The sequence below is a fragment of the Ornithodoros turicata genome, chromosome 8, assembly GCF_037126465.1.
Source record: "Ornithodoros turicata isolate Travis chromosome 8, ASM3712646v1, whole genome shotgun sequence".
NCBI classification, from domain to species: Eukaryota; Metazoa; Arthropoda; class Arachnida; order Ixodida; family Argasidae; genus Ornithodoros; species Ornithodoros turicata.
Genome location: NC_088208.1, coordinates 18,273,049 through 18,382,602, shown reverse-complemented (window position 1 = coordinate 18,382,602; position 109,554 = coordinate 18,273,049). Strand labels below are relative to the sequence as shown.

The window sequence follows — 109,554 nt, the reverse complement described above, 5'->3', positions numbered from 1 at the left end:
CCAATCATCCAACATGTAGGGAAATCATAGCTACACCATATCAAAACGAGAAAACGATCACCACATTAGATCAAAGAAAATATTCTTAATCAATATGATTATAAGCAAAATTATAAGTTGAGTTATAAAAAGTCTAATATTCCTATACGTGAGAACCATCAGTGCAATAGCAGGAAGTTCTGATAGTTATATGTAATTAACTGTGAACAGCAGAGACCCTGGAAGACTATGGAACACGAACACAAGAGGAAATAAAATCTACACCACTACAAAGAAGATATTCCTAATCAAAACAACAGAGTAATCTATCATTCAAAAAATCAGAAGAAAAATCAAACTCATCAGAAAATAGACATGTTAAAAATGAACTTCACCACATAGCACGCTCCTAGCCAACAAACAGAACAAAGAACGACACGAACACAAGAGGAAATAAAATCTATACCACTACAAAGAAGATATTCCTAGTCAAAACAACAGAGTAATCTATCATTCAGAAAATCAGAACAAAAAATCAAACTCATCAGAAAGTAGACGTGTTAAAAATGAACTTCACCACATAGCACGCTCCCAGCCAACAACCAGATCTAATGATATCTGCCTGATTCGTTGAAGACAGGTGCCGATAGATGTATGGAAGACCGCGGAACACGAACGACACGAGGAAATAAAATCTATACCACTACAAAGAAGATATTCTTAATCAATACGATTACAATCAAATTACAAGTTGTATTATAAAAAGTATAATATTCCTATACGTGAGAACCACCATTGCAATAGCGTGAATATCTGTCATAACATTTCGAGCGCAATAGGGAATCTCAGTTTCATATTTCAACATTACTCAACGTTTAATTTCTTATTAAGTGAACAGCATAGACGCAAGGAAATAACGAGAAACAACACAATCAACAGCTACAATTAATAGAGAGCCAAACCTGCGCACCATCCAACACATAGAGAAATAATAGCTAATCAATGTATCAAAACGCGAAATATTACAATATAGCACAGACTTAACGCTGAAGAACAGAGGAACACGCGACGACACGTAAACAACAACAGAGGAAAATAATGTATCATTGAACCATCATAAGATCGACCAATATACAATTTTCATTCTAACAAACACTACGAACCTTGATGGAGGTATCCAAGAATATGCACTGTTTTCACTCTTTTCCTCAAAGCCAGGAGACCTTATGTCTCTATCTATGTGACCATAGCACTGCGCATGCTTTATCACTCAAAGGGTTAGGAGCGATATTACTTTGTCCAGCGAACGAGGCGCTCTAGAGGTCAGATAAGAGAGTTCAAAGGCGATATATTTTATTGTGCAGAGCAAATAAATGTCGATATCACTCGCGGGAGTCACTATGTTTTCGCATCCTTTCCCTGAAACGGAAATCTTTCGTCAAAGTGGTTGACAAGTCGAATAAGTTTGTAGAGGTGCGATATTCTTATTGAACATGTAGAGAAAGTTCAAATTATTAATCGGTAGCAACGATACTCAATCAAAAACGAGAAACAAATTTAATTAGATCAATTTTTGTAATATCTTGCAACAGAAATTTCTAATGAACCACACAGAAATATCAAATGTTAAATGCAACTCAGAGTTATGAGGCATTCCCATCTTAGAGGTACTCACTTATGTCAATCGAATGAACAATTTAAAGAAATACAAGACAATAATTATTTCGAACAGTAAGTTCACAACTCATAGAATATCAGTCGAGTGAATACTTGAAACAAAATCAAAACAATAATTCTCATGACAGGTGGAGATTATAGCATTCTAAACTAGATAATAAAATTTTAATCAATAAAATAAACATCGATATGCTTTTAATTAAGTGTAGATGTGCACTTGAAAGCAGAAGACACAATTGCTCTACATTGAAAAGATGGACAGATTTTGTACTCGATACCATAAGTCATGGGAAGATGTGATAAAAAACTGCTTCGAAAAGGAGGAGCCGCGAAACGATTTCATTATCGCTGCATTTCAATACGTCCTAGACATGGTCGTATTCGGAGAAATGGTACAAACTACAGAACTGAAGGTGCAAGAATTTATATGCCGAATCTACAATACTTATAAAAATATCTGCACATCAACGTCGGAAGGGCCACTGGGATTGATGGCGGAGTTTTTGAGGTTTGCCAACGAAGAATTGAAATACACTAGACCAGATGTAATTGTAATCATTGCAATGGGCATTGCTTTCATCAAGAAAGCAGTCGCATCAAATTATCATATACAAGCGGTCTATATCGCACGATTCATTACGGATTTGTTGAAATTACACATATCTGAGATGGAAAGTACATAAAATCTTATCACGTGATATGTTCCACTACCACGGCAACGCAGTTATTTTCTTATACCAGTCACAACGATGTCGAATCAACAGAAGTTCAATATTGTCGTGCAAGGTCTGATGTATTATCACCTGTTGAAACTCAACGAACATATCAATTGCGGTGGACCACCGGACGATTTTCATCTAATACTCTCTTGTACGCCATTCAAGAATCTTCATACAAAGAAAGGAAACATCAATAAGAGACTGTGCAAGTTCATCGCGACAAAGTGCAAGTTGTTGAAGCAATACAAACACGGCGACAACATATCACCTGCGTTAATCAACGCTGGATTCAAGCGCCGAATAATCAGAATAAACTACTTGATGTCTTCGGAATTCATCAATCAAGACAACAAACGAAAACTTCAGAGTTTGGAATAGAACTGTAATTTATCGGAATAAACAAGCATATAATTGAAATAATAATTGTATTCTTTGTCATCATTGTAATGTATTCTACACATCGCAACGAAAACAGCTTATGATTAGATTGAAGATTGCTAAGGAGACGAATATTCCGCACTATGTGTAAGAATTCTCTGATGGAATGAGACCTGACCACCAAATAGGTTTTACTCGACTACACTCTGTACAAGTTCAACACCCGAAGGATAGAATTGCCGGAGAAGGATCGGTCATTGAAATTTAGAGACATGATACATCAGTCTATGATTACAAAAAGGATCACTAATATCATGTGAAAACTTATCATATTTCATGAATTAAATTCCACAGTTCATGTATATTTCTCAATCAGTTGCACTAGCCCAGACATAGTAAAAGAAGAAGAAAAGGCGTCTTCGCCTTTTCGATTTATCGATTCACAAATTCGAAATTTATCGATTCACATTCAGGAGAAGTGATGACTACCACACATCAGTAAGAGTTTAATTACAATTTGAACAGGTATTGCGATTTATGATCAATGTTGTAGAAAGTGTAATTTCACAATACGCTCGATAATCGAGTGTAATTTGTACGCTCGAGTGTACGCTCGAGTATTTGAGTGTACGCTCGAGTGTAATTTCACAATACTCGAAGAAAGGGTCACCCGCGTCCTCGAAGACGTTTCGGCAACACGATGGGCCGCGTTTCCCTAATACCGTACCCGAAACCGAACGCGATTCTGCGCCCGACGCCGCGGTACCGCACGCGAGTGTGTTGCTTTTTCCGGAAACGGGTTCGTCGACGCGGGTGACCCTTTCTTCGGGTTTTAAGTAAATTTTCGTTCGGAAAATATTCGTAACTTTTATTATCCACGACATAAAGAATTCGCATTATGTTATAGCGTATACAGAAAATATCAATCAATTCGAATAACTTCTCTGACATCGTGAAAGAGTGCTCGTCAAAGTGAGCGACCTAAAGCTTGCGTATTGTGAAATTACACTTTCTACAACACTGATCATAAATGGCAATACCTGTTCAAATTGTAATTAAACCCTTACTGATGTGTGGTAGTCAACACTTCTCCTGAATGTGAATCGATAAATTTTAGCAATTAATCCAGAATCAAATATCTTGTATAGTATGTGTGAGTATATGCACAACTTTTTAATCTATATCTTTAGAAAAATGCAAGAAATAGCGTGCAGTTTTGACTTTGAAATTTGAAAGAAGAAAATGATCTATAGTGTGGAATTTGCGTTTTCAACGTTATGAGCTAAAGACGTATAAAATTAAAGTATGGCCTTTCCATTTCTTGTGCCCGGATGCTATGACACTAAAATAATGTGATAGTTCTTCTGTATGATTACGGTCGACGCGGGTGACCCTTTCTTCGAGTTTTCGAAATCTCAAGTATATTTGTGAATTTGATCTACATTTATGTGTGACCTGCGCTGATCTGGTTATTATAATTAATATAACATATCTTCCATTGTGTTTATGCATAACGCTCATCTTCATTGTATATTGGTTAAGCACTTCTGATGGCAGTTGTGTGATCCGCTTCTCCCAAAATCTGATTGCCACTTGGAAATTATTTCATATACGTTTGTGTGCTGTGTGTTACAAAGACTATGTGATTATTTCAATTATATGCTTGTTTATTCCGATAAATTACAGTTCTATTCCAAACTCTGAAGTTTTCGTTCGTTGTCTTGATTCATGAATTCTGAAGACATCAAGTAGTTTATTCTGATTATTGGGCGCTTGAATCCAGCGTTGATTAACGCAGGTGATATGTTGTCGCCGTGTTTGTATTGCTTCAACAACTTGCACTTTGTCGCGATGAACTTGCACAGTCTCTTATTGATGTTTCCCTTCTTTGTATGAAGATTCTTGAATGGCGTACAAGAGAGTATTAGATGAAAATCGTCCGGTGGTCCACCGCAATTGATATGTTTGTTGAGTTTCAACAGGTGATAATACATCAGACCTTGCACGACAATATTGAACTTCTGTTGATTCGACATCGTTGCAGAGACTGGTAGAAGAAAATAATTGCGTTGCCGTGGTAGTGAACATATCACGTGAAAATATTTTATGTACTTTCCATCTCAGATATGTGTAATTTCAACAAATCCGTAATGAATCGTGCGATATAGACCGCTTGTATATGATAATTTGATCCGACTGCTTTCTTGATGAACGCAATGCCCATTGCAATGATTACAATTACACCTGGTCTAGTGTATTTCAATTCTTCGTTGGCAAACCTCAAAAACTCCGCCATCAATCCCAGTGGCCCTTCCGACATTGATGTGCAGATATTTTTATAAGTATTGTAGATTCGGCATATAAATCCTTGTTCTGTCATCTGTATAATCATCTGTATAAATCATGTTCATCATCTGTATAAATCATCTTCAGTTCTGTAGTTTGTAGCATTTCTCCGAATACGACCATGTCTAGGACGTACTGAAATGCAGCGATAATGAAATCGTTTCGCGGCTCCTCCGAAGCAGATTTTTTCTCACATCTTCCCATGACTTATGGTATCGAGCACAAAATCTGTCCATCTTTTCAATGTAGAGCAATTGTCTCTCCTGTTTTCAAGTGCACATCTACACTTAATTAAAAGCATATCTATGTTTATTTTGTTGATTAAAAGTTTATTGTCTGGTTTATAATGCTATAATCTCCACCTGTCGCATGAATTATTGTTTTGATTTTGTTTCAAGTATTCACTCGACTGATATTCTATGAGTTGTCAACTTACTGCTCGAAATACTTTACTTTCTTTCAATTGTTCACTCGATTGACATAAGTAAGTACCTCTAAGATGGGAATGCCTCTTGTGTGGTTTCTGTGTGGTTCATTAGAAATTTCTGTTGCAAGATATTAGAAAAATTGATGTAATTAAATTTGTTTCTCGTTTTTGATTGAGTATCGTTGCTACCGATTAATAATTTGAACTTTCTCTACATGTTCAATAACAATATCGCACCTCTAGAAACTTATTCGACTTGTCAACCACTATGACGAAAGATTTCCGTTTCAGGGAAAGGATGCGAAAAGATAGTAACCCCCGCGAGTGATATCGACATCTATTTGCGCTGCACAATAAAATATATCGCCTTTGAACTCTCTTATCTGACCTCTAGAGCGCCCCGTTTGCTGGACGAAGTAATATAGCCCCTAACCCTTTGAGTGATAAAGCATGCGCGGTGCTATGGTCACATAGATAAAGACATAAAGTCTCCTGGCTTTGAAGAAAAGAGTGAGGAAAAGAGTGAAAGAGTGAGGAAAAGTCTGTGCTATATTGTAATATTTCGCCTTTTGATAGATTGATTAGCTATTATTTCTCTATGTGTTGGATGGTGCGCAGGTTTGGCTCTCTATTAATTGTAGCTGTTGATTGTGTTGTTTTCCATTATTTCCTTACGTCTATGCTGTTCACTTAATAAGAAATTAAAAGTTGAGTAATATTGGAATATGAAACTGAGATTCCCTATTGCGCTCGAAATGTTATGACAGATATTCACGCTATTGCAATGATGGTTCTCACGTATAGGAATATTAGACTTTTTATAATACAACTTGTAATTTGATTGTAATCATATTGATTAAGAATGTCTTCTTTGTAGTGGTATAGATTTTATTTCCTATTGTCGTTCGTGTTCCGCGGTCTTCCATACATCTATCGGCACCTGTCTTCAACAAATCAGGGCAGATATCATTAGATCTGGTTGTTGGCTGGGAGCGTGCTATGTGGTGAAGTTCATTTTTAACACGTCTACTTTCTGATGAGTTTGATTTTTTCTTCTGATTTTCTGAATGATAGATTACTCTGTTGTTTTGATTACGAATATCTTCTTTGTAGTGGTATGGATTTTATTTCCTCTTGTGTTTGTGTCGTTCTTTGTTCTGTTTGTTGGCTAGGAGCGTGCTATGTGGTGAAGTTCATTTTTAACATGTCTATTTTCTGATGAGTTTGATTTTTGTTCTGATTTTTTGAATGATAGATTACTCTGTTGTTTTGATTAGGAATATCTTCTTTGTAGTGGTGTAGATTTTATTTCCTCTTGTGTTCGTGTCGTTCTTTGTTCTGTTTGTTGGCTAGGAGCGTGCTATGTCGTGAAGTTCATTTTTAACATGTCTATTTTCTGATGAGTTTGATTTTTCTTCTGATTTTTTTAATGATAGATTACTCTGTTGTTTTGATTAGGAATATCTTCTTTGTTGTGGTATAGATTTTATTTCCTCTTGTGTTCGTGTTCCATAGTCTTCCAGGGTCTCTGCTGTTCACAGTTAATTACATATAACTATCAGAACTTCCTGCTATTGCACTGATGGTTCTCACGTATAGGAATATTAGACTTTTTATAACTCAACTTATAATTTTGCTTATAACCATATTGATTAAGAATATTTTCTTTGATCTAATGTGGTGATCGTTTTCTCGTTTTGATATGGTGTAGCTATGATTTCCCTACATGTTGGATGATTGGTTCTATATTAATGCTATGTGTTGATCGTGTTGATTCGAATTATTGCCTTATGCCTGCGCTATAAGAAACTGATTAATTAAAATTGTGTCATGTTGGAATATTAAACTTAGCATATTGTGGTCGAAATTACTTACACCTATCAGATTCTCACATCTCAGACTTTTTATAATACAACTTGTAATTTTGTTTGTAATCAGATTGATTAAGAATATCTTCTTTGATTAAATGTGGTGTCCGTTTTGATTCATTGAAAACTTGTGTGATTACAGTTAATAAAAATATTGTGTTTGATTTGTGATACCTATTCAATGCTAGTGTATCATACCTGTAATAAGTATATTCTTTGTTACGTGTATTATGTTCCTTCTGCTTCATATTTTTGGCTAAGTTTTTCCCATTCACGCGGAGTCATAACATAATTTCTGACACTAATGACTTTAATAAATATACTTTCACTTGTACTTTTGTGTATGGCTATCCTTTACATGTAAACAGCCTACTGCACACCTGTTGTAGCTGAAAAAAAAATTACGATTCAAGTCGGCTCAAGCTGAAAAATGACGAAAGTCGGCGGCCCAGGCTGAAGGGAAAGCGCGCACGCAGCCCTCCGGTCACGCTCCGCCCACCACAGAAGCACTCCACTCGAGCGCCGCGCGCCGGTCGCGGGAAGGAAGTCGGCCCAAGTAGGAAAATGGTGAAAGAAGTCAGTCCAGGCTGAATGGTAAGCGCGCACGCAGCCCTCCGGTCACGCTCCGCCCACCATAGCAGCCCTCCACCCGAACGCCACCTTGTTACAGGTGGTGAAGGTTTTTCGATTGGGCTTTTCTCCGTCACCTGATTGGCATCACAATTGGCACGATTCCCAGCACTATTGACTTTAATAAATATATATCAACTTGATTGGCATTACAATTTGCATTAATAAATATATTTTCACTTGTACTTTTTGTGTATGACCCTTCTTTGCATGTCTCTGCATGTAAACCGCTCACCTGTTGTATCGGAAAAATATGTGAAGTCGGCCCACGTATGGCCAAAGAAGTCTGCCCAGGCTGAAAAATACGCTACGATGAGCGCACGCGCAGCCCTCCCACGCCGGTAAGCGCGCGGACAACCCTCCGCACACGCGCCGCGCGGGGAAAAATACGCGCAGGGCTCAGGGCAGGGGTCAGGGGTCCAGGTTTCTAACTCTCACCCCCGAAGCCTCGACCCCCCCCCCTCCTACTATTAGCTTCCGAGGACGGAGGTTGCTACAGGGACAGACAAACCCTGGAGTTGGAGTTCAGATATGCCGATGTGCTGCATAGTTGCTGCAGCGTGCGTCTTGCGTCTGTCTTGCATAGCCCGCTTAGCTTGTCCTGTTTTGCACAAACGCACTACGCGTTGGTCTGAAGCTTTCTTCTCACGCACTTGTCGCTGCGCCTAGACATAATTACGCATGAACTCGAGAAGTTTCTCCGCCGACAACCGCTAGCGCCTGCGTTCGTGGCGTCCTCGGTGTGACACCTGAAAGCGCGCCCTCTGTGTTGACCGGTTTGTGAGCAGGCTTAAACATGGAAATTCCTCCTCCAAATCCCCCAAATCACACGCGGTTAGGACGACCTGTCTGACCGCAGCCGCAACCCCGCAGAACACGGCAGCGTACAAGTTCACGGACAACAAAGATGTTTGTTTGCTTACATGCAATTCTGCATTGTTTGAAACGTGCGGTTTCCTGTGTCTGCTCTGTGCAATGCTGCTGTTTTGAATGTGCCACTCCTTCAGCTTCTCTCCATTTTTTCTTTGCTTCGCGCTTCTGGCTCTGCTGCTCTTTAAGTGGGACTCCGCAACAAAATCGCCACAACGATTGTGACATAGCAGTGACCCTTGTGGTGTCAGGAACATACACACGAAATATCGCGTTCCCAAAATGCACCGATTTTATTCGAACGAATTATAACGAAGTGAGCGCTCCGCCTCTGTGAAACGAGAGGGCGCTGAAAGCAACACTGCCGACGTCATCCTGCATTGAACAATGCAAGCTTTGTAGCAGACGACCATGCCGGGTGACGTCACAGCAGCTTCCTCCGGGCAAACCGCTGTGCGCTTTGCATGTTGGCTTCGGTTTGGGTTTGTCATCATCTACGCATTAATTACTCACACATAATGAATGTCAGTGTCGTATTCCATATCAAGTGAGCGGTCTGTATTCGATATGATGCTCACCTAATTTTTTTTGTCGAATTCTTCCGAAGTCTTCCTTTAACGGCCTCGCTCCCTCGTCCATGCGATGGAGTCTTTGTACATTCCGTGGCCGAGTTTTTTGTCCCCGAGGCACATTTCGGCACTATCACCACTCGCGAAGCATCACCAAGAAGCATTCAATGAGCACAGGTCTTACGTTGTGACATACTTTGCCTCAAGAAAAAGCAATGGGTTCGCTCATAAATGCTACCGCATTTAAAGTAGCAAAACAGTAATTTTTAACACCCTGTTTTCTATCTACAAAACGGTTAAGTATGCCAGTAAAATGTATAGTTGGGACCTAATTCACCCCACAGAGCATTAATTATTGCAGAAATTGAATTTAAAGTACGCCGCAAAAAGCGACCGTGCGTAGTGGTGGTGGAGAGCAGTACTAGCATGTGACCTTGCGCTGACGCTACAGAGTCCGGGCTTGCTGATTGGTTCAGAGTATTGTCTGCTAGTCAGCTGTTCAGGGCTCCTAAGAAACATTGCCCACAGAAAAACGGCCAATGGACAATGAAACTTTCAATGCTCACAGTCACCTTTTTAATTCCTAATCCCCCTGGAAGCAGCAGGTGGTTGACCGACCACAAAAGGGGAAAGGCCTCAAGCATTAAACAGAAAAGACAGGCGCTTGCCTCGACTGACTGCGCAAACATTACGGCTTCACAAGTTGTCCCCCTCCTCCTTGTGGCACCCCCTGGTGGTGAGTCGAGTGTGAACGAGCGCATGTGAGATTATAATGATTTTTTTTTCTGCAAAAAAAAAAATAATGAAGAAAACTACATGCATGATCGAAACCTTTTGCGCTGCTTGGCAAATTGACACATATACTTTCATCAGATGTGTAAGTCCGTCGAACTCAAACGTCAGGGGGGCGTCCGAACTTCGCAGGGACCAGAATACACACGACCACTTCGTAGCTTTGAAAAGAGACGGCTATTTTATTTACAAAAAGAAGGGAGAGACAGAGGCACCAGAAACAGCGACCAGATGCGCCTCTCGGAAGACATTGCTTTTGGGTTGCATCAGGTTACACTGACCTATTCGGGGACAGCGCCCCATAAATAACATGAACTGGATGACAAGTCCCCGTGGCTCACATGAACAGTCGGAAAACACAGTTCGACTGGCTTGGTCAACAACATTCTTCATTACGTTGTTATACGTTGTGATATTCGCCACAGATGCCTTAGATTAAAGTATTTTGGATGGCGTTCTGTACTCCTTTAAGAGAAAGATACTTCACAGCCTAACAGTTCTTCACAATTGAAAAGAGCTCAGAAGGCGCGAAGATTGGTAGGGAGGGTAAGGAAGCGTCGGTAGTGCGGGCAAAGGAGGGTGATGTGCTCTTGGTCTTCCCTATCACAGCAGAGACGGCATATTGGAGACCGATGCAGTGATGTCACTTGTCAGCAAAAGTCGTACACCTCGCGCTTTTCGCAAGCGATGAGTGATACATGTGTCATCCTGCGCAATGGTTGACCTTTGTCGCGCTATGTGGTGAAGTTCTGTTTTGAGAATGTAGTGAAATAAAGTGACGTTAATGGGTGCTTCCTGGGCCGACCTGACGGAAAACTGTACCAGCAACCCCGAAGTCACTAATTTTACGCCACATTTATACATTCAAGCACCGCCTCAGAGTGTTTGTCTGGTCGAAAGTACCGATGACGCACGTCGCCTGTTATCTTTTCTAGGAAAACAGGACACACAAGGTATGAGAGCATAGAGTGGGCAGATAGGTGTGCGTTATCTTCATGGGGCGCAATCTCCGCTATTTGCTGCTTTCTGGGCAAGCCTGCTTTTTCAGTTGCGCAGTATAGTCGTGACGATGCCCACTTGAGTGCGGCCGACAACGGCAAGCTACCTCGACACCCCCCCCCCCCTCAGTTGCGCAGTGGCGAGACCGAGAGATACATGGCGCTTTTCTGAAGTGAGCCAAATCGCGCCGGCCCCTGGAGCACATATCACGGCTGAAGATATGTAAGGTATGTGGTAAAGTTCGTCTGGTTTCCAGTGCCGCGCAATTTAAAAAATCGTCGCTTGGGGGTTGCGGTTAATCGGCGCCCCTGAATTTTCCATGGTTAGCAGAGTATATCCAGTCCTTCAGTCTTCCCTTCTTTTTTTTCTCATTTTCGAAAGTACGATTTATAATGATTAATCCGACGACAGAATAGAACGAATATTCGAATCAGGTATGTGGGCTTCAAGGAATATAAGCCTAGCATGGCACACTTAAACTGTACCAACCCTGATAGAAATGAAAAGTGCGAAGAGATGTGATGACATTGGAAACGTTGACTTTTTAGCCACTGAATTCGCAGAAGTTTGGGAAGTAAATTGCTTGATGAAGTCGCTCCTGTGAAATTGTTATTGCAAAATAATAAAATAAAACTGAATAGGGAAGGTCACCCTTATCTCTTTTTCTGAGCAGTTACAAACCATTTGCTCGCCAGTAGCCTCTGGGCATATAATTAGGCGTCTCTGGGTGGAATTTTCTGCGTATTTTTTAGCGCAGAATATGTATATTGTTGGTTGTGTTGGGGCGTGCTTGTTGGGGTTTGAAGCGTGGCCGTACTTGCCCAAAATTTTTGAAGCGTCGTTCACAGAATAGTTTATTTGCAGCTGAAAATAGCATTAATGTGGACCACGAGACAAAAACACGAAAACAACAACACAAAGAAAATAAAATGTATTCTACGCATGACTAGTGTTGCAATCCAGGCAGGGGCGTATCTGGGGTGTGGAAAGCAGGGTGCGTGAGTACTAGCTCTCACTAGTGTAGGGTTCAGTCACCCTTTGTGAGGACGAATGCCGCAAAGCCGCCATGTTAACTCCCACACTTCTCCTGTATGAATACTATGTACCTATTTCACCAACTCTTTAAAACCTCCTTTGCGATGTATTTGCTCAAGCCCAGAAAGCAGTGTGTCTCTGAGCGAATAGCTACACTTTTGTGAGCGAATCGCAAGCTTCGCATGGACTGTTCAGACATAGCAGGTCAACAAAAACGCGATACCCGTGCAACAAATGTCAGAGAATAACCGTCTTATAAGTGATACCGCAGTAACTTACTCAACGTGCCGACAAAACGCAAGAGCGTTCGCATTTGGCGGAGGGTGCGTGACTGCGGTCGAGTGCTGCCATCTCTTGTGGTACAGCCACGAAGTGTTGCAAGCGAATATGGAAGGAAGCGAAGGGGAGTCTTCACGCCGGAACGGACAATTCAAAAAGGTACATCGGTTGCGGAGTTAGACGGGAATAGTGCAAACCTACTGTCGATGCTGGACTGACGCAAAACTTTGGAGCAAGTAATTTATCGTTGAATTTTTAGCAGTGGTTGGAATGATTAGTGTTCTCCCAAATGCCTCAACTTTCCTTCCCTCCGCGTTTCCGGTGCGCGACCTTTTATTTTTGACCCCCGACCGTGACACACGCGTCGGAGCTCCTTGCATTGCTTTGTCCTGTTGAGTGGTGTGGGCAACATTGAGAAAAAAGAAAGGCCTGGGTCGAAGGGGGTGGATTAAGTTGTCCTATGAGCAGTCGAACGAGGAATGCTACGCGTCCCCAGGTGTAGTGCCCTCCCCCCCCCTTTCTTGAAAGCCTCTAAGCCATTAGCAAAAGTAGACCACGAACAAGGTCACCGTCAAAGTCATGATGAAGTGTTGAACAACCCAAATATGGCAGCTGCCGAAAAGCCAGACATCACCGAGAATCGAACCGCACACGTTTCTATAGTTGGTGTAGTGCCATATTTCAATTGTTCATGTCCAAAGGCAGCTTGAGAGTTGTTTTGTTTTCGTCTTTTGTCTGTTTCAGCCTGAGAGCTGTTACTTCCGTAGGGCATCTTCTCGACGGATAGTCTGTGAGTTCATGCGCCGGAGGACTGCCACTGTGGTGACCAACTCTTCGAGCGGAAGTTCTCGTCGCCGAGCTTCCACGCTTCAACGCTCTAATGCGGTGCACAATCCTGGTACGCAACTCGCCCCACAGAAGCTTCTGTATTCTGTTTTCGTGCCCAAGCCTGCCATCTCGTCCCACGTCTGAAGAGAACAGAGCAACGTCGTGAGCTCCCTGGTGAGACACACACTCACTCCACAGACTGTCGTGTGTAAAAACTTAATTGTTATCCACGTAAATACTGACTGAAATCAGCCAGAGTCATTGAGCTTTTACCTCTGTGTGCTTTTGTTGTCTGGGGTCTCTTCCTTACCGCCTTGTCCTTAATACCATCACCGGTTAATTCACTTGACCATTATAACACTGGGCCGGATAACTTCTTTGGACATCGACGGAGTCTTGTATTGTCGCATTTTATTACCAATTTAAACAACAGCACCTTTAATAGCTGTCCCATCATGCGTCGAACGACTCCTCGGCTTTGAGCGGATGTTCTATGGAGTCAGCCACGACTCTGGTCATGCCCTTTGTGGTTTAGTCGATGTAACACGTAGCATGGCGGATATTTCGTATTTTACGCAACATTTACACATTCCGCCGCACACTCACATTTGTTTGATCGCGACGAACGACATCACACGTCGCTTGATATCTTTTCTAGGAAAACGACGCACTCATGGACTCAAAGCACAAGGGTGCATAGTGGACAGATAGGTATGCACTATCTACATACTGCGCAGTTTCCGCTATCTGCTGTTTTGTCGGCAAGGCTAATGTTTCAATTTCGCAGTGTACAGGTACACGACCGCCAGATAAGCAGACCGAGAGAGACATATGGCACTTTCTTGAAGTGGCCTGCTATTGGAGCCAGCTTTTGAAACCTGGCCAGCTTTTGGAGCGGATATCACGGCTGAAGATACTCTAAGTAAGTGATTGATTGAGTTCATCTGGTTTTAGGTGCCTCCGAATGGAAGAGATCGTGGCATAGGGTAATTGACGGGCGTGAATTTTCGAGGATTGGAAGAGTAGATTCAGACCTTCAGATTTTTTTTCTTCCTCTTTGAAACTCAATTTGAAATGTTATTCTAGCCTACCGAAGCTCTTTATCCGAGGTCGGTTCGAGCCCTTGGTATCGGGTATGCCTCAGGAAATATAAACCTTGCATGGCACACCTAAAGTATATTCACCTTGGCATGCATAAAAAAGGTGAAGACAAATCATGACCCTGAAACGACTGACTTCACTGCAACTGCATTGATACAATTTTCTGAAGTAAATGGCCTAGTGAGGTCGCTGCATTAAAATTATCCTCGTAAAATAATCAGACGAGTCCAAAAGCTGAATTATGGGAATGTATCAGAAGTAAGAAAAAGGGGGTTTCGTGGGTCCATCCGCGGTCGTCCGAACCCCTTTCAAGTTCGCCGTTTCTCCGACAAAAGTAGGCGAAGTTACAAAGAAAAAAGCGTTCATTAAAACTTATTATTAAATTCATTAAGTTCATTAAATTATATAAAGCTAGGGGCGACGTCAGGGTACGCAGGAAGCTCCACCCTCGTCAGGACAAAATGGCAGGACAAATTTGTCTGCGAGGCCTATAAGGGGCTTTACAATGACGTCACAATCGGTTAAGGGAAATTCCCTCCATCTGGGGATTGCCTATCGGTTGACTTTGGAATGCTTTTGTGTCAGATCCAGGTTTCCGGTCGTCGTGCTGGTGTCTCAGTGGGGTTCTCCATTTTGTACATGGGTCCAGCTGAAACCAAGTAAGGCAACAGGGCCTTGACGGACTTTAACACGTTATCGCTGCATGAACATCTAACGCGTCATCCATAATCTTTTAAACACCATCCATGCCAATGATGAGGACGGTGACCAGAACAGGGACAGTGGCTCTTTCAAAAATATCCGCAGCTCTTGTCCTGAACCACTTCTCTTCATACTTCGCTACCGGTTCGGCGGATCCTTTGCCCGTCTATGGTCTCTGCCCGGACGTCCGATGGTAAATTTGTGGGTTCGCTTACTTTGGAGCGCACTAAACGAACTTATAAGTTACGTGTCCGTCTGTAAGCCACACGTGGTGGCTCAAGAAATATGTTTTTAATGCGTTCTGACTGGAGAAGGATGCTATGGTGGCGATGAAGCATGCTGTTAATGTTTGGGATATTTCCGGCGAATGCTCCAGTTAGGTTCACAGCATTATGTTTTGGGTTGTCTTTCTTTTCTCGAATAAGCTAAGGCGATTTGCTTTGCGAGCTCTGTTGACAGCTTCTTCAACTAGATCGAATGAATACTGATGACAGACAGAAGTTTGTTTCACTTGGTTGAGGTTTCTGTTCAGGTCGTCGTCATTCGAGCACACCTTTCTGTACCGAAGAGCTTGCAGGGAATGGTGAAAGTGGCGATTCGCTACTGTCAAGCTCTTCAATTCATTCATTAGAATCTTCGATTCTTTATTTCTATAACCTATTATTAATATCCGTCTTGAAAGGACGGTCGCATCCATTTCGCTCGCTATTAAAGCTAATTAAATTACAGCGTAATTTGGTTCCTAGTTGACAACTGATCATGGTAACGAAAGCCACACGCGAAATACTGGCGCAGTTTGCCCGTTAGCCGTTGGAATACATGACAAGAGCAGATGACTGATGTTGTGAGTGTGCCGGAATTCTCTCTCTGGAAAAAGACGAATACGCCGCTCCCGATAAATCACAACGCGTTCTTGACAAAGAAGATACAACATTGCGTCGCGGACGTCTTGGAAGGCGCCTTTCTGCACTGATCATGGATGAGAGAAGAAAAGGAGGCGGCCCAGCGGCTCCTCCACAGAGAAGAGAAATGCGGGGCAGGTGACGTAAGGATAGGAGATGTTTTTTTGTTTTTTTTTAAGTCATGCGAAGGTCACATTCGCGCGCTACCACCACCCCTTTTCAAGTGATGCATGTAACCGCGCATAGTTTACGCTGGCAAAATACGGCCATCTCTTGGTGTTAAGACGGTGAAAATATGTCGGTAAGCGGCAAAACGACATGTAAACAAAGTCACATGACCTCAAAATGACGTTTTCTATGACGTGCGACCAAGACAAGATGGCAGTTTTGCCAAAAGCACCCGCTTGAGGGTAGTTACAACGATGGCGGGTTTGTGTCACCCCTGTGGATCGAGGGACTTTAGGTTCACAGATCGAGCAGCGCCATCTCACGGGCCAACTCAGGGCCGTGGTGGATGGAACAACCCAGTGGATGTAGCATCGCCAAAAGCACGTCCCCGTCTACGGTCGAACCCCTGCCCCCAGATGGCACTCAGCCGACACCGCCCACGCGTCTTCCCATTGGCGCGCTTCGGGTGGGCGGGCCGCGCGGGGGAGAGGGAAAATCTGAGGCCAGCTCTCTAGAAAATAGTCGAAAAACCATTCGATTCTTTTATCAGCATGGAGAGGTCCCACAAGACGGCAACAATCCGGAAAGCGATGCATGACGCCATCAACACAGGCGACTTCGGTGAGGTGGAAAAATATCTGAAAGAGAACACACATCTCCGGCAATAGTTGAACCCGACTACTGGGGCATCAGCTTTGTGTAACGCGCTATTATTCCCACCTTAAAGAACGTTTTGCAGTTATTTATGTCCAAGCAAAGAGCTCTCCATACAAATCATGTTCCGCGTTTGCTCCCTTGTGACAACCCTTTTCTTATGACTTTGATTCAACCCTTTGATAGCTCGTCACTCGTGTGCTCCCAATAGAGCGAAATGGTCCGTGGCCCACCGACCTCCCATCCATCATCCCGACCCCGACTACTGGGCCATCATGAACCCGACTACTGGGGCATCAGCTTCGTGTAACGCGCTAGCGAAGGAAAAACTTAATGTCGAAAATGTCTGAAAGAGAACACACATCTCGGGCAATGGTTGAACCCGACTACTGGGGCATCAGCTTTGTGTGACGCGCTAGCGAAGGAAAAACTTAATGTCGAAAATGTCTGAAAGAGAACACACATCTCCGGCAATGGTTGAACCCGACTACTGGGGCCATCAGCTTTGTGTGACGTGCTAGCGAAGGAAAAACTTAATGTCGAAAATATCTGAAAGGGAACACACATCTCCGGCAATGGTTGAACCCGACTACTGGGGCATCAGCTTTATGTAACGCGCTAGCGAAGGAAAAACTTAATGTCGAAAATGTCTGAAAGAGAACACACATCTCCGGCAATGGTTGAACCCGACTACTGGGGCATCAGCTTCGTGTAACGCGCTAGCGAAGGAAAAACTAAATGTCGAAAATGTCTGAAAGAGAACACACATCTCCGGCAATGGTTCAACCCGACTACTGGGGCATCAGCTTTGTGTAACGCGCCAGCGAAGGAAAACTTAATGTCGAAAATGTCTGAAAGAGAACACACATCTGCGGCAGTGGTTGAACCCGACTACTGGGGCATCAGCTTTGTGTGACGCGCTAGCGAAGGAAAAACTTAAAAGGACGACGGAAGCGAAAATAGGCTGCAAAGCTATTTGCCTCATATTGCGATGTGTACCAAAACAATCCGGAATTCGACTTAGATTTGCGTATGTTAGTTGAAATGCCGCCACAATCGCGATATAACATTCGGCCGTGGAGCACTCTGAGCCCCTGGTGAGCGTCGCCGCGCCGCCGTAGCAGACCACGGAAGTGACGCACGTTGGCTCTCCTGTTGGAGTTCCTGACTTTCATTTGGCGTTTCGGCGTACGTCTAATTCCCGCTACGGGGAAAGAACGGAGACGAAGAAGCATGTACGAACCCATCTCTCATAGGATATATCGCCTTCAGACTTTCACGAGATCTCCGTATCGAACATCTTCATGCGTTATTCAGAATTCGCCGTGTTTGTGCCGTTTACCGGGCAGCCGCACATGGGGCGCGAGAGATATTTGACGTCACGCGCTCCTCAGATTTTCCCGCAATGCTTGGCGCGCTCCATGGGCGATCGTGTCGGGTGGGCGGCCCAGCGCGCTCGTAATCGTCAAAAATATGCCCATCCGTACAGCGTACTTGCAAAATACTAGTGGCACCATAATTTTACATAATATTTACACCTTGTTCGGTTCCTTTTTTTGCAATGGACAAATTTCGCTTCCGTTGTCCTTTAATGTCGAAAATGTCTGAAAGAGAACATACATCTCCGGCAATGGTTGAGCCCGACTACTGGGGCATCAGCTTTGTGTGACGCGCTAGCGAAGGAAAAACTTAATGTCGAAAGTGTCTGAAAGAGAACACACATCTCCGGCAATGGTTGAACCCGACTACTGGGGCATCAGCTTTGTGTAACGCGCTAGCGAAGGAAAAACTTAATGTCGAAAGTGTCTGAAAGAGAACACACATCTCCGGCAATGGTTGAACCCGACTACTGGGGCATCAGCTTTGTGTAACGTGCTAGCGAAGGAAAAACTTAATGTCGAAAATGTCTGAAAGAGAACACACATCTCCGGCAATGGTTGAACCCGACTACTGGGGCATCAGCTTTTGCAACGCGCTAGCGAAGCAAAAACTTAATGTCGAAAATGTCTGAAAGAGAACACACATCTCCGGCAATGGTTGAACCCGACTACTGGGGCATCAGCTTTGTGTAACGCGCTAGCGAAGGAAAGACTTAATGTCGAAAATGTCTGAAAGAGAACACACATCTCCGGCAATGGTTGAACCCGACTACTGGGGCCATCAGCTTTGTGTGACGTGCTAGCGAAGGAAAAACTTAATGTCGAAAATGTCTGAAAGAGAACACACATCTCCGGCAATGGTTGAACCCGACTACTGGGGCATAAGCTTTGTGTAACGCGCTAGCGAAGGAAAAACTTAATGTCGAAAGTGTCTGAAAGAGAACACACATCTCCGGCAATGGTTGAACCCGACTACTGGGGCATCAGCTTTGCGTAACGTGCTAGCGAAGGAAAAACTTAATGACGAAAATTCATGTCGAATATCTGAGATCGGGCCGCACCACTTTGTCAGATGGTTAGCATGGATTCATTTTCATTGATTTGTTTTCCAGAAATATACCTTCTGTCATGTGCTTGCAGGACCCACCATTACTCGAGACAACGATGGATGAAGCTGGAGGACCGTCCGATTCTAGCGCCAACATGGAGAGGTCCCACGAGACGGCAACGATTCGGAAAGCGATGCATGACGCCATCAACAGAAGCGACTTCGGTGAGGTGGAAAAATGTCTAAAAGAGAACAGAGACCTCAGGCAGTGGTTGGACCCGATTACTGAGACATCTGCTCTGTGTAACGCGCTATGTTATAGACAACTTAAAATAGCTGCCCTGCTAGCGACACATAACTGCAGATTTAACGAGAGGAAGATAATGGATGAAACAGACATCATCGGCCGACTCAAACCCATGGAGGAATGCGAGTATCGTTACCAACTGCGCCTACTTGTGCACAAATGCGATCCGGCTCAACAACTAGTAAGCAAATCGCCAAGCCAAATGAGCAGTGACTTGTTCGAAGTCAAAGTGAAAGAATTGTATGAAAAACTCAGTAAGATCCCTATGGTGGACACTATTCTCCGCGTTGTCGCTACGACCCCGTGGTTAGAAATCATATTCGACTTCCAGAGCGAGAAATTAGGCTGTATGCTGGGGAGCGATTACAAAACTACCTTGGGCCTGACTATGCCTCGAAAGGAAAAAATCTATCTTGGAGCAAAGAGGGAGGACGATGAACTTCTAGGAACGATGGCACATGAGTTCTGTCATGCTGCCCTGGACATGGTGTATAGAAATGGTGGAAAGCCATACAGGAAAGATGACGCAGGGAGGAGAGACCACTACAAACGAATTCTTAAGGAGATCTGTTCTGAGAGGAATAAACTACACGATATAATAGCAGGGGCATTTAATAGCAAATCTTTGATTAAACAGGAACTTGTGGTGCGTGTTCCTCACATGCTTGCAATGCGTTTCCCAAACCACGACACTCGCGAGGCGCACATGGCATCAGGAGAAGAGCTCCTGCGGAAACAAGTTCCTGAACTGTTCGAGTTTTTCAAGGACGACGTTATTCGGGATATGGAAGAGTTCATCTCGAAAAACCGCCCGGAAAAAGATAGAGAGCAAATAAAGGAACAGAATGTGCGACTGGGGAAAGCAAAGACGACAGAAGACCTAAGAATAGAGTTCAAGACAAAGTTTGAGTTGCAAGATTGCCCACTTCTCGTTCTCAGGGCTCCCAACTTGACCTTCCTCGAAGTGATGATTAACGATGCTGTTAGGATGAAAGGAGAGTCGTATGTATTCTTCGAGGAAGTGATGTGGGACAGTGATCTGCAAGAAGCGCTGTTGAAGAACAAGTGTTCCTATGTAGTCCTGTCAGCTGACACAAAACATGACCCAGAAGAACGATCCCGAAAAGCGATGCTTGGACTGTTAAAATCATTAATTGAAATTAGGGAGACCAAAGTGATTATTTTGACTGGAAATTCTGAGCAAGACGAAAAGTTCGTAAAAGCAATTAGTGAGTATTTTCAAAATACGCCAAGAGTCGTTGATGTGTGTAATTGCGATCTTGCAAATGTAACAGATAAATGCAAAGCCGAAGCGTTGAAATCCTCTTCGATTAAGTTTCAAGAGGTGTTCAAACTATCAGTTGATGAAGTAATGAGATCAGGAGGTGAAAGAAGGCACGTCAGCGCAGCGGAACAGACTGTAAACACGTTTTCGGACCTACTGGACGACAACACCTTTCTAATGTTGTGTCGAGACAAAGAAATCAAGGTAGGACCGAAACTTCAGACGCTGAACGAAAAGATAGCTGGCTACTACATTGAACGCACATGCGAACGTGTCACTCAGGTGGATCTTAGTGCGGCGTTACGTAGTCTGCCGAACGAGGCATTTGCAATCGTGGATTCCTGCGGCGAAGCCATCGATGCTTTCCTTCTTCCAGGGTGCCGTGCGTGCAACTACAGCCAAGTGGAACGTTTCGAAAGATGTGTGTTGCTGGATGATGGGAACGGTTACGATGCACTTGCGCAATCGGCTATCTACAGAGCCAAGACAGTCCACCTTCTTCGGTACGACTCAAGAAGCTCGAGATTCCACTGGGTCAGATCTAATGGTCCTCTTGGACTCCTCCTGGAAGCAGTTGCCGGCGAATGCGAGATTCGTGACATGAAAGAGTTGCTTCGTTACGTTACTGATAAGGTCGTGGTCATTTGTGGCGATCCCGGAATGGGAAAAAGTGTCATGTCATTGCGCATGGCTCAGGATATAAAATTTCAGGAAGAAATGAGATGGGTGCTGCATGTAGACATGCAAAAAATTAACATTGAGTGTGTGGATCGCAACGACATGGGAGTTGTCATGCTTGCTAAATTATGCGGTTTAATGGAGGACACCTTCCAGTTCAACCTTCTCGAGAGGAGCATCTCTACTGCCTGGCCTTTCAAGGTTTTCGTCATTTTCGACGCATTTGACGAAGTCATCGCTCAAGTCCGTGAATTTTTGCTAGAATTAGTGGTTTCCCTGCAAAAAACTATGATTTCGAAAATTTTTTTGTTCGGTCGGAATTGCTCAAAGTTCGAAATGCAAAACAAGTTGCACACAATGGCTTTCGAAATTGTCGGTTTGAAAGATAAAGAACAAGTGCAATTTCTGAAAATGTTTTGGAAACGAAATGATTGCAAAATCAGTGATGAGAAATTGGATTCATTCGCGCGTAGATCACTAGGAAGATTTTCTTCGCAGGGGAAAAATAAGATCACCAACAACCCGCTACTGATTCAAATGATTGCAGAAATCGATGAAGCACAACTCGAGCAGTTCGAACAAGGAACACCTGAAGAGAATCCTGTACATAGAGAAAAATCCAGCATTTTAGAAATCTATGAGAAGTTCCTTGAAAATAAGCTCACAATTTATATGAAGAAACAGTCAGGAGGAACAGTTTTAAACAAAAGCCACATTGCTGTGCAGTACGAAAACGACAAGACAAGGTCTGCTCTGTACGAGGAGCATGGTCTTCTAGCTCTCAAAGTGTTCTTCAGCAAGGAGCTGCTGACCATGTTGCTAAGCAAAAAGGAGCTGCGGGAACTTGAAACTGGTGGACGGCTAATGAAACTGGTAGTCGATGGTCACCTCAAACACGGATTGGTAGACGGACACAACAACGGTATTCCTGTGTTTGTGCACAAAACATTTGCCGAGTTTTTTGCAGCTGATTTTCTCGCTAATGAGGTTAGACAGGAAGATAACGCCGAGGGCGACGTTACAAAGTTTGTCGCCAACATGTACAGGAACAGCGATTATGATGGGGTCCTCAACTTCTTCGATGCCTTGGGAGCAAAATCTCACGCACTTCACTGCCATATCATGAACAATGACTGGCAGAGTGTTGAGAATGGTGCAGAGGTGTCCTTCAGCCGTGATGCTTTTTCAAGATCGCCACTCCATATAGCAGCGTTGTATGCAGATAAAGAGACATTGGACAAGGTCACTGAGATGCACGGTGAGAAAATGGCTGAGGAATTGCTAGACGAAGACGGACTTGGGATGACGCCTTTGATGTATGCCGATAGCGTGCGTGCGTGGCCAAGACTGAATGTGTTTTGCTCACTCTGCAGTGAGAGGAGCGTCAACTGGGTAAAACAACTCCCTGTTGCAATTAAAAACATTACAGAAGAAAAAGACTTCGCGTCTTCAGTGATACAGGATGTGGTGCTGATGGAGTATACAGAACTGTTCAATTGCCTCTTAAAAGTATGTTCCGATCTGAAGACCTCCGAACGGCCGCTTGTTTCGGACTCTCAAGAGATGAGGCATTGGGGGGTCACTCAGCAACGAGTAATCGATGTTGATGCAATCAAGTGCGATTTTGGACACAGCCCTATCTTCCACGCGACGTCGTATAAGGTCCTCAAAGTACTCTTACCTCATTCGGACATTAGAGCTGTGGGCAAAGATGACTCCACACTGTTACACGTGTACGCAGCGGTGGGCGCGGAAGATGTTTGCAAATACGTTCTGCATCTCCTACCGAGTGATAAACCCAATGCTGATGGTCAGACACCGCTGCACGTGAGTACTATTTGTAGTAATTCGGACGTCATGCATATCTTAATCCCCCATTCTGCAACAACAAGAGGCGCAGGAGACAAACAAAGAAACACACCTTTGCACCTGGCAGCTGATCCTGGATCAATTTTTGAACAAGAAATGCTCTGCAAATGGCTGCTTGGTCACGCACTCTATAAACAGCCGTCAATGTTAACGCATGAAACTGCCTCAGTAAAGCAAAGAGAGGTAATGAAGATGGTCATTCCTCACGCGGATGCCACCGCTCGTAACTGCTATGGCGACACCGCATTACACAAAAGTTCAGAGAGCGTATTCGTAAGTTCAGTTATGCTCCTGCTTCCCTATTCAAATGTAGATATGAAAAATGACACTGGCGATACGGCACTTCTACGCAGTGTTGGTGGACTACCTTTTGAGAGGGGAATGAGCAAAATACTGGACAGAGAACTTGTCAGAGTCATACACGATAAGATAAGTGATCAAGATAATTTCTCTGTACACCCGTGTTCTAACACAGCCTCCGCGACTTCACGTGAAATAGCTCCAGTTTTGAAAAGACGTGAAGGTATCCCGGAGCGGGAATCGGTACAAGAAACCAATATGAAGGAGAATGAGGAGACCGAAATGCGCAGGGTACTCTGCATACCACATCTCGATATGTCACAGCTGGTTGGTGACGTTACTATAACTGATCAATATGGTCATGCTACGTATCCTTACTCTACTAGAGTACGTTATGTTGAAATAGCTAAATATGTGAAAAGATTTCGTGGCATCATCCCAAAGAATATATTGGGCAAACAGAGCAGTACTGAGAAGACGAAAAATAGCAACATCTTCGGAAAGGAACACATCAAAATAATCAAGCTACTGCTGCTCTATTCTGTCGTTAAAGCTACCGATGAAGATGATTCCACTGCACTTCATCTGAGTGCTCGTGCAGGAAACTTGGATGTAGTAAAGTTATTGTTTCCTCATTTGTCAGCGAATGATACAGACAAACGTGGACAGAATTCGTTTCACCGCGCAGTTATCGGGGGCCACTTGGAAGTAGTCAGATTCTTCCTTTCTAGAATGTATTTCAATGCACGAGATCACGAAGGCGATACTCCACTCGTCTATAGCGCTCCGTATGGCCATATCGACATCGTGAAGGTTATCCTTCCTCTCATATCGGCCGACGTCCCTGACACGTATGGATGTATTCCTTTGCATTATTCTGCCAGGCAAGGTCACACTGATATTGTTGAATTCCTTCTTCCCCATTCATTTGCTTCTAAGGGAAACAAACATGGTTCCACCCCGCTGCATCTTAGCGCGGAGTACAGTAGAGTTGAAGCAACGCGAGCGATTCTTCCACATTCAGATTTTTTCACTTGCGATGGAGACGGTGACACGGCTCTGCTGTGTAGCGCGTACGTAAATTGTTGCGATGTCGTTAAACTGCTGCTTCCTTATTCGGAAGTGAATGCCACGAATAAATATGGAACGACATCGCTCGCGTACATTTTCGAGAAAGACATCCAACAGTTTGAGAAGAAATCTGAAGACAGTGAGGGGAGCAAAGAGAGCGAAGTGCCTGAAAAGAAAGACATCAAAATGGTCAAACTGTTAATCCTCCACGCAAATTCCAACGTTGTTGACAATGACGGACGAATTGTATTTCGACTGGCTGCCTCTCTGAGATGGTTCAATATAAAGAAATTATTTCTTCCTCACTTGTATGTAACCTCTGTTGGAATTCAGGAAGCACACGAGGATGCTCTGGGCTGCTAAGTTAATAAAAAATAATAATTCGTGGTTTTACTCGTGCTGTGATGAATAACAGAGGGTCAGCACCAGAACAGAAGTGGGTCGGTTATTCAGCGACTGAATGCAAGTGGCCTGGCACTGTTACGAAATTGAGATACGTTTCTGTTGGCGTGTAACAAAGTGTGGCGGTACGTTGATAGATGTAAGTAACTGTAAGTGAATGTTACTTGTAGGATAGCAAGCGATGTCCTTCCCCTTGGAAGCTGTGAGTTTTCAGTGCAACGATTTATAATCAGTGTACATATAACATATTTGAACTCTTTGTTCGTCTAAGCTTCAGAGGTGTTTAGATCTTCATGTTAAACGTGTATCCCGATGTACGATCTTGGCATGTATCGCAGTGTATGCGCAGCTTCATTAAAATGTGAGAATAGAAACGTCGGTTACGCTGTTCTTCTTGGTGCAATAGGAAGTGTTACATACATAGGCGTATGTCACTATTCAGGGAATTTGTTTTGGCGTATTATGTGCTAAGCATGTCGTTGCTATCATCATAATCACGATGTCGTGCTTGTTTCTTCATTATTGCAACAACTGGTACAGTCGACGAATTCTTGTCACTAATGGTAACCTTGTTTCAAGTGTCGTATACCTATGAGTTACACATCCTGAGCTTCAGGGGGTGCAGAGAGTGTGACACCGACACGATTTCAAAGACGTGGCACAGAGTGACACTAATGTAGACGGGTAGAAATCCAGCGAACCGGTAGGAAAGTACGAAGGGAGTTGACTCAAGATGGGGGGAGAGCCGCCGATATTTCGAATAGAGAAGAGACCGTTCTTCTTTTGGTCACAGTAATGGTCGACAACGACAAGTGATATCTTCGCAACAGGGTAAGGTCGTTGAGGTAAGGAGCCAAAGCAGCAGAAGGAATGGAGATCAGAGTTGCGGAATGGGTCCTCCCATTCCGTTCCAACTCCCCTTCCGAGGAATGGGAATTTGTGGTAATTCCATTCCTTTCAATTCCTCGGAATGAAAAGGTATGACCAATTCCCACTCCCGGAATGGCTTGGCAACCCAATTCTATTCCGTTAATTCCCTCAAGGAAACAAAAGGACCGGTAACCGTACTGGCAAGTCGAGCAGTGCTGGAGGAGATCGACATTAACAAGCACGGAAAAAGCACAAAGGCAAGGTTATTTCACTCTTGACATTGAGTAGGGGCGGTGAAAGGGGCGCGAGGGCAGAAACCAGCACTTTGAAACCAAAACTGCCACCGGGGCACCCAGACCATTCCATTCCAATTCAATTCCGGGTTCTGGTAAATCTGGAATGATTCCGGAATCATTCCAACTCCGGAGTGGCGACTCCGCAACCCTGTTGTAGATACAGGCTGGGGCCCGACCTACTGTGAAGGCTTCTCGGAAGAAACAAATCGTTGGAGACTATATTTTCGTATACCTTATTTCAGCACAGCTTTCGGAAATCTTTTTTTTTTTTTTTTTTTTTGTTAGTCAGGGGTTAGAGCACAGATCGGATTCGTGCACTGTGCAAGGATTGTCGTGCAACCTGATTTGGGGTCAGGGTATGTGATCCGTATTCTTTGACATGGAATCGGGCGTAGAAGTGGCCGGAATATGTAGAAAAGTGCGTTAAGTGTGTTGCTGAACAGGAGGTTTGGACGATTGAGTCATGTCCAGGTAAACCCTCGTCCCTTCAGACACTGGCCGGCTGATAGACGTATAGGATCGCACAGTGCTTCAGCACAAGTACCGTGCAGTAGTGACGACTGCCTCATCAAATACAGTTACGGTATTTACTACACCATAATGCATTTGTTGTAATATAAATTACGTCAAAGAATGTGGCAACAATAGACATCTCCACTTAATTGTTACCTGTTCACGATAAGTCACCGGACGTTTTCTTGCCTCTCTTTTCCCTCTACTAAGAAACTCCTTAGCTGGCCTTTCCCCCTTTTTCCCCCTTTCTTCCGATAAATATATCCCACCTCCCCTTAGCTGGTGCACTCGGACAAGTGGCAAGAACGTGGGCGATAATGTGCCTGCTGTTCAGAGCCACATCATAACCCCTGCTTATTGCTCGGTATAACAACTAGAGAAAAAAGTGAGTGAGAGAGAGAGACCCCATGTGAGATCTGAAGGAATTGAGTTTCGGAAACCCACTACTTGGCGTAACCCATGCAGCCTGTATTATTACAACTAGCACTGGTTTCATTGTACATACTATCGTATCCATGTAAGAAATTTTCTTTATATAGAGGGTGTCCCAAAAAACGTGTCATTGAATCATAATAAAAAATTACGCCGCCTAAAATCACGCGCTCAACGGCATTTCTTCTCAATAGGTTTTTGCTACCTCCTGATGGGAATGTCATGTGGCGTAAGTTTAATTATGTAAATTTTTGCAAACTGAACCCCGAATGTTGCCAAGTGAAGGTCACTTTTTTAGCCCATTAATGTGATGATCGTGCCCAATTTCAGATTTCAATTTTCCTCCAGAAAAGAGGTGGTGATGGAGGTGCTAATGAAAGAGCTGGCCGTTGTCGGCCTCACAGAGATGGGCAACGTCACGACTAACTCTCTGGAGGAATATATGTTCGAGGCCGACTTCTAAGGGGAAGCTCTGACAACATATGTCTGATAGCGTCTGAGGAAAACCCAGGGAAAAACCCCAGATCACGGCCGGCACAGCATAGCGCGCTCTTAGCCGCCACGCCTCCACGCTGTTCAGCATCACCACCACCATAAATCACAAGTTTTAAGAGTGTGTAGGTAGCGTACTCCAGGAACGAGATTGGGTTTAGAATAATCCACGGGAACAACTGGCCACGCGTTTCTTAGCGCGACAAGGCGAAGGAGCGTTGATGTCATTGCAGATGGTGCTGCCTGCTACAGTTCTTCCCCTACCCTTCGACGGTCTGAGGCGGGAGTTGAAGACAGGTTGAGGGTGCTGGCGAATTTGTGAGGGAAACAGAATGTCATTGCTATCTACATTATAGAGCGTCGCGTTAAAATGACATTGGGCCGACACTGGAATAAGATTTGGGATTTGGGAAAAGCGTAAGATTTTGTACATACTTTTCCCCCATCCACGATCACCTATCATTCATTGCCTCTCATTTGTTAATAGCCGCATTTTGCATCGTCCTGTATCGTTGATCTTGTGTGCATGTGTTGTGCTTGTACCCCCGCGTGAAATCCGTTCAGTAAATCTCTCCCCCACAACTATTTACTGTCATAGTGTCAGGGAGTTGAAAGCTAAGCATCTTTCACAAGAAAAGAATGTGGTATATCGGCACAGCGAGTGAAGCCTACATTTCTTGCGTCTGTGATGTTGATTTCGCAATGGCTCAGATGTAAAAGAACGGAAACTTTCAGTCAATAACTCGACTTCGCTGTCGTTCGCCATCTTGTCATACACGGTGTGAGAAGCTCTCGCTGTGGAGAGTCGTGGGTGGAGGCAATATACCTGGGGCGGCACGCAGACGCGCGGCAAGCGAGAAAGAAACGTATGCGGTGAGTAGACGACGCAGCGACGTCCGTCGTGTCGATGACCGATCCCGGCTGACGTCACTGCGCGATCCCTCCTCCGAGTGGATGCAGGTGCTTCGTCACATCGTCACGCGCGTTCTCCTAGCTTGTCACGTGGCATCCGCAGAAAAGCGGAGAGCTTCGCGGGAGAATCAAACGTCTGCCGCAGTATAGGATCGCTAGGGCCGCATTTATTGTGTAAAAACCACAGGGGTGACACAAACCCGCCATTGTTGTAACTACCCTCAAGAGGGTGCTTTTGGCTAAACTGCCATCTTGTCCTGGTCGCACGTCATAGAAAACGTCATTTTGAGGTCATGTGACTTTGTTTACATGTCGTTTTGCCGCTTACCGACATATTTTCGCCGTCATAACACCAAGAGATGACCGTATTTTGTCAGCGTAAACTATGCGGTGCTTCTTCCGCAACATGGTAGCCATGTCACCTTAGTTTAAGTACATCGCATCGGCTCGGTAAGTCTTAACGCGCGGTCGTCATCACATCTTTGGAAGTTATCAACAATACGAGGCTTTATGTGTAAAATTGCGCGTTTTACTGCGAGATTATCGGATAAAAATAATTACTGTGATCCAAAAACATCCAAAACGTCGTCCAGAAACAACAACCGCATTGTTTACAAACGGTTTGGCCGCCGATCACGGGCGCCGCCATCTTTAAGGTCACGTGTGCCTTGACGTTTGCTGTGACGTGCGACCAGGACCTGTCCAGGATGCATTGCGTTCGCCCAGCACGCTTTCGTCTACGGAGCAATACATTGGATGCCACCCCTGTGGTAAAAACATAACACAGTGGTGACACATTTCAACGCGGTCAAATAGAGAACTTCCTTCCTCCCCACTTTCCATGCTCCATTAATACGCGTCCTGGGCCGACTTGACGAAAAACTGCGCCAACAGTATTCTAAAGTGTCTGGGACCGAGGTAACATATTGTACGCCACATCTGCACACTCGAGCGCTGCCTCAGAACATCTCCCTTGCCGTCACACATAGCCCGATATCTTCATACAGGGCACAATGGCATGCAGTGGACAGATAGGTGTGCGTTATCTTCACAGGGTGCAATGTCCACTATTTGCTGCGTTCTTGGCTGTTTTTTCAGTTGCGCATAGGCAAGACGGAGAGATGCGTGGACCACCACCCGGACAGCTTTTGTAGGAGACACCACAGCTGAAGATATGTAAGGTAAGTGATTAAGTTCGTCGGGTTTCGGGTGTCACGTAATGAAATAAATCTTGGCTTTGGGACAGTGGTTAACTGATGCGCGTGAATTTTTAATGTTTAGCAGAGTATATCCGATCCTTCAATCGCTACTTTTCGTTTTCTTTCTTTTCCTTCCGTCGAAAAAGCCAAACAGAAGCGAGAATCGAATCACTCACTTTTCTATCGCCGGTCACGTGCCCTATTTCAATCGTTCGTGTTCTTAGGTGCCTTAATTAGATTAGATTAGAGTGGGAAATGAAAAATACGGAGGTGGTGCCTCCTGCAAAACACAAGAACTGTCTACGGAAGCCTTAGGAATAAAAGTTAGTACGCCTAATAAGTTAGAGGCGCTGCAGTGAGGATTGTTTTGTTTTCACCGATAATGTATTGCTGCCTCCGAACTGCTACTTTCGAAGGGAATCTTCTCGCCGGATAGTCTGGGAGGTTCTACGTCGGAGGACTGCCACCGTCCTGGCCCAATCGTCGTCCCGAAATTCTCGTCCCGACCTTCCAGTCTTCGACGCTCCATTGGTACATAATCCTTCTGCGCAACCCGTCCCATAGAAGCTTCTGTATGGGTTCTTGTGCCCAAGCCTGCCATTACGTCGCACGTCTCAAAGGTGACAGGGTGAGCTCCCTGGAGCCGCACGCTCTTACTCCATGGACTGTCACGTGTACGGACTTGTTGCTCCCTACTGATTTGATCCATTCAGTTTCATGGCTTTCCATTCCGCTCCGTTACCGGGAGACGTGACTTGGTCATTACGAGCCTGGATAAACTAGCCTGTTCGGTCATCATCTCAGTAGTTTCCAGTAAACTTGAAGAAGAGAAACTGTAAGTGTGGAAACTCGAAATTATTGGAATAAAGCAGCCGTCGAAAAGTTTGGTAGCATTCAAACCCAGAACTTCCCAAAAGTCTCTGAAGTGGCATACACAGAATAGTTTATTTAAAGTTGACAACCGTATTAATGCAGGATACAGGATATCTCAGAGCAAAAAGTATCCTCTCCAATATTAGTATTGGGATCCGAACATGGGCGTTCCTAGGACGTGGCACGTGGGAATACTCACCCTGAAGCCAATTGAGGGCGCCACCGTGCGAACTGAGTGTAGCACGAGAAAAAAAAATTAAAAAGAAAAGAAACAAAAAAACATAATCCGATGGCGTCATAGACCAATTTAAGCAACGCAAACCATGAAGATTAAGCGGTAAATTTTATGTTGTGGCATTATTTATCAGTCGTCACGCCTGAGTGTTTGATGCGATAAAATTATTACCTAAAAGTGTTATTTAAATGGTATCTCGATTTGATAATGTAGTAACGTTGTCCAAGAGAGGAATGTCAGATGCTTTGGCGAGAGTGAAGTCAGCACTGCTTGCCACGGGCGCGTTCTTCCTGTATGTATACGCCGCTGCTCATCTACGGGACAATTTGAAACCCCTTGGAAACTCTCGAAACAATTGCCAACTTGAAACAGAACTTCGCAGCATAGCGCGTTGAACGACAACTATTGGCCAAGAATGATACCGTTAGCTCTCCTCATTTGTGGAAAGCACAAAGAGTACGCCCCTTTTGTGTCAATCTGTCTAACTGCATAAGTGCCACAAAAAGGGCGTATACATCCCATTTCAACCACGCAGAGGGCGCGAACGATGGCATTCGGGATGGTGGCTGGCTAAGAGCGTGCTATGCGGTGAAGTTCCCCAGGCACGTGACTGGTGATGTAGACTGGCATATAATCAACGCATGGCCTGCGAATTAATGGACAAAGAAGAAATGTATGGGAAGAAGCCGCGCGAGGAACGCGTAAGCCGCCCAAAGTCGCTTTCTCCTACAGATTTTGTGAAGTTGACTGGCATTGTTAATTCTCATGGATAGCTTCATGTATGCACTCACGTTAAATGTCACCTCATTGGTCCCTTAATAGCGCGCGCAGATTTCATGTTTCTTTGGAATTGTGACCAAAGTGCCACATGCACTGGGACCCTGTGCATTGCTTTGGGCAGTCCAGGGGCGTCGGCAACCTCGCGCATACCGACAAATCGTGACGCGACAAGAATACTAAAAAAAAAAATAAAGAAACGAAAGAAAGAAGAAGTGAAGGAAAGAGATGGAAGAAGAATGACTGGCGAGAGGAGGGTTGGGTTTAGTTTCTACTCTGAGAGAACGGTCGGGGTATGTCACTTCCGGCAAAGTCTGGCTATTCAAGCGTGTAGTTTTATTTCCTGAGTGCCTTCTGCGGTTGGTACAGGATATGTGACAAAATACTGAATACGAAAGGTCTCCGCAAAAACCTCCTCCATCGGAACGAGAACCATTGGAACGGGGAAGGCCATCTTCCTGGAATCCTGAAGGTCGTAAGTGAAACTGTACCACAAACGAGGTTACCACCGGCTACATGAGCCAACACCCACCATATGACGTGAGAAGTAAGGAATCTTCTCACCAGGTGTGAAACTTCTCCTGGGAACTCTGGAAGACTGCCACGGCCAGCCCGTCGTTCCTCCACTTCTTGTCCCCAAGCTCCCATGCTTCTACGGTCCACTGGTGCACCAACCTGGTGTGCAACTCGTCCCGCAACTACCTCCTGTACCGGTTCTTGTGCGCAATCCTGCCATCTGGTGGCACGTCTCAAGGGAGCTACACAATGTGGTGAGCTTCCACAAGCGGAGCACACTCCCACTCCGTGGACTGCCAAGTCTAAATCATTATTTAGTGCCATTATAAGTACTGATAGCACAGAGCGAGGGTAACTAAACTTTTAACTATATTTGTACTGTTCAAGTCGGGAGTCTTTCCTTATACCTTGTGCTGGTTCCCTACGCCCTTCTTGCGTACTGCGCCAACTCCGTTACCAGGTGGTGTTGAGGGGATGCTGTATCCAGCCGGATGGATGGACGGATAGCGGCCTTCCCTTTGCATCGGGCGGTAGCATACGCCACCTAGCCTGTTAAAGTAAAAATAAAGCTACAAATTGGTTGATTCATCAAGTGTTTGGTATTTCTTGTATTTAGTATTTAATAAAAACCCTATTAGTTATTTCTCTTTCTATGCCACGAGTCATTCAATCGAGATTTGGTTGCCGCCACCGCGTCTTGGTCCACCCCTCCCCCGTCATTTTCAAAACCGAGCGCCTCCCACAGCTGAACGGCCTCTTTTGGTGCCGGGTTGAGTCCCCTACATCTCAAGATTACATGTTCCGCTGTCTCATCCTCCCCCTCTGTGCACCAGCTACATCTTGTGTCGATATGCCGTTGGAATTTCGCGTAATGAGTTTTGGTCCGTAACATACCCGTTCTTGCCTCAAACAATAAAGTGCTCCCGTACGAATTATCAAACAGTTCCTCTCTTGTGATCTCTGTCTTTCTTTCCCTGTACATCTGTAGTGCTGGCTTCCCCTTCATACGTTCCTGCCATTTTCTTGTCTCAGCCTCCCTGACCCTGGTTCTCGTACTCTTCTTTTCCTCCTCTTTGGTGCATGTAAGATATCTGGCTGTAAGCATTCTGGTTCTCCTCCTCCACCGAGTGTCAGTGTTCTGAAGGTATATGTAAGACAGCGTCTTGCTTGCCCAGTTGTTTTTCCCCAATGTTCTAACCCGATTTCCATATCTTATTTTGCTTAGTGCTTCCCTGCTTTCAAACGTCGACCACCCCATATCGCCCGCCACCCCCTCATTGGGTGTGGTCCCGTGCGCCCCAAGCGCTAGTCTCCCTACACCCCTTTGTCGAGTTTCCATGAAATGTAATATGCCCGCATTTATGCTAAGGACCGCGTTCCCAAAAGTCATACCCGGTACCATTACCCCTTTCCATACCATTCGTATCACTTCATATCGACTGTATACCCAGAGCGCTCTGCTTTTCATTACCGACGCATTCCTCCTGGCTTTCTTCATAACCTCCCCCTCGTGTTCCCTGAGGTAATTTTGTCCGTCCGCAAACCATACTCCCAGATATCTGTATTTCTGAACACCCTTAATTTCTGTACCCTGTATGTGGAGGGGTCTCTCCTGTTTTGCATTATACGTCATAACTCCTGACTTTTCTGCACTGAACTTTAAACCTAGGGCTTCTCCCCCCTTTCCGCATATTTGCATAAGGCTCTGCAACTCCTCTCTTGTGTCTGCCATAAGAACAACGTCGTCTGCATATATCAGCCCTGGAGTCTTTTGGCTTGTTTCTTGTATCCCAATTCCGTAGCTCAGGTTAAAGCCGAAACCGCTGCCTTCTAACTCACGCTCAATACCACTGATATAAAGCATAAAGAGAATTGGTGACAATCGGCACCCCTGTTTCAAACCCCTTTTTACCTTGATGTTTCCCCCACATACTGTCCTTCCCATTCCACTTCTACGGAGCCATCCTGATATAACTGCCTCAAAAGGTTCACCATACCACTGTCCATTCCAACCGTCTCCAGCCTTTCCCATAGAATTGGATGAACCACTGAGTCGTATGCCCCCTTTATGTCTAGAAAGCTGAGCCATAGTGGTCGTCGTTCCCTTTGCGCAACTTCGATGCATTGAGTCGACACAAACAGATTATCGTCCAGTCTCCGCCCCCTCCGAAACCCATTTTGTAATTCTCCCAGTATGCCATTGTCCTCCAGCCAATTTTGGATTCTGCCTTTCAAGACCTGCATCGCGACCCTGTAGATGACCGGTGTTACTGTTATTGGCCTATACGACTTGAAGCCGTCTCTCTCACCCTTGCCTTTATAGATTAAACTAACCCTACCCTGTCCCCATTCAGGTGGTATATTCCCGCTCGTTAATACGTTGCTCACTATCTCCCTCAGTGTATTCTGGCTCTTTGGCCCGAGTTGCATTATTAGCTTAATAGGAATATTGTCTGGTCCAGCCGCTGTACCTGTTGGGATCGCCTTAAGAGCCCTCTCCCATTCCGTAACTGAGATTGCCCCCAATTCCGCTTCTTCCCTTTCCGTTCTGCATGGGGCTGTGGTTTCCTCGACCTCTGCCCCGAAAACTGATTCGACCTGTTCTTTAATGTGTTTTAGCGCCCACTGGCCATCCAACCTCACCCCATCCTCACTGGTTAGATAGTTATGTTGCTTATCAGTCTTTCTGCCTTGGTCTTTGATATACTTCCAAAATTTGTTTGGAGCATTCCTGTCTTCCACGCCGCTGGTCGTCCCCTTTGCGGCGTAATGGACGTAAAACATAACATGGCTGTGGCCACAGGTTTTACGCCACATTTCCATATTCGGGCGCTTCCTCACAAGATTTGCCTTGTAGCGAGCAACGACGTCACACGTCGCCTGATATCTTTTCTACGAAAACAAGACACTCAAGGGGAACAAGGTACAAGGGCACAGAGTGGATAGATAGGTGTCTACATACGGCGCAATCTACGCTACTTGTTGCTTTCTGGGCAAGCCCGCTTATTCAATTGCGCGGTGGCAAGACCTCGAGATACATGGCCCTTTTCTGAAGTGAGCCCCTGGACCTGGCTTTGGAACAGACATCGCAGCTGGAAATATGAAATAGTAAGTGATTGAGTCCGTCCGATTTCGGGTGCAGAACAATTTAAGAAATCGTAGCTTATGAGTAGTGGGTAATTGGCACCCATATATTTTCCAGGGTCAGCAGAGTAGATTCATACCTAAGACACACGGCACGCTCTAAGGGCCTTTGTGCAAAAGGGGTGCTGAAAATCGCACGTGGCTCCAGTTATCGTTTGTTAAGCGAACCATGAAAACAGCATTCCATTTTGCCAGAAGGTTCGCTCGCCAGACGATAACGGGCGCAACGAGCGATTTTCGGCACTCCTTTTGTGGAAAGGCCTTTGGAGCGTGCCGTGTGTCTTAGGTATCAGTCTTTCAGTCAGTCCTTTTTTGCTTCTCTCTCTCTCTCTTTGGAAGAACGATTGATAATGCTATTCGAAGCTATCGAAGGTATTTATCCGAAGCCGGAATAGATATAAACCTTCGAATCTTTTCTCGTCAGAAGATACTGAAAGAACGAAAAGACTCGTCTCGTTTAGTAAAAAGGAGCGCCCTCCGGAGGTGCTATACTTAACGCGACCTTGGGATCCATGCAGAGGAATATCCATACTTCGGGACAAATCAACGCTTAGAGATCACCTCCGCCCGCAAATCTAAAGACGTTTGTGATTGGCTTGGGAGGGCACATAAACGTCCCCGGGGCTGACAACGTACTGCGCAAGCGTGCTCGAAATTGTTGCATGTCCACGTGTCATTTTGCGAAAACACCTCGCTGTGGAGAACGTACTTGGGACACATTTGCGTGATTTGAAACTAAGCGCGTAAAGTATTGGCTCCGACAAAACGTGTGAATAGGCTTCCTCCAGCGTCATCGTCTTCCCGGCATCTGCCACACGTAAACTGTGTTCACCTTGGCATGCATGAAAAGTGTGAACAGATCATGATCTTGCAAAGACTGACTTTTTTTATTTGCAACTGCACTGGTACAAGTTTTGGGAAGTAGATTGCCAAGTGAAGTCGCTTCTCTCAAATTATCCTCGTAAAGTGATGGTATAACATTGCATAGGCAAGGTCACCATCAGCTCCTTTTTCGACCTGGTGTACAACAATTTGCTCGTCCGTAGCTTCTGCGCATTTGATAAGACTTCTCTGGGTGTGGTTTCCTACGCAATTTTGATGCAGTATATGTATTTTGTCGAATGTGCTGTTGGTTCTGAACGGTGACCGTACATCCCCTATTAAAACTTCCTAGAACTGTCTGATATGTCATACATATATTAATTTATTTAACGTTGAAAACGGTATCAATGCAGAGTACAGGATATACAGGCAGCAACACGCATTGCATGTGTGCCTCCGTGTTAATGCCACGTCATATTCAATTCTCCGCTAATAACAAAAGGTATTCTCCACATGGTAGGTGTAGAAATCAGTGCAGGGGCGTGTCCAGGGTGTGGCAAGTGAAACACTGGCCCTGGACGCCACACAAGGGAGCCGACTTGTGAACTAAGTGCAGGGAAACTTAAAAAAAGGAAAAAGAAAACGAACACAAGCCAGGGATGGTAAACTAATAATGTGATATTTTGTCATGTTTTTTAATACTTTAACGTGCTCAAATTCTTAATTGATAGATCAAGAAGCTTCATTTCGATTTCGAATTTATACTATAATGATGTTGTACCAGAGGTGACCGTCAAATGATTGCCATGGTCACCCCAGATATATTGAACCGCGGGTTTCTGGCTGTTTCTCGCGTGCCGATGTCCTAGGGCTCTTTCGAGAAAATACCGTGATTTTGGAACCCCATGGTTGCAGCGCAAAACACTATTGATATTCGCAATAGCAACGCAGGACTGTGGAATAATAAACTAGTTGTTTGATGTAAAACACCGGTTTGAATGATCTCTCTTTTTTCTTTCGTTTCTTCTTATTCTAGGTTGTTTCACGAGCAGCTTAGAAGAGCACATAGGTGACCTCCCCCTGCTGCAGCGTTTTCACCAAGCAATACGACAAACTCCTGCGAAAGAATACCACGCACAGGTGACCTTTGGCACACAAGCGGCCTTTTTTCCGCACACCTTCGAAAAATCCTCCACTCTTGGGAGGAACGCATCGGAGAACGAGGGAATGTCGTGACGTAGCCAATTCCCCTGGCACGTGACTCATGATGCGGGCTGGCGCGGCTGAGCTGAGCAGATGCAGCACATGAGCGGCGCAGCGCGTGGAAGAAATGAATGAAGAAAAACCTGGAACGCGAAGACCGTGTTGTCCGCTCACGGAGGTCGTACCCTTTGTGGTTAAATCGTGTTAAATTAAACCGTGTTAAAACGTGTTAATCGTGTTAAATCGTTGTGGTATCAAAAAATAATGTGGCCCCGTATTTTGCGCAACATTTACACATCACCCCACTGCCTCAAAACGTTTGCGTGATGGCAAGAAACGACATCACCTGACGACATCACTATCGTCGCCTGATATCTTTTCTAGGAAAACAAGACACTCAAAGCAACAAGGTACAAGGACATACAGTGGGCAGATAGGTGTGAGTTATCTACATGCGTCGCAATCTCCGCTATTTACTTTCTTTCTTGACAAGCCTGCTTTTTCAGTTGCGCAGTGGCAACACCGACAGACACATGGCGCCTTTTTGAAGTGGGTAACACCTGGAAGTCTTTGGAGCAGACATCACAGCTGAAGATACCTAAGGTGATTGAGTTCGTGTGGTTTTGGGTGTCACGCAATTAAAGAAATCGTGGCTTAGGGAGCTTGGGTAATTGACGCAAATTAATGCTTGAACGTTAGTAGTGTAGTTCGAGGGACCGATTAAGCGTTGCAGTGTAATCCGATGGTGTCACGTTGCTAGGAACAGGCTCCCTCCTCCACCCCCTTCTTTTGGGTATATAAACATGTTTTGTTTAGTAAAAACTGCCAGTTGAGAGTTAGCAGTCGTCCTGTCTTGCTTCTTTGTCCGCGTCCTTGTGCCGCTAAATCACAATGACCGATAAAACCACTGCAGCCCATGTGGTTGTGAGCCATTGTTACATGATTGTGGCCCCATCGCGAAAAAATGCGAATAATATCGCGAGGGAGATAATCGGATCTTTTCCGCGTAAATGTATGCGCATGCACAGCCACCTGCAAGCGGTCGCCTTGTTAGTTGGGGGAAATCATCGTCTTCAGGGTTTCGTGGAGGCTTGAGGCTTAGAGTCGACCCTTCGTACTCCTAATCACAAATGGCGCTGACACTCTTTCCGCATTCTTCTTGCAAGCTGTTCTTGGAACATTCGCATGCGACGTGCCAGCGTCGTCGCCATGATTACTGGGGGGAATCAGGGCGTTCGTAATTCCGTCCTAAGGGTCGACGCGAGCATGGAACTCAGGCTGCACTGAGGTTGGCGAGGTTACTCAGCAGTAAGAGCAGAATGTGTCAGGCTCAGCCCCTCCCCCATCTGTGTCACTTTCTTACCTCATTTACTGCGACAGACTGAGAATGAATTCGCGGTTTTTCTACATCATGATGAAGTGACGAGCTTCCCTCCCCCCTGTCTCTGCTCCAACATGAGATACTGAGATGCAGGGGACTCAGGCCGGAGCGAAAAGAGCGCCAAGCTTTGAGGAGGCGATCGGTTTTTGAAAATGGCTATAGGAAGACGTAGACGAAGGAGCGGTGGAGAGAGTGGAATCTCGATTGATTGACTGGTGGCTGAGGGAAAGAAAATAACTAATGATATTTAACCGAATACTAAGCTAGGGCTGCAATTATTAGTTATTATTACTTGGATTCTAACGTTCTATTTCATTCCTTGCAGGATAGGTGGCAATCCATCCCACAATCGAATGGATGAATGAGTGAGAAAGCTGTGTGAGAGAGAGACTGGAATGAGAGTGTATATCGGCTGTCGTCCGCCTCTTACGTGAACCCATATAACTCGGGAGAGAGCCGATATGGTGAGAGCAATTAATAGCATCACTGACCTCAAATCAGAGGAAGGTTATTACCTTTTCCCTCGATTACTTGGACAGCCACAGTCACACTGAGGAAAAAAATTTAGGCCTAGAACCGAGATATGTGTCCTATAAGTAAATACGAAGACTTCAGAGGTAATCCATCCTGCTACATAAATATTCTGCACTTCATGAAACAGCAAAAAAGACATGAAGGTCGAGTCAATTTTCGATTTTAAATTCTGCAATGAAAATTCTCTAGGCACTCGCTTTAGTTGTATTGCCACTTTATTATTCGACTCTATCAGCTAGTAGAGCTCACCCTTCAGCGACCCTTCTGAGGGAGCCGCCCCTTTGCACACCCCTTTGTCCCCCCATGTCCCCTTTGCATACCACCTCTACGGAACGGCCCTGTGGGAACGACACTCCAGGCACTGGGTAAAATTTACGAAGCCATCAATCCTTCTAGAGAATATTTATGAATATTTGTCACAGTATATAAGCGTACGATATCGTCGGACATGTGCGCTGGTCTTTGAGCAGTTTCCAATACGAGATCAAGGTCCTAATAAAGTGGTGGGATTCGATAAAAAGTATGATACTGCGAGTGTAGCAGTAGGTTAGCTATCGAACTAAGCGTATCGGGTCATTAAATCACGCTGTATAGATGAGCGCAGATAGACGGAATAAATTATCTGCTGGAACTGAGACGTTCCAAAAACGAGTAAAAAGATTTTACAGTGTTTTTTTTTTTTGCCTACTGCCATATTGACCATTGTGCAATCATTCGTGTCCTTTCTTGTATTTGCTCTATATGGCAATCCGGTCAATGCACGGAATCTAGGGAACTACGGGTTATATAGAATACATTTTCCATTCAGAATGTACTTCATTACTCATCGTTAAATGAACTATCTCTGCTGCACACGCTACTTATAATTAACAGCGGGGAGATCCAGCCATGGCTTATTGATTGTTCTACGGCAAGGGAGCAATGCACTACCGCGCGGCGAACTACAACACACACACTAAGGCAGAGAATAACGGTAGAGTGTCATCGAATAAGTAAAGCATAGGAAAACGCGAAGAAAAACCAGTGTTACAATAACAGGAACAGTGGCACCGAAGTAGTACAGGAACTGGTGAAGCAACCAGGAGACGGGACACTAATTCGGAACAGCTCAAAGCATTGACATGACAGCCATCGTATCAGCCTCAATTCCTGCTCCATATTTTTCTCTTTTCTGCTTGAAGGTGCAATGCTTGATCCTCAGTTAGGTAACTTTTCTAAACCGAACATAACTTTCTCTTTGCCAGAACGTCACCGAACGTTGGGGATGACCGTCCTGTGGCATCCACGTCGTGATATCAGGTGGTCGGTGCAGGTAGCTTGACTCTACTCAAAGCACGCAAATGGTGAGTGCCGGTCTTTGTTCTCTCCCTGACAAGTCCTACTGCAAAATAAAATCTACGTAACGCATTTTGTACTCTCGGTTATTTCGGGGCGGCACTACGGACTAGATCTTGATGTGGCTTCAGAATCTTGTGACATGATACAGCGAGCAATCTACAAGGCGTCTGATAAGATTGCTCCTCCGCGTTCATCACTGATAACAACGCCGAAAGCCCGACGCAAAATGGTGGCGTTGTTCTTGTGCAACGCGGAGAAGACCTATCATGGAACAGCAGGAAGGATCTTGGTAGGTTTGGCGACCGACCGACCGAGGCGGGCGGGCGAGCCGGAATGCTAGGGGACGGCGTCTTCTTTGCGATCGTATAGCGGAATGTTATTTCTGGTTAGCGTCTAACGTGTCCGTACAGTCAGAAGCGTAACACCGTGTTTCGCGCAACATGGTTACGTCGGGACTCCCACTGGTAAGCAAAAGTTGGCGTGTTTACCGCGAACTTTTCCCTTAGTATATTCCGATGCATTGCTCCCATTCGTGAGCCTGGCATACGTCATCATCGTGTTGGGTGCAGATGGAATTGAAACCCTTAAGACTTATTTAATTAATATGTAAGCTGTAACGTGCAATCTCAGAAGTTTTATGTATAGCCTGAATACTCGGTGCTGTTATGCCCCAAAATTTTGTTCTAATTAATTCGCTCGTAGACATTAAAAATAAAATTTTAAAATCACAGGCAACACTGTGTAGAAGTAGCCACCGACTGCGCATTGACTGTTAAGTACGGCGGGAAAGCTACACTGCATGTGGACAACACTGGGTCTCAACCGAAAGAAGTTGAGCGAAGTGTGGGCTGCGTAACCCCCAGAAGCAGCAAATCAGAAGAGAACATATATTACAGTTGGTAGACGAAATGGGGATTATTCGCTACAAGACGTCGCCTCGAGCCTTTTTACCTACATTTTGCTACGAAATTTTAAGTGTTCTCTGTCACATGCAGAATTGAACTGTTGTCCTGGATTGATAAGCTTTTAAGCAACTGCTTCAAAATAAACTGTTTGTCTGCTCCTTCACGGCACTTGACTACGTGAAATCGTCTTAAGGATCGGGCTTTCTTTATCGAGATGGTGTCGGTAGAGCTGATGTTTGATGTTACGTTCGTTGGTGAGAGAATAGTACACGACAAAATCCGAATAACTCGCCTGTCAGATTAGAAACCAACCCAACTAATGATATGAAAATAGATCTGTTTTCAATACTCTGACGTGCAGTTCATTGTGCGCATTGTGTCTTCAACCTCATGCGTTAAACTCCCATAACCCATTTGAAAGAACTGCTGCGTTCAATTTGTTAGCACATTACAGAGCTCCGAGAGTCAATCTAAAGTCAATAGGTACAGATCCAGCGGCTCAATGGTTGGTCGTCTGTTAAGGCGCGTACCCACATGCGGAGAAACTGCGCGGAAAGGCGTATGCGGAGTGCCGCCAACTTGCGAAAGCCGCCTCCGCTTTCCGCTTTTCCTCGACCGCGCAATGCACGATTTTTAGCGGCATTCCGCGCATCATCAGCCGATCAGGTGTTGAACGGAAGTGGCGTCACGACTTGTTTTTCTTCCGGCCTCCCACGCGGTTCCCGGCACTTTGACAACGTCCTCAGCTGGAAAGCATGGCGAGCCGCAGTTTTCGTTTCCCAACCGGTGATTTTATTGCGGATATCAGGTTATACCCCTGTTTATACGATAAGTCGATGCCATCCTACAAAGATACCGGACTCAAAAAAAGTATTTGGTCCGACATCGGGACTAAATACGGCATCACAGGTAAGTAGAGCGCAAATAGTTGGCATAGTGGCGATCACGATCAAGGTAGAAGCTAAGGAAGCATTGTTCACAGGAAAGGAATGCGAGGCCAAATGGAAAAACCTTAAGGATCGCTGCACAAAACATCAAAGAAGTGGTTCAGGGGCGCCAGCTTGGGAACATTATGAATTAGTGAAAACTATAATCGGGTGTTCAGGGAGCATTTCACAAACGTAAGTGTTGAACGATTTTGGTCTTAGAAATTGAATTACAATGCACAATTGATTGTTGAGTGCAGAAGGCTGTCATTAGCAAATACATTTGTTTACTAGAGCAAAAGGCATACATGCATGCTAATTTATTTGTGTGCATTTGTTTATTGCAGCATTGTAACAAATATTCCAGACAACAGCAGGTATGTTGGTACAACGCAGTTATAATTTTACTTCTTGCATTTCGAACATTTGCACAAGGAATAACATACAATTTCTTCTTAAAAACATAGTACCTCTGCTGGATCAAGCACCCCCACTACAGTCACAGATCTTTTCAACTCATTGTAAGTGAATGCTTGGGTTAATGGAGATACCAGAGACAGATATAGAAAAATGAGCCATTTAGCATGCGACATATTTAGCAATTACAGTGCATTTTATGTCTAGAGCCTTTTTTCTTTTTTGCACAGAAATCACAAAGGAAATACATTTGGCAATACATGTAACACACCTAAAGAAAATTAAGTACTTCCAGCAAAACACGTAACCTGGATTTGAGGCACTTCCAATGACAAACTTAAACTTTGTTTTTCCTGTTGACATGAACAGGTATAAGACTTTGTGATGTGCACAAGGAACTATAAGCAATAGACTATTACCATTCAAGAAGAAATCAAGTCTCTGTATTACGGTTTACGCACCAAACTCTAAAGCCAATGCACCACAAATGCGGGGATGGTTATGACACTATATTTTATGTATTTGGTGGGCTGCAGTGCGGCAGATTGAGTTTAAGAAGCACTGACTGACATAAGGAAACAAAAATGATGCATACATAACAATGATCCACTTACGCCAGCATCTGCACATGGTAACCACTCAGATAGTAAACCTGTCACATTTTTTTTCGCCCTTGTTCTTTTTATAGCTATGAGGAAGACGAAGAAAGCAACATGGTGCAGGAACAGGATGTTCAGTTCGTCTCCCAGTCCACACTTCCACGGGAACCATGCCTTGACCAGTGAGTATCGTTATGGATGCTGATGTGTACGGATAGCTTTACTGTTACGTTGAAATCCATTCGCTGTTTTAGGTCACCCACTGTCTCAACAAAGAGACTGCAGGAGTCCTGTAGTCATGCTGGTAGGTATGTACAATAAAATGTGAGGTACTTTCACACTATAACTTGAAAATTGAAAACAATCTTCGTGACCTCAGTGACGCTGGTGTACCCCAAGCATGTATATTACATCTTTTTCCTCCCAGGAGCAAGAAATCTAGAACTGGCAATCAGATTGACCAGTCAATACAGCGATCCTTAGAAGCATGCTCTTCAAAGTTGGAGACTTTGCAAGCAGAAAAGGATGATGTACATCATTTCTGCCAGTTTCTGGCTACACGTCTACGTGAACTAGGAAAGACACAGAGAAGAGAGGCCTTTCACAAACTGGGAGATGTATTGTATGAACTGGAGGCCACCAGTGCAGAGTACTGAGCTCTCATTCGTGGACAGTTCTCTCTGTCTGTCGCAATGTTGCTTTGTCAGCTAATGTATATTTATGTAGTGTAAACAGATTAAACGAATGAACTGCATGTACTGTTTGGAACACGGTTTTCTAAAATCTCCAGCGTGTGGCGGAGCGGTTCCCTATAGGTGACTTCACACACTAGGGAACTATACCAAAACCTTCCCCGAGGGGAGGCCACGTTCAACTGCTCTCCCTAGCAGACTATGCTGAGTATGTGATGGTTCTATGTCCTGACAGGTGGTGCTGCATGGCCTCCCCATGGAGACAGTATTGGTATAGTTCCCTTGTGCATGATTGCTGATAGGGGACTGCTCGGCCATGGGATGGAGATCTTCGACAACCGTGTTCCAAACAGTACATGCATCTGCACTTCTGAATAGAAAATACCTTGATCGATATGTGTTTGTCTTGCCATGGCAACTTCCCCTCAGTCACAAAATACAGGGCAAGTCTGTCTCGGACTGCTGCTGCTGACCTGCAATTAACGTAAACAAGAGGATTGCATATGCTGAAAACTGTATTTGTTATTTATTTCTGATATGCTACAAGGCTACAGGCACTGAAGTGCCAAATAGGTCGCATTAATGTTTGGACCCTCATTAACTCAGCGTCCGCAAAAACGTCGAGGAAGAAACCAGTTTCTGAGCAGACTTCTTTGTGAAGTGTCAGATAAGCTTATTCTAGTGCAAGCCTGATGTGAGCAAAGACATTTACGAATCCATATCTATGGGTTTACTGACTTTTTGGGATGATAGCCAATTCCACTTAGCCCGCGCAGCAGTCCAAGATCACCACCGTCTGCCCTCCACGCTCCACTCTGCAGGTTCCCACAGGAATCTTCGTAGTCGGTGTACCCTGGGATTGAAACACACCTTGTCTCAGCTGAAATACCCTACACGAGAATAAGTTGTCTTTATGCACCTATGGGATTGTAGAACATTGAAGATGTCTTCATAACAAAATTGTGAAGCACCACACATGCTTTCACGATTCTCTCCACATTCTCTCGTTTTGCTTTAAATGGCCTCCTGAGTATGCGCCACCGGTTGGCCAGAATGCCAAAAGCATTTTCGATGAGGCGTCTGGCTCGTGACAGGCGATAGTTGAAGATTTTGTGGTGGTGTTCACTTGCAGCTGAAATAGTAAAATATGGGCAACGTTGCTTGGATAAGACTATTTCTGGCAAGACACAGCTAGTGTGACCTATAGCCCAAGCGGTTTTATTTTCATTTTGGTTTGCGTACCTCTTCTTGAGTATGGCCGCATCAAGAACGTCCTGAGAGGGAAGGCTTCATCTCCAACAATGCAATGTGGTATTGGCCCTGCTGTCCCCACATTCCTTGGCCCCGGGATGCCGAAGTCACTGCCTTCAAGCACTTGCAGAAGCTTTGAACGGGCAAAGATCCCAGCATCACTTTCACCGCCAAGGTGCCCCATGTCAACATAGGTGAAGCTGTGTTGAGCAGCACATTAGAGAATTTTAGTATACGGTGCTAAACAGTAGGAGGCAGGCCTACCGGTACTGAGCATCACAGACGGCAAGGAGGACTACACTGAAGGTTCCCTTGTAGTTGTAGTTCTGCGAGCCAGACTTGGCTGGACATTCAATTACAATGTGCTTGCCATCGATGCTCCCAATGCAGTTGGGAAACTGCCATCTTGTTTCCATTTCAGATGCAATCTGAAGAAATGTATAATTGTTGAAGATGGCACTCCTATCAATGTGTTACTTCACATGCACATCATGCTAACATCATTCATATCACCTGTCTCCATTCTTCAGTTGTCGATGGAAAGGCTAGGTACTGCCCCTGGAGGCAGTTCCATATGGCCTCGCATGTTTCATTAATTATTCTGCTGGCTGTTGAGCGGCCAACAAGAAAGTTAAATGAGGCGCTCCGAAACGTGTCCCCATTGGCCAGGAACCTACAGAAAAGAACTTTCTTATATGTCGCAGTGCCATGTTATAATGCTCAAACTCAAGTTAAGCTCCAGCCCTGGAGGCAGCCAAGATTATGTTTCCATGCTTTCCTAAATCTTTTATCGCACTACAGGTAGTCTGATTTTCTATTATGTGTGCGTTGTGTGTAGCATTATGAGCAACACAACCATCCATTTAGTAACTTTGTTACTTTCTCAGAAGGATCAAACAGGTCTTGGGTTTTCTGTTCTCATGTTTTCTGCTGCGATTGGTCACAACACAAGCCAATTTGGATCTATAGCGCACTTCCCGTAGTTTTGGTTAGTCCCAAACATACCTGAGAGTCAATGCCAGCCTTTCACTCGCCGGGATGGCTTTCCTCCAGCGTGTGTCCCTGCGTTCGATTGATCCCCGAACATATCCCAACAAGGTGTCGAACGCCGCGGGGGTCATTCGAAGAAAGCTATTTTGAGTTAAAACAAGCAGGAAAAAGTCTTAGGAGAACGTGTAGTGTTTGGTTATTGGAACCTATCGTAAAGACTTGGACTTACTCGCGGTAGAAAGCTTCATCCGTGCAGCGCAAACGTGGCAGGAGGCAATTCGCCTGGCCTTCCTCGTTTCGGTGGCGCCACAAAGGATGGATCCAGAACCTCCGTTCCCCTCGTCTACGCTGTCGATTTCGCAAAAGCACAGACGTGAAAAGCAGAACGTTTATGACGGTCAGTAGCTCAACTTCGCTGTCGCTCGCCATTTTGATCGGCTCTAGCTCAGTCTCACGAGTTCCCGCTGTGGACGAGAGACTCGCGAGCGGAGCGGAGAGGGGAGGCGGCAAGCCGCGCATGACAAGCGGAAAGCGGTTTCCGCGCATACGCACCGCATGTGGGTATACCCCTTTACGGTACTCACGCTTCCGCTTGTGCGCGTTTAAAATTCAAATTTTCATCGTCCAATCATGATGCAGACCTCGCCGCCTGATGAGTGGCTCCCCTAGCGGATCGTGCGGACGGGCTTCTCATTGGTTTTGCCGATTATGACACAGTCGCTATAATCTAGTAAGTCGTGCTTCAAAGTACCAGAAGTACGACACCGAAATTGGCAATGCGGTTATTCCATCAACTTGCGGTATGGAATCTAATAGCAGCATTTCAGTGAAACAGGAGAAGTCAAGTCCGATAAGAAATGTAGCACAATACAAAAAGCAACACTGAAGCTTCCTTAGTTTAATATATACAAACTTTCGCCGGGGGGGGGGGGGGGGGGGCAACGCTTCATCAGGTACAAGGTGTGAAGTTCGCGTATACAAGTATATAAATATATATATATATATATATATATAGATACTCATTGAACGATGCGACAGCACCAGAGGACACGTGTTTCGCCGTGTTTGCGGCTCGTCGGCCCTGGGTAGCTGCGCATCGTTCGGGATTGGCAAACCAGGGGTCACTCAGCGAGCGATAACACGTCGTAACACTTCAAACACGTCTAGCATCATTTACTTATTTTTTTTAATGGCTTTTCCCCCTCTTTATATATATATATATATATATATATACAGGGTGTCCACGCTAAGTGTGAACAGGTTTTTTAAAAATATATATAACACTTTTTCCAAGATGAAATCAATTGCAATATAGCATATGCTGAAGGGCACTCCCTAGCAGTGCATTAGCAAAGTCCAAAGGCAATGTCTTAATTAACTTTCATTAATTAACTTTTTAATTATAAAAGCTACAAAGTTGTCCCAATGAGAACATCTGTTCCTTTCGGTCACCTGATATCGTAGCCGTTTTCTGAACAAAAATACGTTCGATAGATCGCCCGCAAAAAATTCGTGAGGGAACGCCATTTTCTTCTTTATTTTGTTCATTGCGCTTCTTAGAAGATGCGTATTTCCTTCATCCCCAACGGGAGAGGGGGAAGGAGCACAGTGCCGCCTCATGCGTCGAAGATGAGCTTTAACTTGCGGAAACAAAACAAAAACAAATGTATCGGGTGACTCTATCGGGACTGGCCTTATCTTGGGTTGCATTTTCTGTTTCCTTTTAATCTTTTTCCAGGACGCGAGAGGCGATAGTGTGCTCTTTCTCTCTCACACATTGGGGGTGAAAGAAAAACGCGTCTTCTAAGAAGCGCAATGAAGAAAATAAAGAAAAAATATGGCGTTGATTCACGAATTTTTTGCGGGCGGTCTATCGAACGGATTTTTGTTCTGAAAACGGCTACGATATCAGGTGACCGAAAGGAACAGATGTTCTCATTGGGACAACTTTGTTGCTTTTATAATTAAAAAGTTAATTAATGAAAGTTAATTAAGACATTGCCTTTGGACTTTGCTAATGCCCTGCTAAGGAGTGCCCTTCAGCATATGCTATATTGCGATTTAATGTTGGAAAAAGTGTTATATATATTTTTAAAAAATCTGTTCACACTTAGCGTGGACACCCTGTATATATATATATATATATATATATATATATATTTTAATACTTGTATACGCGAACTTCACACCTTGTACCTGATGAAGCGTGGTGCCCCACTCGAAAGCTTGTATATATTAAACTAAGGAAGCTTCAGTGTTCCTTTTTGTATTGTGGTACGGAATCTACAAAGCTCCATCATGCAGCTTCCGTCTGGGATCCAGGTCAGGTGACGCTTTAGTAACGCCTTCGAAACCGTACACAAAAGAGCTGCGCGTTTCATCCTCGGGAACTAAACGACCGCAAGAGTCACTTCTATGAAAGTTAGCCGAAAGTTTGTTACTATAGCAACGGGACTCTGCCATCGTTAGTCAGGAACAGGCTCATGCCCGCATCCATGGAGGAAGGAAACACAGGAGCGGCGCTTCCAACTTTTGGCATTGGGAGGAGCGTGACGGCCTTCGCATTGCATTCTGGGATGCTCCTGTCTACCATGTGACCGCTCACGTGACCCCAAGAGCATGCGCAGGCCAGCTGTCTAAGCAGACTACGGGAGTCGTGATTCTCTTGCAGTTGCATTGTGATGAACGCCGCGGGTCCAGTTTTATTTGCGTGTGTTCGGAGGTTTACTCTCGGTTTATCCTTGTGCTACGAGACAGGTCACAGTCTGTAGGACAGGCACGCAGGACTAGAAACATCAACCGTGGCAGCGACGGTTGTGTGACGACGTCGCTACGTTTTGTGTCGTTGTTGCTGATATGGTAAAGCATGCCAGTAATCAAACTTGCACAACAATGGAGGAAATCAAATGAATGTGCAGCTGTCGCACACGGCCAGCTTGCAAACGAACGATTCAAGATGACTATATCATAGACAGGGGTACGAAACAACCGATCAAGTACGTACTTACGGATAAAACGTGATTCCCGTGACAGAGCTGCATTCTGTTGAACGACAGCCGCAGCCGCGGTAAGAACACGTTAACAAAACGTTTTTTTCCGCAATGGCACTCACATTTTAGTAAATGTGATAAGAGTAAATGGCTTTGGAAGAGCATAAAAGCACGAAAAGCAGCGCGAGCAACAAAGCGTTGCTAAACCGAAACTTTAGAGAGGATCACGTGGTGGACAGGAAGTAATGGCGGTTTTGACAAGAGCGACCGCCAGAGGGGTCTCACGGAAATCTGTTCGAAATCGGCCGCTCCCAGCTGTGTTTCCTTCCTCCATGCCCGCACCGCCTAGTGGGCGCGGGAATGAGATCCGAAATCCCGAAATCGTTAGGCTTAGCGTGGCCGCGCTTTTTATGTCGTTCAGATGGCGTTAATGAAATGCATATAAAAAAGGCTCCAGATCACGTAATTTTTAATTCTTATATTTTTAGACTCGTTATATGGCCTTCTCTCACTTCTATGCATTATTTCACTTCTAAACACACTCGAGAACTTCTAAAAGCCATCAGTCCCACTGTTACGGTACGGCCAGTTGGCCTTCAGTTAACCGATGTTGCGGTACGCCGGAAAATTTCCCGACTGTTTCTCCTCCGCAAAGTCTATTACCACACTGACTAGCTGCGAACTAACCTTATCTGTCCTGCCAAATACATCTCCCACCGCACCAATCATGGCCGAAAAGTGCGCATACCTATTTCGCGTACAACATGCTTCGCCGATGCATAATGTAAATAACCCCGAAACTAGGGAACACGAAGGGACAGACACAAACACGGGTTTTTTACATTATGCATCATCTTCACCAGCTCGCTTGCTTCCTAGCCATTTTTTCAATGCTTCACCGATTCCTTTGTTCCCCGTACAAGCCAGAATTGGAACCAGCTTGCTGTTTGTCACACATCGATTTCATCCATTCATCTATTTAAAACTGCTGTCTATGATCATGTTACCCAACTGTGAAATTTCGTAACGCAAGTTTTTATTGCTATGTTGCTTGAAACGTTTTTTGCAATCGACTCCCTTCTGTAACGCTCGTAGCCCTTTAGGTAAATTATATAAATAACTCGTTACAACTGATCGTTGTCAAGTTTAGAGGGGTCGTGAAATGATTTGCAAACGCAGGTGGTGGTGGTGGTGGTGATAGGGCGTGCCGTTGTCGGCCTCACGTATGTGGGCAACGTCACGACTCACGCCCTGGGGGAATGTGCGTCCTGGGCCGACTTCTAAGGGAACTGTGCCGACATATGTCTGAAAGCGTCTGAGGAAAACCCAGGAAAAACCCCAGACAGCACAGCCGGCACCGGGATTCGAACCTGGGTACCTCCCAGTCTCGACGTGACATGGCCAGCTCACGCCAGCTCACTAGCTCACCAGCTCACGCCAGCTGACATGGCCAGCTCAGCCAGTTACGAGCTCACGAGATAAACGGGAAGAGTACCCTTCGAGGTATAGGGAGTCGCTGACCCGTATTACCAGCCTGCAACTCAGCATGCTGCACCCTCATTCGCTGGACTGCAGTGCTGTCCAGCGAATGAGGGTGCAGCATGCTGAGTTGCAGGCTGGTAATACGGGTCAGCGACTCCATATACCTCGAAGGGTACTCTTCCCGTTTATCTCGTGAGCTCGTAATGGTGACTCCGACAAGTGTAGCGATCGTTTGGGGAACATCTGGAATTTCAAACAGGTGTTGAACGACGGACGACCATTTATTGCTGCTAACCATTTTGTCACATGGTTAGCACGAATTGATTTTTATTGATTGATTTTCCAGAAATATACCTTCTGTCATGTGCTTGCAGGACGCATGATTACTCGAGACAACGATGGATGAAGATGGAGGATTGTCGGATTCTAGCGTCAACATGGAGAGGTCCCCCGAGACGGCAACGATTCGGAAAGCGATGCATGATGCCATCGACAAAGGCGACTTGGGTGAGGTGGAAAAATGTCTAAAAGAGAAGAGAGATCTCAGCCAGTGGTTGGACCCGACTAGTGAGAAATCAGCTTTGTGTAACGCGCTAGCGAAGCAAAAACTTAAAATAGCTGCCCTGCTAACGACACATCACTGCAGACTTAACCAGAGGAAAAAGAGAAAACAGGAAGAAGAAGACTTCATTGGGAGACTGAATCCCATGGAGGAACTTGAGTATCGTTACCAGCTGCGCCTGCTTGTGCACAAGTGCAATGTTGCTCAACAACTAGTAAGCAAATCATCAAGCAAAACGAGCAGTGACGGGTTCGAAGTCAAAGTGAAAGAATTGTATGAAACACTCGCTAAGATTCCAATGGTGTACACTATTCTCAGGGTTGTTGCTACGTCCCCGTTGTTAGAAATCATATTCGACTTCCAGAGCGAGAAATTACACTGTATGCTTGGGAGCGATTACAAAACCACCTTGGGTCTGACTCTGCCTCGAGAGGAAAAAATCTATCTTGGAGCAAAGAGGGAGGACGATGAACTTCTAGGAACGATGGCACACGAGTTCTGTCATACTGCCCTGGACATGGTGTACGAAAATGATGGAAAGCCATACATGATAGGTGACGCAGAGCGCAGAAACTACTACAAAAGCATTCTGAATGAGATCGAGTCCAGGATTGATAAAGTACACGAAATCATAGCACGGGCATTTCATCAGACGGATGTTAAAGAACAAGAACTTATCGTGAGGGTCCCACACATGCTCGCGTTGATGTGTTTCGGAATGCACGACACTCTCGAGGCACACATGCCATCAGGAGAAGCGCTCCTACAGGAACAAGTTCCCAGACTGCTCAAATTGTTTAACGAAACCATCGTTCCAGACATGAAGGAGTTCGTCCGCAACAATCGCCCAGACAAAGATAGAGAAGAGATAAAAAAACAAAATCTGCGGCTTTGTAAAGCTGAGAAGACACAAAGCCTTGGAATAGAGTTTAAGACCAAATTTGATTTACAAGATTGCCCGCTTCTCGTTCTCAGCGCTCCGAACTTGACCTTCCTCGAAGTGATGATTCATGACGCTGTTAGGTTGAAGAGACAGTCGTATGTATTCCTCGAAGTAGGTATGTGGGACGGTGAACTGAAAGAAGCGTTGCAGAACAACAAATGCAGCTATGTGATTCTTTCGTCTGACAGAAGACATTACCGGCAAGCTGACGACCCAAAAGCGATTGTAGAACTGTTAGAGTGTTTGGCTACACATAGGGACACCAAAGTGATTGTGTTGACCGAAAGTGCTGAGCAAGATGAGTTCGTAGAAGAGATTAATAAATGTTTCCGAAATAACGGACAGGTCGTTGCTGTGCCCAATTGTGGGCTTACCGATATAACAGATGGATGTAAAGCCAGCGTGTTGAAATCCTCTTCTATTCAGTTTCAAGAGCTGTGCAAACTATCGGTTGATGAAGTAATGAGATCATGTGGTGAAAGAAGGAACGTCAGCGCAGAGGAACAGACCGGAAACACGTTTTGGGACCTACTGGAAAACACATTTCTAAAGTTGTGTCGAGACAAAGAAATTGAGGTGAGACCGAAACTCAAGGCGCTGTACGAAGAGATACCTAGCTACTACATAGAACGCACATGCGAACGTGTCACTCAGGTGGATCTTAGTGCGGCGTTACGTACTCTGCCGAACGAGGCATTTGCAATCGTGGGTTCCTGCGGCGAAGCCATCGATGCTTTCCTTCTTCCAGGGTGCCGTGCGTGCCATCACAGCCACGTGGAAAGTTTCGAAAGATGTGTGTTGCTGGATGATGGGAACAGTTACGATGCACTTGCGCAATCGGCTATCTACAGAGCCAAGACAGTCCACCTTCTTCGGTACGACTCAAGAAGTTCGAGATTCCACTGGGTCAGATCTAATGGTCCTCTTGGACTCCTCATGGAAGCAGTTGCCGGTGAATGCGAGATTCGTAACATGAAAGAGTTGCTTCGTGACGTTGCTGATAAGGTCGTGGTCATTTGTGGCGATCCTGGAATGGGAAAAAGTGTCATGTCATTGTGCATGGCTCAGTATATAAAATTTCAGGAAGAAATGACATGGGTGCTGTATGTAGACATGCAAAAAATTAACATTGAGTGCGTGGAACGCAATGATATGGGAGTTGTCTTACTTGCTAAATTATGCGGCTTAAAGGAGGACACCTTCGAGTTCAACCTTCTCGAGAGGAGTGTCTCTACTGCCAGGCCTTTCAAGGTTTTCGTCATTTTCGACGCATTCGACGAGGTCGTCCCCCAAGTCCGTGAATTTTTGCTAGAATTAGTGGTTGCCCTCCAAAAAACTATGATTTCGAAAATATTTTTGTTCAGTCGGAATAGCTCAAAGTTCGAACTGCAAAACAAGTTGCACACGATAGCTTTCGAAATTGTCGGTTTGAAATATAAAGAACAAGTGCAATTTCTGAAAATGTTTTGGAAACGAAATGATTGCAAAACCAGTGATGAGAAATTGGACTCAGACGCGCGCGGATCCTTAGAAAGATTTTCTTCGCAGGGGAAAAATAAGATCACCAACAACCCGCTACTGATTCAAATGATTGCAGAAATCGATGAACCACAACTCCAGAAGTCTGAACTCGGATACCCCGCAGAGGATCCTGTACATAGAGAAAAATTCAGCATTTTAGAAATCTATGAGAAGTTCGTTGAAAAGAAGTTTACTATTTATCTGAAGAAACTGAGAGGAGGGACGGTTTTAAACCAAAGCCTCACTATTGTGCAGGACGCAGAGGGAGACGCCAGATCGACTTTCTACGAGAACCATGGTCTTCTCGGCCTCAAAGTTGTTTTCGACCAAGAATCGCTGACCATGTTGCTAACGAAAAAGGAGCTCCGGAAACTCGAACGTGGTGGAGAACTAATGCAACGTGTCATTGACGGTCGCCTTAAATACGGATTGGTGGTGGGACACAGCTTCGCGATTCCCATGTTTCTGCACAAAACGTTTGCAGAGTTTTTCGCAGCTCATTTTCTCGCTAATGAGGTTAAAGAGGAAGACAACGTGGAGGGCGACGTTACAAAGTTTGTCGCCAGCATGTACGGAAACAGCGATTATGATGGGGTCCTCAACTTCTTCGATGCATTGGGAGCAAAATGTCACGCACTTCACTGACATATCATGAACAATGACTGGCAGAGTGTTGAGAATGGTGCTGAGGTGCCGTTCAGCCGTGATGCTTTTTCAAGATCGCCTATGCATATAGCAGCGTTGTATGCAGATGAAGAGACATTGGACAAGGTCACTGAGATGCACGGTGAGAAAATGGCTGAGGAATTGCTAGAAGAAGACGGACTCGGAATGACGCCTTTGATGTACGCCGACAGAATACGCAACTGGAAAAGATTGAATGAACTTTGCAAACACTGCAGTGAGAAGAGCGTCAACTGGGCGAAGCAACTGCCTGTTGCCACTAAAAAGACTACAGGAGAACGAGATTTCGCATCTTCAATGATACGCGAGGCTGTGCTGATGGAGTGGAAAGATCTCTTGAATTGCATTTTGAAAGCGTGTGCAGTACTGAAGAATGCCGAACGGCCCTTTGTTACGGATCCTCATGAGACGGGTCATAGACAGAAAACTACTAAACATCCAGGAATCGATATTGATACGATTCAGTGCTTTCACGGACACTCTCCTATCTTCCACGTGAAGTCTTATGAAGTCTTCAAAGTACTCTTACCTTATTCGGACATCAGAGTTGTGGCGAAAGACGGCTCCACACTTTTACATGTGTACGCAGCGGTGGGAGCACACGATGCTTGCAAGTACGTTTTGAGTCGCCTTGCAAGTGATGCGTCAAATGCTGGTGGTCAGAGGCCGCTGCACTTGAGTACGATTTTCCGTAATTCGAATATTTTGCATCTGTTAATACCCCATTCGACATCAAGTGATGCCCGTGACAAAAAAGGAAATACACCTTTGCACCTGGCAGCATATCCTGGATATGTTTTTGAAAGTACTGAAGTCTGTCTATGGCTTCCTTTGCATGGAGTCTACAAGACGGCCCGGGTAGTGCAAACAGAAGTAATGAAGAAGATCCTTCCTCACGTGGACGTCACCGCTTCTAACTGCGATGGCGACACTGTTTTGCACAAAAGTTCGTGCTGCAATTCAATGAGTGCCGTGAAGCTCCTCCTTCCCTATTCAGACGTAGATAAGAAAAACAAAGATGGTGATAATTTACTCTTGAGCAGTGTTTCTAGAGGATACATACTGCGGATAAGAGGCAAGGCAACGGTCAGCACAAGCTTCGATGTGCTTTTACGTGCTTTTCCGAAAATGCTTGGTGGCGTTACGAGAGAGTATGAATCGCGACAAGAAACGAGTCCAGAAAGGAAGGCATCCGAAAAGGAAGCCGTCAAGGTCACGAAACTTATTTTGCTCCATTCAGTCGTTAATGCTGTCGATGAAGATGGTTGCACTGCACTTCACCTTAGTGCTCGCACAGGAACATTGGATGCAGTAAAGCTACTGTTTCCTCATCTTTCAGCCAATGATGCCGACAAACATGGACTGACCTCGTTGCACTGGGCTGTCATCATGGGCCACTTGGACGTAGTCAAATTCTTCCTTTCGAGAATGTGTTTGAATGGACGAGATCACGAAGGCGTTACTGCACTCGTTCATAGCGCTCTCCATGGCCATATCGATATCGTGAAGGTTCTCCTTCCTATGACATCAGCTGACATCCTCGACACGTATGGATGTATTCCTTTGCATTATTCTGCCATAGAAGGTTACACTGAAATTGCTCAGTTTCTTCTTCCTCATTCGTTTGCTTCAAAGGGTATGAAACCGAGTTTCACCCCGCTGCATTTTACCGCAAGAGAGGGCCACGTAGAAACATCGCGTGTGATTCTCCCTCACTCAGATACTACAGTTTGCAATGACAATGGTGATACAGCCATACATGTGTGCGCGGACAGACGTTACTGCGAAGTGGTGCAACTGTTACTTCCTTACTCTGAGCTGAATGCCACGAATAAATCGGGGAAGACAGCACTTCTAGAAGCATGTTGTAGTACCCACCGATCGAAACAAGAAACCTCTGCGGAGAGCAACAGAAGCTGCAGCACACTTGGAACACAGAACATCAAAATGATCAAACTCCTGCTGCTCCATTCTGTCGTTAATACTGCCGATGAAGATGACTGCACTGCACTTCATCTGAGTGCTCGTACCGGAAACTTGGATGTAGTAAAGCTATTGTTTCCTCATTTGTCAGCCAATGATACCGACAAATATGGACAGAATTCGTTCCACTGGGCAGTTATGGGGGGCCACTTGGAAGTAGTCAGATTCTTCCTTTCGAGAATATGTTTCAATGTACGAGATCACAAAGGCGCTACTCCACTTCTCCACAGCGCTCTCTATGGCCATATCGACATTGTGAAACTTCTACTCCCTCTCATATCGACCGACGACTTTGACACATATGGATATAATCCGTTGCATTATTCTGCCAGGGAAGGTTACACTGATATTGTTGAATTCCTTCTTCCCCATTCATTTGCTTCTAAGGGTGACAAACATGGTTGCACCCCGCTGCATCTTAGTGCGGAGGACGGTCGAGTTGAAGCAACGGGAGCGATTCTCCCTCACTCAGATACTGTCATTAGCGATGGAGATGGTGACTCGGCTCTGCTGTGTAGTGCATTGGGAAATTGTTGCGATGTCGTTAAACTGCTGCTTCCTTATTCGGAAGTGAATGCCACGAATAAATGTGGCATGACAGCGCTCGCGTACATTTTTCGTAAGGATATCCAGCAGTTTGAGAAGAAATCTGAAAACAGTGAGGAGAGCAAAGAGAGCGAAGTGCCAGAAAAGAAAGACATCAAAATGGTCAAACTGCTAATCCTCCACGCAGACGCCAATGTTGTTGACAATGACGGACGAATTGTATTTCGACTGGCTGCCTCTCTGAGATGGTTCAATATAAAGAAATTATTTCTTCCTCACTTGGATGTTACCTCTGTTGGAATTCAAGTAGCACACGGGGATTCTGTGGAGCTGCAGGGCTAATAAAAAATAATAGCAATTCGTGCTGTGATGAATAACAGAGGGTCAGCACCAGAACAGAAGTGGGTCGGTTACTCAGCTACTGAATGCAAGTGGCCTGGCACTGTTGCGAAAGTGAGATACGTTTCTGTTGGCGTGTAACAAAGTGTGGCGGTACGTTGATAGATGTAAGTAACTGTAAGTGAATGTTACTTGTAGGATAGCAAGCGATGCCCTTCCCCTTGGAAGATGTGTGTTTTCAGTGGAACGAGTGATAATCAGTGTACATATAACATATTTGAACTCTTTGTTCGCCTAAGCTTCAGAGGTTTTTGGATCTTCATGTTAGATGAATATCACCATGTGAGTTTTTTGCGTGTATCGCCGTGTATGTGCAGTTTCATTAAAATGCTTGAACGGAAATGCCGGCTCTGTTTTTCTGATTGGCGAGATAGGAAGTGCAGTTACGACGCGTTACATATGAACGCATGAAAGAATTGTTTGGGGGGCATTATGTGGCTAAGCATACCGTTAGTATCATCAGAATCACCATGTCGTGTTTATCTCTTCATTATTGCAAGAACTGGCACAGCCGTTGAATTCTCATCACTAAGGATAACATTGACCTGAGTTTCATAGCCCCGAGTTACACCCCCGTGAGTTTCAGGAGGTGCAAAGACTGTGACACGGAGACGGTTTCAAGACCGTGACACAGGGTGACAATCATGATCGCCGACGTGAAGTTATATCTTCGCAACTGGGGGAGTACATTCAGGTAAGGAGACAAAGCACCAGAAGGCTTGTAAACGCAGGCTGGAGTCCGAGCTATTGTGAAGGTTTCTGGGAGGATGCACGATCAGTCATCACTGAGTGCATATAATGTTTTTGTTTGAGGCCAAAGCGGCTTACAGTTATCGTAATTTCTGATGAACGACAATTCCTTTCATTGTTTGCTCCCTTAGGCGTGTGGGTGCCCACGAGAACTCAGCGGAATGCAATAAACATTCTTTTTCTTTTTTTTTTTGGAGACAACAACAAGGTGGGCGTAGTGCTCACAGCAGAGGGAGCGTGTTGGGGACTGATTGAGCGGTGTGAGGCATAAAAGCCTCTATTTTGGACCGAGTGAGCGACCCGGACATGGTAGGCGAACCCAGAACGTATGGCATATTATGAAAGAATTGAAAAATTACTTAAATTGTTTCTACCGGAGGAACTTTGGAGTGGGAGGGAAGGAGCAACGTGGCAGTAGCTGCGGCAGTGAAATAAACGAGGATAAACATACTAAATAATAAAGTAACTGCAAACGGGGAAACTACCGTAATTTCACGCGTATAGGCCGCATCGCATATAAGCCGCAGGACGCGTTTTTAGGAATGTTTTGAAATTTTTCTGCCAGATAAGCCGCACTCGGAGATAAGCCGCGGGCAATACGAGACGACTGATTTGTGCGACAAACGAGACCATAAACCCTGTGGTCCATACTCCGGGGTCGACATAGTGTACAACAAAGGAGGTTTGTTGGGCGGTTTTCATGGAATTGATGGGTCAGTGGTCTTCCAGAAGACGTGAATCACTATCAGCACTTAAGTCTGCTTGGGGGAATGCACCAGCAAGATCAATCTACTCGAATGTGGACCCGTTCCTGTTATGCACTGTTCCTGCATCGGCAGGGTACTGCTGTTCCAGAAACACCGTCGGCCCTTTCGTTAAAACCGAAGTGTGGGGAAAATACCAGGTAAAAATAGTCATCAGATAAGCCGCACCGGTGGATAAGCCGCAGAGCGCCCGTGAGGAAAAAAATCGCGCATTAGCCGCGGCTAATACGCGTGAAATTACGGTACCACAACCGTTCCAGCTTTACTGGCTCGCCCTTGGATCTTCTACGTGGTCTCCGCAGCATGAATTTGTATCTCTTCGTCTGTGGAGTGCTACACTTTGGAGGTTCAGATGTTCTAGACCCTCTCGACAAAGGTGTAGGTTTTTTGGAACTCGAAAAGTTCCGCAATTGCCGGACTCTAGCAAGCAAAGCCAGATTGCCATACTTGATACACAGGTATGTTGGAAAAGGGAGAAAGATAGAGGTACTGTCCCCGTTCCACTGGCTTCAGGGCGAATGCGACACACATGGGATTTCCCCGATTAGCATGCCGCTACCTTGCCTCTTACCTTACAGCTTTCGTGCTCTCCCTGATCGCGGTTCTTCTGTATGTCTCTTCATGGCAGCAGGTCTTCCTCTCAGCTTTCCACCGCGGGGTCGCTGTCCCCGATGTTCTGCACCACTAGAAAGGGCACTAAAGTTTCTTTCACTTCAGCCTTTGACGTGGAATGAAACATGTCATTACTCTGATACCGATATAAAAGGAACAGGACTTGTCGGTTGCGTCCTTTTGTGTCTTATGAGGGAAAGGAACCCCGAGTTACACTTTCTCTCTCCCTCTTATGAAGCCTGACTCTGCGGAGAGGTCTGCGATTGGTCTCCTGGAAATGATCTCTGATTGGACAAATCGTCCGAGGAGACCAATGGGAGCCCGCTCTGCGTTGTCGGCCTTCTTAAGGAAATTGAGAAGGAAAGCGTCATGCGCAGCTTCTTTTACTCATAAATCGCATACTCATAAGTCGCAAAATAGCGCAAAGGATGGGTCCCATCGTTGCCGCGATTTTCAGGGAAACGGGAGGTGTTTGCATGAGTGACTACCTCCAGCAGGAAGAAACTGCACCGTGCAACCTGTTAATGCGGCATACTACTGTTGCTTTCATGCAGCCTGGCGTGCATTGCGTCCTGGCATGCATTCATGCAGAAATGTGATATAATTGATAGCAACACGGATCTCAGCATAAACATTTATTCACAGTAAACCACACACGAAGTCTACGGTACAAAACTCTGTCTAAAACTGGATTGACTTTGCCGCCAAGCAGGCGTCTTGTGTTTTGACTGAGGAGTGTTGAACTGGCAGCAGGGTGTTGATGGCCACCTCATTCCTTTCTTCCAATGAGTGATTGTTGGTGCTGCAGCACTGCCTCCAATGACTCACTGTGGCTAGAAAATATAACAAAACATGTCAGAAAGCATTATGTAGCCTGCTAGTTCTAACTAGTTTGTTTAGTGGCTATGCACACTCTTTCGCGGGATGCTTGTCTGGCCACATAAGAGCAAAAACTGTATCAACACTGATCTGAGAGACACATAAAGAAAAGAAGCTGCACGCACAAAAATCACAGAACTGTTACAGCTACACAACACAAATTGCAGCAACAGCTGAAAATCTGTTTGCGCGTGACTACCTGATGTGGACGCTAGAGCCCTGCACCATCCGCGGATGGAAGCGGATATCCGTAAGATACTTGCGGATTCGGATGAGAATTTATCACTTTCTGCGGTGTGCGGATCGGATGGCTCGAGGTCGGATGCGGATATACCGCATGCTGTAATTTTTCTACTAGCAATTTATTCGTATTGCGCGCCGACAGCGAGCGCATGCTCGGGTTCACCTTTGACCATGCACAGCCAAGACGGGAGAGAAGGCATTTTGGTGTCCACACGAGCACCGGCGAGGTAGCGTTCCAGAAGTCTCTCCATATCGTGTTTGTTGAAATGTTTACCTTTGCTTGTTGTCGTGAGTCCTTCCGTGAAAGCATGGAGGCATCTGAAATTATACCAACATTCTTCCGGCGGTGTTTACGCGTCCTTCGAAACTTGCAGATGTAAACGGTTGTGTATGCAGCGGTGCGGATCGGGTAACGTGTGCGCGGATGCTAAAAATCTTATCCGCGCAGGGCTCTAGCGGACGCTGCCAGGATCTCAGGGAAATGAGGATGTAACAGATGTCGCTGTGAAAGTACATCAATGTGACAGGAGTTTTCTCGTGACACACGACCTTACCTGGTCGAGCAGGCGACTGCTAGCACTCCATGATTGGCGCAGCACTTCCACCACTGCATGACGCTAAAACAACATCTATGCTGCTCTCATAACTTTGGTGCAAAAATTCTGTACAGGATAAAAATAAACACTGTGTATATTATAAAAGACAATACAAAGCAAGAGCTGTATCACCACGTCAAATATAAGGTTTATTCACACGACGTCATCCGCAGGAGACAGCCACTGTCGCTAGCAGGCAGATTTGCTGCCATGGGCCTTTGTAGATCTCGGCCCTATTGTAGGTTGCAGTCAAGCTGTTACTCATGTTATACTCACCGTGTATCTGGTGTGTAAAAGTTGTTGCTCTGTGATTTGTAGAATATCCGAGCAATTTCCATATTTTTGGTGTTAATAGTCACCTAAAAAGCATAATGCAGCGAACAAATGCAAGGACTTAACATTGAGGGACCTATAGTATGGCGCTGAGGTGACTTCAGTGAATAAACCTTTTAGGAATTCAAATCTTGCACTACTGCAGGTAGCTGTTTGGGTGAAGTAAGACGGAATCACATAGTTACGCTGTTCTCCATACAATACCAAGGATGGTCCGAGGATGTTTCAAAACAACTAAGCACAGAAATACTAGTTTTGTACCGTTTGCTGAATATTTTGTCTGCTGCCCACACATGTTGTGCGGTTCCTTAGCAAGCTTCTGGCAGTCGTTTCTTCTGCATCGCACTTCCCTGCTGACTTTTACAGCATCTGAAAAAAAGTTCGATTTCGTTAACCACACGACAACCATGCAAATGGAAATCAGTTAGAGCCTTCCAACAACTGTATTTGGAATACTTTGTTGACAAAAAATTTAAAGAGGCTCCCTCTAGAGTAAGATTAGGGGGCACATCGAACATCAGGAACATTGAAGGACAACACAGTGACACGTCAGAGACAACTGCTTCCCCTCACCTCACAGGGAACTGTTAAGCTTATGTGCAAATAGCTGTTTCGTAGGGTAGGTTACCACTATTTTCATATCCACCGATGCAAGATAGTCCAAGCACCTATAAAAAGAAAAATGCAGTTACTATGAAACCATGATATGCAAACAAAAGTACTTGCGCAAAATTTTCAATGTGTAGTTTCAGTACCAGCGAGAAATGCAACAACCGAAGTCGGGCTGACATGACAATGAACTAACCAGCATTTACGTTCCAGCGTGTCCGCCCTGCAAACCGTAACTGTCGACTTTCGTTTACTCAAGACTTCAACAGTCATCGAAAACTCGTGAATCTCGATGGTTAATTAGTGGAGTGATACCGTGTTTGTTTTAGCACCAAGACGAACCAAGGCACTTACTGAAACGTTGTACTGCCGAACACACAACCTTGCACACAACGTTAATCACTACTTTGAATGCAAGTGCAGTCAGGTCAACCGAAATTGCAAAATTCCCATATCGGACCCCCCTCCTGGGAACAAGGCTAACCGGAAGTCGCACGTATGCTAGTAATAATAAATTGCGCTGTAATTTGCAAATTCCTTAGTGAGGTTAGGTTAGGTTAGGTCAGTACATATTACACGCGCGGGGGGGGGGTATCCCCCCCCCCCGCAGTTGTTCGAGACTGTGCCTACTTCCGTCTAAGCCTCGTTCCCAGTGTTAGAGCGGAGCGTGTCCAATGTGGGATATCTGGCCTGGCTTACTCCAGGTCAACCCAACCCACACTTCCAATGTGCTTCAATCGGTGATACGAAGCCCAAATAAATAAAGGAAACGATATTCCGATATTATGCCACGCATCTCTACGACATGCGATTTGGTGCACAGAAACAGGCACATACTTTAATGAAGAGTGAACTCACCCCTTAAACTTGAAAGCCAGAGAACAAAGAAACGATGTCCACCACAGTACTCTGGGAGCTCTGCTGCGCTCAACAGCTTTTATCACTGGACAGCACTGCGTACGTTCTCGCTATGCTAAAAAATTGCAAGACAAAACGCGCGGGAGATTAGAACTTCGAAAGATTTTCGTATAACAACCAGTGGAATGCAGGCGCCAAGACCCAGCTGCTACCGTTGCGCGTCCGGAAAGTTTGAAGTTTCAACGGTTGAAACTGAACAGGTTCGAACTGGTTGGATGGATGGATGATGGATGGTGATTGGGTAGACGGGCAGACGTCATTGCCATTGCTTTAGCTCGTGCTTATTGGGTACTTATTTTTTGTAATATCTTTAATTTCCGTGGCCCAACATCATCATCATTATGCCATCGCCAATCGCCATCGTTGTTGCAGCGACGAGTGTCGTATTTTGTTATGTGTGTGTTGAAAATCGCTGTTCTTTTTGCAAACATTTTATCAGTGCCTTTGCTACTGAGCTACAGGTGTGCCTAATATGTAGCGCATTGCCTGTTCAGCGGTTTCAAAGAGATACCATGGGCAGTTTCAAGATTTTTTGAAGGGTCCTGAGGGATCCCTGAGTCACGTCAGATTCCATTTTACTGCTGCAGCTGTGTAGCTTGTGGGAAAATGTTATGTGCATCTGATATCTGCTGCCCACAGTACGTGCAAAGTGCTTCTGTGTTTGTGGAGCTATGGTTTATAGTGCTGCGCTGCACGATTCGTCGGAGTCGTCGACTTTTTTATTGACGTTTCAGTGATTCAATAATTTAGTTGCTGATTTCTTTAAGTTGGTGTAGCGTAGTATTCTGCAGGGGAGTTACTGACGTCCAAAATTTACATTTACCAGCAACGGTAACGCAGGAACGCTAGTTCAAGAAACATTGCCCCGAACAAATGCGGGCTTTTGTTAAGAAAAACGATATATATTCAGTAAAATAAAATATTACTTCACAGCACTTAGATTCTGGTAATGTCTTCTAGTTGTGGATGCTATATATATGCATGTCAGTGAGCCAAAAAAAAAACTCGGATCATCATATGTATGGACATTATTTAAATTATCTACGTACCTCAGTCAGACTGCCTTCATCTGACTGATCTTTTGTTACAATATATGGGCATACAACTCACATAGCATGAAAGACTACATACTATCCATTTGGTCATAATATAATTGGACAAAGTTAATGCGGTCCATTCATGCATAGTTTCTGAAGGTTGTTGCAGAGTCCACTTTTATTACCTCAGTATGATCATTTGCAAACAGATTCTACTTGCTGCTTTACACACGTGTGATGGAAAGTAAGAGAATAAGGAATTTCCTTCATGTATGAGGATCATCCAACAAAAGTTCCTCTGCTGTGAACAAAATAATAAATCTATAGCACAACATTGAAAAAATTTATGTACAGATTAGAGCTCAACGTTACTGCCTAATATAGTCACTTTATTTAGCTGAACATTTTCGGTACTGTGATATCAAGTATTCAATACTGTATTGTCTGTGCCATGCTATGTCCTGTTTACACAGTGAGGCATTCTCTTTGCATTTCACCTGATGAATTTGTGTTTCATGATCACTTGCGAATTGGTAACTGCCGAGGGGCGCTTTGAGAGGAAGATGGAAAAGTAAATTGGGCAAATTTACATTGAAATAGGAATCATCACCTTGAGCACGAGGAGAACGAAGTATACAGGAAGCTCACAAAAAGGAAAGTCACGTTTGTGAGTCTCCTGTATACTTCATTCTCCTCATGCTCAAGGTGATGCTGCCTACTTCTGCGTTGCACCAGCTCACTTGTGTACGTTTTCTCTCTTTGGCAAATTTCAGATGAATTTCTGTAACAAATCCCGAGTCTTCGAAGTCGAGTGCAGACAGCGTTGACGTGGTACGCTACACCCTTCCAAGTCCTGTGCTTTTTTGTTTCATTGTAGTTTGAAGCTTTCCCAGGATCTTGCAGTACATAGATGTACTGCATTTACTGTGATTGTGCGTGTGAGGTAATCTACAAGTTGCACACAACGACCACGACCCTGTATAGAGGACACACCATTTCAATGCCTGTAAAGTGTTTTGTATAAACAGGTGTTAACTGTCAGTGGATATTCTCTAAAGCACTCTTTTTTCTTTAACGAAAAGTAGGATAGCTCTTACTGCCTAGGATAGTCAGACGTACTCGGAAATATTACATCCATACTTGAATTCCTGACACATAGGTGAACGGCACTCCATTAACCAACGTCTGCAGTGCCGGGATGTCACACCCAACTACTACACCACTCAGTTTGTCCTAGTGGTGTTTCCTTTGAATAACAAATATCGGGGAAACTTATTTTTGGATGACCCTCCTAATTCCAGTTCTCTTTCTGCATTTGGCTACATTTTTTAGATTTCTTGTGGTGACTCTTGTGGACAGATACCAGGATGGAAGACTTAATAATAATTGGGGTTTACATTGCGAGACAACTGAGATCATGAGCGACGTCACAGCAGTCGGTCTGTGGATTTACCACCTGAGTGTCACACAACACGCCGTATTTATTGTCCCTTGCAGAAGATGGCATGTCTAAGAAACTTGTATCTTGGCACTAAGTTGCTGGTGTTTTTGGCCGGGTTCGAGCCGGCGATCTCGGGATCAGAAGGCGAACACACTACAAACTCAGCCACCAAGGCCGGTTCACGGACAACTTGAACAACACAGTTATGTTAACTCTGCCATCAAGTAATTCAGTTTCCTACATATGTAACATGTATGTTTTGTAACAATGTAATATGTATGTTTTGTAACAATTGAACTTGAGATTTGTAAGTCTGAAGGCTAAGTTTAGAACCACCTCTTGATAATTTAGCGACTCTATTTGATGTGTGTGTGTTCACACCTCTTAAAAACCTAATAAGACAAAATCTAGATGATTTCTAATATGTGGTATATACAAGGCCAGCTACAAGACGTCTACAATTAGACGTCAATTACTAAATGTCCACCAGATGTCTAGTAAATCACTAATTTTAGACGTCTAAGTAATGGTAAGACTTTTAGACGTCTAGTTTGGGCACTATCCCTAAAGTCTAGTGTTAGAACACGTCTGGACGTCTAGTAGACTACCATGTGTTCCCTGGGAATCCCTTGCCAACGGCGAAGGCGAAGCAGTTTGACCCAACAGCATGCGTTTTGTGTGCAGGGGGTCAGTTGGTGGTCGTTGAGAGGCTGTTTCTTTGCTGCGTTTTCGTCAAATTAACTGTGGAAAATATTCTAAAAAATAGTCAGTAAAACACTCAATCCCGCGTTCTGGTGACATTTTTCATTGACGTCGTTTTGTGCACTGATGCGAAACACTGGGTCGACTGACTCATTCGTTGGAGCAAAAAAATTATGAGATTTTCGGAAATCTCTGTAGATCTGTAGATTTTTCAAAAAGTAGGTAGATCTCATGATAAATCTGTAGGTGTGGCAACACTGTGTCCTCACACAGCGGCTCCCTCAAGTGGCGTGCATCGCGAGTATTCCCACTTGCCACACCCTAGATACGCCCCTACGCTGATTCCTACCCCAACCATGCGCAGAACACGTTTTGTTGTTAGAGGAAAATTTAGTATGACGTGGTATTAGCATGATACACATGCAATAGATTTGGCTGTCTGAATGTCTTCTATTCGGCATTAATACTGTTTTCAACTTTAAAAAAAATTCTGTGTATGACACTTAAGAAAGTTTTGGGAAGTTCTAATAGGGAATGTACGGACTAGAGCACTGCACGGGCCCTGGCTCACCCGAAAGCCCGAGCCGGCTTGACAACGCTGTCCGTAGTTGGGCATGTACGCGAACATATATCGCGAGACTGCACAACTGAATTTTAACGTCACTTTTCCTTTCATTGGGTATGGTGTATCATGGTATTCTCATCTGAGAACTGTCACTTTTTTATATGTGATCATGCTTATTTCGTGCAATGGGTCTGGATTTCTTTTTCTAGGTTGTTTCTAGAGCACATTAGAGGAGCACTGAAGTGACCTCCCTCTTTTTTTTTTGTGAGCTGTGACGTGTTCTGCAACGAATAAAATAAACTCCCGCGAAAGAGCACCACGCGCAGGCGGCCCTCGGCGCACAAGAGGTCTTTATTCCGCACACCTTTGAAATATCCTCCAAACTTGGGAATGGGAGAACGTCGTGAGGTAGCCTACTCTACTGGCACTTGACTTGACACGGCAGATGAGTGGCGCGCGCGCGTGAGCCGACAAGAAATGGATAAAAAAGAAAGGGACGAGGACCTTTCGGGACGTAATGCGACGAGCGTATTGGCCATCCGAGGCAGTAGTACCGATGTGGTTAGATCGATGTAAAAATAACATGGCCGAGACCCTTTATTTTGCACAACATTTACTCATCACCTTGTTGCATCAAAACGTTTGCCTGGTTGCAACAAACTACGTCACACGTCTGATATCTTTTCTTGGAAAACAAGACACTCGAAGCATCGAGGTAGAACTACACAGAGTGGACAGATAGCTGTCCGTTATCTACATGCGTTGCCGTCGCCGCTATTGGCTACTTTCCTGGGAAGTATGCTTTTTCAGTTGCGCAGTGGCATGACCGACAGATACACGGCTCTTCTTTGAAGTTAACAACACCTGGCAGAATTTTGAAGCAGATGTCACAGCTGAAGACATGTAAAGTAAGTGATTGAGTTAGTCTACTGTGAGGCGCCAAGCAGTTCAAGAAATCGTGGCTTAGTTGTCGTGGTTAATTGGCACCAATGGATGTTCAAGAGGGTTAGCGGGGTGGTTCGAGGGAGCCATAATGCCACTGTGGCTCGTGTGGTTGTGAGGCATTGTTTCATGATTGTGGTCCCATTGTGAATATTGCGAATAGATTCACGAGGGAGATAACAATCCCTTTCCGTATGCGCATACGCAGACAGCTGCGAGCGGTCACCATATTGGCTAGGGGAAATCATCGTTCAGGGTTGCGTGGAGCTTTGAGGCTGAGACTGTAGTCACTAAATATGCTACGCTTCAGAGTATCGACACTGACTGCTAAGAGCGAGCATGCGCCATCTTGTTTCCGCGTACTGCGCACTTTAGCGCACGATGCCATCTATCGTGCGCCGGTGAAATGTTCCTCTCGTTTGCAAGCGGCAGTTCACGGCCTTGAGCTCACCTTAATATCCTCAGAAGGCCCTGGTTGACAATACATGGATTATCACACAACAGTCGTACACGCTTCTCTCTCCCACAGGAAGCATTATGTTAGCCGTCTCTGATCGTCAACTGGGGATGATACCAGTGTGGTGCGGAAACAAAATGGCGCTGCTGCTCCCCCTTGGACCTCAGTGTCGATACTCTGAAGCGAAGCTTATTTCGTGACTCTAGCTGTGACTAGACAGTTTGTATTCCTAATCACTAAAATGCCGCTTACACTCTTCCCGGATTCTTCTTGCAAGCTCCTTTTGGTACTGTCCCACGCGAAGTGTCAGCGTTACCATGATTACTGGGGTAAAACACGAAGTTCGTAATTCCGTCCCTATGGTCGACATGAAAATGGTGACAGGCTCAGCACCCCGCCTGTGTCACTTTCTTACGAGTTACCTTACCAACCTACCTTGAAGTTACAAAGTGACAGGATAAGGATGAATTCTCGGTTTTCCTACGTCATGATGAAGTAACCTTCTTGGCCCCTATCTCTACTCCAGTATGTCATACTGCGATGCAGGTGACTCCGCCCTGCGCCAAAAACGTGCGCCGAGCTTTGGGGGTTTTCGGGGGGGTTTGGGGGGTTGGAGCTTATCGGTTTTCAATATGGCGAAGGAAACCTGGACGAACATGCGGTGGAAAGAATGGAATCTCGATAAAATGTCTGAAAAAAAAAGAAGTAACGCTGTAAGTAATGCTGTTTAACCGAATACTACAATAATTATACTTATAGTTGCCTGAATTCTAACTTTCTATATCCTTTCTTGCAGGCTAGGTGGCCATCCATCCCCTCCGTAGGTCGAATGGACGAGTTTGTGGCAAAGCTGTGAGAGATATTCGAAAGAGCTTTCGAATGGAATACTTTTCATAACATCCCTCGTTGCTCCCGACATCGAGCCTGCGATCCGTCGGAGCCAGTTTCTCCCGTCGTCGCTACAAATGCTGCTGACGCTGCAGTTCCTGGCTACTGGAAACTTTTTATCACAGCGGGTGACATCATCAACGGGAGACATACGGAAGAGACAGTAGGTAGTGTGAGGTTCCTTTATTTGCAAAAAGTACAAATAATACCGTCTTATACGTGTATGAGAGTGAAAATGAAACAATCGCTCGCTCTTGTGGATTCGCAAGATTCCATGGGGTGATACCAGAAGCAGACGACAGCTCCGCTCATCGCGATCGCTGGTTGGTCTAAACGCAAAATGAAGCAGTGTTTTCCGAGAAGGAGCTTTTGAAGTTCGTTCCACCAATCACAGCCTGCCGTAAGTTAGGGCCGTACAGAGAGTTGTTTCGTGCAAGCGGGCCCTGCTGGTTCTATCGCTTACAAATTGCCAAAGTAACGGCATGTTTTCTACCCCAATATTTTCACACTTTTGTGCCCTTTCAACAAGCTCAACAGAATTCCCCCCAAAGTCTCGTGTAACACCACTTGAGAGGAAAAAAAAAATCGGTGGTTGTAGCACCTGCACGAAAATCCATAATTTTGCATGCAATGCCGCTTAAAACCGCAATATGCGTGTAGTTGTAAGCCTGGCACCAAAGCATTGCACAGTAATTCAAATTTTATTGCTCCGATGTGCTTATCGCAGGAGTTACATTAAATTCTTAAAAGCGCATGCACTGCCCATTTCAACTGCATTATGCTGGTGGTTTTATCGTGTGCACCAAAGCGAGCAACATTAATTCAGGTTACATTGCTCTCCTGTGCTTGTGACAGAAGTTGAAATTGCAAAAATTGCGTGCACAGCCCCTTTAAACCGCCATATGCTGGTGTACCACTGGCCACAACGTGGTAACCAGTGTCTAAATTACATTGATGTGCTCTGCTTCTGGAAGAGGTTAAAATTCCTAAATGTGTTTGCAAAGCCCATTTAAAGCTGTCATATGCTGGTGCTTGTACATGTGGCACAAATGCGGCAGAAAGTAATCGGAAAATGCACCGATCCGCTGCGCTTGAGGCAGAAGTTAAATAACGTGTGGTGGGTCGTGGTGGTGATCGGGTAAGGGCTTGCCGTTGTAAGTTAAATAAGATTCATAAAAGCGTGTGCACCAGCCCATTAAACTGCAGTGTGGCGATCGATGTACCATTGGCACCAAAGCGATAAACTGTAATTCAAATTTGATTGAGGGGTATGTTTCTCGACATTTTTCGGCAAATGCCCAAAACCACAAACCATAGTGATGAAGCAACTGTAATTATGACCTCCCCTCCATATTTTGTCCGTTTTCTCACTCTCTCTCTGTTTTTTTTTTTTTTTTTTTTTGGCAACACCCCCGTGCACGGTATTCTGGGTAAACCAGTTTTCTGCTACAGGATTAGTTCTACTTTTACATCTAATAAATATCTTCCAATGGTGGTAATCACGTTTTTTTGATGAAAAGAGGTGGATGTGGTATAACAACAGCTGCACAAGTTACTTGAGCAGATGTAGCTTTTACAGTGACGATTAAATTTAACTTCGTTATATTTACCGTTCCGTTATATAATACGCAATTTAGTTACTCCTGAATAGCCCAGTCATCTGCATGATGACGTGAAATATTACACTTCCCACTAACGGTGGTGTTGCCCATGATTTATTACTTATTATGTTACTTATGATTTATTATCACAGCATAGCTGACACTAGGGGCTTTGACAGGAAGAAATCTTCACATCCATCGTCTACGCTAAATTCCTCGCTCGTTACACACTATATAAAATTTTTGATGGATAAATCATTTCTGTGGGTACTTAGGTCAACTAATTGTAACTTAACTTCTTGGAAATACGAACTTCACACTTCTAGTGATAGGAATCTGACAGCGCTCCTGGCCGGCACATCGCAGTGTTCCTGGATGACTTGCCGATGTCACGGCTTGACATGCTGTGGGTAAATCTTCCTGCGTGTGGAAGCGTGTACTTTGAACACCGACAAAGTGCGGAAGCTACCAAAGAATTGCTACACCGCGAAACGCTGGAATGACGAGATTGTGAACAGGAAATCACCGATGCGCATTAAATGTCCAGCAAGCGGTTGACGAATGACAATGTTCGACAGAGAAAAAAGAGCAGAAACGGTGGTCTGAAGGGTTTGGAGGGTCCGGAAAACACCACCAGGGAGGCAATGTTCGTTAGTGTCGAGATGTTTGGTACGTCGACAAAACCAATCCTATTGGATAGAGGGAAGCACGATGCTCCCGCTGCGCAATGAGCACGTTCCCATTACTACTCGCCACCCCCGCCCCCCCACCCCCCGGTACACTAGTCCCTGTTTTCTACTTTACGAACTGCGTCCAGTTTTAATCCTTCAACCCCGTGCCCTCTGTCATTATAAATACACTGCTCCGTGATATACAGGGTGTTTCACCTACAGTGATAAAAAATTCTAACTGGCGATGTACTCGCCGGAGGATTGTTGGACTTTCGGCAATTACTTTCTGGAAACTTTTGCCGCCATTTAAGAAGGCTTTGGACAATTCCCAATTGAGAGAAATTTAGTTTTGTCAAACGAACTCTGAGAATTGCCAAGCGAACCTCACTTTTTTTTTTTTTTTTTTTTTACAGAAATTTGAAGTCATCCATGGATAACCACAGACCGAACAAAAACGATGCTCAGTATTGCAACCGAATTAGTAGAAAGAAAATTATTAAAAATTGTACTATAGCTCCGCCTGTTTGATTTTCGCAAATAAGCGCGTGACAGGGGTGCGTCTGGAGAAGAAAGTGTCCCGCCTCTAGCCTTCATTGTGATAAGGCGGTTGTTTTGTTTTCTTTGTGATAACACAGCTGTCACCAGCATCAAAGTCAAAGTAGGGGACAGAAAGGTAAAACAAGAGGCGGGAACACTTCCTCTTCTCCCCGACTCTCCCGGACGCTCTTATTTGCGATAATCGAGCAGGCGCGGCTCAAGCAGAAATATTACTAATTCTACTATTTTATCTTTTTGACTATTTCGGTTGTGATACTGTGCGTAGTGTTTGGGGTGGGGGATGGGGGAGGTTTTGTGATTATTCCTGGAGGACTTGTGTGAAAAAAGTTAGGTTGACTTGGCAATTTTCAAAATTCAATAGTAGGAGATAAATTTCCTTCAATTCAAAATTGTTCGAGGCCTTCCTTGGCTACGGCAAAAATTTCGAGAAGGTAATGGACCTTCATCAAATACGCGTCGTACACTCTTAAACCCGTACCTTTTATTGTAACTTTTACAAACATGTACCGTATTACCGCGTATTATCCGGCATGCCGGATTTTCCGAGGTCGACCAACTTTCGCGATCTGCCTGCCTGGTCTATCCCGGCATGCCGGATTAAACGAGGTCGCCGGCACGTGGTACAGAATGACTGAGACAAGTAATTCTTACAAAACCTTTATTGTACAACGACATGCTATCACAAACAGAAGGCTATATGCAATAGTACAACAAACTTATAAGGCATTTATGTCCTCGTCATTAGAAGAATCGCAACTTTCCGCGTCAGTGAGTCCAGACCCGTTTTCTTCGTCGTGGATCGGGCTGGGCTCCATCGTGCCCGTCGTCAGAACATCAGCTAAACGTCCATGTAGACTACTGGAGTCTGTTTCTGCCACAAGTCCACACTTGATAAAAGATGGACGAATCAGCTCCTCGGGAACTTGACTCCATGCCTCTTTGACCCATTGTGCAATGGTGGCATATGAAGCGGAGCGGCGTTTTCCCGACTTCGTGTGCTCCACTTCTCCATTCCTCAACCATTCCGTCCACAGGCTCCTCATCGCTGTCTTGAAGTTGCGATTCCAAGCTACGTCGGCAGGCTGAAGAAGTGGTGTGAGTCCACCAGGAATAATCGAGAGGCAGGTGGCGTAATGCTGCTTGAAGCTTGATTTTGTTGTAGTCTTCAGATGCGCTGGCTCACTGTCCATCACCAGCACTGATTTGGGTTTGAAGAAGGCACCCGGTCGTGCAGCCCAGACCTTTTGCTTGTAGGTGTTCATAAGCTCAGCAGTCATGCTCCCTTTCATTGCCACGGAAACAACAATTTCTTTAGGGAAGTCAACCTTTGGCACGTTCTTGAGTCCTTTGAATATTATCATCGGCTTCAGTTTTGTACCATCGGCCATTGCGCTGAGAACAACAGTGTATCGAAGCTTGTCCTTGCCGGTTGTCCTGCATGTTACGTGCTTGACTCCCTTAAAGTCGTACGTCTTATTCTGTGGCAAGTCAAAATACATCGGCGTCTCGTCCATGTTTCCAATGTTCTTCAGTTCAATTCCTCCAATTACTGATTCGTGAAACTTGAAAAAACAATGGCACAGCTCACGCGCATTGTCCGGAACCTTTTGCCCAACACTGGTGACTGACCTGTTGACAACTTTGTACCTTTTGGTGAACCTTTCCAACCAACCATTGCTTGCCTTGAAGTTCGTTGCACCGTCGCTCTTGCTTAGTAAGTCTTCGGCCCGCGCCTTGATGTGGGATGCAGAAACAGGAATACCTTGCTTTCGTTCTTCGGATATCCAGCTAGCAAGGCTTTCCTCCATCGCAGGGTACCTTGCACGTTTCTTTGCGGTGTCCTCGGAAGAAGGTATGCACCTACGTTTCCTGATGACCAAGTCGTCGTCGGTCCTGCACGCTTCGAGCTTGTCCTGCTGCCTCAACCAGTCCTGCACGCACGAACGAGGAATGCAGAAAAATCGTGCTGTTGCGCTGATGTTACCATGAAGTTCGGACAGCTTCTTCAGCACGTCCAGTTTGAACGAGATCGTGTAACTACGCGTGTGCGTACGAGCCGGAGTCGGACCTTCATCCATGGTGGCAGGCTCAGTAATGCCAGAGCAAGACCCAAGCGGCCGTAAGCAGGTCAAGATTGTCCAGTGAAGATAATATTAGCACAATGAATGGGCTTTCATCCTCCGGAGGGAACAGTAGAGCAAGAACCAGCGTTCGTTCCGTGACGTCATCCTTCCCTGGACTTTCCCCGCGTGTGTCATTGAACTGTTGTGAAGGACCTCGGTTGACTCCTGGAAGACTACGTCCCCGATTCTCGCATTTGCCGGCATGCCGGGAAATACGGGGTTTCCCGGCATGCAGGTCAACCTCGCTTTAATCCGGCATGCCGGATAATACGCGGTAATACGGTAACTTCTATATAGACGTAGATTTCGAGATTTCTTACAGGTTACACCACTGTAACGTATATTTAGAGGTTAAAAGCGACCAAGGTCATGTCTTCACAACACGAATAGAAGTTACATCTCGGAAAAAACAAAAACAGCTTGTTGTAACTTATAAATGTACCCTCTACTCCGGCACTGTAACTTCTAAGCGATATCTCCAACGATAATTTCTTTGTTAGTTTCTTATCGTTTGTTTTCCTTCTGTTTTGCAGCATAATGCCGCGTTTCAGCCTCCCATTCGAGACGACAGTTGCGAATCTACGCTGTTATTTTTTATCTGTTTCAGCGTCATCTATACGTCGACTGCATGTTATCAATGCTGTATGCACACAGAGTATAAGTTCGCAGTCTGGAATACTGTTAGTATGTTTCTTCCTAAAGGGTGAAAAACCATTGTCAATGCCGCAACCACCAACATTTCCGATTTCGCTGCGTAGCCGAGCGGCGGTCTAGGTCTGTCCGCACTGAGAGCGGTTTCCTTGAAACGCTTAACGCTCGTCGTCCGTCCGTTAACAAGTGTAATGTGTTTTAATCAGTGGTTTTCCTCGCGTTTATCATAGTATCGTCAGGAACAACGGAAAAGCTAGGTGTCGCTAGCAAACAAGGATATTTTCGGTGTTCTCAGGGGAAACTGTAGTGAGTGCGAAGACTGCAAAGAATATATAACCGAAAACGAACGTCATCCACCGCAGCCCTAATTCACACACTTCATACACTGGGTAAGTGTACATTTTGTGCTAGGTACGTGCGTTATTTTGATAGCAAGAGCTCTTAGCGCATGTTTGTTGTGATTATGGCAAGCGTTTTGCGGTCCTGCATATGAACGCCACTAACGCTTGCTACTTTTCTTCTCTTACTTGGTCGCCAAGTCAATACACCGGCGTGCATTTTGCGAGCTGTGGATATATGCATCCAGATATATAATTCGCAGCTTCCTACTTGTTGTATTCTTACGATATTCTAAGGCTCAATCGCGGAGTGAACGCCTTCCCGCATTTATGCTGCTCTCTCAGCGTACCTTGTGCTTTGTACGGATTTGAATGGTTCCGTAAATGTTACTCTCATTACCCAAACTTTTGTTCCCAGGATCCTACATGCAGGTTCACATACCGTCAACCAGCGCAAAATGCAGTACCTCACAAACTCGTCCCAGAGCGCCTCCAACGCTGATAACGCAGTAATGTAGTGTCTCCTGCGTTACTGTACACTCATACTCCTCAAGATTGTGTGCGTTTTATGTAATACTGTATTGCCCTTTGCGCTCGCCTCTGCAACACGAATGTGGAATAAATTTTTTTCTGCTGCAATTTCCATTTCGTTGGGTCTGTTCAGCTTAGCAAACATAGGTCAGTTATTTTGACTGGCTTCCTCGCACTTTTATGCATTGCTTCTCACTTAGAAGATAGTTCTTTTTTCCACATACCTTTGGTAAAGCGATCATGGTTCCTCCTCACATCAGAATCGCACTTGTGCACAATGTGTCACCTCTAGATAGACTTCTGTTTTTGTAGTATACATATGTGCAAGATCTCCTTTTCTGCTCGTGCATTTTGGTACCTTGGTGTGTTCTGTAAATGTCTGTCCATATCCCACGCACAGGATGTTTGTTTTTATTCGCATCATAGCAGCGCTCATTTGACAGGTGGGTTGTGTTAATTTTCGCAAATTAACCCATCCGTAGTTACAAACATTTCCGACATTTCCTGACGCATGTATTTGTAACTACGGATCGATTAATTAGCAAAAATTCACATAACCCACCTGCCAAATGAGCGCTACTCTGTTGCGAATAAAAATGAACATCCTGTATAAAAAGCCGCACGTTGGCGTAACCTTTACGGGCAGGTGCTGGATTGAAGGCCGTAACCTCTAATTAGTGGGTTTCCTTGTAACTTTTATAAAAGGGGTCGCTCAGAGGGTACCTGGTAGCTTCTGAAATAGAGGGTAAAATATTGCGATTTTTTACCCTTTACTAAAGGGTACCGAGTTAAGAGTGTATCCTAGCGACTCTCCAACGAACCATGCTCGACGCGCGTCAAAACAAATCCACGTGGATAGCACAAAGGACCAAAACTTCTCCACGGTGGTGCGGTCTCGCCACAGGTCCCCACTTCTGTCGTCAGAGCCATTTATAGGGAGAGTTTGGCCTTTCTTTGATCTTTTGCCGCCTCATGGGAGGAGCTTATTTTCGACGTCAGAGTCGTCGTTGCGAAAGCCTGAATCCGAGCGGAATCCGCTTATCAGCCATCTAGTCCGCGCCATATTGATGCTGTCCGCCAGCTGGTCGGCTCCTTCGTGGCCGTGTTCAATGCAGTCTACAGGAATACTCGGCTTATGACCCACTGGCGCCAGTGATAAGTGGGGCTTTGTTGCCAAACAAAGAGTTCAAGGTTCGAAAGGCTTTCGAAGCAAGAAGTACGCACGTGTCTTCTCTCCTTGGATTGTAAACAACGATCAGCATCAATATGGCGTCTGCGACCTGTTGACGGCTGGAGAACAATAGAGAACGACGGGGTAGGCCGTTCAGCCGTGACGTCGCATGACGCGCTTTCAGTTAGGCTCCTCCTAATGGCCAAACTCTCTCTATAAACGGCTCTGTCTGTCGTCCCCATAGTGCGCCATCTAGTGAAGGCGGAGATAATCATCTCCGGCGCCACAAAGTCATACGCATGCGCATAGGCCATTGTGAAAAGGATCCATTGCCGAAAGTCCCACAGTCCTCCGGCGAATACATCGCCAGTTAGAATTTTTTATCACGTTAGGTAAAACGCCCTGTGTGATGGGTTTCGAAAAGCCTCCTAATCTACGACAAAAAAAAAAAGAAAAAAAGAAAATGGAACGTTTGCCGCTTACCACAAGGAAGTCCAAAGCGCGGTGCACATAAGACCGGCGTGCTCATGAGCTTTGTCTCGCTTCGTGGACCAGGATTGGGGTGGGGGGTGGGTGGGGCGTTTTGATTTCTAGTGAGCTGTATAGAGGGTGAGGTACACGTACTCGATGGCCTGTAATGATGGGGAATGGGGCCTGTCTTCCGAGCTGTGATTGGCTAGACACCACAGAAAGTGGGCGGAGTCTCAGGTGTATGCAGACCCCACTATTGGTCCGACTCCCTTTCAGTACACAGCAGTAGACCCCTCTTGCTTTCAGTGCCCTCGCGCCTCACGAAGTCGACATGGTCGTTTCATAATACATTCGTGCGAATAAAATGGGAGCAGTTTTTCGTACACATGTTCCTGATGTCCCAGAGGTTGCGAAACTAAACACAACCTTTTTCGTAATTTTGTGCTGAAGTCACACTTTAGAGCAACTTGTACCCTGTCAACATATTATTGATGTGACCAGCCGGGTTTGAATACGCAACCTTAGGATCAGCACATGAACACGCGACCAACTGAGTCAGCGAGGCCAGTCAACCTTGGCAAGTGCGGCAATCGTTTGGGGATTTTATTCTTCTGTCATGTGTTTTTTTTTCTTCCTTTGCGGAATGACAAGCCGACGTCCTGTTTGGCTGACTTTTCCGCCCGTTTTTCCAGTGGTCTAATAAATATACCCCCCCCCCCCCGTTTGGGGAACAAATCATATTCAAACAAGCGTTTAACGAAGGATGGATTTTTTATTGCTCCTATTGTGCTTAATGTAAATCCAACCAGAAAGACCTCGTCGGGCATCTGAGAAGGGGGATAACTGTATTGCCAGATGAATAGCGTGAACTTATTCTTGTTCTGACTGGTTCGTTTACAAGAGATATACGTTCTGTGATATGCTTACAGGACCCATCAGATCGGGGGAACGATGGATGAAGCGAGGAAAACGTCTGATAGTAGCCTCTGCAAGGAGAGGTCCCAGGAGACGGCAGCAATCCGGAAAGCGATGCATGACGCCATCGAGAAAGGCGACTTGGGTGAGGTGGAAAAATATCTGAACGAGAACAAAGATCTCAGGCAGTGGTTGAATCCGGGCACTGACACATCAGCTTTGGGTAACGCGCTAGAGAAGAAACTACTTAAAATATGTGCCCTGCTAACGTCCCGTAACTGCAGGGTTAACGAGAAGAAAAAGCAGGACGAAGGAAAGTACTTCACGCTCCTCAATATATTTGAGAAACGTGAGTATCTTTACCAACTGGGCTTGCTTCTGCACAAATGCGATGTTGCTCAACAACTAGTAAGCAAATCATCAAGCAAAACGAGCAGTGACGGGTTCGAAGTCAAAGTGAAAGAATTGTATGAAAAACTCACCAAGATCCCTATGGTGGACACCATTCTCCGGGTTGTTGCTACGACCCCGTGGTTAGAAATCATATTCGACTTCCAGAGCGAGAACTTAGACTGCATACTGGGGAGCGATTACGAAACTACCTTGGGTCTGACTATGCTTCGAGAAGAAAAAATCTATCTTGCAGCAAAGAGGGAAGACAATGAACTTCTAGGAACAATGGCTCACGAGTTTTGCCATGCTGCCCTGGACATGGTGTACGAAAATGGTGGAAAGCCATACAGGAAAGATGACACAGTGCGCCGAGACCGCTACCTACGCATTCTTAGTGAAATCGAGGCTAACAAAAATAAACTCCACACTAGAATAGCAGAGGCATTCTTTAACGAGACTCATAAAGAAGAGGAGCTTGTGGTGCGTGTTCCCCACATGCTCGCAATGTGTTTCCCGAAGCCCGACACTTGCGAGGCAACCGTGGCACCACAACAAGAGCTTCTACAGAAACAAGTTCCTGAACTCTTCCAGTTTTTTAAGGACGACATTATTCGAGATATGAAAGAGTTCATCTCCAAAAATCGTCCAGAAAAGGATAGAGAGCACATAAAGAAACACAATGATCAACTAGGCAAAGCCAAGGCGACAGAAGACCTGAAAATAGAGTTTAAGACGAAGTTCGATTTGCAAGATCGCCCACTTCTCGTTCTTAGGGCTCCCAACTTGGCCCTCCTCGAAGTGATGATTAACGACGCTGTTAGGTTGAAAGGAGAGTCGTATCTATTCCTGGAGGAAAAGATGTGGGACGATGATCGGAAAAAGGTGCTGCGAGAGAACAAGTGTTCCTATGTAGTCCTGTCGGCTGACACAAAACATGACCCAGATCCCAGGAGAAAAAGATCCCGAGAAGCGATGCTTGAACTGTTAAAATCATTAATTGAAATCAGGGAGACCAAAGTGATTATTTTGACCGAAAATTCTGAGCAACACGAAAAGTTCGTGAAAGACATTAATGAGTATTGTGAAATTGAGGCACAGGTCGTTGATGTGCCCAATTGTGGGCTTGCCAACGTAACAGATAAATGCAAAGGCGACGTGTTGAAATCCTCTTCGATTCAGTTTCAAGAGGCGGGCAAACTATCAGTTGATGAAGTAATGAGATCAAGTGGTGAAAGAAGGCATGCCAGCGCAGAGGAACAGACTGGAAACGCGTTTTGGGACCTACTGGACGACAACACATTTGTAAAGTTATGTCGGGAGAAAGAAATTAAAGTGGGACCGAAACTCCAGACGCTGAATGAAAAGATAGCTGGGTACTACATTGAACGCACATGCAAACGTGCCACTCAGGTGGATCTTAGTGCGGCGTTACATACTTTGACGAACGAGGCATTTGCAATCATGAGTTCCTGCGGCGAAGACATCGATGGTTCAGTTCCTTACGGGTGCCATGGACGTCATCACAGCCAAGTGGAACGTTTCGAAAGATGTGTGCTGCTGGATAATACAGAAGATTACAATTCACTTACGCAACGGGCCTGCTACAAAGGAAAGACGGTCCACCTTCTTCGGTACAATTCACGAAGCTCAGAATTCCACTGGGTCAGATCTCATGGACCTCTTGGACCCCTCCTGGAAGCGATTTCTGGCGCACGCGAGGTTGACTCGAAAGCGTTGCTTGATACCCTTCCTGATAAAGTCGTGGTCATTTGTGGCGATCCTGGAATTGGAAAAAGTGTCATGTCATTGCGTATGGCTAAGGATATTAAGGATCTGGACAAAATGACATGGGTCCTCCACGTGGACCTGCAAAAGTTTGAGATTGAGCCTGGTGAATGCAACGCTATGGGTGTTATCATGCTTGCTCAATTATGCGGCTTAAAGGAGGACACCTTCGAGTTCAACCTTCTCCAGAGGAGTATCTCTACTGCCTGGCCTTTCAAGGTATTCGTCATTTTCGACGCATACGACGAGGTCGACGCCCAAGCCTGTGAACGTTTGCAAGAATTAGTGATTACCCTGCAAAAAACTATGATTTCGAAAATATTTTTGTTCAGTCAGAATTGCTCAAAGTTCGAAATGCAAAACAAGTTGCACACAATGGCTTTCGAAATTGTCGGTTTGAAAGATGAAGAACAAGTGCAATTTCTGAAAAAGTTTTGGAAACGAAATGATTGCAAAATCAGTGATCAGAAATTGGATTCATTCGCGGGCGCACTTTTAGGAGGATTTGCTTCGCAGGGGAAAAATAAGATCACCAACAACCCGCTGCTGATTGAAATGATTGCAGAAATCTATGAAGAACGACTCCCGCAGATCCAACAAGGAAACCCCATAGATTTGAAACTTGAACTGGGAGAACAATGCAGCATGTTAGACATCTATGAGAAGATGGTCAAAAGGAAGTATACTATTTATCGGGAGAAACTGACAGGAGGGACAGTTTTAAACAAAAGCATCACTAGGGTGCAGGACGAGAATAAATACGCGAGGTCGACTTTCTACGAGAACCATGGTCTTCTCGGCCTCAAGGCCGTTTTCAAAAAAGAATCGCTGACCACGTTGCTAACGGGAAAGGAGCTCCGGAAACTCGAACCTAATGGAAAACTAATGAAACGTGTCATTGACGGTGGCCTTAAACACGGATTGGTGGTAGGACACAGCAATGAGATTCCCGTGTTTCTGCACAATACATTTGCCGAGTTTCTCGCAGCTCATTTTCTTGATAGGGAGATTACAGACGGAAATATAGCGGAGAGCGAGGTTACAAAGTTTCTGGCTAGCATTGGTGGAAACAGCGATTATGATGGGGTCCTCAGGTTCTTCGATGCATTGAGAGCAAAACCTCACGCACTTCATGCCATATCATGAACAACTGGCGCAGTGTTGAGACTGCAGACAACTGGTGCCCTTCAGCGGTGATGCTGTTTCAAGATCGCCTATGCAAATAGCAGCAGATGACAGATGAAGAGACATTGGACAAGGTCACTGAGATGCACGGTGAGGAAATGGCTGAGGAATTGCTAGAAGAAGACGGACTTGGAATGACGCCTTTGATGTACGCCGACAGTAGTGATAGGAAATGTGCGACAAACTAGTAGCGCCACCACGTGGCTGGAGGCGGAGGTAGGCGTTGTGATCCCACTACAGACAACAGTGTGTATTTGCGATAACCGGAGCAACGCGGAACGTTCGGAATGTCTCGCACAAACTGTTGCATCGTAAATTGTAGCAACAGATACAAGAAGTGCCCGCCAGGAACCAAGTTTTTTCGGTTTTCGACGCGACCGTGCTTCCAAGATCAAAGAGAACGGTGGATTCGGAGCGTACGTCGTGTCAAGTGAGTGTCAAGATGTCGCATACCGCTCTGTAACAGGCTATGAGCTTAAATTGCAGAACTTCTTTGTAGTGGCGATGGAACTGAGTGGCAACCATCCGTGTGGTCAAAGATATGCAGCACTCACTTTGTTGGCGGTAAACCGTCGACAGACCCTTCTTCTCCGTCCTACGCCCCGACCATCTTTCCGTCGTCGTACCGCAACGTGAGCACGATTGTCCAGGACAAAAGCAACCGCTACAATAGGTGGGCCACATTTGTGATTTCACAAATTTTTGTTCGTTTCCTTCCACAAACATTTGGATATTTAATTTCGGTGAAGGCGGCTACATGAATTCAGAACTAAACCAATTTGACAAAAATTTGATTCTTCTACAAAGCTGGAGAAAGCGGGCATACACTCCTGTACGTTCGACGAATACAGATGAAGCAGATGGAGCTGATGATGCCATTTTGACAAATGCAGATGGAAGTGATGACGCCATGTGCTACAGTGACACACCAGATGAGGCTCCATGCAATGAAACGTTGGTGTCATCTTTTCTGAGTGAAGCAGATGCTGGCCAGATGCATGAGGTATGTACAAAAGGAAATACTTGAAGGCATGCGTGAAATGTACGCACCTATCAACCTGTCTCTTTTAGGTTGCTACACAAACAGACGAAAGTTGTGGCAACACAACTGGTATTTTCCTCAGTTGTGTACTTATCGCGACTGTTTCTGAGGCATCTATACAATGCAGCTCGTTCCTGATGTCCCCAAAAGAGACATGTGAAAAAGGCATTGGAACCGTAAATGCAGATCAGTTTCAGCCCAGAGGCTTCCGTGGCTACGACTCCGTGACATCTGAAAGCGACCATGCTGAAGTCCTAAAGGACCTGACAGGAGTGTCTCCTACCTGCTTCGCAGTTCTGCTGGGGTTGTTGACACAGGTGCGAGGGCCTTGTAATACCAGCAAAAGCAAAATTTATATTGAACCCAATATACGAGCCCAAAGAAGTTAGGATACTTCTCCAGTTATACAAAGAGAAATAATTACACTCTGCTAACTGGTATTCCTTTTTTCTTTCCTTTTTTTTGTGTGTGTGTAGGTGAAGACTCTACGTGCAATGGACATCAGCCGTGAGAGTCGCCTTCTGCTTTTCTTAATGAAGATGAAACATGCCCTGACATTTGCTGCGCTGGGTGCCCTTTTCAGAGTACACCGCACGACAGCTTCCCGCACATTCTATGCCACTCTGGACACGTTGTATTCGAAGACGCAAGGGTGGTTAATATGGTTTCCACGAGAGGTAGTGCAAGAGACGATGCCCCATTCTTTTCGGGAGAAGTACCCAACATGCAGGGTAGTCATAGATTGTACAGAAGTGCCAATTGAAAAGCCCCCTGAATCAGTGAACAAGTTAATTGCTGGAGCAGCTACAAGAGCAACTTCACATTGAAATTCCTAGTTTGTGTGACCCCTTGCGGCTTCATATCATTTGTTTCCCGTGTCTTTGGAGGGCGCTCAAGTGACACTTACATGACAGCAAACTCTGCATTGCTAGACTTGCACGAACCCAATGATCTTGTGATGGCTGACAAAGGATTTCCCCATATCCGGTGTGACCTAGATGCACGCCAGGTTACGCTGGAGAAATCACCTTTTGCTCGAATGAATGAGCAATTCACAGCTTTAGAAGTGGAACGTACCTACAAGATAGCTTCCCATCGCGTTCACGTAGAACGCTGCATTCAAAGAATCAAAATGTTTAACATCTTGAATGCAAAGTTGCCCCAAGAGCTCAGAAATCATGTGGACAAAATAGTAACTCTATGCTGCGTTCTTGCAAACATGCAGAAGCACATATTTAAAAATCTGTGAAGAAAGAGAACAGAGAAATATATGACTCATGGGAAAAGTGCTGACGCCAGGAATTGAGCCTAGGCCTTCCTGAATTCTGGTTAGGGACGCCACCGTTGCACCACGACAGCAGCACATTCTCCTGAGTTAGAAGGCTTCAAGTACGAGGGGGACAGACAACCAATCACATTCCTCCCATTCTCTGTTACATCTTTCTCATTCGCTCATACATTCAGACATGAGGCAGGGCGTCATCTTCTTGGTCCAAGGTAAAGCAGCATTAGTCAAGGCAATGTAATTTAACTGATTCTGTGTCGTCCATGTCTGTGGCCTGCCTCTGCTAATTCTCGTCATTTACACAAGATATTGCCCTGCCTCGTGTATGAATCAGTGCACGAGTGAGAATGGAAAGAACCTGATTTGTTGTCCTTCTGCCTCGTGTACCCTTGGGCACCCCAACTCAGAAGAAAGTCCCGCTGTCATGGTTTAAGAGTAGCACTCCTAACCGGAAATCAGGAGGGTGTAGGTTTGATTCCTGGCATCAGCACCTTTTCCCGAGGCGGTTTATTAATTGATTTTGGGAACTGGAGGCTTACATATTTGTTTCGTCCATGTTGGCAGCCTGCCTCTGCTAATTCTTGTTGTTTAAGAGAACAGTGTTGTGTAAAGCATTGCCTTCCATTGTTGACATTCCACGTGTAAATCACCATCTGCAGCTTGCGACATAACTGTATGAAATCGTCAGAACAATTTTTATCTATGTGCAATTTCCAGGTGTTGCAAGATTGTTTCTTCCGACAAATATCCTTGTAATGGCCATTGTCAAACATAATGATACAACACTTCAGGAGGCGGGCAACCGTTTAATGAGAATTTCAGACAGTTGTGCCGCGAGCAGTACTTGACCCATTGTGTGCCTTGCTGTAAAATAGAAATCAAACAAAGACAACACTGCTTTTAACAAAATAAGTTCTTTATTGCACATTGGCAAAATAACTGACTAGTGAACAAAAGAAAGTGACTAGATATTATCACAGTGCCTTTTCCTTATAACAAAGCATCAGGTCTTTCTCACACAGTATATTAGACAAAATTCCTGGGTCACATAAGTAGGCATTACATACTTTACCTGTACATACTTATGAGTTCTGCCTTGTAAACTTTAAAATAAAACCATTCTATCTTTGGAATCAGTGTCTCAAGAAAGGCGTCGTCCCTTTTCACTTTAACATTACCAACTTGGACTGATGAGTACACAAAAAAATGACAAAGGGTCAGGTTCAACATGTATAAGGACACTTGCACTTGTGTATAGTAGAGATGGCTTTTAAAGATAGTCTACAAAGAAGTTACCATCCTTGTCGAAAATAGGCTGCTCACGGCACCGGTATGGGCACTTTATTTCCAGTAGTACTGTGTCGCCTGCCTGCACTAACTCGTCTGGACTGCAGCAAAGCCAACCCTGGACCTTGCTAATAACTAGTCATACCCGAATGACCCCACAACCTTCTCGCTCCTCATACTTTTTTCTGGCTGTGGTTTCTGTCTCACTGCCATACTTACACGCTTTACTGCTAAACCGAGTTTGAATGCAGAGGCTACGTGCTAGCGCTTCAAAGTCAGCCTGGCCTACCCTGATTCTATGTGCTTTGCTACTTGCTGAAAGTCTTTCTCTCCTCAACAAGTGCCACTCGGGGCACATGCTTTGCTGCACAGTTGACACTGCTATGGAGTTACACATACAGTCATCTATCATGATGTGTTCTATGCCTTTTAAGTCATTCTCTGTACACTCTGATGATCCAAAGCAAGGAGTGGACCACCCTATAAAAGGCATCAGTTCCTCGAGGCAACATGAATTTTCTTTGAGTAGCAAATAGACTTTTAACATCAGTCCTTGTGTGCCGTTCATATTTATAACTTCTTCTGGAATGGGTGCCGTGGAAATTTCGGGAGAAGATTTTGGAGGAAACATGTTCGTGAATTCGACACCTTTAGTGTAGAGCTTCAACTGCTTGTTTGAGGGTGTTTTCCACTTGTTCGGTTGTGAGGTTTGAGTGGTTGGATTTCCATTGTTTACATACGCTACGAGGGCTGCCGTGTGTTTACACTTACCTTCCACTCCACCTTTACATTTACAATGCGCTTGACTAATTTGTCTTCGTACATCAAGCTGAAAGAAATAAAATTGTTGAGTTGCATTTGTGTACAGACCTAACTTACTTTCCCTGCTAATGTTAATGTGAAGTAAGATACAGGAACGCATCGCTGTGTCAAGCAAAACGTTACGTACCTCAATTACGACCGAGTACGCCTCAAGGTTCACGTTTGCTTGCCGCACGCAGCGTCCTTTCAATATAGACGACTGATGGCCCTTGCTTTCCTCTGACACACAAAAACATGATTGCTCTTCCACAGTTTCTCCCCCTTCTCCTCGTTTGCGCCTCTAAAAAATCCTGCACTATCAACTCTGCGAAAGCCGGTCCTCAAAACTATGTTTGTAGCCATCGCGCACATGCCAAAACATCCGCGACCTATTAAATCAATGGGCGTACAACAGAAGCCATCACCACGACCGACACCGAACCTGCGGTTCGCGGCGCTGTCGCCGCGAGACCGCGCGCCCCCTTTAGGTGTTGCACGCTCCCTATAGATATAGCACGTGGTAACAATGGCCCGCTCAGGTTACATGCGACACGCACGATAAGATATCTAAGAAAACGATGGAAATCATGTATCGATAGTGGGAACAATGGGTTCCCAGGTTTCAATAACATGCGCAGACAGAATAAGGTAACGGTTAACTCAGGTAAACAATGGGAACTCACGTGTCGATAGTGTTTGATAGGCACCTGGATGCATATTGAACACGCAAATGACATGCAATAACAAGCAATAACATCCGATGATATTTCATTGCATTTTTCCGATCGGGCTGACGTCACGATCAGTCCGTTACCTAGGTTGGTTGCCGCGTCAGAGCGCCAGGTAGTTTTGGTTTCGGTTCCCACAAAGCGCCCTCTAGTTTTCAAGCTTTGGCCGTCTGTAGTTTCGGTTTCGGTTTCAAATAAATGGATGCCAAGGTTGGTTATTCCACGTGTAGTTCTGGTTTCAGTTTCGAATTCCTAGGTTTTCAATGGTTGCCAGATACCCTCTGGTTTCAAGCTTTTGACCGTGTCTAATTTCGGTTTTCAAACCACAGCACACTAGTTTCGCTGTGACAACGTCAACGCATTTTCTGGTGATATAAAATAAGCGTACGCGTAGAAATTTCACCAGAAAAAGAAAAAAAAAACATGGTTGACCAGTTTTATGTAAACCTGCTCTCAAATGCATCTTTGGATGTGTTTCCCGACAACAGAACGAGTAAGTTCCGAGTAAAGCTAGCCGATCCGCAGAAGTTGGAGGGTAGATGGGAGGCCGCTTTAACAGAAATCAACATCCCTTTTCTGTTAAAAATGTCACTGACACAATCAATAGTATATCGGAAACGACGTTCCTTGCCTCACAGACTTGACTTGGCTGGCTTTGAAGTGAAACCACAACGTTTATAATTCGCGTCACGCATGTACGCTTTCATTATGTCTGTGGAAATATTATATCGAGCTTTATTGTTTTTGTGGTCCATTGCGATCCTCGCTCATCACTGCGATGGTGGAACGAGCGAGAGAAATGTTCCTACTACACACGATACGTTATTCTGCATTGGAGCGCCACAGCTGATGTGAATACACATGTCAAAGTACGTGCAGTGCACTTGCACAGGTGTCTGGGCATGCAACGAGGGTGCGAATGGATCGACACAAGGTGAGTTGCAGGTTGTGAGTAGTGCAGGTCTATTTTTTTTTTCTCTCTCCGAACAGAAGAAATAAGCCAGGAATACAGAGAGCTGCCTCACGAATTCCTGGAACCCATCCGGTCTTCAACCCCGTTCCCTGCACCAGAGGATCCACGCTCTCAAGAAATCGATGAGTGTTTCATCGAAGACGAAATGTATGCATTATAGCACTGTTGGCTCCTATGTACTGCAAGACAAGGGCTGCATACCTTGAGCGTGAGGGAACAAGACGACACGAGAAGCTGTCAACTACTTCTGGTGTCGTTTTGTTCCCTCAGACGCAAGGTATATGCTACCCTCATTGAACTATGAACCATGTTGAACCATGAACCATCATGAACCAACATTGAACCATGCCTTACGATCAGACTATTCTGAAGTAAGTCTTTCTTCTACAGTTAAAACCCTTGGTGTCATTTTCCATGAACACATGTTGTGGGATCACCATTGTGACTACATACGCTCTAAACTATGTAAGGTACTGGGCACGATGAGACGATGCCAATTCCTACCAACCAAACAAAAATTGTTAATATATCATATGCTTTTCGATTCACACTTACGTTACTGCCACCTCGTTTGGGGAAATGGAACGAAGAAGTCAATTACCCAATTAGTAATATTACAAAAAAATGCGCTTCGGGTTGTTGCAAATCTTCCCCGTGCCGCTCATTCTTCCAGACTCTTTCTAAATTTTAATGTTATGAGACTGGGCTCACTGTACGAATACCAACTTTTGGCTTCCGTGAAGTCAGAGATTCGGCAGAATAAGGCAATACTGCGTAGCTGTGCTAACTTACAAAAAAGGCCCCAGTCCAGACAAACTAGGAATCCAGTACACTGGTGTGTTCCGCGCCCAAGAACGAACTACGGCTTTACAGACGTTACATTATCAATTGCCTAGCGTACTAAACAAATACAATTTTACTGAAGAACGCTTACGTCGCGCATCTAAACGCGCTATGTTTCAGATGTTTTTATTAAATGAACAAAAATAAGACAAACGTATGTTTTGGTAAATAGCCCTCGATGATACGTAGGGCTGAGTGTGTATATCATGGTTGGTATATATCATGGTTGGTTGTCTGTACATATTTTTTGTATAAATGCTATGTATAGTTCAATGTTCATCTATTTTATTTGTACCTTTGTTGCGGTAACTTAATTAATTAATATTTGTTTGATCACATGCAAGCTGTTGTTTTTGCTGCCAGAGTATATTGAAAGGCGAGGCTAGTCAAGCTGTTGCTACCAACAGCTTTTTCCTCGCCATTCATGTATATGGTAAATAACAATTTCATTAAATAAAATAAACTCAAACTCAAACTTCCACCAGCTAGCTTGCCTGCTCACCCTTTTATTTCATCTCGACTATGACCTATTTTGCTTAATCTATTCAACAAGCTGTCATGTTGTCAAAACAGGGTCGCATCATGTGGCACGTCTGGCATGGATATGTCGCTTGCAACTGAAGATGATGATGATGAAGAATGGTATGTTTTACCATGTTTTCACTGGGTTGTTATTACTCACTGAGCTAAAATTACAGCAAGGCTGCAAAATTAATTTGGAGGCTTTGTCGTGACTATTAGGTTTGGGTTTTGCACAGTTCCGGATAAACGTTACGACAAAAGCTAGTTCAACAATAAAACCTGATTTCTCCCAGAACTTAGTCTGATGCTGATTTCCCCCTTAATTTGCATGACATTTTTACGTGAAGTTATTGGCCTGAGTTTTACCCTCCAAATTTGAGGGGGAAAATAAATTAATAAAACTCGATAACTTCAGGGTATTTTCCACTATATTTTTATTGCATCGTGCAGTCATCCTGGTATTTTTGTGGATTAAACAGAAATGGTAGGGTGTTCCATTTTACATTAACCCCATTGTTAAAAAATAATGTTGCATTGAATCACAATAGGACAGCTTGCATAATGTCACAAATAGCCTGTACTGTTTTAGTGTATTTTCTTGAGTGTGAGATTAATTTTGTAACTTTTTAATTCTAATGTAACGATTGACTTGGCTTCGCTGCGTGACAAGTGCATCTGACTGTGGTCGGTCGGCTGAAGGTGGTAACATACCCTTACACTTTGTGTAGGGCATTATCCTGTACATTATTCATTCTATATATTCAATAATATTTAGCGAGATGTGCCGCACCCTGCCAATTGCAAGCTCTTTTCAACAGATCATATGGCTTATGGGCGTGAAATTACAGCACACTGATGCGCTGCCTGACTTCTTTTTTAATTTACATAGACTCGACCCAAAGGATACTTCGTACCGCCCAGATGAAGCTTCTGGAGGCGACATGTATGCATCTAATTTTGATTTAAAAGTCCGGGGTTTACACGACTTTCCTGTTGCAGGTCTTTCAACATTGTGGAAGAGCCAGAAGTTGGGACTGCAGAAGAACCGAAGTATATTGTCTTTGAGTCCTGTCTCAAGCAGTTGCTCCAAAGGTGCCCGCAGTGCTCAGCCCCAGACTGTGAAGTTTCCCTTAGCTGCATTGGCACTATGGTGAAGGCAACTATCAGCTGTCCAAACTCCCACATCACAAAGTGGTGCAGCCAGCCATCGATCCAAGGGAAACCGCTTGGGAACATTCTATTGTGCTGTGCAATATTTTTTTCTGGTGGCAGTCCAACACAACTGCTACGAATGTTCTCCTTCATGGGCATTAGAACCATACAGAAGACACAATTATTCAAGTTCCAGCGTTGTTACATGCTGCCTGCTGTTACTGAGGTCTCAATTCACGATTTTAGACATTATCTAGAATTTATATTGAGCACATATACATAATCTTAGTTTTCAATGCTACTGGTACTGAATCGATTTGTTTTTGGTAACTTGTGCAGGTGTGGCAGTCAGAGCAACCACAGCTGCTGCAACAGTTGAAGGGAAGGTAGCTATGCCTCGCGGGTGATGGTAGGGCCGATTCACCTGGTAATTCAGCTGACTTCGGCACGTATTCACTGCTGGAAGCTGACCTCAACCGAATTATCCATGTGGAGCTTGTCAAGGTATTACATGTTATGAGAGTAGCCACATCTATGCAATCGCTTGTGTACAATGCTCAATTATTTTAATCGCAGTCCACTGGAATTAGTTCCAGCAACCGCATGGAGAGGGAAGGCCTAGAGGGAGCCCTGGCATTCCTCAACCAGCAGGATGTGTCCATCTCTATGCTTGTCACTGACAGGCACACTGAGGTGAAAGCATTTATGAAGCGGACCTACCCTACCATAAGACGTCGGTTTGATGTGTGGCGTGTTGCCAAAGGTAATACACATGGTCGTCCCTTGCTACGGGGAAACAAAATCTGTGCAGGATATAAACCTTTCAGGACTTTCTAGGCATAAAAAAGAAACTGGTTGCAGCAGCTGCGGGTAAAAGGCACAACGTTATTCAGAAATGGTGCCCAACCACCGTGCGCCATCTTTACTGGTGTGCACGTACCAGCAACGACGATGGAGCCTTGGTGCTAGCAAAGTGGAGGACCATACTACGACATCTGCCAGATATACACGAGCACCCAGACTCCCTGCACCCAAGTGTGCCCATGGCGACTTAGGGTAAGTTTGCTTTGAGCGTGTTTTGGGCTTTGCATTTGCTCAGCTACAGCTGCTTTACACTACAAATGTGTCGAATTGTACCTTGCTTTCTGATTACCAGAGATAGGCACCTATGAGAAGCTGAAAGGTATCGTGGCATCACCACATCTGCTAAAGGACGTGCCTCAGCTATCTCCCGACAGACAGACATTTGGCCTCGAGTGATTCCACGGGCTGATCATCCACTTTGCTCCAAAGGCATGGAAGCTGTCATATGATGGAATGCTGGCTCGGTAAATTTCTTAGTCTTAGTTCACTTTTAAGGTTCAGGCATCACTGGATGCAAAAACCTGAACTAGGATATATATCCTGCATTTTACATATGTATAGGTATCAAGCATAAGACTGCATTGTTACAACTTCATTTTTGAGAGCAGCAAAAAGCCTCACAGATGTTTCTGATATTTCTAGATCTTACATCGCTGCCATGCATTACAACTACAATGCTGACCGGCAAGTGGCCAAGCACATTGTCAAGTGCTCTAAAGCACAAAAGCGCTGGACAGTCGTCGGTGTGAAAGGAAAGGCATCATATGGTGAGGCTGGGTCCTTGCAGTTTACTGCCATGTGTCCAGGGGGCTTAATCGCTTCATCGTCGTTACGGTCGTTACAAGCTAACGAGTGGCGGGAAATTCAAAAAGGTGGGCACGTGACACATTGCGCGTGACGTGTACCACATCCTTCACGTATCGCGCGAAGAGCGCCGTGCACGTGTTTTATCACGTGCCCACCTTTTTAAATTTCCCGCCCGCCATTTTGAATTTCCCGCCACTCGTTAGCTTGTAACGACCGTAACGACGATGAAGCGATTAAGCCCCCAGGTCTTTTTAAATTAACTTCACTAGGTAACTGCTGCAATTTATGAGGTAAAATTCTCTTCCACTGACTGATGGTGACACCACTATGAATGAGGATATTGCATTACTGCGCGTTATCCAGTACACAGAGTTTTCTGACATTGGCTAGTTTTTATCACCTGGCTATGTGGTCAATATTCTGTGAAATGTGGGGCTTCCTAATATGCTGGATAATCTGAAATGGCATAGTGAAATAACACATTTCTTGTTGTTGCTTTTACTTTTGATGAGATGCATGAGTTTGCGCTCTTGCAGGCTACGTCCAGAAGTTGATTGACCGTGTGCTGGAACTCGTCTCACAATGGCCTTCATACCGAGTGGCTGAGGAGGCTGTTGCACGAACGAGGCAGGAAACACTGAGTTGCAAATATGGCCCAAAACCAAGCCTTGACCAGGCACAGCAGGAGCACCGTCGTCGCTATAGCTGCTAAGTGCGCTCGGTTACAGTTGCTATTAGATGCCAAGGGAGACCAATAGCTTCAACCGTTTCAGCATGCTCTGTGTTCACCTCATGGGGTATAGGACTCGGATACATGTACAGTTTGGCATTTCTGCACCACTTGTTAATACGTTGGCCCTGAAGTTTTATGCTTTTATTTCCTTTCTTCAAATTCAGGGGTGAAAAATAGTCCAATAATTCCATGCAACAAATCGTGGAAATTAAGGTTCAAAAATAATCATCGGACTGCATTTGGAGAGTAAGTAGCATTCCAGAGCTTAAGATGAAGCCCTGTTATACGGAAATTTGCCAGCCTTTCTTTGCCAGTGCAGTCTTCATTGTTGTACACACACCCCTTGCTCTTTAAATTTTTCACAGTTGTCACCTGGTTCCAAAGTAGTGTCTTTTGATGCTGTCCTATGAAAAGCATGTGTCGGCCGCCCCTACACAAAGGTTGTACCCATTCGGCATGTCCAAAAAAAAATGAGCTGCACCCTTGATGACCTTGCATAGAAAGAGAAACCTGCCTACTGCAGCGGGTGGCCAGCAATGAGCCGGACACTACTGTTATGAGACGACTGGGGCAGAGCAGCAACTGCTTGCATTATTTGCTAGTATCTCTGCCCCTGCTTGGATTACACTCAGAAGCTTTCATACAAACTTTGATCATCCGATGGGAACCATGGGTCGTTGGGTGGTTTAGGCCTACGTTAACATTCGTGGTCAGAAGTTTGGAGAGGTGGTGAACTGCCTATTTTGTGAGTGATTAGGATGTCACTGCCTTGAGGGTTTTGCTTGTAGCTATAGTGTTCAACTTGAAACAGGTGAGCCATGTTTTGGAGTGCAAAGTCAAGGAAAAATTGGGCTAAACACTAAAGCTTGAGGATGTGTTGTGATCAAGCTGCTAGAAAACACAGTTAAGTTCTACCCCTGACACACCTGCATACTTAGGGCCCTATTTCTCAAGGCATTATGAAAATTCTGCAGGTGAAAATACAAAATACTGACTCAGGGCTGTTTCCACCGTTTCTGTTTGGCACAACTTACTGCCCTGCCCACTAATGCGGTTGAGATAAAAGGCTCTCAATGCACTCATTTTTCAGCGGTGTCATCTTTATTGTGGAATTGACCAAAGTTATTATTTTGCTTAGGACAGATATAGTACGTAATATGCAGCAAACTCATGACATAGCAACGCTTAGTACCCTACATCCCTCCAAAGCATCTGTTTGAGGTACGTAGCATTCGGACCTGTATCATACACGTGGACACTGAAGCGGTTGTGCTGGCCTGGGCCACAGCTGTACATAACCAGGGGCTATTTTTGTGGTCATTGTGTTAGAAACAGGTGACAGTCGAGAAAGCACCTCTTTCTCGCTCAAGCAGCAGAAAAATTGTGCTCGTTTTTATTGTGTCGCTTTATTCATGAAGCGTTCTTGGAAGCTTAATTTTCTTCACTCTGTGTATAAAGTGTATCGTGAAGAGTAATCGGTTAAAAGTGTGTGCTTAACAAATTGTCAATATGTAGCGTGTTATATGTATGTGTCGTTGGGGTAGAGTATCGCCTGTTGCGATGAAACTCCCCACTCTCCAAGGCCGAAAATAAAGTTGTTGTTGTTGTTGTATGTGTCGTATGCAATGCCTTTTGTACATTGACACAACTCACAGAGCTGGCCAAGTGACTGGGGGTTAGTCATTTAAGTTTTGTTTATAACTTAGGTAGCAGTGAGTCACCTCTGGAGTGGGGAAGTGAATTGGACATGCACTGTGCAGATGTTACCCAGGTGCCACTCGACTTGTAAGTCAGGATAGCAGTGGTGGATGATCACGATAAGGGGGAAGAATATTTGTGTTCTCCGAAGTCCATCCCCAGAGTGTTGAGTGTAGTCGGATTCTTGAGTTCTCATAAACTAAGGGGATTTACATAGTGCCAGCATTAGGAACAGACATTCCCACAGAAAAAGGTCATGAAGTGAAAACCAGTGTCATTCTCCATGTTCCTTTGTTTTACCTTCTGCTACGACTCCGTGGGCCATGCAGGGTACAGTGAAACCATCACTGTACAGTGAAACCTCTTTACAGCATGCTTGGTGGGGGACGCAGAAGAGCTACGCATTAAGCAGCAGTACAGTTTAACAGGGTCACATTATATACACGGGAAGTAAGTCTGGTGATCAGCATTACTGCATTTAAAGGAGAACTACTGTTTAAGAGGGTATGCTTTAACAAGGTTTCACGTTAAAGGTGCAAACATTGCTCGTGTTCATTGCTGGGTGTGAATGGCTTCCATGTTGTGACCTACTCTAAGATGAATTGCCATGCATCGAATTGTCCATGACAAAGTTTGCTTATAGTTGGGACATGCTATCATTGTGCGCTACTAGGCTGCCATTTTCTCCTTCTAGAAGCACAACATGGTATGGTACGTACATCTTGCCTGTGAAAAACAATGCATATGTGGTTGCCTGAACGGGTCCCACACAAGCCACGGACAACGTTATTGAGCTAGTGTGACTCTGGCTTTGTCCTTCATTCTAATATATGGTTAAAAAGTAATGGCAACAGTAACATGTTACATTGTTGCCGTGTAACTGATTATATAGTAAATCAACTTGCTATGGTAAACAATTGGGCATGGTTATCAGTAACTGTGATAAGTTATTTGTAGCAACAGGCACAGCTCTGGCATGTGCACTCAATGGTAACAACCTACACAAAGGAAGCTATTGACCAGAATTTCCTTGCACTGTGTTGTTCCGAATTAAGCGTGCAGAGGACAGTACATGGTGCGCATAATAGCGTGTGTCATGGTGCATCAAGCACATTTCGGATGTGCATGAAGTTCTCCCCGGCTAATGTCTGGTTGATGTCGGCACACTTTATTTGTCTGTTGATAGTTCACCCAGTGATACTCTTCATTTACAAATGTTCAGTGCGCTCCCACGATTACACATTGCACTTGCGATGGTGCATGTCCTTTGTACATATTACATGCATTTGCACATATTTCTAAAACCAGTACATACATTGAAGTAAAAACTACACAAATTTTGTGTGTGATTGGTGATTGCACAGGCACTGTCTACACTCCCTAACTGCAGGATATTTTTCTTTTTCTTGAAGCTAACTAAAGCAGCATTATGCTTTGTAGCCAGTATGTATGACAGCTCTGCCCTAAAAAGACCGTTTTTGCTGACCACTGTGCATCCAAGTGTGAAGTGGGATGCTTGTGGCATCTGTATTAATGTATGCGCGGTGCTATGCGTGTATGAGCACGCATATAATAAAGGGATAGCCGTACGAGTACATGTGTAGGAACAATGAAAACTTGCAGTATCAGCCTCCGCGCTGTGTTACCTAGTCGGGTAGCCTTTCTTCATGTAAATGCAAGACACATTTTTGCTTATTGCTGTAGACGTTGTTGCAGACGGGCTTGCAGCATGGTGTATGGGCGCAGTGGTACATACTCTACAGCCGCGTCCGCGGGTACCTGAGGAGGACTGGCAGAGCTGGCTAGGTGTGGCTGTCCAAACCGCGCAGTTCCATGTATGACGTCCCAAGTGGAACCGCCGCCCGGTAGTTTCGGTTTGAATTTTCTCAATTTTCTCACGAGGGAGTACGGAAATTTGGAAACCAATGTGCGTTTATGAATGAAGTTCGGACCACGGTTCTGAATATCACAACGTCTCCACACTTTCGGAACAGCAGCGGAGATGCACTTTAAGTCCGCTGCAATCACAAAAAACGCGACATCGCAAACCGAAACCGAGAGTTAAAACACGTAATGACAGTGCGCCGCAGCAATAAATTCCGGTTGTGGTGTTCAGCAGTGGAACGAAATAATTATTTCGTTCCACTGCTGAACACCACAAGCGGTTAAGTCCTTGCTCCTCCACTAATTTGGAGATGCAGTCAGACATTCCAGATTCGAAGGCAAAACGTTCAAGTCACTGAGTTTTTAGTGCCTACAGATTTTTAGCTCGACCTACAGATTTTTCGGACTCGGATCTACAGATAAATTTTTTTAACGTGTGGCAACACTGCCATAGAGTTAATATAGGAAGACTCTAGAGAACGTACTTGGCGCGCCGTCAATGGGATTCTCCTATCCCCGAGCGTGACCGCCCGGGCGCAGCCATCCGTTGGTCATGGACAGTGTTAGTGGGCGAATTTCAGCCCCTAACTACAGCGGAGCTGCTCCGTTTGTTGCCAACCCTGCGCAGTCACGTGGGATGACCGAAACTGACGCCTATGAACGACGGACGCGAACGGTATCGGCAGGGAACACTGCAAATCACGAACAACGTCAGGGAGGAATACAACAAGACTGCAAATATGGCAGAGAGCGACGGAAGGAAGAATGACAGCAACAGCGGTGCAACAGAACCGGACCAGAGTGAGATCAGACGCACAATCACGGGATGCATGATGGACGCCAGTCCCACCAAGTAAAGTCCCAAGTAGCAACAGGAAAGCGAGTGGCGATATTAGTGGGCGACTCTAATATGAGACGCATGACCGAAACAATAGGCCGAATAACACAGAACACAGATGATGTAAAAATATGTGTAAAAGGCGGAGCGGGAGTGGAACAAATTCTCCAACAAGCTGCTCTCCAGATGAAAAAAGTGGGAGCAAATGACGCCCTAATTATAATCCAAGCTGGAACAAATTATCTTCTAACAGGTACCCCAGCTGACGTGGTAGCAAGTGAGTTGAAGGAGTGGGTGACGTGGGCAGCTGCAGAGCACCCCAATGTGGCTTTCGAGTTATGCACAATTCCTGGCATTTATCAGCAGGGACCTGAACTACAAGCTGCTGCAACAGACCTTAACAAGGCTATATATAGGATCAACAGAGAGGAGAACAGCAGCACCAACGTCAGCTTGATAAAAACACCATGGTGGCCAGAAGCTATGGATACTGATGGCATCCATTATAACGAGCAAGCATCCACTAGACTAGCCTTTAGGTTGGGAAACAAGGAGGCAGCTTTTTTAGATCTCCCGACTGTATATATTCCGACCCCAGACTATGTGGGAAGACCACGACAAAGAAGATCTCCCCATCGGAAAACCACAGACCTGGTGGAGGTACTAATAAGTGCCCTAAGAAGATGCAGGGAAGAACCCCCTCACAGGAGGTGGTAGGACCGGCAACACAAAATGATAGTCAAACAAAGGCAAACAACCAGGCAAAAGGGGGCAGACACAGGAGAAGAAGGGCACGACGGAAAATAACAATAGCATTCCTGAACATACAGGGAGGACGTAGAGAGCAAAAATGGACAGAGGTAGAGGACATGATAAATACAGGTGCAATAGATATCTATGGAATTGCAGAAACGCACCTAAGGAATGAAGAAGTACCCCCCCCCCCTACATGGCAATATGCGATGGGAAGCATGCAATAGGTCAGATGGAGAAAGATTAGGGGGGGGTTTAAAAGTCATCACTGGAAATAACATGAGATGGAGCCGCACAAAGTTGCAGTGCAAAGAACATATGTGGATATGAGGGTCGATTGGAAAAAGCTATGTATACTTAGCAGTGGTCTATCTATGGACTGGACGGAATTCCCAAACCCAGAATGACGAAATACTAAAGTGTTTGGACCATGACATTACAGAACTACGGAACAAAGGGGAAATACTCATTATGGGAGATTTCAACGCCCATATAGAGGAGCTGGACGGACAAACCGATCGCCAGGGCATTGAACTGAAGAACTTTATAGACAAACATAACCTCATCTTGGGAAACCTCATGGGCAAATGCAAAGGGGAATATACGCGGAGTGCCAGGGGGAGGAGGAGTTGTATAGACTATTGTCTCCTGTCCCCTCAGTTAGCAAGGAAAGTAAATGAGATCCATGTGGATGAAGAAGGGTTGTGGAGTGTAGGTAGTGACCACAATGGAATTTCAATCTCTTTTGAGAGCAGACAACGAAACCCACCACAAAGTAAGAGAACAAGAATTGCACCAGAACAAGAAGAAGATATTGCATTAAAGCTGGAGAACCAGGACCTAACAAGCATAACATATCAAGACTGGACAGCCCTTCTGGCAACTCAAGGAAGGACAAAAGAAGTGGAACTTGAACCCAGCAGCAAAAGATTAAAGAAATGGTGGGATAAAGAGGTTAAAGGTAGCATTAAGAAAAGAAAAGAAGCACTATCCCTACATAGGAAAGCAGTAAAGGATCAGGAAACTCACTTAATTGAGACAACGTGGCAAGAGTACCGCAAGTAGAAACAGGAAGCGGCTGAATTAATACAGCACAAAATCAGGCAGGTGGACCTAGACTTCATTGGATCATTAAGAACATCAGGAAAGAAAGCACCAACAAAGGAAGTATATTAAGTCCCTATCACGAAAAAACAAGACCAACGGCCATGACCCCCAGATGGGCCCATGCACGGAAAAGGAGCTGGAGACCTTGCAGGACTGGATGACTCAACAAATGGCCGGCGAACCGAAACCCATGGCAACGGAAACACATATAGAAGCAACGGATGGGGTAACAGTGGCCGGGATGGACATGGTCACACAACAGGAAGTTAGAAGGGCGCTGCGTAAACTCGATGCTAGCAGTAGCAGAGGCCCAGATGCAGTATCCCCAAAGGTACTCAAGGAATTGGGCCCAAAAGGAAGAGAACATTTGAGAAAACTATTCAATGAAGTTATCACAACATGCCCTAGTACCAATAGAATGGAAGAAGGCACATATCACGATTACCGTCCCATCGCCGTAACTTCATCAATCTACAGGACATTTGCAAGAATAGTTGGGAGCAGACGAGAAGAACAATTGAGCAAAGGGGAATTTTCGGAGAAATGCAAAATGGGTTCAGGAAGGAGCGAAGACTGGAGGACAATATATTTATTCTTACACAGCTATTGGATATCACAAAAAGGCAAAAGAGAAGCTTGTACCTGGCATTTCTAGATATTAGGAAAGCTTATGACTCAGTAGTACATGACATACTATGGAACGTACTAAAAAGCTACAGTATGGACAATGACCTTATAAAAATTGTACAAGCTCTATATAATGGCATCACTGCATCAGCAAAGTGGAAGGGAAGATTCACTGGCTCGATCGAAGTTAAGAAAGGACTAAGGCAAGGCTGCCCCATATCGCCGATACTATTCAACCTATACATTGCCGAGCTAGAAGAAAGACTAAAGACGATAAACGTGGGAATAAAGCTAAACTATTGGGACAATGGGACACAACAGGTGCTGACAATCCCTGGGCTTTTATACGCAGATGACCTTGTGCTGATTTCGGAAGAAAAGAAAGAGTTGCAAGAGATGCTAAATCAATGCGGAAAATTTGCGGAGGAGAGAGGTCTGCAATTTAACACAAAAAAATCTGCCATACTGAGCTGGGATGAAAAGGACGATGGAATAGAACTTACTGTTCAGGGAACAGCCATACCATACCAGGAAACGTACACCTACCTCGGCATCGACATAGCAACTACACAGACCAGCCTCCAAGATTATGAGCAAAAGATACGAGCAAAAGCACAGCAGGCAATCAAGTACCTGAACAGGATGGCACGATGGAGTTTCCACTATCCATTGGTGCTACGAGAACTATGGAAAACAGTGGTAGTCCCCACAATTACATATGCCAATGGAGCAGTCTGCATATACTCAAACACAAGAGAATTTCTAGAACGCAAACAACGAGAGATAGGAAGAATGGCCCTGAGAGGCCACAGAAGTAGTATAGATTAAGACTGTATAATAACCGTTACGTACAACGACATCCTTTTGCTAATCCAAGATGTCCGATTCTAATCCGATTCTAAGCCAAAATCGAGTTCTAAGCCAACACAATCCACTTGTAATCCACGCACAATCCAAATCCAAAGCCATCCACCATAATGGCTAGCAGGTCCTGATTGGCCTTCACCGGCGCCCGCCAGATGGTGCGCCGATCGCTCGGCGGTGGCTTCAGATGGTTCTAACCCAATTGGGTATCTCATACATCCAAACTTACCTCGTGCCACCAGATGGCGCGACGCAGGTGCATCAACTCCGCGCGATTCCGCTTCGAGGCGTCACACGACTGCGCGAGCTTCAGGAACTATGTCAGGAAGAAATAAGAGTCCTGGAGACGATCATCAATCGCGCTAGGAGCTATGGATGAAAATAAAGATGCATCACACCTCGCTACACAGTCTGCTCGAGTTATTCCACGATGCGCATGCAGTTCCAGTACCCCGCTCAAATTCTCATCTCCGGCGCGTCCATGTGTGGCAATACGGGGCTCACGCAGAATATAATGAGACACCCCGAATTATGTAGCATTTCACCGCAGAAGATACTCTACGTACGAAAGTATGCAACCGGCTGGGAAAAAGATTTCGACGGTGTGGAGTTTATGGGCAGGATACCCGCAGAATGAGATGAGCGATATCCCACTCTCATAGTCCTTGACGATCAAATCATGGAAAAGGGGGTTCTATCGGAGGTAGAGTCGTTGTTTGTACGTGGTAGCCACCATAAGAATCCGTCTGTGATCCTGATCACACAAGCCTCCTTCTATCACAACGCCGCTCGCGCAACGAGCGATATCGCTGAACGCCAGTTATATCATATTGTTCCGGAACACTCGGTCCGTACAACAGATCGAAACCTTCGGACGTCAAGTATTATCGCATGGATGTAAAACGGATCTGTGCCAAACTCCACTGGATATCCAAACGTCCCGGGCGAGATATCTTACGGATATTTGCTGGATGTATCTGGTTTGCTGGGCGGATTTGGCATTCCGACGGTATACAGGTCGCACCTGTACCAGAGGGGAGGCAATTTCTTTTCTCAGCTCGGGCGTTTCGCTATTCCGCTCTTTAAACGCGTATCGCCCTACTTAAAAAAGACGGCTGTTGCGGCCGCTAAGCGCGTGGCCAAAAATCTGTAGGAGGGAGACTCTTTCCGAAGTGCGCTTAAAAGATCGGCGAAAGATACGGCCGTGAAATTCTCCGCGACCTCGGAGGGGCTGGCGGGCGAAGAAAGAGGAGAAAACCGGACGTCTTCGACGGCATAAATCACGCTGGTTGCGCGGCCACAATTTAGTTGTGAGATGGACACGATTAATGTCGTACATCCCGACACTCCTCTGTTGGATAACACAGTTATTTTTCGTGCCGGGAACGCAGTGGCATATACTGAAGGGGGAATATGAGGTATTCTACCCGGTCGCTGACATATCCTCCGTCATAGAGTTCCAGCTTTCGAATTTGGGGCACCACTATATCGATTTGAACTCCGCGTACATAGTGACGAAAGTCCGCATCGTACGTGACGATGGTTCGCTACCGGAAACACACGCTGGCGATCGGACGACCTACGACGAGGTCTACCCCGTCAACGCGTTCGCCAGCTCGCTTTTCAAGAACATAGCCGTCTTCTTGAATCAGACCATGGTTACGAATAATGATTTGTATAGCTATAGAAGCTACCTGGATATTTTGCATCACGCCAGCACCACGGAGCAAAATACCGCTCATAAAGCGGGTCTGTACACGCAAGAAGAAGCGCGTCAATCGGAAAACAACATTCGCGCTCGTGGACCGACTGAACGATACAACCTCACATGAGGTGCCAAGACCATCGACCTGGTTTCCAAGATCAACTCGGATATTTTCCTGCAGCCTAAGCTACTCATATCGGGAGGGAAAATTAGGCTTGTTTTTTATCAAGGCTCCGATGCGTTCCGCATTATGAAGACCGATCAGGAGCACCACATGCATAAAGTGGAAATCATGAGCGCCACCTTGTACATAAAGAAAATCACTGTGTCTCCCAGCCTATTCCTCAGACACGAAACGGAATTGCAGCAGCGCAAGGCTCTCTACACACTGGCCGGAAGTGAATCGCGTATTCGTTCGCTACCAGTTGGCAACCTGGATGCATGCCTGGAAGATTTATTTCCAGAGAAGATACTGTCTAAGGTGGTGGTCGCATTCGTGCCCACCCTAGCCTAGCAGGGAGCATTCAATCGGGACCCGTATCGATTTGTGAACTGCGACATTGAGTCGGCGACGCTCACCGTGAACGGGATGCAGCGAATAGACACGTTCGACTTCAACAATAACCTGAACCACCGAAGCTACTTCAACCTCTTGGAGCAGCTGTGTGAGAAGCACGTCTCCTACGAATACGACCACTACGTTGGAAACAATTTCCTACTGTACTACGACCTGGATCCCGATCAATCCTCCGTCCACCTGTCACCGATCAGGCGTGGAAACGTTCGGCTGCAACTCAAGTTCCGACGTGCCTTAACCGAACCCACGACCGTATTGATACTGTCCGGGAGTGTACGAATTATGCCCATCGATAAGAACAGGAACGTCGCACTCGATTAGCGATGCTCGAGCAAGAAATCGAGAGACTCCTGAAGTACAACGATTACACTTCGGCACTCTTCCGCGGTGTATAAGCTCGAGACGATCGTCTGCCCGCGCTGGATAGACCGGGTATAATCGTGGTGAACACCGATCGACGTAAGCAAGCCGGGGAGCACTGAATTCTGTACGCGAAAATGAAGGATGACCTCATCTACTTTGATTCCTTCGGACTGCCACCCATCGAACTCGAGTTGAAACGCCTCACCGTCGACGAATATAATAATGTCTGTATTCAAAGCCTGTATTCTCCAATGTGTGGTGTGTACTGTTGTATCGTGGTGACATTGTTAGCAAAAGGGAAATCACTGAAGAGCATTGTATCGCTGTTTTCCGATAATCTCGCCGCTAATGACCTAAAATCGATAAAGCTGCTAGAAAAGTTGTTTGTCGCTTAAAAAAGTATGGTGTCCTTTATTCTCCCCCACCACAAACTATACTTGCTTAGTCAATGAATACGTGCTATAGCTCCCTATCATATCACTCTATCAATAGAGCTTCCCATCATATCAGCCTATCTTCCTAATCCATCACAACAACGCAACATTTTTTTCTCTTAAAATCAGAAATACATGTATTTTTATTTTACTGCTGATTACATTGGGACGCGGACTTTCGCTGGTCTCGCGGTCACTTCTTCTTCGCGTGAGTAAAGATGATGTCGGTCGATGCGACTCTTTTACCATCCCTGAATCTCTCCTTCTTCTCTAGTTTCAGATCTGGTAATTCTCGCATTTCTTGCAAATCTTCATCTGTGAGTCACTTAAAACGACTGGGCAGGTACACCTTTACGCGTTTATCATTGTCCATCAGGAGTTCCACGTACACGGACTCCCCGTACATAGTATCCACTTTGCGTAAGTCCGACACGTCGAGCTTTTCGTTCTTCGGAACAATGCTCATTTTCTGGATGTCCCCATCACCGGGTTTCTTTAGTTTATCCAGCTTCTCGAAAATAGATGACATATCTCTCAGTGCAAGTTTCTACGCACGCCAAATGAACTGAAAATGAGGACAACTATTACCTAACTTTCCTCATCTTGAAGACAATAGTGCAACATACCTTTCTCGTTGTGCGCTTCACCGGGAGTCGACCGACGGAAGTAGCTTCACAGACCTCAAATGAGTTGTATATATCGCGACTTTTATATAAAGCACCCCTGGAGGAGCGCAAGGGTGGTGCGATTTTGTTTACACAATCACGCAGGAACAGCATATGATATATGATGCGTGTGCGCGCGCGAAGGACATTTGGAACTTCTTGGAAACTGCATAAGCGAACCCTTTGTTTTTGGTTACAGAAAGCTTGTTTCGGCAATGAGCAGGTGGTCTGCTTTGACATGGGCTCGTAGGGATATTTTCCTTCAGATAGACTTGTCTCATCAGGCACAACAGTTTACTTTTGGTTTTAATACGCGCGGCCTCGGAAAACATGATTTACGAGGTGACCCAGTTTCTCGGAGAAAGCCTATTTACATGACCTTGACGCAACATTTTTTCGCTGGGGCCCGCCACGACAGGTGGAAGTGCGTTTTTGATATTAAACAGCTGGCACCATCATGTTGGTGCATGTATCAACGTGACCCAGTTTCTCGGAGAAACGATATTTACATCACCTTGACGCAACATTTTCTTCGATGGTGATAAAACAAAGCTCACTATTCTATAGTATAAACTCATTTCGGCCATGAAGTGCATTTTGATATAAAACAGGTGGCCCCAACGTGTTCGAACATGCAGCCGACTCATCCTCAAGGTGACCCAATCTCGTGGAGAAAGCGAAATCTGTTTACACCACCTTGAAACTTACGCATCGTTTTCTTCGACGGTGATAAAACAAAGCTCACCATAGAGTTCTCATTTTAACCATGACGGGTGGAAGTGCGTTTTGATATTAGACAGATGGCCCCAACGTGGCCTCATCCTCAAGGTGGCACATGATTTACGACCGTGTGGAAACAAGCGAGCCCCAACGTGTTGGCGCATGCAGCGCGGATGCTGGTTTATAAGCCGCGTGATCGCCTCAGGGGGGGAACAGTCTGCTTTCACTCGCTTCACAAGTAAGTTATTCCCTTTACTTGTTGCACATTTCTTAAGGATCGTTTATTTTCAGTGCCTCGGTGTGTATTCTGCTTTTTTGATCCTCACGATATTGAGGATGAAACGGACGACGATTCTCGGGACGATGCACCTCCTATACTGTCTGCTCATGTGATGCGATCGCACCCCGACGTGGATGCATCCTTCCTGCCCTTCTTCCAGACTGACGCCACATTTAGAGGTATCGTCAAAAGACATGCTATTGGCATCTGTTCACGATCAGGGAGTAGAGGATTTGCGACAATATTTAATGAGTCACTTTCACGATATGGTCGCTATATTGAGAGCGCAAAGAATACCCTTTAGGTTTTGCATTTGTTCCGATGTTTTAATTGTGAGGGAAACTCGGGGGGAGATAATCGCGCACATTGCCCACTTTATGGCGTTTGCTCGCGAAGTCCACAGCGACGGAGACGAATACCCTAATGGACACGATTCAGGAGTCCACGGGGCGCGTCGAAATTTATCAGCGGGAAGGGAGCGGGTTCGTGTGCACCGACGTCCAAAACGTTCAAATATGTATTCCCGCGGTGAAAACTAAAAAATTTGGATGCAATGGGGTGCTTCCCGATCCTTTGGCTAAGCGCAGGAACGTGCTGACGAATATTAATTTACTAGCACGTAAGGAGGGTGAGTGTTTTAAACACAATACGCTCGCCCTCCTGCACCCACAGGAAACGAATTTGTGGAAAAAATGTGAAAACTATGCAGCGGAGTACTGGTGCCCTAGTCGCTACCCCGTTTCCTACTCTGATCTGGATGAATTTGAAGACAAAAACAAGATATCCGTGTACGTATACCAGTATGTCGATCAGGGAGTGCACGTGTCGCGACCTCCAAAACTCGAGTATGAAAAGAAAATTCACTTATTGGCTATAGATGAACATTTTTTCGGAATCAAGTCTCTCGAGCGGTTACTGATGAGAGACAATAGGCGTTTCGTATGCGAGCGTTAACGAGGAAAAAAGCCTGTGCGCGAGCGTAAACGAAATCATATTGGAATTTTGCGAACCGGGCAAAAACTTTATAGAATTTACTAAAATACAGTACAAGCAGCAGTACAACTACGTCGTCGCGTTGGACACGGAGAGCGTTCTCGCGATTACATCGCGACGCTGTGCAACCCCTGTAACGTGGCGTGCACGACCCGGGAAAAACTGCCCATCATGGTACACAATCTGGCCTACGATTTGGCCGGACTACTGCGGGAATTTCACCTTCTCGAGTGGAAGCGAGCTCCCTTCATCGTGGCCAGTTCCATGGAAAAAATCGGATCGTTCGAAATTGGCACCTTCCTATTCAGAGATACCATGCAGTACCTAAATTCGACGCTGGGAGAGCTCGTGGAAACAGTCAAATCCATGGGGGCGCAGAGGCGTTCCAATGCCTGAAGCAGGTATTTGGAGACGACTACGAAATTTTGCTTCGTAAAGGTGTATTCCCGTACAGCCACGTTAGCTCGTTCGTGGTCTACGACGAATTAGCTCTGCCGGCAAAATCCGCCTTCCGAAACGATCTGACGGGGGAGGATATAAGCGACGAAGACTATCAGTACGCGCAGCACGTATTTGAACGTTTCAGATGCTCGAATCTGAGGGATTATAATGCATTGTACCTGAAAACGCATGCCCTGTTACATGCTGACGTAATGCAGCACTTCCGGCGCTTGTGCTACGACGCGCGTGGTTTGGAATTGCTTCATTGCGTTTCTCTGGCATCCTATTCGTGGCAATGCCCTCTAAATTACACGCGGGCAAAATTGGAACTGATCATCGACGAGGACATGTACCGGACCATCGAATCGGGTGTTAGAGGCGGGCTCTGTAAGCGAGCAGGCGTCATTTACGGGCTAACAACCCGCTGTGCAGTGGCTACGATCCCGATAAAGAGGAGGTGTACATTTAGTACATAGATTGCAACAATCTTTACGAATTCAGCATGATATAGCACCTCCCCGTCGGCGATTTCGAATGGGTCGAGGATTTTAGCTCCGTGGATTTTATGCGTCACCCCACGGATTCGGATGTGGGATACGTGTACGTGGGCGACTTGGAGTATCCAAAATCTATCCACGCGCTGACGCGGTACTTCCCCTGGCTCCCGAGAAGGCGGTCGTCCCGAAGGAATGGCTCTCACCATTCCAGCGAGGGCTCCTCGAAGAGTTAATGTATCAGCCGGCGAACAGCAAAAAGCTGCTGCTCACGTGCAAGGACAAGGTCGAGTATGTCGTTCATTACGCATAGAGTCACTAAATAAGCTACGCTAGCTTATTTAGTAACTCTAATTACGCGCTGCTCGCGCTCTATTGTAGACTGGGCATGCAGGTGACAAAAATTCACAGAATTCTAAAATTTCGTCAGGCACCATTCCTGCGTCCCTACATCAAGGACAATGTTGTCAGACGCGTCGCCTCGAGCACGACGTTCGAGAAAAATTTCTATAAAATCTCAAATAATATGGTCTTCGGGCGTACGCTGCTAAATAAATTTAATATGCTAGACATTCGAGTAGCCTTCGATGAGGAGACGGCGAGTCGCCTCGGGAGTCGGGCGGAATGCGCGCGAATGGAAATTTTGTCCCCTGATTGTGTCATGTACGAAATGCGCAAAAGAAAAGTGCGATGCGATTTCCCCCTGCAGATTGGCTTCACGATTTTAGAACTGAGTAAGTTAACCATGTACTCATTCTACTATGAAACCCTGTTGAGCAAGCTCACTTGTCCGGTGATTACCTGCTATTTTGACACGGACTCTCTGATCCTCAGCCTATTCTGCAAGGACTACGAAGATCAGTTACGTTCGATCGCCGACGACCATTTAGACTTGTCTTCCTTCGATCGTGATCATCCACTGTACAGTGAGAGGAATCGCGGTAGACTTCGCGCGTTCAAAAGTGAAACGGGTAGCGTACCCATTGAGGAAGTAATATGCTTGAAAGCCAAAATGTATTCCATCAAATTAGCCGGGGGAAAACAAATTGCAAGAGCTAAAGGGATCAAAAAGTACATTGTGCGCAAACACCTCCTCCATGATACGTACCGCGATACCCTATTCAAGCACGCCAGCGTATCGCACGAACAGGTGTCAATAGTGGGAAAGAAACAGTGCATGTACACCATCAGAAATGTGAAAAGAAGTCTGATGGCGTACGACGACAAACGATACCTCTACAATGACGTGGACTCCTACCCGTACGGAAGCTGCAAAAATGGTAAGCTCAAGTGGATGACGTAGATAGCGAGATTTCACCTGGTGTTCTTTCCCCCGCCGCACAGATAATGCAGAGGATGAGTAGGAGTAGCGTCATTTGACCTGCGTCACTGGAAGGATGTGGTACCTCGTTCTCTTCTCGCTCGTCTCGTGCGCGCTGGCGCTGGACGCCGGCAACTGTACTGCGAGCATCAAGCTGGAGAAGGATAAGCACACGTACGCGCACGAATGCCCTGGCGACATCTTGGCCATCAGAGAGTGGCACGTGGTACCTATGCGATCCGGCATTAACCTGAATAGGGACACCACTGGATCGCTGCGCACGTGCCTTCACTCGCTGGACGTGAGCGACAGCTACGAGATATCCAGTGCACGCGGAAGTGCCAGCTCATGGAGGACGAAATTTTTCTCAGCCGCTGTCCCGGAGACGTCTACATGATCCGTCACTTCCGTGGAACCACACCCAGCATCAAAGGAATCAACCTCTCCAAGACCACCATGCTTTTCCTCAAACATGTACTCAATAACCGTTCAAGGGTATTTTTTCCCTGTCTGTTCGATCTCGTAGAGCTATCTGAGATAGAGAACACAAAATTGGGCTAGAACCATCTGAAGCCACCGCTGAGCGATCGGCGCACCATCTCGCGGGCGCCGGTGAAGGCCAATCAGGACCTGCTAGCCATTATGGTGGGGCTTAGCGCGGGCCAATCGCCATGAAGAGATGGGTAAGTTTGAACATCTGAGATAAAGCCGCAGCGGGGCCGCTGCCATCTGGCGGGCACTAATGAAGGCTATGTTCAGCGGGGCTTAGTCAGCCAATCAGTGCGCTTAGAACGGGCCAATCGGTAGGCTTAAACGGGGGATGGCCAATCAGAGGGCTTAGAAAGTGTGGAAAATGTGGAGAGTGATCAGTAGGCTTAGAATGGACCAATCAGCGGAGCTGGTTAATTAGCATAAAGGGGCGGAGCTGTGCTCAG

General features: G+C 45.3%; 6 protein-coding genes and 1 long non-coding RNA gene across 16 annotated transcripts; 6 read left to right on the top strand and 1 right to left on the bottom strand.

The window, feature by feature from the left end:
• Positions 1-11,356: 11,356 nt before the first annotated feature.
• On the top strand, positions 11,357-94,465 carry LOC135366588 (uncharacterized). 9 transcript variants are annotated; one of them, XM_064599354.1, is made up of 19 exons: positions 11,357-11,481; positions 13,313-13,570; positions 14,055-14,107; positions 14,184-14,318; positions 19,443-29,812; positions 29,876-29,958; positions 30,393-30,596; positions 30,690-35,485; positions 37,380-37,483; positions 37,931-37,985; positions 38,053-38,149; positions 39,253-39,391; positions 40,706-40,804; positions 90,791-90,955; positions 91,028-91,214; positions 91,289-91,507; positions 91,608-91,779; positions 91,958-92,082; positions 92,659-94,465. In XM_064599354.1, exon 5 carries the CDS (start codon positions 19,467-19,469, stop codon positions 25,221-25,223), a length of 5,757 nt encoding a protein of 1,918 aa, XP_064455424.1. In that variant the 5' UTR covers positions 11,357-11,481; positions 13,313-13,570; positions 14,055-14,107; positions 14,184-14,318; positions 19,443-19,466; the 3' UTR covers positions 25,224-29,812; positions 29,876-29,958; positions 30,393-30,596; positions 30,690-35,485; positions 37,380-37,483; positions 37,931-37,985; positions 38,053-38,149; positions 39,253-39,391; positions 40,706-40,804; positions 90,791-90,955; positions 91,028-91,214; positions 91,289-91,507; positions 91,608-91,779; positions 91,958-92,082; positions 92,659-94,465. The 9 variants fall into 9 exon arrangements, with proteins under 9 accessions (XP_064455424.1, XP_064455425.1, XP_064455426.1 ...); XM_064599355.1 differs by having other exon boundaries at positions 30,393-30,604; XM_064599356.1 differs by having other exon boundaries at positions 13,336-13,570; positions 30,393-35,485.
• LOC135367542 (uncharacterized) lies at positions 45,061-47,008 on the bottom strand. Its single transcript, XM_064600836.1, has 7 exons — positions 46,809-47,008; positions 46,595-46,720; positions 46,103-46,262; positions 45,854-46,017; positions 45,581-45,789; positions 45,258-45,470; positions 45,061-45,191 (listed from the first exon to the last, which is right to left on the bottom strand). Exons 1-7 carry the CDS (start codon positions 47,006-47,008, stop codon positions 45,061-45,063), a joined length of 1,203 nt encoding a protein of 400 aa, XP_064456906.1.
• On the top strand, positions 54,729-58,031 carry LOC135366591 (ankyrin-3-like). The gene has a single exon (XM_064599366.1). The coding sequence runs from the start codon at positions 54,729-54,731 to the stop codon at positions 57,630-57,632; it is 2,904 nt and encodes a 967-aa protein (XP_064455436.1). The 3' UTR covers positions 57,633-58,031.
• Positions 65,104-81,788, top strand: LOC135366589 (uncharacterized). Of its 2 annotated transcripts, XM_064599362.1 has the most exons (3): positions 65,104-68,046; positions 69,334-69,588; positions 78,470-81,788. In XM_064599362.1, exons 2-3 carry the CDS (start codon positions 69,503-69,505, stop codon positions 81,777-81,779), a joined length of 3,396 nt encoding a protein of 1,131 aa, XP_064455432.1. In that variant the 5' UTR covers positions 65,104-68,046; positions 69,334-69,502; the 3' UTR covers positions 81,780-81,788. The 2 variants fall into 2 exon arrangements, with proteins under 2 accessions (XP_064455432.1, XP_064455433.1); XM_064599363.1 differs by lacking the exon at positions 65,104-68,046 and having other exon boundaries at positions 69,503-69,592.
• LOC135366593 (uncharacterized) lies at positions 82,101-83,729 on the top strand. The gene is made up of 5 exons (XM_064599368.1): positions 82,101-82,248; positions 82,318-82,491; positions 82,626-82,821; positions 82,890-83,177; positions 83,337-83,729. Exons 1-5 carry the CDS (start codon positions 82,106-82,108, stop codon positions 83,685-83,687), a joined length of 1,152 nt encoding a protein of 383 aa, XP_064455438.1. The 5' UTR covers positions 82,101-82,105; the 3' UTR covers positions 83,688-83,729.
• A 4,782-nt stretch (positions 94,466-99,247) lies between the features above and the next one.
• LOC135367541 (uncharacterized) lies at positions 99,248-100,590 on the top strand. Its single transcript, XM_064600835.1, has 2 exons — positions 99,248-99,466; positions 100,084-100,590. Exons 1-2 carry the CDS (start codon positions 99,248-99,250, stop codon positions 100,588-100,590), a joined length of 726 nt encoding a protein of 241 aa, XP_064456905.1.
• A 4,339-nt stretch (positions 100,591-104,929) lies between these two features.
• Positions 104,930-109,133, top strand: LOC135366586 (uncharacterized). The gene is made up of 2 exons (XR_010414228.1): positions 104,930-108,578; positions 108,643-109,133. It is a non-coding gene; the product is annotated as an uncharacterized LOC135366586 (long non-coding RNA).
• Positions 109,134-109,554: the final 421 nt, after the last annotated feature.

What these genes read in the sequence shown, in the direction of transcription:
- LOC135366593 (XM_064599368.1), top strand. Translation starts at nt 82,106, where the DNA reads ATGTCTCGCACAAACTGTTGCATCGTAAATTGTAGCAACAGATACAAG. An exon ending in ATGCTGGCCAGATGCATGAG is followed by an intron (nt 82,822 to 82,889) that starts GTATGTACAAAA and finishes TGTCTCTTTTAG; the next exon opens with GTTGCTACACAAACAGACGA. An exon ending in TGCTGGGGTTGTTGACACAG is followed by an intron (nt 83,178 to 83,336) that starts GTGCGAGGGCCT and finishes GTGTGTGTGTAG; the next exon opens with GTGAAGACTCTACGTGCAAT.
- LOC135366588 (XM_064599356.1), top strand. Translation starts at nt 19,467, where the DNA reads ATGGATGAAGCTGGAGGACCGTCCGATTCTAGCGCCAACATGGAGAGG.
- LOC135367541 (XM_064600835.1), top strand. Translation starts at nt 99,248, where the DNA reads ATGGGCCCATGCACGGAAAAGGAGCTGGAGACCTTGCAGGACTGGATG. An exon ending in CAGATGCAGTATCCCCAAAG is followed by an intron (nt 99,467 to 100,083) that starts GTACTCAAGGAA and finishes GGGACACAACAG; the next exon opens with GTGCTGACAATCCCTGGGCT.
- LOC135367542 (XM_064600836.1), bottom strand. Translation starts at nt 47,008, where the DNA reads ATGGCGAGCGACAGCGAAGTTGAGCTACTGACCGTCATAAACGTTCTG. An exon ending in GATGAAGCTTTCTACCGCGA is followed by an intron (nt 46,721 to 46,808) that starts GTAAGTCCAAGT and finishes AACTCAAAATAG; the next exon opens with CTTTCTTCGAATGACCCCCG. An exon ending in GTCTGTGATGCTCAGTACCG is followed by an intron (nt 45,790 to 45,853) that starts GTAGGCCTGCCT and finishes TGCTCAACACAG; the next exon opens with CTTCACCTATGTTGACATGG.
- LOC135366589 (XM_064599362.1), top strand. Translation starts at nt 69,503, where the DNA reads ATGCTGCTGACGCTGCAGTTCCTGGCTACTGGAAACTTTTTATCACAG. An exon ending in GGAGACATACGGAAGAGACA is followed by an intron (nt 69,589 to 78,469) that starts GTAGGTAGTGTG and finishes ATATGCTTACAG; the next exon opens with GACCCATCAGATCGGGGGAA.
- LOC135366591 (XM_064599366.1), top strand. Translation starts at nt 54,729, where the DNA reads ATGAACAATGACTGGCAGAGTGTTGAGAATGGTGCTGAGGTGCCGTTC.